The sequence below is a fragment of the Silene latifolia genome, chromosome 11 (genome assembly GCF_048544455.1).
Source record: "Silene latifolia isolate original U9 population chromosome 11, ASM4854445v1, whole genome shotgun sequence".
NCBI lineage: Eukaryota > Viridiplantae > Streptophyta > Magnoliopsida > Caryophyllales > Caryophyllaceae > Silene > Silene latifolia.
The window spans coordinates 119,265,775-119,409,953 of record NC_133536.1 but is presented as its reverse complement, the minus strand read 5'-3'; the positions used below and the strand labels follow the sequence as shown (position 1 = coordinate 119,409,953).

The window sequence follows — 144,179 nt, the reverse complement described above, 5'->3', positions numbered from 1 at the left end:
TTCCTTGAAGCTGTAGCTATGTTGTATTCGGGTAATATGAAGATTATACTATGCACGGATGTCTCAACTCAATTTTTATGATAAGTATTTTATTTATGAAATATGTATTTTATTTATGTGTAAGTATTTAATTTTATGAAATATTGAGAATCATATGTATGTTAGGTGTGTTCACATTCGGAATTACTGAATTACAATTATGTTTTCGTTAAGCCGCATCTAGGTTGTATTCAATTAATATGAATACAATATGGCGTAAGGGTGTCAAGTAATATGAAGATTCGATTCAATTGATGATAATTGGTATACGTGTTCGGAATGTGGTGATTGTGTACTTATGTACTTTACAATGGTGTATCGTTTTGCATTTGTATATTTAATATAAGCGTACGGAACGTGGTAGTTTACATTTGTGTATGGTTTTCTTACATTGTGTAAAGTGTTGCAATTGCATGCTTGTGTAAGTATAGGGTTGAATACTGTTTTGAGAATGGGTTGCATACGTGTTTTAGGGTCAATAGTAGTGGTGCCATATTTGGCAAAATAAGGCATAGGAATTTCGCTAATCTCCGTATGTATATGTGTAAGTTAGTGAGTAGCATTGCTTGGAAAGGTAGCTGTGATAAGTGATTGTTGTTGAGTAAGATGGCTGATGGTAATGTATGGATAGTGTGAATTTGTGTACCTTTGTGAAGGTGGTTAAGGTCATGGTACGCAGTCTTGCGGGGTGTGTCGTGCGGGCTGAACTTCGGGGACGGAGTTCTTTTAAGGGGGGAAGATTGTAACACCCAGGATTTTTAGGAACGTTGTTGACCGATCTTGTTGACCAAACAGACCTTAGGGATGAATGGGTGAGGGATCAGACTTGTAATAGGAGATGTATAGGTTAGTTACTCGACCTAGCTGAGGCCACTCGGCCGAGTATCACCAATACTCGACCGAGTGGAGTCTACTCGGCCGAGTATTCCTATACTCGACCGAGTATGGCTGCTGTCGACGCGTTTTTATAAATGCGAGTTCGCGAGATTCATTTCTATTTTCTCATTTCCTCGACAGTTTCTCTTTCTCTAACCCTAGACCATCTCCCTCCTCTATCACTCCATAGCTTCATACCTTAAAAAAATTAGCCTAAACCCCTACCATGGGAATGTCGGGATTCGCGGAGCAAGGATGACGTGGTTGGTGGTTGTCTATGTCGTCACCGATGTACAAGGTTAGGTAAGTTTCTGCCTTGTGTCCTTTTGAATGATTCTTTGAGTATAGTCGTGTAATAGGATATGGTTATCATTGTTAGGGTGCTTATTGGAGTCGTGCGTGGCTGTAAATGGAAGTCTTTCATGCTTTGCGACGAGGTAGGGTTTCCCTACTCAGCCTACTGTTAATTGATTTGAGATTATGATTGTATTGTAATTTGTGATTATCTGCTGATCATCGGAGTAAGGTTGTTTGGGTGATGATGTCGTTGTGGTGTGGCAGCTGTGATGCTGTGGGTGTGATTGTGGTGGAGTCACTTGCGGGAGTGGCTTCACACCCTAGTTCGCCCTCCGTGGAACCCGTCACGGGAGGGGATGTGCACATTAAGGGACAGGGAATGTTAGTCGCTCGATGATGAGCTGGACTAGGTGGGAATGGACTGCGGTCACCCACTGGCGGCGAGGGTTACCTGTTGCGATGGGTAATCTGGCAGGGCTACACCCTTCGCGGTGTAGTCGGTTATGGTACGATGTGGTAAGGTTGATATAGTGGATGATCAGCTATTTACTTTATTGTCTTGTCTTATATTTGATTAGTCAGTACTGACCCCGTGTTGTTTTGTGGTATCTGCGGTGATCCATTCGGAGATGGTGAGCAGTTGGTTTAGCAGGTATTGTTGATTACTGCTGCTGGGATTGGAGGGATCGAGTCATCACGCCACTGGTCTAAAGATGTAGGATCACAAGTGTTGTAATTGAACCTTATTTTATAGACTTGAATAGAAAGACATTGTGATAGATATTCTAATATTATAATATTGTTCTTGTATTGTCTAATTTGATCTACTCCCTCGGGAAACCGAGATGGTGACACCGTCATACACTGGAATGGTCCTTGGTAAGGCGTTCTGGTGTGCGGGGGTGTTACACCAATAGGCCTCGGTGGAAGCAAAACTATCCGGGTACAACTTCTTCCTCATGGTGAGGTGACGGAAGGAATAAGAAGAAGGATTAACCGGAGGCTCTACATACCTTAGCCTCTCCAACAGCCACACTTGGAGGATCCTTGGCGATCCAAAAGAGGGAGCTTCTCCACAAGAGCCTTCCTTGTCCAAAGCTTGGATACTCTCTCCAAGCACCAACCATGATGGATCTCTATCATGCTCCATTTGCTCAATCACATGGATAAGGGTCATGCTACCATGGCATCTTGGCCCCTCCTTCTTCAAGACATCAACGAAGAGGTACACATGGACAAGGCAAAATGCAAGAGCCCTTCTCCTAGCCACCTCCGAGACATTAACATCTAACCGATTCGAGAAGATGTTGATAAGAGCCAACATATCCACACCATGTGGAGCAAGAAGAAAGTTGACTTGGCTTGTTGATAAGCCCAACATGGAACGGAATTTCTCCTTGTAGCACAACCGAGTCGGAGGAAGCACCGGAGTACAACCCGGCCACCCACCAATGGCTCCAACTTCTTCGACAAGAGGACAAATCTCGCCCTTCGGGAAAACGAAAACATGATGTTTCGAATCCCAAAACCGAGAACATGCTTCAAGAAACGAAGGTTGCACCTTGACTTGACGAAGCACCAACAATTGACCAACTCCCATGCAATCGAGTTGATACTTCTCGGGAGGCGACAAATCCCGACACCATTGTCGCAAGTCGTTCTCAAAAGCATCCATGAAATATTTTTGTGGAAGAAGAGGAGGTTTTGTAGAGATGTTTTTGTGTTTCGGATGCTGAAACAATGAATCGCAAACGTCTCTATTTATACAAAATGATCAGCGCATTTTTCAGAAAAAGGGGAGAGCCGGCTTCCATTGCCAAGCAGCTCGCGCCTCTTTGAGGCTTCCCCAGGATTCCCGCTTTTGACTTGTCTTTTTCAACATGTGTTTTCTCCTGACACCTCCAACCTCCCGCCAGGAACCTCGCGCCTCTTCGGGATGATCCGGAAAATTTTGTGTTTCTTCACACTCACATTTCCTTGTTTTCGCGTTTTACGAAATCCGACACGGTTTCCATGACGCAGCTTTAAACATACGGATTTTTCTTTCTTTTTTTAAGGGGGAAGGGCTAGTCGCCCCGATCCGCGACGGATCGTTTCCATGTCAGTCGAAATCCCGAAAATTTTTCGCTTTTTTCGCAAAACAAAAATCAAAACCAAAGATTGATAACACGACATCAGTTTTCCTCAAAATTCAAGCACTCACAAATTCGAGTCTTGACCTCAAAAGCCAAATGTACTCGCAAAAATCCTTTTCTAAAAATTCTTTCCTGACGGTCTGAGTTTGATTTTTTCGAGTCATTTTCGAAATTTCGATGCAATCTAATTCACGACACGAGTTAATTGCTCAAATTTTCAAATCAATTCCTTTTGAATTCCGAACGTGGCGATTTTGCCACGGAATTTTCAAAAATTCATTTTCAAAATTTCAAATTTTAACTTCAAGTCATCTTGGTTAATTTTGATTTTTCAAACAAATGCTTTACGTGATCAAATGCTTCTACGTGTTTACATGCTATCTGTTGCCTGTTTTCTACACTAACGATGCAGGAACTGGTGCAAAGCAAAAGGAGAGTCGACAGCCAACAACGCTCCTCCGAAACACAACACAAAAAAGCCAAAAATCACAAAACAAACCACAGTCCAAAAACACATATATACAAACCGCCTTACGCAAAATACATCAACAAATGTCTATCATACAGACACTGGCCTAAAACAAACGTCTATCATACAGACACTGGCTTAAGACAACGAACTGGGGGCTATCCGCCACCTACCGAACTAAGCACTCCCTACCTTTCTGGTCAAAAAAGAAAGGGAGCAGCAGGAAACAGAGGAGCAACAGTGAAAGCAGAGGAGGTTACCATGGCGATAACCCCTCACTCCTGCTCCATGACAAAAAGGAAGACAATGTCTTGCAGATTTCGGACGACACGACAACCGAGGACCGTAGCTTAGTATGCTACCCCGATGTTAAACCCCACTCAGCCGAATTCAACTGCGATCAAGGTCAACAACAGGGGATAACACACTCGTACTGACCCCCAATCATCAGTCATCCTATTCATGGCCACGACGAAAAGGACAAACCAGCCATATTGGCCGCCTATCCGAATCTCTACAAACAACGACCAACGATCGATACCCGATCGTTGGCCGGACAAAGGCCGCCAGGGAGAAACATAACCAAGCCTGTAACAAAAAACAGTCGACTCGTCCCCTCCGGGATCGACTTCCTCCTCCAAAGCCTCAACAACGGACCCAATCGGTCCCAAACGATATCCTGCAATCAAAAAAAAAAAAAAAACAAAAAATGTCAGCCGAAATTTCGGCATTACGACGGCATGAAATGGATAAACCCAAAAACAAAAAAACATAACCTGCAAACAAAAAAACAAGGGGCAATCCCGCCCCGAACCATTCACACAAAAACAACACAAAAACGACTCGCCCCTCTTTTCAAGTAAAAGACGAGTCAAAACCACAAAAACGACATTTCAAGACCCATACAAGGTCTGCCAATAACCCAAAATACATTCCCGACACAATGGGGATTTTACATTCCCGACACAATGGGGACTTTTCTACGGTTCAAAAAGGCAATTCATACGCTAATTTGAGCCCGAGCCGGTCAAAAATCCAAAAACGACCTCGAAGAGGCAAACGTGATTTTATCACGCCTCAAGGTGACCTAAAATACCAATAAGGTCCACTTCAAGGCAGACTGACTCAATTCAAGCCCAAACAAATGCTTATTTCGTCAGACGTAAGACCGTCGCAAAAGGCAAAAATTCAATTTTGCCCACAAACATCCAATGAAGGTCCTTAAATGGCAAACACGGGTTTTCCCAACTACGATGCAACCTAGTGGGACCCACTACCCAAGCAAATAAACTTGGCATTGTGAAATGAGACGGTTTCTCGCCTCAATCACGTTTTTCGAGCCTAGGGAGCGGGAACGGGGACCAAAATGCAAACTAAAAGCACCCCTATACTCCTAAACAGGTTTCTAACCTAATGCAAACATCAATTTCACTCGAAATTGGCTCAAGCAAAAACGCCCAATTCGATTTTTAGGGCAAAATCCGCCCTAATTCAATCTAGCTAACAATCAACAAATTTGAAAGGATTCAAGAGGAAATACTTACCTTGAGATGACATTTGTTGACAATGGCACGGATGAAAGCAAGCTTGAAGGTCCGTCAATGGCGATTTTCGTCGAATTTTCGAGGTTGAAGATGAATGTTCATCCGCAACTCAACCTCGCGTCTTTTTAACAAAAAATAGGGAAGCCGGCTTGTATCGCCAGGTGACTCGCGCCTAAACCAGGCTTCCCCTTTCTTTTTCAGCGAAATTTGGGCTTTTGCCCAATTTCCCACAACAGACTTCAAAATTTTCGTTGACAATATTAAATATTGTCATTTCCTCGAAAATAAACAAAAATAAATAGTGAAAATTCAAAATCGCTATTTTCAAGCAAACGGCGATCGAAACCGCCAACTTCAAAAATAATGGCGAAAATTCAAAATCGTTATTTCAAGCAACGGCGGCACATAAACCGTCACTTCAATCAATAGTGAAGATTCCAAATTCACTATTTCTTTCAAATGTCAACGGCGGCACATAAACCGTCACTTCAATCAATAGTGAAGATTCCAAATTCACTATTTCTTTCAAATGTCAACGGCGGCACATAAACCGTCACTTCAATCAATAGTGAAGATTCCAAATTCACTATTTCTTTCAAATGTCAACGGCGGCACATAAACCGTCACTTCAAATATAATAGCAGATTTAAAATTTGCTATTTCCTTTCAAAATTATGACAAACGGCGATCAAAACCGCCACTACAAATTCAAACCGAATGGTGAAAATTCCAAATTCATTATTCCTTCAAATGCCAGCAGGGGGCTTCCTCGCGAAACCCGCTCATTCCAAAAATAGTGATAGTGAGAATCCATACTCGCTATTTCCCCAGCGACATCACGAGTTCACTACTTTCAAAACAAGCTCATTCGACGCGGCTATTCCCATGGTCCATTAACTGACCTTTACCTTGGCTAGCGAGCCTTTATCCGCAACCTTTCAAGGATACATCCCGAAGATGCCTCGGGTATGACCCCTTACCTTTTCAAGGACACATCCCGAAGATGCCTCGGGTACATTTGTCCGCAACCTTTTCAGGGATACATCCCGAAGATGCTTCGGGTACATTTCCTTGTCTCGGCTGGCGAGCCCTCCTCATATACGCACCACGGCTGGCAAGCCTTACAACGCACCGCGGCTGGCGAGCCCTCCTCATATACGCACCACGGCTGGCGAGCCTTACAACGCACTGCGGCTGGCGAGCCTTACAACGCACCGCGGCTGGCGAGCCTTACAACGCACCGCAGCTGGCGAGCATTTGTCCGCAACCTTTTCAGGGATACATCCCGAAGATGCCTCGGGTACATTTCCTTGTCTCGGCTGGCGAGCTTTACAACGCACCGCGGCTGGCGAGCCCTCCTCATATACGCACCATGGCTGGCGAGCCTTACAACGCACCGCGGCTGGCGAGCCTTACAACGCACCGCGGCTGGCGAGCCCTCCTCATATACGCATCACAGATGGTGAGCATTTATCCGCAACCATGCAAGGACATATCCAAAGATGCCTCAGGTATTACTCCTTCTTATGGCTGGCGAGCCTTTGTACGTAGTCTAACGGACTTTAAACGACCCGCACGGACAGTCGACAGACTCTAAACTATTCCCGACGACAGGTCCTGGACTCGTACCCTCGAGTCACCTCGGCGTCGCCCTTCCCGACGGCAGGTCCTTGGCCCGAATCCTTTCGAGCCGCCTCGACGTCGCTTGGGTCTTCAGGTTGTAATCTTCGATTGACCTGGGGACTCTACTTTGACTTTTGCCCTGTCCAAGCCTCAGTCAAAGTGGGGGCTCTTGAGATACCCAGTATTTGCTGAGACTCCAACAAACACCTGATGATTATCGGACTACAACATGTTTTGGGATCGCAGCGTTTGATCGACAGTTTGTGTACAACTTTACGTCGGAAAACTTAAAACGATTTCGAAAACAAAACATTTCAAAACATTTCAAAAATACCTGGAGTGTTTAATGCACAACGACGGGGTTGCGATGACACTAACAAGAGTCAAAACCGACACCGAGCCAAAAATCGACTCGAAAATTCAAAATCCCGACTCCAACAACGAGTCAAACCGAGTCAACCACAAAAATAAAATATCTCAAGCCTTCTATACTAAGTTTTCCCGGATTCATGAATGGTCAAGTACCAAACATGTGACTACAAAACCTAGGATAGAACAAATCATGATTGCGTTTGTTGTGATAGTGACAACACGGCTCGAAGTGCCGCGACGTGGCTCGCGCCTCTTTGAACAGCCCAAGTGGCCACGTCGCTCAAAACTCACACAACCACTCATTCTCCTATAAATACCTCTCAAATGTCACCCATTTGAGACTTACGCGAGTGTCCGCCCCCTCCTTTCCCCCTTAAAATTCTCGACTCGACTTCTAAAGTCACAATCCGACGCGTGTTTACGACCTACCGATCGTAAACATGAGCCTTACACATTGTTTGGTACCGTCATCGTGCATTAAACTACTTGTCCGACCACTTTGACCACTACACCATTACTAAACTTTTAAAACACTCTTTTACTTACCAAAACCGTTTTAAACCGAGTTTTTTCCGATCAAACAAGTTGTTACACTTACGTCGGTCACTCGCCACAACCAAACATGTAAGTATGAGGGTGTAAAAATACTCTTTTATTATGTTTTCTTTCGTTTCATGACTTTAACATGCTAAAACATGCATAACATGAACCAAAACATGGAATAAACGAGCCAAAACTGATTTTTGGTCTGAGGCAGAAGCCCCTTAGGTCGCCTACTAGCTCGCGCCTAAATGGGGTGCTCAGACCAGAGATCAACCGTGTTTGTTCACGTCATTTCCCTTAATCCATTTTTCATATTTGTAATCGGTTTCTACCATTTCAAATATTTTCGAAACCTTTTTGTTTCATTTCACATGTTTTAACCATAAAGCATTTTCACCCTTGGTTCTTCATACATGACGGTTAAATCTGTGCTTCGGAGATAATATTTGGTTAATGACATTTAAGAGGTATTTTAAAGCGTTTTATTTCATTTCTTTACATTTTCAAACAAACATATTAGTCACCAACACGAAATCATCCTTGGTTCTATATACCATGCCGGATTTTAACCCGGGTACGATGATGAGTACCGACTAATTACATTCAAAATGGACTTAAAACAATTAGTCCATAATCATTTTCAAAACTATTCATGTCAAGCTTGTCAAAACCGAACCCGACACCGAATATTATCAAATAATGATGATTATTCGAGTCTAGTTCTTCAAATCGACAAATGCGGTCTAAACGACCCTTTCAAAATCAAACCGAGTTCAAATACCCATTTTCGACACGTTTCATAACGTTTTCTAAACAGTCAGAACACGGCATACAGCCGTTGGCTAACCCGCGCCTCAAGCAGGCCTTTTCTTTCTCATTTTCAAAACCAGAGGGAGGCCCCTTACACCGCCGGCTGGCTCGCGCCTCTTATAGCCGTGCTGGTGTGGGCCTGTTCCCTTCCAGCATTAGTCTAAGACGATCCCGACTCCGGTTAACCCGGATATAGGACGGATCAGATGACTATTCAAACCATATTTGCCAAATGCCTTACTAAGACAAATGGATCATGTTATGCACCCTAAACCTAATACGGTAAATGGATGTTTAATTTCCGTCTTGCATGCAAATCAATCATTAATCCAACTCGACATCTTATACTTGATACTTGGATTAAATCAACCGACTTAGAAAGCTCTCACATGTTAGGTTTAAAACATTGGATGCGCATTCATGCATTTAAACCGTTTTATCAACTTTTGCATCCAACCAACCAATATCGATCAGTAGAGGCCGCTAAACGCGGGCGGGATTGGGTGTCTGATTAAAGGGCTTCCCAATACGTACCTTCACCTCTTACTCAGAAACTTTGGATAGTGGACGACCTTATCCAGGGCGTACGAGAGTCATTCTAGAGATAGGATGCTAAAGAGGGACGATTTCCTTATCGTTAGTACCTATGTCAAAATGCTGCTTTGCGCTTTGATTTGACCGAGGTATAAAGTGGAAGTCGAACGGGTTCCAGGCATCCCACAAATGCTTGGTGGCGACTCCGAACATCTCTAATCGTTTCGAGACCCTTACCGAGACGAAACCGACCGATCTAAAATGATCCGGTCGAAAGCATCTTTACGCCGCCGAGCGTGGCTTTCAAAAAGACCGCTGCCATTGTCCACAGATCGGCTGGGCATACGCAGGTGGGCCATGTCCACACAAACGAATATGGAGGGGTAAGTGCTACATTTAATGTCGGAGATCTATCAACGTATCATGAAGACGACAATTTGAGGTCAAATTCTCAAAAAAGAAGGGGAGAATGATGCGGGAGCATTGGAGTTTACAGACAATGAAGTCTTAATTTCTCGAAATGTAACTCACATTTCCAAAGGTTTCAAAATGGGCTCGAGTTTAGTAAATATGATAACATGGAGGAATGAGGATGACGTAATGATGGACACGTTTAAGTGAGCTGCTGGGCACACATCGCAATATGGCTAGGACGGTTCTATAGCTGATATTTTATTATATGTCCTTATTTTATTTTAGTTAATAAATTTAAGATAGTTGTTGTTTATTTCCTAATCCTAGAAAAGTTGTAATAAGGCAATTTGCCAATTCTCTTAAGACCGAGTTTTGGAAAGTTCTTTGAGTCAGTTTAAGGAAAGGCTTACAAGCCTGAATTAGGAAGTCCTTAGAGGTCTCAATGTCATCTATTTCACTATAAATAAGGGTCATTGTATTCAGTTTTATTCATTCAAGTTGAGAGATTAATACAAGAAGTTCTTGTTAATTCTAATTGCTTGCGAGTTATTAGATATATTATTTCGTTCTTGCGAGGGTGAGATAATACACATTCAGTCTTGCGAGGTTGAGTGCTAGTTGTGAGTTGAGTCGAATTTCTTGCGAGGAAGGAGAGCAATTTGCTTCATATCCCTTTTATTTTCGTTCCAATTTAAACTTAAAAACACATAAAAATTTATTCCGCTGCAAATTTACTCAAACACGTTAAAACTTGTGATAGTTTTACATCAAATTGGTTACCAGAGCCACGTTATTAGTTTGTTGCTTAACAAATTAATCTTGGGAGATGACGAGATCAGACGTTGCTGATTCTAGCAAGGGAGATAACGTTCCATCTTTTAAAACCACGCACGGTTTTCTAAGCCGTCGCACCCCCTGATTATTTCAAACCCGTCTTCCGAAAATGAACTCAACCTTTTTTCGAAAGACAACCTCAAAAAAATGAATCTATTTTGAAAATTTCTATTTTCAAAAACTCCAGTCCACCTTTCCAATTCAGCCTCGAGTCGATTAGAGTCAAGTCGACTTCATGTCAAGTCGTCTAGATAACGTCGAATCTCTGCCGAAGTTAGTACCTACCTTCTGGTCTTGGTCGTGTCGCCTAATTGTCGAGATCTCTCCAATGGCGTTTGCAGAGTTAAAACCTCTCGGGTTTTAATCTCGCATTTCCCCTACATTACGGGTCAAAGGTCAAGTTTGTGTACATGTCTTATCCAACGGCGTCACTCCAGCAACGCACATCCAAACTGAGTCAGAAGTCGTCTGTCTAGGCATCACTATGCCAAAGTCTACACTCGAGTCTAAATTCAACGTCTTTCACCCAGAGTTCAAACACAAGAGGTCATTCACGATCTTTAATGAACTCAAAACCTAGTCACACCATCACGTCTCCACAACAAAACTGCCTTTTGTACATATGTGTCGTACTTGCCTTTGTTTGTGCAATCCCTTGCCAAGAAAAGTTATAACGCTTATTGTTATGTCAAATAGGAATCCCTTGGGTGCCATCAATCGTCAACCAGAAATTCAAGAAGCCGATCAATCTACATCCGCTATGACTTCTGCCGAAATCAGCAATATGGTCCTTCGAGTCCTACCTACCGTGGAGAACTTGAGCACTCGTCTCTCCCAAGTTGAGGACAAAATGATAACCGGGAATTTTTCGTCTTCTGATATTGAGCAAAGGGTTAAGCTCCTTGAAAGATGGCTACTTGCCAGCGACAAAACCAACCCTACTTGGAAGGCTACCAAAACCGTTGAAGCCAAATCCTTAGGTGCTCCACCAACCAAAACCAGACGACCTCATAGGTCCTTCCTTTATTTGGGTATGCCTTATACCATAGCCTTGGAAAGGCTAATCCCCAAGGAAAGCTCCAATCGGTTGGTTTAACTTCAGACCCTCTACCAAATAAGCGAGGACGTAGATGGGACGGAAAACTATTTTGTCAATATCACCAAGGTCGCGGACATGACACTAAAATGTGTCTGCTCCTAAAAGATGTCACCAATGATATGATTGAAAAGGGCGAATTACCACATCCTCCCTCATCAAACGACAAGAACAACCATCTTGAAAACCCTATTGGATACAGTCAGGAATCTTTCCTAGACTGCTCTCATCTCATCTCTCCTGACGATGGGAAAATTCATGCAATTGACGAAGATGGCCTACAAAGCGCTATAATGATGCTCTCCGTCTCCATCAACAAAATATTCTCAAAGCTGCAAGTTGCTATCGATGACTTGAACACTCGATCAGCTAATTTGGAGAAGAGGTTGGGTAATACCGAAAATGAACCTGACCATCAAGGAATCCATCCCTTGGTTTACCAACCAACAACTGTTGAAATTGACGAATCATCTAATGGTTTGGACACCCATAAACCCACCAACAAAGAACATGAAATTGCCTCACCAAATACCCTTTCAAAATACCAAGCAACATACCAAAAAATTCACATTGACAACAACAAAATCCTGTTTCCGCTCAGGGTTGACAAAAACAAAACTCACAAAAACATCCCAAAAAACGCCAATGTTGGAACCATGGGAAAACATCAAAGGGTATTCACAGATCTGGGGATAACACGCGACACTGCTCTGGAGATACTTGCTTCAGAAGGAATGCTTCAACCCAGTGGACCAACTCCGGACTAACCTGAACACAAAAGAACTCGTTTCTGGAACATCAATGCCTATTGCCAGTATCATCAAGGCAAGGGCCATGACACCAAAACCTGTTTCAAACTCAAGCATGCCATTGAAGATATGATTGAAGCTGGCAAAATCATAGTCGCCCCTCTCAGTCAAGACAATCCTCCTGGATGTCTCAAGTCAAACAACAAGGTTGAATGTTCTCAAAGGACATTCACCAATCTCAACACAACTTATATTGCATCTCTTCAAAAGCTGGTGACTGAAGGGAAGTTACAACCAATCGGGCCTACTCCGGACCCTCCTGAAGGCAGGAAAACCCGTTTCTGGGATGACAGTGCCTATTGCCAATATCATCAAGGAAAAGGTCATGACACTGAAACATGCTTCAAACTGAAACATGTTATTCAAGATATGATCGGCAACCATGAACTGATAGCTTCATCCCTAGGCCAACCAAATGATGAAAGCAACCCTAATGAGCATCTCATTTTACAAGGAGATGAAAGCCTCATGGACTATTGTCCTCATATCGTCCTAAACAACGAGAGTGAAGTGCTCAAGTGGGTCAATGCTCAAGACCAGACATTCAAGCCGCTGGATGATGCGAAAGAGACCTTCGAGGAGGAAAGTGTTGATTAGGAGTCCGTATCTACGATTGAGTCCGAGTCCGAGCCCGGCTCTTAGGCTTTCTCATATCTATCCTAGTGTCTGTCCTTTTATTCCTAAGTGACAAACTGGGGGCTGTCCCCATGAGTCACATGTATTCATCGACTCTATGCTAACCTCTTATTTATCTAAATAAAAGCACGATTTCCAACTATCATATATTCTCCCCTTTACCATTTCCCGTTGACAACATGAATTGATTTGAGAATTTATTTAAGACAAACAACATGTTCCAATTCAATGTGAGTACACTCAAGTGACGTTTCGTACTGAGTAAGCAGAGGACTCGAAACTCCGTGTCCATTCTTTTTCCCTATTCCATGTCTCGCAATAGAAAACTTTCATTAGCACCCAATCTAGAACGAGCTCTTATCAAAGGGATTCTACGACGAACTCAGATAACAAACCAGAACATCTCCTTGTTCATGATCAATGACGGAAGGCAAGCCCATTCCCCACAAAACATCTCATCACCAAGTATCAACTTCTCACCAACTGGTACATCCCCGTCTGCACCTTTACCTTCCTCGAACGACGGACGGCAAAGAACCAATAGATCCAAGCCCAAACAAAGGCGAAAACCAAAGCCAAAGCGAAAGCCAAGGCAAAAGCCAAAACAAAAACAAAATAGTGAAATTCAAATTCGCTATTTTCACAAATTTCAAATGACGGTATTAAAAACCGTCACTTTTCAAGAAAATGAAATAGCGAAATTCAAATTCGTTATTTTCACAAATTTCAAATGACGGAATTACAAACCCTCACTTTTCAAGAAAACAAAATAACGGAATTCAAATTCGTTATTTTCTCACAATTCCAAACGACGGAATTAAAAACCGTCCTTTTCAAACAAAAAACGAACTAGCGAAATTCAAATTCGTTATTTTCCCACAATTTCAAATGACGGAATTAAAAACTGTCACTTTTCAAGAAAATGAAATAACGGAATTCAAAATTCGTTATTTTCTCACAATTCCAAACGAGGAAATTAAAAACCGTCCTTTTCAAACAAAAACGAAATAGCGAAATTCAAATTCGTTATTTTCCCACAGTTTCAAATGACGGAATTAAAAACTCTCACTTTACAAGAAAATGAAATAGCAGAATTCAAATTCGTTATTTTCTCACAATTCCAAACGACGGAATTAAAACCGTCCTTTTCAAACAAAAAATAAAATAGCGAGATTCAAATTCACTATTTTCCCTCAACTTCAAACGAGGGAATTAAAAACCGTCACTTTTCAAGAAAATGAAATAGCGAAATTCAAATTCGTAATTTTTCCACAATTTCAAACGACGGAATTTAAAACATTCATTTTTCAAAAAAATGAAATAGCGAAATTCAAATTCGTTATCTTCACATAAAGACTCAAACGAAGGAATTAAAAACCGTCATTTTTCAAACACAAAAACCTCGGACCAATGAGTACAATACACAAAACTTCGGACCAATGAGTCCAACACACAAAATCCCGGACCAATGAGTCCAAAACACCAAGTCCAGGACCAACAAGTCCAAAGCCCAGGATCAATAAGTCCAAAACACCAAGTCCAGGACCAATAAGTCCAAAGCCTAGGAGCAATGAGTCCAACACAAAATCCCGGACCAATGAGTCCAAAATACAAAGTCTAGGACCAATAAGTCCAAAGCCCAAGACCAACGAGTCCAACACACAAAATCTCGGACCAGTAAGTCCAAAACACCAAGTCCAGGACCAACAAGTCCAAAGCCCAAGACCAATGAGTCCAACACACCAAATCCCGGACCGATGAGTCCAAAACACCAAACACCAAAACCTCAACCAACACTGCTTCACCCCTAAGTCCTTGTAGAGACTGCTATAGGGAGACCTATCTAGGCTTCTGAGGATTCCTCTCAAGATCGTAATATCACACCTTAACCTTTAAGGTCGAGACATGGGATTTTTATCCCAAATTATTTACCAACCATTTCGTGTTCAGGCCACATCAAGCTTGAGACCCATTCCGTACCACATTACAAGTCGTAACCCATCGGCTTAAACACCACAAATACAAGCTCCAGATTTTTATCTGTCAAACAAACCTACTATTACCAGGCTCCACATTCCATAATGTCGAAGCCATTTTTATCCTGACCCAGACATGGAGTCTTCAAAAAACATTGCTCCCTGGAACGGGACATGCCTAGTTCATTCTTAGAGTCCACTTTTTAGTGTGCTCACATAACAAGAAACATTCCCACAAACTCTGCCTCTTCGATTCATGATCAAGAGTGAATTCTCTCCAATCAAATTTCGAGTCACCAAACGAAATTTATCGTCATGACCCTCAGCTCTAGATTTTTATCTGTCAAACAAACCTAATATTGCCAGGCTCCACATTCCATAATGTCGAAGCCATTTTCACCCTGACCCAGATAAGGAGTCCTCAAATGCTTTGCTACCGAGAACGGGACATACCCAATTTCATCCTTAGAGTCCACTTTTTAGTGTGCTCACATGACAAGGAACATTTTACACGTCTTCGATTCATGATCAAGGAGGAATTCTCTCAAATCAATTTTCAAGTCACCAAGCGGCATCTAGCGTCGTGACCCTCACACTTTAAGGTCCTAACAGCTAGCTTAGGCACACAGCTCAGAAATACGATCTGGTTTGATTTTACACCATGTGAATACGTAGGCAGTCTTTCAAGGACACAACCATACACCTCAAAATCAATTATCAAAACACATCCTGAACTACGATCTGGTTTGATTTCACTTCACGTGAATACGTAGGCAGTCCTTCAAGGGCGCAACCATACACCTCAAAATCAATTATCAACACACACTCAGAACTACGATCTGGTTTGATTTCGCAAACACGCGAATACATAGGCAGTCCTATTACTAGGACACAACCACACCCCCACACACATTTAGTTTTCACAGCGTTCCAATTTTCAATTCTAAAAAACCAGCTCAGAACTACGGTCTGGTTTGATTTCGCAAACACGTGCATACGTAGGCAGTCCTCCAACAAGGACACAACCGCATACCCCTTCAATTTCAACCATCAAAATCAATCCTCAAAAGCAGCCCACCCAGCTGTAAAAATTAATACCTCTTTACTGGGAGCTTCTTCCTTAAGACGTCCATTCCTTGTTTTGCCAAATTATCACCTTCTCAGTGTGGGGGCTTCTCTTTCGAGACGCCACCCGTCTTTTATCCTCAAACATCTTTTGAGTCTCAACTATAGTCTAAAATAAAGCACCTTTATCCTAGTGCTCGGTTTGGACAATGACAAGGTCTTGGTTCCACTCTCCGAAGCATCATGTCTTAAGGAAGGATCTCAAGCGAGCAAATGGTGGCAAAAATGTCTAGAGAAGATAATCAATTCGTGTTCCCCAGCCGAGAGGACCATCTACTACAAGGATTTGATACGGGTTGTCACCCTTTCTTGGCTAGGAGTTGCACTTACATGTGCAAAGTCTATCAGAGTCACCCCATGTCGTGTCGATATCGAGTTTGCATCACCTTCACGACCGTTTGTTTGTCAGTCTGTCAGTATGCGTCCGTGTGAGTCAATGTCGCAACGGTCACGTGTTTCCAATATATCAAATCACGAATCTACAAGCAACAAGATTCAATATTAAGCTTTACAACTTTCAAAACTCCTATCTCCCCTCACGCGAGATATTACGTGCTAATTGCTTACATGCTTATGTGCTTATATGCGCGCATGCTACATTCTTGTCTATGCGACTGCGGATTTGTGTGGTCACTAACCATGCAGATAATCATGAGAAGAAAAACGCACTCCAACTAAGTATTGGGTTCTTCCCAATAAATGCCGACCCGTCAAGTCCAAGGGCTTTAACCGCGTCGATTGTATGACATACGCTACCTCCAAACGAGCAGCAACTCATATCCCCGGCGAGTCCTGAGAAGTTTCTAACTCCCCAACGAGTATAAATTTTTAAATGGAAGTCACACAGGTCTTTCAAAGACCCTCGCAACATCATTGAAGATACTAATGTAGCGCTCTCCCTAAATGGTTTTCCAGAGAGCCTTGCTTAGATGATTTATCCTCACAGAGTTCATTTAGGACCACCAGCAAGTTGAAATTCATTTCTCCCTAGCCGAACCTATCAACGTCAACCTGATTGGAAGTCATTACTGGACAATAGCTTGAAATAAGCCCGATGTTTCAGGCTATTTCCCACAGTCGATCATCTGACCTTCAACATGGCTGGCGAGCCACAATACACTCTATATTTGGTCGAGGTATTGACAAAACAATAGTCAAGGCAGACCACTCGATCGAGTGTAGGAGGACACTCGGCCGAGTAGGCGACCACTCGGTCGAGTACATGGTGCACTCGGCCGAGTGTCACCTGGGCATGAGGTTTTCCTTCTCAAACTCTGTTCCAAACTTTCCTATTTTATCACACCAACGCTAATAGATGAACTCTTGGCCTAAGGCCATCATTCTAGCTCCTCACATGAACACTACAACAAGATCACAATGTACACCGTGGGCGCTTCACTCGACGATTGGGAGGCAACTTTACAAGCAACATCTATATTATCACCGTTAGACCAAAATCTCACCAACTACTCTCTCTCGTCGTGCATGCATACTTATATTAAACTGTTACCCTATATAACCTCAATGATAAACTAGCTTAACAACACAATTTACCGATCCCCAAAAACCGACTTTCAAAGGACAACCATCAATTACCCTATCGAACGTGTACACTAGCTTTCAAATAGTCTCGTCATTCACTTCTTACCATGACTTTTATCAGATATCTTTCACCGTCTAACCTAATTGATCGCCTCAAGTTCCATATAGTTACCTTCTTTTCAATTCTCATCAATCCTTGAACTCAATTCACATTTTCCCACGACTATGAACAACCCAAGATATTGCCGCATTATACACTTAGGTACCTCAATTTATTTCTCATTATTCCACAATTCAAATCTCAACTATTTGTCAAGTACAATTCTCACATCATGTTCAATTATAACATCCTTCAACATGAAATCCATAAGTCCAAACCATCAACAAATACTTGTAGATACCCAGTATCTGCACCTTCCAAAAACCACCCGATGATGATCGGACTATAACTTGTTTTTGATATGCGTGCGTGAATTGGCTATACATGAGACAGTTTAATGCATTACTCGGATATGAAAAATGATTTAAAAAATGGTTTTCTAATTTCATTTGCATTAAAATAACACTATTTAGAGTTAAAACCGTCTTCGGACCCAAAATCGACTCAGAAACCTGCAACTCGAGTCAACCTGAGTCAACCCGAGTCAACCCAAGTCTCTAATGTCCAAAATAATGCCATGAATGTCTTTATCATGCCATTTACATGAAAATGACACTAATTAGAGTCAAAACCGACACCGGGCCAAAAACCGACTCCAAATTCAAATCCCGACTCACATGGGTCAAACCCGAGTCAAGCACACAAAACACCTACCTGAAGTAACACCCAAAATAATCTTATTATGTGCCCATATTTTTACAAAACATCCTATTTGATTACCAAAAATCAAACCAACCAAATAATAGATAGGGGAAAGGCCACGTCGAAATTGAAAAGGACAGGACACCCCATTGCATAGCAGGCATGCTCGCGCCTCAATGGGCTATCTCCTTAGCCTCCAAGCAAACTCAACCGACCTACCATCCCACATTCTCTATAAATACCCACCTTAACACCCCGTAATCCTCATGCGAGAGTCCGCCCCCGCACATCTCCTTTAAACTTCTATACTCGACTTCCTAAGTCAAAAAATTGACACGTGTTTTCGACCTACCGATCGAAAACACAAGCCTTACATATTTTTTTTGGTACCGTCGCCGATCATTCGACCGACCCATTGGACCAACTCAAAATTAATCAATATGTTTTTCAACAACATATTTTCAACACATTTTCAAAACAAAATCCTTTTTTAAGGCACTCTTTTTAACTTCTTTGATCGCGAGTAGTCGCATACGAGAAAACCGTCTCTAAAGTCGTCTACGTTGCAAAAATTATAATACATAAGTTTGAGGGTGTAAACAACTCATTTATTTTATGTCTTTACTATTTTTATGAGTTTATAAGCATGAACAATGCATAACACGATTCAAATATAGGTTAGACGAGCCAAAATCGAGTTTTGGCCTTAGACAGAAGCTCTTTGCTATGCAAAGAGGCTCGCGCCTCTTGTGGCTTCTCGGGTCAGACTCAAACGTGTTTGAGTTCATCTTCCTTCAACACTTTCTTTTATTTTTACTTATTTTCTATAACGGCTTTTACCATTTTAATTCATTTTTATGACAAATTTTTTAACCATAAATCATAATCACCCTTGGTTTCATATATCATGACGGGTTTATCCGTGACTCGGTGATATTATTTGGTTAATTACATTTTAAAGGGTATTATAATACTCTTTTCTTTTATTTACCATTTTTCTCATTTATTTATACTTGCAAACAAATTATTCATAATTCATAATCATCCTTGGTTCCTTATACCATGTCGGTTTAGTTCGAGTACGATGACAAACTTGACTAATTACAAAGAAATGAACTTAACATATTAGTTCATATCAAACATTTTACATTTTTATTTGTAAACTATACTTTTCAAACTTGCAAATACGACAACTAATATTACTAAGATAATAGTAATTATTTTGAGTCTTGTAAATCATTCATCACAAATACGGTTTTAAACAACCTTTTTAACAACCAGGTGATGCCCCTTGGGTCATCGTATGACTCGCGCCCCAAGAGGCCGTATGTTTTCATATTTCAAAACCTGGACAGGCTCTTGTTCCCTCGCCAATAGGCTCGCGCCCTAACGGGGCTACCTGACACTGTTCTGTCTCATTTTGGTACTTGTGTAGGACGATCCCGATTATGGTTAAACCGATTACATGACGGATCAGATGACAAGTTTACATTTTTTACACTTTGTCATTTGACACCCTTTTTCAAATAAATGGATCGTGTTAATCATCATAATCCGAATTTGGTAAATGGATGTTTAATTTCCGTTTTCACATGCAAATCAATCTAAATCCAACTCGACATCAATTACTTGATATTTAGATTAACAAACCGACTTAGGAAATTCTCACATGTTAGGTTAAGCTTTTGGATGCGCATTCATGCATTTAAACCGTTTTATCAACTCTTGCACTTAAACAACCACGATCTTTCAGTAGAGGCCGCTAACGCGGGCGGGATTGAGTGTTCGATTAAAGTGCTTTCTAATACGTCCCTTTCTCAGAACCTTTGGATAGTGGATGGCCTTATCCAGGGCGTACGAGAGTCATTCTAGCGATAGGATACTAAAGGGGGACGAGTCGTTATCTTTAGTACCACGGCAAGAACCTCTTTTTTCCTTTGTTGACCTAGGTATAAAGTGGATTTGAACGGGTTCCAAGCATCCCACAAATGCTTGGTGGAGACTTCGAACATCTCTGCATCGTTTCGAGACTTTTGCCGAGACGAAACCGACCGATCTAAAGCGATCCGGTCGAAATCATTTTACGCGACCGAGCGTGGCTTTCAAAAGACCGCTGCACTTCCACAGTTTGGCTTGGCGTGCAGGTGGCCCATGACTACAGACCGGTAGGCGGCTCGCGCCCGCAGACCGGCATGTGGCCCATGTCCACAATATTCAACCTTGATTACACATCACTTATTATCCATAAATTACCTTGTGTAGTTATCTTACCCAACCCAAGACCCCTCACGTAAGCTAAACTCACTTTCTTGTTCTCCCAATTTCCGACATAAACTATCCACAAGATCACATCAATAGTCTTGAATCACCAAAATAATACTTCCTTAATAGCAAAACATTACTACTTAGCAGAAAAGATTCCTTCCTCAAAAGTTGATTCCCTTATTCCCAATACCTACCTCACCACCTTATCGAATTCAATATAGTCACTAACAACCATTTCCACAATTTATCCCAATAGCATCTCATTCATCCAACAACTCTCTCTTTCACAACATCATGCACTTACCTACCTACATGGCTAGAATCGAAACAAAATGAACAAACTCACATCGATTCTAATAAAACTCTTGTTTCACATTCATAGCTCTCAAGGTACAATACTCATTCATCGCACGTTATTAGCACCCCTTTATCCTTGAAAACTCATCAACTCACTCTCTTTTCACATCCTCTCAGTCACAACCACGCGTGTCTACGCGTCTTCACTCATCAGAACTATACAACCCTCAAGGTAAGCAAACATTGAGACCCATATCTAAGTAAAGCACTATATTATTAACAAAGAAACAACACTATGAAGCAAAGGAACTATGTTTTAAATACAAAATTTAAAATCTAATCATATACACTATGGTGAATATATATATATATATATATATATATATATATATATATATATATATATATATATATATATATATGAAATTTTGGGCAAAAGTCTAAGGTAGATTCTCAATTTAGGGCAATACATAGTATTATTAACAAAATTGAAGTCCTATTATTTCTCAATTAAATCAAGAAAAGCTTTAAGACAAAATTTTCAAATTTTAAAATCATGCCTAGCATCATTTAGATAAGATTTGCAGTTTTATGACACAGTTAGATAAGAATGGAATATAAAATCAATGTTTTTGGTATAAATAACACACTTGTCAAAATTTAAGGCAATTTGCAAAGTAAGGCTCCTAGGTTAATGTAACACAATGCAACATCAATAAGGACTAAGTACCGAGAAACAAGCAGATCATGTTTTGAGTGCCAAATTTCAAAAATCATTCATACGGACTTTGGGATTTCAAAAATTTTGGGCAACGTTATGTGGACATGGCCCACCTGCAAGCCCACTTCGATCTGTGGATGTACAACAGTCTTTTTGAAAGCCACGCTCGGCGGCGTAAAAATGCTTTCGACCGGATCGTTTTTTAGATCGGTTGGTTTCGTCTCGGTTAGGGTCTCGAAACGATTAGAGATGTTCGGAGTCGCCACCAAGCATTTGTGGGATGCCTGGAACCCGTTCGAAATCCACTTTATACCTCGGTCAAATCGAAGCACAAAGCAGCGTTTGACATAGGTACTAAATATAAGGAAATCGTCCCTCTTTAGCATCCTATCTCTAGAATGACTCTCGTACACCCTGGATAAGGTCGTCCACTATCCAAAGTTTCTGAGTAAGAGGTGAAGGTACGTATTGGGAAGCCCTTTAATCAGACACCCAATCCCGCCCGCGTTTAGCGGCCTCTACTGATCGATCTTGGTTGGTTGAATGAAAAAGTTGATAAAACGGTTTAAATGCATGAATGCCCATCCAATGATTTAAACCTAACATGTGAGAGCTTTCTAAGTCGGCTGATTTAATCCAAGTATCAAGTATAAGATGTCAAGTTGGATTAATGATTGATTTGCATGCAAGACGGAAATTAAACATCCATTTACCATATTAGGTTTAGGGTGCATAACATGATCCATTTGTCTTAGTAAAGCATTTTGCAAACACGATTTTGAATAGTCATCTGATCCGTCCTATATCCGAGTTAACCGGAGTCGGGATCATCCTAGACTAATGCTGGAAAGGAACATGCCCTGTACCAGACGGCTATATGAGGCGCGAGCCAGCCGGCGATACAAGGGGCCTCCCTCTGGTTTTGAAAATGAGAAATGGGGAGCCTATTTAGGCGCGGGTTAGCCCACGGTTTATGTGCCGTGTTCTGACCTTTTAGAAAACGTTATAAAACGTGTTGAAAATGGGTATTTGAACCCGGTTTGATTTGAAGGGGTCGTTTAGACCGCATTTGTTGATTTGAAGAACTCGACTCGAATAATCATCATTATTTTGATAATATTCGGTGTCGGGTTCGATTTGACAAACTTGACATGAATAGTTTTGAAAATGATTTCTGACTAATTGTTTTAAGTCCATTTGAATGTTATTAGTCGATACTCGTCATCGTACCCGAGTTAAAATCTGGCATGGTATGTAGAACCAAGGATGACTTTGTGTTGGTGACTAATATGTTTGTTTAAAAATGTAAAGAAATGAAATAAAAGGCTTTAAAATACCTTTTAAATGTCATTAACCAAATATTATCACTGAAACACGGATTTAACCGTCATGGTATGAGGAACCAAGGGTGAAAAATGCTTTATGGTTAAAACATGTGAAATAAAATGACAATGGTTCAAAAATACTTGAAATGGTGAAAACCGATTACAAATATGGAGAATGGATTAAGGGAAATGACGAGAATAAACACGGTTGATCTCTAGTCTGAATACCCCATTTAGGCGCGGGCTAGTTGGCGACCTAAGGGGCTTCTGCCTCAGACCAAAAATCAGTTTTGGCTCGTTTATTCCATGTTTTGGTTAATGTTATGCATGTTTTAGCATGTTAGAGTCATGACACAAATGAAAACATAATAAAAGAGGATTTTTACACCCTCATACTTACATGTTTGGTTATGGCGAGTGACCAACGTAAGTGTAACAACTTGTTTGATCGGAAAAAAACTTGGTTTAAAACCGTTTTGGTAAGTAAAAAGAGTGTTTTAAAAGTTTAGTGATGGTGTAGTGGTCGAAATGGTCGGTCAAGTGATTTAATGCACTATGACGGTACCAAGCAATGTGTAAGGCTCGTGTTTACGATCGGTAGGTCGTAAATACGCGTCGGATTGTGACTTTAGAAGTCCAGTCGAGAATTTTAAGGGAGAAAAGAGGGGGCGGACACTCGCGTAAGTCTCAAATGGGTGGCATTTGAGGGGTATTTATAGGAGAATGAGTGGTTGTGTGAGTTTTGAGCGACGTGGCCACCTGGGCTGCTCAAAGAGGCGCGAGCCACGTCGCGGTTCTTCGAGTTGTGTTGTCACTTTCACAACAAACGCAATCATGATTTGTTCTATCCTAGGTTTTGTAGTCACATGTTTGGTAATTGACCAACATGAATCCGGGAAAACTTAAGGTAGAAGATTTGAAATGTTTTGTTTTTGGTCGTTGACTCGGTTTGACTCGTTGTTGGAGTCAGGATTTAAATTTTTGAGTCGGTTTTTGGTCCGGTGTCGGTTTTGACTCTAGTTAGTTTCATTGCGACCCCATCGTCATGCATTAAACACTCCAGGTATTTTTGAAATGTTTTATTTTCGAAATCGTTTTAAGTTTTCCGACGTAAAGTTGTACACAAACTGTCGATCAAACGCCGCGATTCCAAAGCATGTCGTAGTCCGATAATCATCGGGTGTTTGTTGGAGTCTCAGCAAATACTGGGTATCTAAAGAGCCCCCACTTTGACTGAGGCTTGGACAGGGCAAAAGTCAAAGTAGAGCCCCCAAGTCAATCGAAGATTAGAACCTGGAGACTTAAGCGACGTCGAGGCGGCTCGAAAGGATTCGGGCCAAGGACCTGCCGTCGGGAAGGGCGACGCCAAGGCAACTCGAGGGTACGAGCTAAGGACCTGTCGTCGGGAACAGTTTAGAGTCTGTCGACTGTCCGTGCGAGTCGTTTAAAGTCCGTTAGACTACGTACAAAGGCTCGCCAGCCATAAGAAGGAGTTATACCGGAGGCATCTTCAGATATGTGTTCGCATGTTTGCGGACAAAGGCTCGCCAGCTGTGATAAGGAAATGAACCCGAGGCATCTTCGGGATGTGTCCTTGAGTGGTTGCGGACAAAGGCTCGCCAGCCACGATAAAGAAATGTACCCGAGGCATTTTCGGGATCTGTCCTCGAAAGGTTGCGGACAAAGGCTTGCTAGCCAATGGTAAGGAAATGTACCCGAGGCATCTTCGGGATCTGTCCTTGAAAGGTTGCGGACAAAGGCTCGCCAGCCAATGGTAAAGAAATGTACCCGAGGCATCTTCGGGATCTGTCCTTGAAAGTTAGCGGACAAAGGCTCGCCAGCCAATGGTAAGGAAATGTACCCGAGGCATCTTCGGGATGTGTCCTTGAAAGGTTGCGGACAAAGGCTCGCCAGCCAACGGTAAGGAAATGTACCCGAGGCATCTTCGGGATTTGTCCTTGGACGGTTGCGGACAAAGGCTCGCCAGCCAATGGTAAGGAAATGTACCCGAGGCATCTTCGGGATGTGTCCTTGGACGGTTGCGGACAAAGGCTCGCCAGCCAATGGTAAGGAAATGTACCCGAGGCAACTTCAGGATCTGTCCTTGGACGGTTGCGGACAAAGGCTCACCAGCCAATGGTAAGGAAATGTACCCGAGGCATCTTCGGGATCTGTCCTTGAAGGTTTGCGGACAAAGGCTCGCCAGCCAATGGTAAGGAATTGTACCCGAGGCGTCTTCAGGATGTGTCCTTGAAAGTTTGCAGACAAAGGTTCGCCAGCCAATGGTAAGGAAATGTACCCGAGGCGTCTTCGGGATGTGTCCTTGAAAGTTTGCGGACAAAGGCTCGCCAGCCAATGGTAAGGAAATGTACCCGAGGCATCTTTGGGATGTGTCCTTGGACGGTTCCGGACAAAGGCTCGCCAGCCAATGGTAAGGAAATGTACCCGAGGCATCTTCGGGATGTGTCCATGGACGGTTGCGGACAAAGACTCGCCAGCCAATGGTAAGGAAATGTAACCGAGGCATCTTCGGGATCTGTCCTTGGACGGTTGCGGACAAAGGCTCGCCAGCCAATAGTAAGGAAATGTACCCGAGGCATCTTCGGGATCTGTCCTTGAAAGGTTGCGGACAAAGGCTCGCCAGCCAATGGTAAGGAAATGTACCCGAGGCATCTTCGGGATCTGTCCTTGTCGGTTGCAGACAAAGGCTCGCCAGCCACGATAAGGAAACGTACCCGAGGCATCTTCGGGATGTGTCCTTGAAGGATTGCGGACAAATGCTTTCCAGCCAATGGTAAGGAAATGTACCCGAGGCATCTTCGGGATCTGTCCTTGAGAGTTTGCGGACAAAGGCTCGCCAGCCATTGGTAAGGAAATGTACCCGAGGCATCTTCGGGACCTGTCCTTGAAAGGTTGCGGACAAAGGCTCGCCAGCCAATGGTAAGGAAATGTACCCGAGGCATCTTCGGGATCTGTCCTTGTCGGTTGCGGACAAACGCTCGCCAGCCACGATAAGGAAACGTACCCGAGGCATTTTCGGGATGTGTCCTTGTAGGATTGCGGACAAAGGCTTTCAAGCCAATGGTAAGGAAATGTACCCGAGGCATCTTCGGGATCTGTCCTTGAGAGTTTGCGGACAAAGGCTCGCCAGCCATTGGTAAGGAAATGTACCCGATGCATTTTCGGGATCTGTCCTTGGAGGATTGCGGACAAAGGCTCGCCAGCCAATGGTAAGGAAATGTACCCGAGGCATCTTCGGGATCTGTCCTTGAGAGTTTGCGGACAAAGGCTCGCCAGCCAATGGTACGGTCGGTTAATGGACCATGGTAATAGCCGCGTCAAATGGGTTTGTTTTGAAAGTAGCGAACTCGTGATGCCGCTGGGGAAATAGTGAGTAGGGATTTTCACTATCACTGTTTTTGGAATGAGCAGGTTCCGCGAGGAAGCCTCCTGCTGGTATTTGGAGGAATGGTGGATTTGGAATCTTCACCATTCGTCGTTCTTCTTTGAACTTGAAGTGGCGGTTTTGATCGCCGTTTGTTTTAATTTTGAAGGAAAATAGCTATTTTGAGTTTGCTATTGCGTTTGAAGTGACAGTTTATATGCCGCCGTTGACATTTATAAGAAATAGCGAATTTGGAATCTTCGCTATTAATTGAAGTGACGGTTTATGTGCCGCCGTTGACATTTGATGAGAATAGTGAATTTGGAATCTTCACTATTGATTGAAGTGACGGTTTATGGGCCGCCGTTGACATTTGATGAGAATAGTGAATTTAGAATCTTCACTATTAATTGAAGTGAAGGTTTATATGCCGCCGTTGACGTTTGATGAGAATAGTGAATTTGGAATCTTCACTATTGATTGAAGTGACGGTTTATATGCCGCCGTTGACGTATGTGGTGAAAATAGTGGAATTTAATTTCCAACTATTATCTTGAAAATGAAGGTTTTAATTGCCGTCGCTTAAAATTTGGAGAAATAGCGGTTTTTGAATTTTCGCTTTTATGTTTGAAATTTTGAAGGAAAATGGTGAATTTTGATTTCACCATTATTTTTGAAATTGGCGGTTTTGATCGCCGTTTGCTTGAAATTTTTTGAAAACAACGAATTTAAATTTTCACTATTTGTTTTTGTTTTTGAGAAAATGACGACCTTTAATATCGTCGAATGAAAACTTGAAGTTTATCACGGGAAATTGGGCTAAAGCCCAAAATCCGCTGAAAGAGCAAAGGGGAGGCCTTGTTTAGGTGCGAGCCACCTGGCGAACCAAAGGGGCCTCCCTATTTTTCTGTAAAAGATGCGAGGTTGGTCCGCATATCAACCTCACTTCATCTTCTTCCTTTCGACACAAAAACCCGCAAAAATCGCCATTTGAAGGACCTTTGCTAGCTTCCACTCGTGCCATCATCAACAATGTCATCTCAAGGTATGTATTTCCTCTTGATTCCATTTAAAATTGTTGATCCTTAGCTTGATTGAATTAGGGCGAATTTTACCCTAGAAAATCGAACTGGGCGTTTTTAATTGAGTCCATTTCGAGTGAAATTGATGTTTGCATTAGGTTAGAAACTTGTTTAGGAGTATAGGGGTGCTTTTAGTTTGCATTTTAGTCCCCGTTCCCGCTCCCTATGCTCGAAAAACGTGAGTGAGGCGAGAAACCGTCTCATTTCACGATGCCAAGTTTATTTGCTTGGGTAGTGGGTCCCACTAGGTTGCATTGTAGTTGGGAAAACCCGTATTTGCCATTTATGGACCTTCGTTGGATATTTGTGGGCAAAATTGGATTTTTGCCTTTTGTGACTGTTTTACGTCTGACAAAAGAAGTACCTGTTTGGGCTTGAATTGAGTCAGTTTGCCTTGAAGTGGACCTTATTGGTAATTTATGTCACCTTGAAGCGTGATAAAATCACGTTTGTCTTTTTGCGGTCGTTTTGAAATTTTGACCGGTTTGGGCTCAAATTAGCGTATGAATTGCCTTTTTGAGCCTTAGAAAAATACCCCATTGCGGGACTGTTTTTTTGTTTGTAGGCGGACCCTGTAGGGGTCTTGAAGTGCCGTTTTTTGGTTTTGACTCGTCTTTTGCTTGAAAAGAGGGGCGAGTCATTTTTTTGTGTTTGTATTTTGTGAATTTTGTTTGGTTGGATTTTGGGCGGGATTGCCCTTGTTTTGTATTGCAGGTTTTTTGTTTGGGTTTATCCATTTCATGCCGTCGTAATGCCGAAATTTCGGCTGACGTTTTTATTTGTAAGAGAGTGTTCGGGACAGACCGGGTCCGTTGTTGCGACTCTAGAGGAGTTGTTTGGGGTGGGGCCGGTTATCACTCCGGTTAGCACGCCTGCCGTGGTTGTGGAGGACGTCACCGAGGAGGAGAGACCTCCTGAGCAGACTGCTGGGGCCTCAAGGGCCGTCGAGGAGCGTGAGGCGCCCGTTGTTGGGGCCACTGTCACTGGGAGAGCTCAGAGTGGGTCTGAGGCTGGTACCTCTAGGAGGAGGGTTTCTTCGAGGGAGCGTCGTCCTCGGGCGACTAGGCGGTCGTTGCGGGACGTGGCCAGGGTCGTTGAGCTGGGCCCTACCCACCACGTTGAGTCTCGTGGCCATAAGAGGCGGAGAGCGGAGACAGCCGAGGACGATTCTGACGTCGCGAGTTGGAGAGCCAGGCGAGTTACGGCCCCGCGGGGGTTGCTTTTACGGGTGGCGCCTGACTGGACCGAGGGTTTTGACGGCATCCAGTTGTTGCTTCGACTGGACCGACACCTTTCCTACCGTGCTCACGAGGGCTTGGTGAGTCGTGTTCCCCGATTGAATTTTGTCACTTTTGAAGTGTCGGGCCTAAATAGGCATTCTGATGTTGTCTGTTTTTGATTTCAGGAGATTGGCACCATGAGGACTTTCTCGGGCTTTTCCACCTGCTTGGGTTTCTACGACGTTCTTCGAGCCGGGACGAGGTCGTTGATAGAGAGGTCGGCTTTTGGGCTGTTGGTGGCCGCTTGGCGGGACATTCACAGGTCTTCGATCAGGGCGAACCTGTGTTTGATCCGCGCTATGTTGGATCGGTACTGGGATACGATGTCGTCGTTCCATATGGAGTTTGGGGAGGTTGGCGTGACCTTAGAGGACTTTGCCATGGTATCCGGCCTTCCCTGTGGTGAGTTGCCCATTGAGTTTACCGAGACGCCGGAGAGAGTGTCCTCTCCTGCGGTCACTGCTTTGATCGGTACTGCTTTGCCGGAGCCTTCCGATGTCACTCCGTACTTGATCGCGAGCTCGTACGTGAAGGACCACTTCACTGGGAGGGTGACAGGTGTTGCTCCGGCGCCGTTGGCGAGCCCGGAGGCTGAGGTTGAGGCCGACACGAAGGAGGCGCGGCTGTGGTTGTGGTACTTCTTGGGTGCCACGTACTTTGGCGACAAGGGTGAGCGCTTGTCGACCAAGGTGCTTCCTCTCCTCACCGACCTTGACACTTTGGGTCGGTTTGACTGGGTTACGCCGGCTTTGGCGAGTTTCACCCGGTACTTGCACGCGACGGTGCGTCCGGAGAGAGTGGGAGCGGGTAGTGCTCCTGCTTTGGTTGGTCCCGGCCTCATCTTTGAGGTACGAGTTTTTTTTTTTATTTTGATTTTGATTTTGATTTTGGCAATTTTTGGGAAATTGGCTGATTTGTGTTTGCTGTGTTTGATTACAGGCTTGGTTGTATGCTTACTTCACCCCTCTGCGTCCGGGGACTACAGACGGTGTTCCCTCGGCTTATCCTACTGTGAGGGGTTGGACGGTGGCTCGGAAGAAGTCGATTAAGTCGACTTACAAGGACTGCAGGCGTCGCGTGAACAAGGTTCGGGTTGCTGATGTAAGTTCTTGTTCTCTTCCCCCTTCTCCTTTGTAGAGATAGATAGAGATAGGGTGACTAGGTAGCTTATGAAGCCCCCAGTTAGCTGAATAGATTTGTTTTGAATGTAGTTTGTTGGGCGGCCTTGGGAGCAGTACACAGGTGTACCGGCTGCCATCTGGGAGCGTTTGCGGTCTCGCAGCTCCCTGCGTCTGTACTTGGAGACGGCGATTGAGCCGGTTTGGTACCTGGGCGAGTGTTTAGTTCGCCAGTGCTTCACCGAGACTTTCGTCGTGCCGGTTGACCCGCCTAGGGTGTTGTTCAAGGAGTCGACCCCTGATGAGGTGGAGGAGCACCTTCACGGTCAGGGAGGTGAGGAGCTGTTGCTGCGGGACGTCGACTACGACACCTTCCGGTTGTCGAGGCTTGCTTGGTACCCGATCGAGGTATGTCTTCCTCTTTTCTTTTGTTTTCATTGCCTCTCTTGATAGGAGGGTTTGGCATCTTTGATGTGTATCCAAATGGTAGGGATTTGACCCGCTGATGAGCACTCAGCCCCCAGCTTTCCCGACGGAGACCACTTTTCAGGGTCCGGGTGGCGAGGAGCTACAGTTGCGCTTACCGGAGCCCGCGACGGCCGAGGTGACCGATGCTGGCATGGAGTGGAGGTTGATTGTTCTGAGGGTGAGTTCCTGACTTGAACACTTTCTCCAATTATACTTTGCCTTACATTGTATTGAAGGACATTTTTGTTTTGCAGGTGACGACTGTTAGTCACCAGGACTTGTGGCGGATGGCTAACCGCTGGAGGGCGCTTGCTGGTGACCTGGCTACGAGGGAGGCTCGGCTTTCTCAGCTACGTTTTGTGTGCTGTTTTTGTGTATTCGGTGTTATATTTCACGTTTTTAGATCTAGAGGATCTGTTATTTTGTTTTGTAGGGCGCTGCGGATCCGGCGGAGCTTGCTCGGGTCCGTGCTGAGTTGGAGGCTGCTAGGTCGATGATCGAGGCCCAGGGGTTGGGGATCACTCATCGGGACCAGGAGTTGAGGCGTCGTGAGGACGAGCTGCGGAGCCGAGACGCGGAGATTGCTTCTCTCAGGGCCCAATTGGCTGCGGCGGAAGAGCTTCGCGTCGTGATGGAGCAGGAGACGCTGGAGAGTTCTCCGGAGAGGGAGTCTGAGCAGGTGGTGGTGTCTGCGTTGGCGGCGACTCCTAGTGAGACCAGGACTGGTCCGACGGGAGACGTCGAGTAGTTGTTGTAGTTTGTCCGTGTCTTGGACTCTTGTCTGTACATATTTATATTTTGCGTGAGGCGGTTTGTATATATGTGTTTTTGGATTGTGGTTCATTTTGTGATTTTTGGCTTTTTGTGTTGTGTTTCGGAGGAGCGATGTCTGCTGTCGATTCTCCTTTTGATGTTTGCACCAGTTCTTGCATCGTTAGTGTAGAAAACAGGCGACAGATAGCATATACGCATAAATGTAAACACGTAGAAGCATTTGATTGAAAACCAAAATTAACCAAGATGACTTGAATTTAAAAATTGAAATTTGAATGAATTTTGAAAATTCCGTGACAAATCGTCACGTTCGGAATTCAAAAGGAATTGATTTGAAAATTTGAGCAATTAACTCGTGTCGTGAATTAAATTGCATCGAAATTATTGAATTTGACTCGAAAAATTCAAACTCAAACCGTCAGGAAAGAATTTTTAGAAAAGGATTTTTGCGAGTATTATTTGATTTTTGATTTTTGAGGTCAAGACTCGAATTTGTGAGTGCTTGAATTTTGGAGGAAAATTGATGTCGTGTTACCAATTTTCGATTTTGATTTTTGCCGGCAAATTGTGAAAAAGCGAAAAATTTTCGGAATTTCGACTGACATGGAAACGATCCATCGTCCTATCGGGCCGACTAGCCCTTCCCCCCTTAAAAAAATGAAAGAAAAATCCGTATGTTTAAAGTTGCGTCATGGAAACCGTGTCGGATTTCGTAAAACGCAAAAAAAAGGAAACGTGAGTGTGAGGAAACACAAAATGTCCAGAATCATCCCGAAGAGGCGCGACCTTCCTGGCGGGAGGTTTGAGGTGTCAGGAGAAAGCACAAGTTGAAAGAGACAAGTCAACAGCGGGAATCCTGGGGAAGGCCTAAAGAGGCGCGAGCAGCCTGGCGATGGAAGCCGACTCTCCCCTTTTTCGGAAAAAATGCGCTGATCATTTTTGTATAAATAAGGACGTTTGCGCTTCATTGTTTTATCATCCGAAACACAAAAACATCTCGACAAAAACTCTTCTTCTTCCACAAAAATATTTCATGGATGCTTTTAAGAACGCATTGCGACAATGGTGCCGGGATTTGTCGCCTCCCGAAAAGTATCAACTCGCTTGCATGGGAGTTGGTCAATTGTTGGTGCTTCGTCAAGTCAAGGTGCAACCTTCATTTCTTGAAGCATGTTCCCGGTTTTGGGATTCGAAACATCATGTTTTCGTGTTCCCGAAAGGCGAAATTTGTCCTCTTGCCGAAGAAGTTGGAGCCATTGGTAGGTGGCCGGGTTGTGTTCCGGTGCTTCCTCTGACTCGGTTGTGCTACAAGGAGAAATTCCGTTCCATGTTGGGTTATCAACAAGCCAAATCAACTTCTTCGAGGATCCTACGACCGACTAGATGTTAATGTCTCGGAGGTGGCTAGGAGAAGGGCTCTTGCATTTTGGCTTGTCTATGTGTACCTCTTTGTTGATGTCTTGAAGAAGGAGGGGCCGAGATGCCATGGTAGCATGACCCTCATCCACGTGATTGAGCAAATGGAGCATGGTAGAGATCCATCATGGTTGGTGCTTGGAGAGATTATCCAAGCCTTGGACAAGGAAGGTTCTTGCGGAGAAGCTCCCTCTTTCGGGTCCCCGAGGATCCTTCAAGTGTGGCTATTGGAGAGACTAAGGTATGTAGAGCCTCCGGTTAATCCTTCTTCTTACTCCTTCCGTCACCTTACCATGAGGAAGAAGTTGTACCCGGATAGTTTTGCGTCCACCGAGGCCTATTGGGCCGCAAGATTGGCAGAGGAGGGTGGTCCTCATGTCCGTTGGGTGGTGCCGTGGTGGCACTTGAGGTCCTTCACGGGGTTGCCCGCTTTGGGTGCTAGTCCTCGTTCTTTGATGGTGGTGGGTTTGAAGGTTGTTTCCTTCATTTATCCCGAAAGGCTCATGAGGCAAATGGGGCGTCAACAAAAGGTGCCCGCTCAAGATACTCTTGTCCAAGAGAATTTTTTCCGGAACTCCGACCTTGTGGAGCTCTTCGAAAGATGGTGGGCCACTCGGCCGCTTTGGGAGGTGCCAAACCCCGCTGCCACGACATGGGTGACTCCCGCTTATGTCAAGTGGTCACGAGCTCCGTCGTTGGAGGAGAGATCCAAATTTCGTAAGGACGAGATTGTCAATTTGAAATATCGAGAGGTTGGCAAGGCCAACCGTGCCTTCTTTGAGGAGTATGCTGATGGAGCTACCCCCGATGTGATGAGACCACCGAAGAGGAGGAGTTCCGGCCCCCAGAATATGGTGGGCCGTGCCTTGGCTCGTCTTGGGTCGAATATGGGGTCTTGTGCTAGACCGGAGGCCGTCGCCGTCTTAGATCCGTTGAGGATCAGTTCCGGGGAGGAAATCCATGCTAGGCGGGCCAACAAGAAGAACAAGGGGAAGATGTACCCCGAGGGAAAAGGCAAGGGTAGAATGAAAGAGCGAAGACCTCCATTACCCGTTTATTATTATGTTGTATTATTGTTGTGAGTTTTTATTATGTTGTATTAGCTATGTTTTGTGTGTTTTGTGCTAGTTTTATTATGTGAGGTGTGTTAGTTGACACCTTAGCTTTGACAAGTTGTAGACTCGTCGAGCTTTATTTGTTGAAATTGTAATCCCTCCCATTAATAAGAGGATTGCTCGTGTCGAAAATTGTGAACGCTTGTTTCTTCCATCCATTTGGTGAAGGCAATTCAATTCGAACCGCCTTAAACAATTGCACTTGGGAAAGTGGTATTTTGTGGAAAGGGAGAAAGGCTCATTTTTGTATTTTTGTGGGAAAGGGAATGGTTATCCTTTCCTCCCTTTTTTTTGGATAGGGATTTTTGTATGTGGGGATTTTTGTATGGGGATGGTTGTTTTTGATTGTGGGAATGGTTGTATCCTCCTTGTGTAAGAAAGGACTGCCTACGTATCCACCTGGAGAGGTGAAATCAAACCATGATCGTAGTTCGAAATGTTTTGTACATTTGAATTGGGTTTTGTGGTTGTATCCCTCATGCATAAGAAGGACTGCCTACGTATCCACCTGGAGGGGTGAAATCAAACCATGCTCGTAGTTCAGGGGTTGTTTTGTTTTAGTGCAAATGTACGTTGCCTTTGACGGATCAAAGGACATTCGAAACGGGCAAAGTGCCGCAGCTTAGAGTCCATAAAACATGCAATTTCAAATCAGAACACGTTGAGGAACTTGACTTGAAAAGGGTTGAGGTCGTTGCTAGTTGTAAAACTAGGCTTAGGTCGTTGGTTGCTAGGGTTCAAGGGTAATATTTTTTGAGTTGGTCTAGGTTGGCCGGGTTTGTAAAGTCCTCCCCATCTAGGTCACTTAGTCTCACAGCGCCCCCCGAAAGTATCTTCTTAACCAGGTATGGCCCGGCCCAGCTGGGTTTGAATTTTCCCCTCGGATCGACGGGTAGCGGTGCTCGAACTGATTTGAGGACCAAGTCGCCCTCCTGGATGTTTCTGGGTTTAACCTTCTTGTTGAATGCCCGTTGTATACGTCGTTGGTATAGCTGGACGTTGTGCAAGGCGTTGAGTCGCCGTTCGTCTAGAAGAGTGAGTTGCTCGTACCTTCGACGGGTCCATTCCGCCTCAGGGATTTGTCTCTCCAGTAGGATGCGTAGAGAGGGGACCTCTAACTCTACCGGTTGAACCGCCTCCATACCGTATGCTAGGTAGAAGGGTGTGGCGCCTGTCGGTGTTCGAATGGAGGTTCGGTATCCCAGAGTGCGAATGGGAGTTTGCTCGGCCAATCGCGGTAGTTGTCTTGCATTTTCTTGATAATGGTGACAAGAGTTTTGTTCGCTGCCTCCACCGCTCCGTTAGTTTGGGGATGGTAAGGGGACGATCGATGTCGCTTGATCTTGTATTTGTCCAGCAAAGCTTGAGTTTCCGCCCGGAAATGAGAGCCTTGATCGTTGATGATTTCATGGGGTACCCCATATCGGCAGATGATGTTGTTTTGAATGAACTTGGCCACTTGTTTCGCGGTCAAGACTGCATATGAATGTGCTTCTACCAATTTAGTAAAGTAGTCGATGGCGACGAGGACGAAGCAATGCCCCTTGGTGCCTATCGGGTTGACTTTCCCGATAGTGTCGATGCCCCAGGTTGAGAATGGCCAGGGTGATGTCATGGTGTAGAAAAGGGATGGTGGTATGTGTTGTATGTTGGCGAAGATTTGGCAATTGTTGCAATGTTTGACGTAGTTACGGCAATCGGCTTCCATGGTGGTCCAGTAGTAACCTAGCCGCGTGATTTTCCGTGTAAGCATCATTGCACTCATGTGAGGGCCACATTCTCCGTCGTGAACCTCTCCCATGACTTTTTTGGCTTTGTGATGGTCAATGCATAGGAGAAGAATTTCTTGGGGTGTTCTTTTGTAAAGTTGATTTTGGTTTATCACGAATTGTGATGCAAGCAAACGGATGGCTCTTTGTCCTCTTTGATCAGAGTTGGGAGGGAATTCGTTTTTGGTTTTGTAATTGAGGATGGCTTGGTACCAAGGTTTATCATGGCTATCCTCGTCGTCGATAATGGCACAAATGTGAGCTGGCTCGCTCCTTCTCTCGACACATAGGGGCATTGATGTCATGTCGTCAGGTATGTTGACGAGCGCGACAAGTTTTGCCAGGGCATCAGCGAATTGATTTTCCTCTCGTGGCAAGTGGAAGTAGTCGACTTGGTCGAAGAACTCGGCCTCTTGATTGATCTTTGCTCGGTAGGGAGCTAAGCTGTCAGATCGGATTTTCCATGATCCGGATACCTGATTGATGATGAGCGAGGAATCGCCGTGGACCCTCAATATCTTGATGCCAAGTGTGATGGCTGCTTGTAGGCCGATGAGACCGTCTTCATATTCAGCGGCATTGTTGGTGACAGTGAAGTCTAGCTTGACCGAGATTGGAAGATGTTCTCCCTCTAGTGAAATTAGAAGGATTCCTACCCCGAAGCCTCTCAGATTAGACGCACCATCAAAGTTTAGGTCCCATGCGTCGGAGTCGGCACAAAGGATGTCTTTGTCAGGAAGTGACCATGTGTCGGTCGTAGGATCCTCGTTGACGGGATTTTCTGCTAGGAAATCGGCGACTGCTCTTCCCTTGATAACCTTGAGGGGTACAAACTTGAGGTCAAACTCGGACAGCATGAGTGTCTATCTAGACAGCCTTCCGTTTAGTACGGGTTTTTCGAAGATGTATTTAACCGGGTCCATCTTGGAGTAGATGTGGACCGTATAGCTGAGCATGTAATGCCGCAGCTTCTTTGTTGACCATACTAGGGCAACGCATGTCTTTTCCAGTTGGGTATACCTCATCTCGTACTCAATGAACTTTTTGCTGATGTAGTAGATGGCTCGCTCTTCGTTGCCAAATGTTTGTGCTACCATTGCTCCCATGGCTGTGTTGGTAACAGTCAGGTATAGGGATAGAGGAATCTCTGGTTGAGGTGACATGAGGACAGGAGGTTTGGATAGGATTTCCTTTATCCTGTCGAAGGCCTTCTGACAGTCGTCGTCTCAATCGGTGTGATCGGAGGCGCGAAGCTTCTTGAATATTGATTCACAAATCATAGTGAGCTTGGCAATGAACCGGCTGATGTATTGGACCAGACCGAGAAATCCCCGAATCTCCTTCTCGTTCCTAGGCCGAGGCATTTGTTGAAGGGCTTTGATTTTGGTTGGATCAATCTCAATGTCTCTTTTACTGACGACATGTCCCAAAAGTTTTCCGGAGGTGACCCCGAATGCACACTTCTGAGGATTTAGTCTTATGTTGTATTTCCGCAGACGAGCGAAGAATTTCCGGAGAGCACTGATGTGGTCGTCCCGTTCTTTTGATTTGACAATCATGTCATCGACATATACCTCTACCTCCTTGTGCATCATGTCATGTAGGAGAGTAGTAGCGGTTCTTTGATAGGTTGCCCCGGTGTTGATGAGACCGAAAGGCATAACCGTGTAGCAATATGTACCCCACTGTGTAGTGAATGCTGTCTTGTGCATGTCTTCCTCAGCCATTTTAATCTGGTTGTACCCAGCATACCCGTCCATGAATGATAGGAGAGCATGTTCGGCAGTGTTGTCTACCAGAATGTCAACATGTGGCAAAGGGAAGTCGTCTTTTGGACTCGCCTTATTCTGATCTCTGAAGTCGACGCAAACCCGAATTCTTCCGTCTTTCTTTGGTACCGGCACAATGTTGGCCACCCAGTCAGAGTATTCAGACACTTTGATGAACCCAGCCTTGAACTGTTTGTCTACTTCTTCTTTGATTTTTAGGGCCCATTAAGGACGCATCCAACGTAGCTTCTGTTTCACAGGTTTAGCCCCGGGTTTAATGGGTATCCGGTGCTCTGCAATTTCTCTTTCAATCCCAGGCATGTCTCTGTAAGACCAGGCGAACACGTCTTTGTATTCGTGGAGGAGGTCAATGAACTGCTGTCTTTCCGAGGGGTCTAGGGTTGTCCCTATCCTAAGTTCTTGAGGTGTATTGTCGGTTCCTACGTTAATAGGTTCGGTTTCCTCAATGATAGGGGTTCTGGTTTCCCGTTTGCCAAGTTCTTTGGCTAGGTGAGGTGGGTAGTCACTCAAGTCAAATTCCTCATAGTCATTCAGAATTGCATTGCAGTTAAAATGAGGCGAGTCATAAGCAAACTTAGCGTTCATTAAGTTGACACGAGCGAAAAGCTCTGAAAGGACGGACATCTCGTGGTCGGTCGGGCGACACAACGAGAGGAAGTGGCCCCTGGAACAGGCTCCAGGTTGTCACCATTCATGGGAATGGGGTGACCCTAGTAGACTCAGCCTCTGAATCAGCCACGACTTTGTGATAAAACAGTGGGAAGGGGACCTTGACTGGGACATCCGGAGCGTTAGGAGCTACGACAGACTCTGACTCTGACTCAGACTCAGACTCAGACTCAGACTCAGACTCAGATCCTTCTTCACTTCCCTCCTTGAACATAGGGCCTTCTCCAGTTGTTATCTTGAGAATGCGGCCTTGGCGATGGGTCCACTTGACAGTCTTCCTCCAGCCTTGGGTAGCTTTCTCCGGGTCAGTATCGGAGATCAAGGATGTTGGATCAAATTGATTGTCTTTCAGGGCGATGTTGATGATGTCCTCATATTCGAGGTGTATGACGTTATCTTCCTCAAAGAGGAGTGTGACAGCTTGTCCGTTAAGGCATGGTGACGGCTTGGACTCAGTTGATGAAGCTTCGATGTTGTCGGGGATAAAGTAGCAGTCCTGGAAGACTTCCACTCCCGGGTACCTAGCCTTCACCACAGAGTCATAGATTGGTTCCGGAAAGCCATGGTAGAGCTCGGACTCTTCCTCGGGGACAAATTATCCATTGAGAGTCAGATGGTAGGGACGGAGGATGACTCCTTGGTTCTTGCGTTTTCGGACTAGGAGGTTCATCTCCTGGATATCTTTGTCAGTGGGTTCGTATCCCAGCCCAAAGGGAATGTTGGGGACCTTAGCCTGTTTCAAGGGAGGCAATGGGTCCTTTAGTGGATTGAGCGGCAAACCCGGGAAGTAGCCCTGAGGCATCATAATACGGTTGACCGTGAGGTTGGTGAACGGGTCACAATCAGAGGGCGTCAATTCATCAGTTATGGCGTTCAAGGCTTGGAAACCCCACATTTCATTGTCGTCCTCCTCAATGGCTTGGGAGGCCATCCCCTTTCTCATAACTGCTTTGATTGGGGACGCGGGAATCGTGATCGTCTTCCCGTTGAAGGGGACCCTGATCTTCTGGTGGAGAGTTGATGTGACCGCCTTGATGGCGTGAATCCAGGGACGTCCCAGGAGCATGTTGAAGGACGCGTCGATGTCGACCACTTGAAAACTGGTCTGTCTTTCCAGCGGCCCGGTTGTGACGGTCAAAGTGACAAGCCCGACGACCTTGCGACGAGTGCCGTCGTAGGCGCGTACTCCTTGATTCGTTGGGATCAAATCAGATTCCTTGATACCCAGCCTGTGGGCAGTTTTGAGAGGAATGACATTCACGGCGGAACCGTCATCCACGAGGACCATGGGTATATTTTTCTGGAGGCATTGTACGGTGATATACAAGGCCAGGTTATGATTGGCTCCGAATGGAGGGATGTCCTCGTCGGAGAAGACGACCGGGTTATTCAGATCAGGGGTGTCCCTCGTCATGTGCGCCACTATTTCTTCTGGGGAGGAGGTGGAGGGCACGGTTAATTTCCCCAAGGCCCTGCAGCAAGGTCTGTCGATGCTCAAAAGACGTTGCGATCAGTTGCCAAATTGAGATTTAGGCTTTTGCTTTCTGGAGCTGTTTCAGGATTGAGTTTTCGGGGGCCTTTGGTTGAGTTTCCACCTCTGGGACGATTTGGTCATTCGTTGTTGGAACGACCGTTGGATTATTCGGATTCTGATAGGGACGTCCGGACCGGGTGAGATGTCCGATTTCTTTCGCCCGTTTCTCTTTCCCTGGGATGACATAGATATCCTCAACATCATCTCTCCATATGCCGTTAATTTCGGAGTCTCGAGGATAACTTGGAGAGGTATTCCTCGGTGGGTAGTTCTTGTGGGGAATATTCTTGTGAGGGCGATTTTTATGGGGGTAGTTATTTTGAGGGTAGTTATTTTGAGGGTGATTTTCGTGGGGTCTATGCCAGAATGGTCGCGGGAGCAATCCATCCCGTGGTGGGTAGTTTTGAAGGCTTGGGAATTCTCCCTTGGGCGCGGTGTTGGTGGATTGAAGATGAGTCGACGGTAGGCGTCGTCGAGTCGGGTGATTCTCTCAGAGAGGCTGGTTATGGCCTCCTCAACTTTTTGAAACATAGTGAGCATAGTGGCAGCACTAAACACAAACACTCCGTCTGAAGGATCCTTTTCCAAAGCATTCACCTCGTCGTCAACTGGCAGGATGAGGTGAGAGCAGTCTAGGGTCGGCTCATCGTCAGAGATGGCGTGAATTCCCAGAGGATTCGTCTTGTTATTCGGCTTAGTTGGTGAGGGTAAAGGCAAATCTCCCTTCTCAATCATGTCTTGAATAAGGTGCTTGAGCTTAAAGCAATTTTCGGTATCATTCCCTTTCCCTCGATGATACTGACAGTAGGTGTTGGGGTTCCAAAACCGGGACTTCTTGGCATCGGTCGGATCCGGGGTGGGTCCGATCGGTTGTAACTTCCCCTGGTCCATGAGACTTTTTAGGGCACTTGCATAAGTCAACCTTATGTTGGTGAACACTCTCTGGGGGCGCTTAGTTTTCTTAGTAGATGGTTCGACGAGGTTGACCTCATCAATCTTGTTCATATGACCGTAAGGGCGAGATCCGGATGAGGTGGATCCCTGGTAACCTCTGCCAGTAGTCTTGGCTAAGACACCCTTTCGGAGGTCGTCCTCAATACGCGTCCCCAGAATCTGCAGATCTTGAAAAGTCTTGATATTCTGATACCTCAGTAGGTTGGCATAAACTGGGCGGAGATTGTTGACAAACTTTTCCACCAGAGTTGATTCACTCGACTTACTGACCAATTTAGTACTCACCCTCCTCCAACGGGTTAGGAACTCAGTGAACCCCTCCTTGTCGTTTTGGGTTAGCACTTCGAGAGTACGGGTGTTAGCCTGGATTTCGACATTGTCGGCATACTGTTTGGCAAACTCAACTGCGATCTCATCCCAAGTAGTAAGGTTTTTCGGATCAAGGGAGTAGTACCATTGGCGAGGAATCGGCTCCAAAGAGGATGGGAATATCCGGGAAAAAAGTTCCTGTTTGACCCCCTTAATGGCCATGTAGTCCTTGAAAGCACGAATATGGTTGAGTGGGTCCTCCACTCCCTTGAACTTAGGCACATCGGTCAGGGTGAAGTTGTTAGGTAACTGGTCCCCAACAGGCTCGAACCTTCGGTTGTTCTCAAGATGGATATTGTTACCCCGGGCTAGGAGCTGTTCTTCCAAGAGCTTTAGCCTCTTCTCAGTTTCAGTCAGAGGTGAGGTATAATGTTCCCCAGTTTCCTTGTTCTCCAGAGCGTCGATACAGGTCTCGATGCGATCCAGGGTGACCTTAAGAGCGGTAAGCAGGCTGGCTAGCTGATCAGCTGTGACATCTCTGTTGTTATCATTGTTGTTGTTGGACGAAGCCGAAGACGGGGCCATGGCTCTGAGGCAGAAAAACGGCTCACATTACAACTCAATCCGACACGGTTCCAAGACGGAACGCAGACAACGTAAAGGACGAGACAAAGATTAGACTCAACAAGACGGGGTGACCGTGTGCGGTCCCTCGGTGCTGACTCGATTTATGACGTGACGGTGTTTGACCGAACTTTTGACACGAGTCCAACATGACGGCGTGACGCCGTTGGACGGGTCCAGTGGTGAGACGACTCATAAGTAAAGACCCATAAGTACGTTTGCTTTGACTCGATAGACACGAGGCGGGATTGGAATGGTGGACTGAAGCTTTCGAAAATAGAAATTTTCAAAAAGATTCATTTGTCGCTTTAAATCGGCGGCTTCCGAAGATATAAATCTCCGCAAGTCGATCAGTTGAAAAGGGTTGTCTTAAATTTATTTGCAAAAGACGGTTTGAGTTTGAGTCGGCTCGGAAAACAGTGCATTGTTCCCCAAGACGGTTTTTGAAATTCAAAATTGTATGTTTTGAAAATCGAGTTTAAAATGTTTGATGAGGTCTCGGGGACGGTGTATGGTCCTCGGAATCTCGAAAGTGTCTCGAAAAAAGGGTGTGTGCTTTTCTCGGGTTTTGAAAGAGCCATTATCGACGCGAAACGGGTTAAAATCCGTGTCTAGACACGGCGATTATAATGGCGTGAAAAGGTGATTTGAAATGGTTATACAAAACCGGGTTTAAAAATCGTCATTACGACGGCCTAGAAAGGCGTGTTGAAATGGTTATACAAAATCGGGTTTGAAAATTGTCATTACGACGGCCTAGAAAGGCGTGTTGAAATGGTTATACAAAACCGGGTTTGAAAATTGTCATTACGACGGCCTAGAAAGGCGTGTTGAAATGGTTATACAAAACCGGGTTTGAAAATCGTCATTACGACGGCCTAGAAAGGCGTGCAACGGTCGGCGAAAGACCGAGTTTTGCAACGGCCATTATAACGGCGCGAAAAGGTTATTTTGGAAGTTTGAAAATGACACGGAAGGACTTATGATCAAGTAGCACATAAGCACTCACAGTTCATTATATTATGCATTATACTGACACGGGTTTTGGCTTAAAAGGGTGGGTTACACACCAAGCAATCAAACCCAGATTTGCGAGAGGGATACCAATCCAAACAAAATGTGTAAGGAGGGTGCCCTAGCTTTGTGCTCGAAAGTGATGAAAGCTCTTTGACGAAACAGAAATGTGTAACGTCAACGGTATGCTTGACTCAATCGGGATTCGAAACGCGGGGATGAGAAAACTCACACCGACGAGGCGAGCCAATTGGTCGAAAAGGGTTAGGTTGTGGGCCCGGACAAGGAGCCCGACCGTGACCGTAATGTCAATTAATGCATTCCAACCAAGACCTCGTTCGAGTCTCACCATCTAGGGATCACAAAGACATAAGTGTCCTAGTTATCCCCAGCGGAGTCGCCAATCTGTGGACATGGCCCACCTGCAAGCCCACTTCGATATGTGGACGTACAACGGTCTTTTTGAAAGCCACGCTCTGCGGCGTAAAAATGCTTTCGACCGGATCGTTTTTTAGATCGGTCGTTTTCGTCTCGGTTAGGGTCTCGAAACGATTAGAGATGTTCGGAGTCGCCACCAAGCATTTGTGGGATGCCTGGAACCCGTTCGAAATCCACCTTATACCTTGGTCAAATCGAAGCACAAAGCAGCGTTTGACATAGGTACTAAAGATAAGGAAATCGTCCCTCTTTACCATCCTATCTCTAGAATGACTCTCGTACGCCCTGGATAATGTCGTCCACTATCCAAAGTTTCTAAGTAAGAGGTGAAGGTACGTATTGGGAAGCTCTTTAATCGGACACCCAATCCCGCCCACGTTTAGCGGCCTCTACTGCGATCTTGGTTGGTTGAATGCAAAAGTTGATAAAACGGTTTAAATGCATGAGTGCGCATCCAATAATTTAAACCTAACATGTAAGAGCTTTCTAAGTCGGTTGATTTAATCCAAGTATCAAGTATAAGATGTCGAGTTGGATTAATGATTGATTTGCATGCAAGACGGAAATTAAACATCCATTTACCGTATTAGGTTTAGAGTGCATAACATGATCCATTTGTCTTAGTAAACCATTTTGCAAACACGATTTTGAATAGTCATCTGATCCGTCCTATATCCGAGTTAACCGGAGTCGGGATCGTCCTAGACTAATGCTGGTAGGGAACAAGTCCTGTACCAGACGGCTATATGAGGCGCGAGCCAGCCGGCGATACAAGGGGCCTCCCTCTGGTTTTGAAAATGAGAAATGGAGAGCCTGTTTAGGCGCGGGTTAGCCGACGGTTTATGTGCCGTATTCTGACCTTTTAGAAAACGTTATAAAACGTGTTGAAAATGGGTATTTAAACCCGGTTTGATTTGAAGGGGTCGTTTAGACCGCATTTGTTGATTTGAAGAACTAGACTCGAATAATCATCATTATTTTGATAATATTCGGTGTCGGGTTCGATTTGACAAACTTGACATGAATAGTTTTGAAAATGATTATGGATTAATTGTTTTAAGTCCATTTGAATGTTATTAGTCGATACTCGTCATCGTACCCAGGTTAAAATCCGGCATGGTATGTAGAACCAAGGATGACTTTGTGTTGTTGACAAATATGTTTGTTTGAAAATGTAAAGAAATGAAATAAAAGGCTTTATAATACCTTTTAAATGTCATTAACCAAATATTATCACCGAAACACGGATTTAACCGTCATGGTATGAGGAACCAAGGGTGAAAAATGCTTTATGGTTAAAACATGTGAAATAAAATGACAATGATTCAAAAATACTTGAAATGGTGAAAACCGATTACAAATATGGAAAATGGATTAAGGGAAATGACGAGAACAAACACGGTTGATCTCTGGTCTGAATACCCCATTTAGGCGCGGGCTAGTTGGCGACCTAAGGGGCTTCTGCCTCAGACCAAAAATCAGTTTTGGCTCGTTTATTCCATGTTTTGGTTCATGTTATGCATGTTTTAGCATGTTAGAGTCATGAAACAAATGAAAACATAATAAAAGAGGATTTTTACACCCTCATACTTACATGTTTGGTTATGGCGAGTGACCGATGTAAGTGTAACAACTCGTTTGATCGGAAAAAAACTCGGTTTAAAACCGTTTTGGTAAGTAAAAAGAGTGTTTTAAAAGTTTAGTGATGGTGTAGTGGTCGAAATGGTCGGTCAAGTGATTTAATGCACGATGACGGTACCAAACAATGTGTAAGGCTCGTGTTTACGATCGGTAGGTCGTAAATACGCATCGGATTGTGACTTTAGAAGTCGAGTCGAGAATTTTAAGGGAAAAAAGAGGGGGCGGACACTCGCGTAAGTCTCAAATGGGTGGCATTTGAGGGGTATTTATAGGAGAATGAGTGGTTGTGTGAGTTTTGAGCGACGTGGCCACCTGGGCTGCTCAAAGAGGCGCGAGCCACGTCGCGGTTCTTCGAGTTGTGTTATCACTTTCACAACAAACGCAATCTTGATTTGTTCTATCCTAGGTTTTGTAGTCACATGTTTGGTACTTGACCAACATGAATCCGGGAAAACTTAAGGTAGAATATTTGAAATGTTTTGTTTTTGGTGGTTGACTCGGTTTGACTCGTTGTTGGAGTCGGGATTTGAATTTTTGAGTCGGTTTTTGGTCCGGTGTCGGTTTTGACTCTAGTTAGTGTCATTGCGACCCCGTCGTCGTGCATTAAACACTCCAGGTATTTTTGAAATGTTTTGAAATATTTTATTTTCGATATCGTTTTAAGTTTTCCGACGTAAAGTTGTACACAAACTGTCGATCAAACGCCGCGATTCCAAAGCATGTTGTAGTCCGATAATCATCGGGTGTTTGTTGGAGTCTTAGCAGATACTGGGTATCTACACGTTCTAAGATGAAATTTTGATTCAAGGCAATACAAGCCATTACTAGAAAATGAAACAGAAAATTTACTCTTAAGTATGAACATCAAAGCTTTAAAATTTAGTAGTCAAGTTTTCAAGACAAAATTTCAAATGTGCGGCAAAATTAGCAATAACAAATAAACATTGGTCGTTGTTAGACAATTAACCAAGCAACAAAATACAAAATCAAATTATTGACTCTGAAACATATATTTTCAAGATAAAAAAAAATTGGGTAAAATTCAACATTAAATAGCATACTTTACATCATAACTGACGTAAAAATAAGATCAAAATTATGAATCAAACAAAACATGCCATTAATTGACAAAATTTGAAGTAATTAGCGTAGATTTAAGTACAATCAATTTGGAAAGATAATGGGAAAGAAAACGTCACTTGCATGGTGAAACTCGTCAAATTAAGGGACTAAAATTAGAGTAAAAGCTTGAGTTCGATCAACAAACAATCAACAATGATGTTTACAAGCAATATGGTCTTAAATGAATGAATAAAGAGATAAAATAAGGCAATAATGCAATTTTCTTGCGAAATTCACAACCCAGACAGTGGTACTCGGTTGAGTGCTGAGTCCACTCGGTCGAGTGCCTTCTCAACTCGGTCGAGTGACTCACTTCCAGAAATTTTTAAGTTTCTAGAAATTGGTCCACTCGGTCGAGTGGTAGGGTTCACTCGGTCTAGTGAGTGGTACTCGGTCGAGTATTAGCTTGTACTCGGCTGGGTGCCTCTCTTATGGTTTGCAATTCCCGACTTATAAACCTTACTTTTATACTAACGACTAATCCACTAATCAATCATTACTAATCACATTCTAACATATAACAATCATTCATTAAGGCACTTTATACATATTAATACTCAGATCCAATTTTCACACGATAGATGCACCACATCATAAATAACGATATCATGCAAGACTTATCGACTTATTATAGTAAACACGTAATCACGCCACATATCATCATGCATCGAATTGACCCATATACAAGGCAAGGAACTAAACTATGGTCACAACTACATATAATCAAGCACATTTCATTTCGGTAAATAAAAAATGCACGATGCTAAACAAAATTCATATCACGCATACAATCATGCAACATGTCACTTTGCGTTTCCCGCCTCATAACCACCCACGTAGTGACCAACCGAAATAATAGGATCTAGTTTTGAAATGAGGGATCCTTCTCACCCAAAACCGACCTCCTATTGTACTCATGTTGGGATCATTTTATTAGACACTCCTATATTCATTTTGGTTCATTGGTTTAGGTTCCAAAATCGTCGCTCTGATACCACTTTGTAACATCTCAAACTATCCGGCCAAGATAATTGGAGCGTTACCATCTCGGTTTCCCAAGTTAGTGTTTCAAAACTTCAATAAAAGAACATTTTATAAATAAACATGATGTTTAGTGAATTACATAAACGAAAACAAATGAATAAAGATACAACTCATGACAACTATACTTTTCTAATCGACTAGACTCGTCTAATGACTCATCAAGCTCGTCCCATCTCCCGCATGCTAACCAAACAACCTGTACATAATCTGCTCCCCATATGACCAAAGGATATCATATGGATCGACACAGGCCACCCCAAAAGAGATAGGTGACAATTACACAGACAAACAAACGTCAGTAACGAAAAATGAAAGTGTGACATGACTCAAGTGTGTGAGTCAACAATATGACCATGATACGAATGACACACAAATATCCAACCGTCACGCCGGTACCGGGACACGCCCAGACGTACCCACAACCACAGGTGCCAGGAACACGTCCACGACACCATACTCGCACAAGGTACTCCAAACACGTCGGTGGTACCGGGCCCAAGAGTGACTCGGGTCCCCTACCAGACGTCGTGCCTCACCACACGCGTCCCTCCAAACTCAAGTCATTAATGTGCACATTCTTATTGGGGTGGGAAACCCCAATAGGCGACTCAAGCAGAAGACGGTCTCCCAACCGCCTTCCGTCTCCATAGAACAAGTAACCAACCAACACCGCAATATCCTCCAATATACATGACAAACACAATGAATGCAAGATACCGTATAACATGTCAGTTACCGACTCATTAAATACAATTAATGACAAATAACTCATTTAACAAATAGACACATTATCGAAACTGAGTAGGATAAACCTACCTTTTAGCAAGCTCCATAAGCAAACCCGATCCAATAATAATTCCACTTCATAAAACCGTCACCTAATTAAAGTAATTAAATATATTTAATTACTAACTGATGGGTGATGTCGTCGGGTCTCCCAATCAAACACATTTATAATACTCAACAAACAACTAGTTAGCGGTAAGTCGAGGTCGATCCATGGGACGATGGTTACTCAAATTATTAAATCTAATTATGGTTGTGCCAATTATAATGTGTTGATGATTTTAAACTAATAAAAGCAATAAACAAGCAACAAGAGATGGTTGGAAAGTTGGTTTTTATTGTGTAGAAATGGATTAGAATGATTTTTAGAGTAATTTGATGGTGATTTGGTTGGATTTGATGGTTATTTGGGTGAGTTTTGTGAGTTGAGGTTGAGCTTGAAGGTAGAAGATGAAGATGGTAGGTGAGCTTTGAGTGTAGAGTAAGGTTGTGGCTGAAAAACAAAGGCATACACGGGCTATAAAGCTGGACACGGGTGGGTTGGAGCTATCCTGCCCGTGATTCTGGGTAAATTCTGCAATCAGAGGCTGAACCCGCTCCAGACAGAAATGACCCGCTTGGGTTCACTGAGAACCCGCTCCAGATGATCTCAAACCGCTCGGGTTGACAGCAAAGACGAGCGTCTTTCTTAAAATTTGCTCGGATTCTTTGTCAGGAACTTTTCTTTCTTTTCTTGTCCTTCAACCCGCTCGGATTTGTCTCGGGATGCGCATATTTTTTGAAATCTCGACCCAACACCTTTCTCTTGATAACAAACTTACTCACAAGCCCAAATTCTCCATTTTCTTCATTTCTTTACATTTTTCATCTTCTCATTTTCATTAATTTCCTTCAAAAACTCAATTAAAAATATGAGATCCTTCCCTTTCATCTCTCATGCAATTTATTAAATGAATGCAAAACTACATAAAATGCATATATACAAATTAATGGTTATTAAGGAACTCCATCAAACCAAAGATTATCAATAAACAATTTCATGGAAGATTATCACTAGCACTCAAAGCACGTAGAAGTCGGTCAAATTCTTGGGAGTGGGACATGAATAAGCATGGATAACGACACAAAATTATGCAATTGAAAAATGCCCAAGTAAAAGACCGAACAAGCATGTCAAGAATATTATGACAAAAGTCATAAGAGAAATGATGGATGGAAGGAACATGAAATGGGTAGTTGGTTGGCAATTCACTCAACTTATTCTCCAAATAGTCAAAATCACCACATTCAATGCAAGTACTCTCATTATCATCTAAGGTGATTTTAAGGGTGTCTATTTGGGGTTCCCAAATGTCCTCATCATATTCCTCATCCCAACAAGGTCTATTATCAAAGGGGTTGTCGTAACAAGGCTCACCAAGTTCAACACAATTGTCTCCCTCAAATATGTCATCCTCAAAGGGTGAGTTTTGACTCAAGCTCACATCCATATCATTCTCACTTTGCCCATAATCATCAAATTTCATGGAGGTTGATTTCATTGAAACACAAAAAGAGTAGGATGACGGCATCCAAGCATTAGTTTCACAATCAAGAATGTACTCCTCCTCATCATCACTCTCCTCATCTAGCACTCCATCTTCCCAAGGTGGGGTAATTTTGTGGGCATAGTAGGTTGACTCAAGGTTATAGGAAGGTTTCTCATCCTCACAAATTTCATTTTCATCATGGTTTTCATCAATGAATTTTTGAAATGTGGTTTTTATCGCTTCCATGCCTTCCTTGGCACTCTCAAATATGTCATGTATAGTTTGCTTAAGACAATGGATGGTCATGAACTCAACAAATTCCCAAAATTCCTCACAACTCATCTCACATATCCTACCACCACTCAAGTAAAATGCCAAGTTGCGGGTTTCAAGGTTCATGCAATCATAAACAACACAACATGCTTCATAATTTGAAAGAGTAAAACAATGATGCCAAGCATGAGTCATATAATCTTCAATCTTGCAACATATTTATCAAATGACTCATTTTCATATTGCCAAAAAGTGAATGTAGAGATGATAAACATACGAAATAGAACAAGTACAAGAAATAAAATTCCTAAGGAACCAAGATTCCTCAAGAAGAAGCACAACTAAAACTAGACAAAAGAACAATTCAAATACACAACACCGTCCCCGGCAACGGCGCCATTTTGATGGGTGATGTCGTCGGGTCTCCCAATCAAACACATTTATAATACTCAACAAACAACTAGTTAGCGGTAAGTCGAGGTCGATCCATGGGATGATGGTTACTCAAATTATTCAATCTAATTATGGTTGTCCTTGGGGTTGTCACAATTATAATGGGTTGATGATTTAAACTAATAAAAGCAATAAACAAGCAACAAGAGGAAAGATTTAAACAAATGACTAAAAATGCTAGGATATCATGGGTTCATAAGGAAATCATGGGATTTGATCATACAAACATGTTCTCAATTATAAGCAAGCAATTATTGTTATAAAGGAACCAAGTTGGTTTATGTCTTACGGTTCTTAGGAAGAGTTAGGTCCCGGAGCCGAATCGATTAGATTGTACAACACCTACAAGTCGACTTACTTTCCCCCTAATCACTTCTATGCATGGTCTAACAAGACTCGAGTTGGTTTATATCTTACAAGTCAAGTTGAATAGATAAGAGATGGTTGTAAATGCAAGGATTCATAGGCTTAGCATTTCATCAAACATAACATGTGCATAGATTGACATTACAACAAGCAAGCAAATTTATTATGTGAACATATTAGATTAAGCATGAATCAATCCCCATGTTGGTTTCTCTAATTACCCATTAATCCTAGCTAAGAGATTACTCACTCATTATCAAGTTTAACATGCTAAAAAGGTTGTCAATCATATTAACAAGGCAAAACATGATGAACAAGTAAAAAAGATTTACAATAATTAAAACAAGGATTAAGAGAGTTATACCTATGGAGATTCCAAATAATAATGCAAAGAATAATAGAAGTACTTGATGATTGAGGGAAGGTTGTCAATCTCCCAATAAACCCAAATGATCTTCTAATTACCCAATAATAAACTTGAATTACTCAATAATAAACTTGAACAATAATTAAAAGAAAGATTAATGTGTGATTTGTGGAAAGATTAAAGAGTAATCTATTCTAATCTACTCCTAATGAAAGCTTAACCTAATCTAAAGAAGGATTGATTTAATCTAATGAAAACTTGGTGGTTTGATTATTACAAATAGGGTATATATAATAGAGCATCATTAGGTTAAGCAAGGGTAAAATAGTAAATATATAACAATGCTAATGTTGGGTAGGGAATCGCTCCTCTCAAAGGAGATGACGGTCTCTTCTTAGCTAGTCTTTGAAAGATATGCGCGGATCATGGTTCACGTAGCAAGGAAGAGCTTCCTGTCCAACAATACGCTCGTCCCGAGCGAAATATGAGCGTCCTGGGCCTCAACCCGAGCGGGTTGAATTTGTCCCGAGCGGGTTGAGCTGTATCATGCCTTCCTTGAACTCGGATTGTAAAACGGACGTCATTTCCTCATCCGGACTCCTATTGGAGTGATTCAAAAGCCTAAACCGCTTGATTTTTCGACGCCGTTTTATCTAGCATACTTTCAGAGCGAAAGGAACAACTCTCGGTTTGGTTCCGAGCAATTTCTTCTTGCATTGACTTCCTTCTCGTCATCCTTGCTTTTTAGCCTATGATCCTTCTATATACTCTTTATTCCTACATCCTTGGTCATCATTCTTGCCTTCCTCTTTATACTAGTCCATCCAATATCATCAAAAAGCTTCCAAATATGCACGAGAGACGGGAATTTCCGCCTAATTATCTTCCTTCCTACAAAACATACGAAATGCACTAGGAAAGCAAAATAGAAAGCATTTGACGGATAAAATGGCTATGGAATGTTATAATAGTATGAAAAATAGGCTCAATTAGGGGACTAAATGTGCGCAAATAATATTCACATTACTAACCAATCTAATTAAATTAAATACGAATTAATTAAATAAATATAAACCCGTCTTAATTAAGCTATTCAAATCCCGACTTAATTACACGCCAACCACATGGGTCAAAACCCGACTCACGACCCATTATACAATAATTAAAACCAATTTACAAAGCCCACTATACACGGTTTAAATCGTGTAGCCCGAGCACCAACCACGAAATCCACCCTTTTTCCTCCACCACCTTGGCCACCGCCACCAACCGTGGTGGGCATGGCTAGCACCTCCTGCCCCCGACACCACCCATGCTACCACTATTGCAGCAGCAACCGGCACACAACCCGTACACATGACAACAACAACAACAACAACACCCACAAACACACCCCGACACACTCCCTCTAACACTACATGCCGCCACCTACAACCACCACCTCTCCTCCCACCTTTCGACACCAGCCACCTTCCCACGACACCCACACGACAACCACCAACAACAACCAACAATGGCCGACACAACAACAAAAAGAACAAACACGACACCCATATCAAACAGCCCGTATACCCATGTTTAGCCTCAGTTTCCGACCACCACAGCCACCCATTCCACCACCCACGACCACCACTAAGGTACCCTCACTACCCACAACAACCTCCACCCACTACCACCCCAAGTCAGTCAGGAATAGAGGGTTAAAATTCCGTCTTAAGATCGTCGCCAAAAATAGCTATAAACATGTATTTATATACTCGGTCAAACTTCTAATTGGGTAGTCAACAGGGTCCGAGGGTGGTCAACGGTGGTCTATGGCGGGTCAAGGTCGAGTCGGGTTAAATAAAATAATATAAAACTAGTGAGACAGTCTTACCTTAAGAAGTCGAGGCGGAGGGCAAAATCTCCACTTTCTCTTCCTTTTTCTCTGTTCCTCTCATCTCTCATGTTTGAGGATTTTGTGAGATTACAATAGGATAGGGTTGTGGTGGTTAAGGTAGGGTATATATATATGAGGTGAGTGCGGTATATAATACACAATAGTATATCGTATTATTATTATTATTATTATTATTATTATTATTATTATTATTATTATTATTATTATTATTATTATTATTATTATTATTATTATTATTATTATTATTATTTCGTCTCATACACAATTCGTATCAAATATAACATAATATTATTATTATTATATAATTCTAAAATACGGAGTATTACATATTGAATGCCCAAAACAATGATTACATCAGAGTATTTATAGACAAGATAAGCTAACTAACTCATCTGAACAACCTATTGTAACAACTTTACAGCTGGCCTGTAACAACCTTAACAACCTATTGTAACAACTTTACAGCTAACAGCCTTGCTGAGTCAGTAGAACTAACTAACTACTCGAATTAGCTATAATAAGTCTTCCTCCTTTAAAAATTCTTTGTCCTCAAAAATTAGAATCAGGAAACTGAGCTGCAAAGTCATTGTAAAACATCCAAGTGGCATCTTCAAGGGGATGAAAACCCAACCATTTGATCAAAACCTTTGTAGGAGCCACTTGTCCCATTTTGACCATCCGCCTTTCAAGGATAGCCTCAGGCACTTTTGGCACTGTAGAGTCATAAAAGAGGGAAGGTAAGACACCAGCTGTTGGATCATAGCATTTCTTCAACTGAGAAACATAAAATATTAGGTGAATCTGAGCATAGGATGGAAGGTTTAGCTTATAAGCAATCTTGCCAAACTTATCTATGATCTGGTAGGGACCATAATACTTGGGACTCAGCTTCTCATTACTAAGTTGTCGTACTGACATTTGTCTATAAGACTGTAGCTTCAAGTACACCCAAGCCCCAATATTAGACTTGCTCCAATTACGATCTCCTACTAAACGAACGCTACCACATATACTAAACGAAGCTGACTTATATTAAATGACGATAAACTAAATAAAAAGATAGAGTAAATTTGTAGAGGAAACAGGAGAAACATGAGATTAAAAAAACACTGATATAGAGGAGAACAACAACTTAAATGCCCAACGGAGTAACGAACATTTTAAAAAAAGTTTCTCATATACTCCGTAATTTATTGTGTGGTCATACTCCATATAAATATATACTCCATACTCCCTAAGTCCGTATATACCAAGTTGAATTGGCTCGGTATTTGATTGGTCCTATTACTCTCTTGATGATATCTGTGTGAAATCAAGCATGTCGATTAGTAACAATTCATGAAAACACAAGCACATAGGTACGTAATAATTAAGTACGCAAACAATCATAATAAGTGGGAATTAACATTGAAAAAGTTTACCTTTATGTTTGATCATGTATGAAGATCCATAATTTCATGTATGAATGAAGAACACCATAAAATATTAGACCACTCCAAAGTCTAAAGTGTTAGTCCTCCCTACAAATAAGAAAAGCAAAGCAATATCATTTAGTTCTTATAAAATCATACAATAACTAGTTGAAAAGCCCGTGTGATGCACGGGGCTTCTATTAGGATTATCTGTAAAAAATATATTCTTAAGTTGATAAAAAAAGTCCTATTTTGTTGTCATTGATGAAAAAAAAAATTGTGATTGGTATAGATGATAACCAATGAACTATTAGTGCTTTGAGCATAAACGTTTTGCCATCGATTAGTAAAACATCAAGTGACATAGTTATAGTATGTCTCTAGCGTTTTAATTGTTACAGGCACAACCGGTTTTAATTAAATACAAAACGCTTTCTCTATAAACATGGTGGAGGTCACTAATATGAACCTGATGAGTCATAATAAATATATGCATATTTATGCCTCCCCTTAATTACTTTTGATACGGTTTCGTGCTAAATTATATTATTTACATGCCTTTTATGTTAGAATATCGATACTTACGCTATTTGATGTTTAATGCAGGAATGATGCATTTAAGGAGCAAAGGAATGAAATGGGCATCGCGGAGTGGGCGTGAAGGAATACTCGAAGCATGACACGGGAACCTAGAAGAATGAAGGAAGAGAAATAAAGAAGACAACACGAAGAAAGTGGACGAGAGGAAGTGCCTCGATCGAGTACAATGAGGCTCGATCAAGGAACCTTCATACTCGATCGAGTGAAGAGAGGATCGATCGAGGAACCAGCTCAACTGATTAAAATATACAATGTCGAGAGTTGGGGTTTTTAAAAATTGGTGCCTCGATCGAGTGCACAAAGGCTCGATCGAGGAACCACTAGTTTCCAGAATTTTCCGCAAATTTCCTTAAGTCGGTTATGTTTTACTATAAATACCCAAATCGTACCTTAGTTTATTCTATGTCTTATTTTTACCTACTTTCGTAGAACTTCTCTAAAAACTCTCTAGAACACTTAGTTTAGTTTAGTTTATTGTTCTAATCTTCTAAGCTTGTTCTTCATTATTATTACGGTATTGTTTCTATTCTTTACTCAATTATTAATAATTCAATTGCTTGTTCATCTTCTATGCTTTTAATTATGTTTTCATTTATCATTATTATTGTTGTTCTTCCCTTTAGTATGAGTAGCTAAGCCTTTAATCTAGGGTGAATGGGGATCTAGGTTGTTAGAAGGGGAATTAATTAATGAATTGATAATTAAAATTGCTTATTCGTTGTTGTTCAATTTATTGCCCTTTATCTAGTTAGTTAATTACTGGCTAGGGTTAATTGATTAGCATACGGAATTGAGACTTTCACCGACTGGGTAAGAATCAATATAGGTTGCGATAACTGAATAGAGAATATAATGATAGCGACAGCTTGTTAAATTAGACGTAAAGGAATATTGAATCGACCGATCATATAATCTGAAACAACATAATTAGCTCTATCAATGAATTAAGTCATACCCCTAATAACTACCTAATGAACCTAATCCCTAGACCTTTTGATATTATTGAATTCGTCTTATTCATTTACATTGTTATTAGTTGTTAGAAATCAAACAATCAAAACCCCCCAAAATTGTTACATTTAAGACGAACTTAGACATTACCAAACTGATTATTACCGCCTCCCTGTGGATACGATACCTTACTTACCTCTAGCTATTTGTTAGTAGTATTATAGGATTTAGGTGATTTAGGTGATACGACTTTAACCTTATCAGAACCCTTAATAATGGAGACATATATTTATGAGTTTTTGTAAATTATTTTACAACTACGTAAAACTGAATGATGTTACAAAAAACATTTATCATAATTATATATATTTAGTGCTTTGAGAGAAAATGTTAGATCTCTTACAACATGATTATACCTTGACTATTTACAATTACACAAATTCTCATTATTGACGGACACTATCCGTCGATAGCTATAGACGGATAGTGTCCTTCTCACAAATGAAAGTGGGTAGTGCAAGTGGGTGGGAAATGAATACCCCCACTTGCACTACCCACTTAAGTTTGTGAGAGGGACACTATCCGTCTATAGCTATAGACGGATAGTGTTCGTCTATAATGAGACAGACTGTTACAATTAAGAGTATTTGCTCCTTATAGACATCTTGGAATATCTCTGAGTCTATTACATAGATTGCACGGGTAACTAATAGTATTACCTATGACAACATCAGTTAGTAGTTTATGTCATTTTTAAAATAGTTGGGTACTCCATGCAAAATATATAATACGGCATCTTAATTTGGTAAATTATGAAAAATTCTTTGTAAACAATGTCCTTATTGTGGCCTTGATACTTGTGGTCTCTATCATCGATGTAGAACCTTAATCTCTCGGATGACGTTGTTCTTAAAACTAGATAAAGCTGGCCATTAATAAAAATTGGTTTCGGCAGGTAAATTTCAACATGATTTAGTGACTGTCCCTAACTCTTGTTTATTGTTATGGCACAGCATTAGAGCAGACAAACAATGACACGACACGAAAAAACGACAAGAATTCGACACGAAAATAACGGGTTTGGTTAACATTTAACGACCCATTTATGTAAGTGGGTCGACATGAACACGACACGAAATTTAATTGGGCTAGGTTTGGGTTGAGCACTCTACACACGAACCCGACACGAATAAAATATTTACTAAATTAATCCCAAGTTTTCTTGATCCTCACATAAATATACTTACACTTTCCAAATATGACATGACATGAAAACACGACATAAAATTAATGGGTTAGAGTTGAGGTTTGATGACCTATTAATGTAACTGGATCGACACGAACACGACACGAGATTTAATTGGGTCGGGTTTGGGTTGAAGTGTTCGTGACCCGTTTAAATGTGACGCTTGAACTCGACACGACTTGATCTGTTTGTCACGTCTACGTAGCATGTCCTCAACGTATATTGTCTCTGCTTAAGAACAAAAAGAATCTTTGTATCTGAGGAAGTCATTGTTATCCTCGGGTTCAATACCTTTTGCCGACTTTGGAACCCGTAAGTATCTTCCCTTCTACTATGAATTTTCCAGAGCGATTGATAATGTAACACTCCAACTATCCGGCCAAGATAACTGGAGCGTTACAGTCTCGGTTTCCCAAGGTAGTGTTTCAAAACTTCAATCAAAGAACATTTATTATAAATATAGTGTTAATGAACTACACAAATGTACCCAAATGAATAAATAAAATACAACTCATAACATCTATACTCTTCTAACCAACTAGACTCGTCTCGTGATATCATCAAGCTAGTCTCGTCTCCCGCGTACTATCCAACAACCTGAACATAATCTGCTCCCCATATGACCAAAGGATATCATATGGATCGACACAGGCCACCCCAAAAGAGATAGGTGACAAACACAGACACACAAACGTCAGTAACGATAAAAGAAAGTGTGACGCGACTCAAGTGCGTGAGTAGACAATATGACCATGATATGAATGACACACAGTTATCCAACCGTCACGCCGTTCCGGGTACACGCCTAGACGTACCCACAACCACTGGTGCCAGGAATACGTCCACGACACCACAATCACACAAGGTACTCCGAACACGTCAGTGGCGCCCAAGAGCGACTCGGGTCCTCTGCTAGACGCCGTGCCTCACCACACGCGTCCCTCCAAACTCAAGTCATTAATGTGCACATTCCTATTGGGGTGAGAAACCCCAATAGGCGACTCAAGCGGAAGACGGTCTCCCAACCGCCTTCCGTCTCCATAGAACAAGTAACCCACCAACACCGCAATATCCTCCAATATACATGACAAACACAATAAATGCAAGATATCGTATAACGTGACAATTACCGACTCATCAAATGCAATTAATGACAAACAACTCATTTAACAAATACACACATTATCGAAACTGAGTAGGATGAACCTACCTTTTTGCAAGCTCCATAAGCAAACCCGATCCAATAATAACTCCAGTTCATAAAACCGTCACCTAGTTAAAGTAATTAAATATACTTAATTACTAACTAATCTAATTAAATTAAATAAATAAAACTCGTTTTAAGCTATTAAATCCCGTCTTAAGACTCGGTCAACAACCAACTACCACCACCTACTGCCGCCACCGTGGCCACCACCACCAACCACGGTGGACCACGACAGTCACCACGCCCAACAACAACACGACAACATCAACAACACTACCCTACTCCCTCTAAACACCACTAAAACAACCATCAACCGCACCACCACGATCCCCACCAGGTCACGGCCACCCTGTGGCATCACCACACCCATACACGACCACCACACGGCCACCACAAGGCACGACAACAGCCGCGTAAATACGACAACATATGACACACAACAACCATAAAACCGTCCGTACGACCCTCCTTCACCACCCATTTCCGACACCTACAACCACCCAGTCCACCACCCAAGACCACCACTAGCTTCTCCTCACTACCCTTGACAAAACCAACCGAATACCACCCATAGTCAGTCACGGTTTGTGGGTCAAAAATCCTTCTTAAGATCGTCGCACAAAACAGCTATAAACACACACACACACACACACACACACACACACACACACACACACACACACACACACACACACACACACACACACACACACACACACACACACACAAAAACACACACACACACACACACACACACACACACACACACACACACACACACACACACATATATATATACATATATATATATACATATATATATATATACATGCATACATGTGGGATTTATCTGTATGCATCCCTTTAACTTCAAGGATTATAACGAATTTATCGAGATGATAACTAGTCATAAAATAAATTGCATAAACAAAATTAGAGAATTAAGAAATAACCTTCGGTCCTAGCTAATTTGGACTATGAACAATATCGCAATGATATTCTCCTATCAGTTGCACCCAAGATGATATGAGATATGCCCTTGTTCTTTGCTAGAATCGATCCCCAAATTTTTCTGTAAAAATTAATTAGGGTTTTTCGTTTTGTGTTTTTAGATGAGGAGCAAGAATGAGTTAAAAAATTAGGTTAGAAAAATTCCCCCTTCACTCCCTTTAAACCGTGTCTAAGGAGTGATGATGGTCGATTTTTTTTTTATTTTTCCCGCCCATAAATCCGAAATTAAGAGTGATTAATTTCCCTTTTGTTTCGGTTTTTCTACATACCCAAAATAAGGAGCTTAAATCTTCTTCTTTTGGTAGTATGCAAAATGTATAAAATGTATTAAATATAAATTGTCATTTATATTATACCGCATTAATTAAGACGGGTCAATAATAATTTATTACGACAATATCGTATAATTTATCGTTTGCTGATTAAATATAACCGATTACATTTAATTACGAATTAACATATTAATTCGTCCAAGCTAACATTATATACATTAATTAAATATAACTTATTATATTCAATTTACGAATTGACAGTTAGTTCGTCTCAGCTTATATTATTTAATCAGCATTAAATAATCGTCTCATCAACACGTTGACTAACTGTTTAGTCATATAAGGCATCAATGTGATTATATTTTCATACAATCACATTTGTCAAACACATCCTTTAGGTGTGACTTCTAGGGACCAGTTGATCACCGCCATCAGTATGATAATAACGTCAAACTTTCTAGCAAGCCAACCGTTATTAGGTAATCGTTAATCAACTGATAAAATACGAAGTATACCCTTGTGAACCTATAAGAGATTTATAAATGTTATCACACTAATTTGTGGAGGACACAAGCTCCAACAAACTCCCACTTGTCCTCACAAGTGTATGTGCGATAACCGGTTCTCATATCCTAAAATTTCTCCCACTCAATGTAAAACAATTTGCAAAATCTGTATTCACAAAGATCGTATTTTACAAGTGATCTGTATAAAGAGTGGTTTCCCCGACTAGAGAGTAACTTAACTGATAAACGAATCATCATTCGAGCATGGCCATGCATTTCAGTTATAACTCCTCGAGTGGCCCTGAGAAATAACTATACCTAATAAAGGTTGGATATTTTCCTCAACTCGAATCCTGCAGATATAAGCACAGTATGAAATGACCCAGAAAAAATCTACTTAGCCTCCAGTTACGGCAGACCGTGAGAAAGAAATCAAAGTCACCCAAAAACTGCCTTAATCTCAAGAGACAGTCAATAGTCAAAAGAATCGACTCTAGGAACACAATGGATGTCCTATCCACGACCTGGCACCGAATGTTTTAAACATTTAGGACTCCATTACGTTCACAAAAATTTGTCCTACGAGGTATCGTTATAATCTCGCATTTGTGATCGATCAGTCAACCGTTTGACTTATGGCTCGTTGAACCCACCATAAATCGACTGCACAATATAATAGCCAGAGTTTTCAGCTCATTAAGGCGATTACGGATGAAACAAAATATAATGTAATTCAGTTCACTTTGTGGCGTTCAATGTTGTCAGTACAATCCACATGAAAAACAAAATATTATAAAAACGATGAAGTTACAAATAGTATATGAAAAAGATAATGTATCAAATCCATAATCAACTACTACAACTCAGGAACACGTTTAATTCCCATGGAAATAACGTGCCCTTCATGCTTATCAAAATTCAACGGTTTAGTGAGAGGGTCCGCGATGTTATCATCCGAAGCTATCTTGTCAATCACTATCTCTTCTTGCTCCACGTAATCACGGATCAGGTGAGCTTTCTGATGTACATGTCTAGATTTGTTGCTAGACTTTGGCTCCTTAGCCTGGAAGATGGTACTTCTATTGTCACAATAGATGGTGATCGGGTCATTCGAACTAGGAACTATCGTAAGTCCTTGTAAGAATTGACGCATCCATATCGCTTCCTTAGCTGCTTCCGAAGCGGCATAGTACTCGGATTCAGTGGTAGAATCTGCTACAACACTCTGTTTGGAACTCTTCCAGCTGACCGCAGCACCATTAAGAGTGAAGACGAACCCGGACTGAGATTTTGAATCATCTCGATCCGTTTGGAAGCTAGCATCTGCGTAACCGATTGCGCATAGCTTAGTATCGCCTCCATAAGTCAATACCCTATCCTTAGTCCTCCGTAGGTACTTGAGGATATTTTTAACAGCTATCCAGTGTGTTTCACCTGGATTCTTTTGGTACCGACTCGTCATACTCAATGCATATGCCACGTCTGGACGTGTGCATATCATGGCATACATGATTGATCCTATTGCAGATGCATAAGAAACACAACTCATGCGCTCAATCCCTTCAGGCGTCGTGGGTGACTGAGACTTGCTCAACTGCATCCCAGACGTCATTGGAAGGTTCCCCTTCTTGGAGTTGGTCATGCTGAACTTCTCAATAATCTTATCCAAATAAGACTCCTGACTAAGTGATAATGTCCGTCGTGATCTATCTCGGTAGATACGGATTCCCAAAATGCGTTGTGCCTCACCCAGATCTTTCATCTGGAAATGGTTCTTCAACCATTCTTTAACCTAAGATAAGAGAGGAATGTCATTCCCAATCAAGAGTATGTCATCGACATACAATATCAAGAATACAATCTTGCTCCCACTCGACTTGATATATAAGCATGGTTCCTCAACCGATCGAGTGAAACCATACTCTTTTATCACCTGGTCGAAACGATGATTCCAACTCCGAGAAGCTTGCTTAAGTCCATAAATGGAACGCTTAAGCTTGCATACTTTCTTAGGATGTTCAGGATCTATGAAACCTTCGGGTTGCACCATGTACAACTCTTCCTCCAAATAACCATTTAAGAAGGCGGTTTTCACATCCATTTGCCAAATTTCATAGTCATGAAATGCGGCAATCGCTAAGATTATCCGAATGGAACGTAGCATGACTACAGGTGCAAAAATCTCATCATAATGCAATCCGTGCACTTGAGTGAAACCTTTTGCCACTAGTCGTGCCTTATAGGTATCTGGTTGCGCATCTACAGAACGCTTTATTTTGTAAAGCCATTTGCACTGTAGAGGTTTTACCTTATTAGGTAAGTCAACAAGATCCCATACGTCATTCTCATACATGGAGTCCATCTCGGATTGCATGGCTTCGAGCCATAGCTTTGAGTCGGAACAGGCCATAACACCTTTATAGGTAGCGGGTTCATTACTCTCTAGGAGTAAAACGTCATTCTTCTTGACCATACCAATGTATCTGTCCGGAGAATGAGAGACTCTACCCGACCTCCTAGGTTCCTTAGGAATATTAACCGTATCATTAGTTGGAGGAACCACTTCCTCCATCGTTCCTCGGTTGTTGGTTCTGGAATCTCCGACAGCTCGAAGGTTCTATTACTTGTCTTGTTCTCGAGAAATTCTTTCTCTAAGAACGTCGCACTAGCCTCAACAAAAACTCGATGTTCGGTAGGCGAATAGAAGTAATGACCAAATGTTCCTTTTGGATAACCTATAAAGTATGTCTTGACCGATCGCGGTCTGAGCTTATCCTCGTGTCTCCACTTGACATAAGCCTCGCAGCCCCAAACCCGAATAAAGGACAAGTTAGGGACCGTTCCCTTCCACATTTCATATGGAGTCTTGTCGACAGCTTTAGTCGGACTTCGGTTTAGTATAAGAGCAGCTGGCAAAAGAGCAAAACCCCATAATGAATCAGGCACTACCGTGTGACTCATCATGGATCGAACCATATCAAGTAAGGTTCGATTTCTCCGTTCGGACACAACATTTAATTGAGGTGTTCGAGGTGGAGTTAACTGTAGAACGATTCCACAGTCTTTAAGGTGTTGATCAAACTCATTTGAAAGATATTCGCCACCCCGATCTGAACGGAGTGCTTTAACCTTTCAACCCAGTTGGTTCTCAACCCTGTTCTGGTATTCCTTGAATTTCTCAAAGGACTCACTTTTATGCTTCATTAAGTAGACATATCCGTATCTACTCAAATCGTCCGTGAAAGTGATAAAATATCTATAGCCATCTCTAGCGGTAATTGACATAGGTCCACAAACATCAGTATGTATGAGTCCTAATAGGTCACTAGCGCGCATTCCAACACCTTTGAAGGAAATTCGAGTCATTTTGCCAATGAGACATGATTCACACGTGCCATATGTAGAAAATTTGAATGCGGGAATAGTCCCATTATCGACGAGTTTCTTTAAACGTTTCTCATTTATGTGTCCCATTCGACAATGCCATAGATATGTTTGATCTTTGTCACCAACCTTTAATTTCTTATTATTCACGTGTAATACTTCCTAGGTAGCACGGACACTCCTCCTAACTAGCCGTCCCGTGTCCGACACCGTGTCGGACACTCGGACACCCGACACTCGTCGGACACATGCCTAAACATGTTATAGTTTAGACGAGGAATAAATTGTCAAAAGAGATTGCTTAGAAGATTGGTTTAGGTGGGAAATGAGAATTAGTTATAGTAAAGGTCGAATTTTACCTTCAATTACCTAAATTTAGTATCAAATACATTAAATTTAGTATCAAATACATTAAAAAAATAAAATCATACGTTTTTTTATTAAATTTAAATAGCGTGTCCCGTGTCCTAAATTTCATGGGATGCCGTATCACGTGTCCGTGTCGTGTCCGTATCCGTGTCCGTGTCCGTTTTGGTGCTACCTAGAATACTTCCGTGGTTTGATCTAAGATGTAAATTCCATTCATGGAAACTGCTTTGCCATAAATCATTTCATTTAAAGAGAAAATACAGCTATTATCCTTTATTAAAAATGAAAAACCGTCCTTATCAAGTACGAAAACTGAAATAATGTTCTTAGACAAACTGGGTACATAGTAACAGTTATTTAAAAATAACTCAAAACCACTAAGGAGTTGGATTACATATGTTCCCTTCGAAACAACAGCAACTCTAGCTCCATTCCCGACTCGCAGGTCCAAATCACCCTTTCCGAGAGGTGTGATGTTTTTTAGGCCCTGCAAATGATTACACAGATGAGAACCACAACCAGTATCAAGTACCCAAGTTCCGAAACTTGCATGGTTAATCTCAATCATATGAATATAAGATGACATACCAACAGGAACGACGCGGCCTGCTTTAATGTCCTCACGGTACACGGGACAGTTCCTCCTCCAATGTCCAGTCTTGTGACAATGGTGGCACTCAATGTCACCGCTCTCTCTTTGCCTTGCCCTGTGAGCCACTAGTCTCACCAGGCCCACTCTTACCGTTTCCTGGCTTCTTGAATTTTAGCTTACCTACAGTTAGGTCGCCTGAAGCTTTGCCTTTACCTTTACCCTTGTTGGAAATCGTGAGAACATCCTGCTTCATGCTCCCACTCAATTTCATATCCTTCTCGGTCTGTACGAGAAGAGAGTGTAGCTCATGAGGACTCTTTTTCAAGTCATTCATGTAGTAGTTCGCCCTGAAAAGGGCAAAACCATCGTGAAGAGAATGAAGCATTCGGTCAATGGCAATGCTCTCACTGATTTTGCAATCAAGTGCCTCCAATTTCTCGACATTCTCAATCATGTTAAGAATGTGTGGGCTAACCGGTTGGCCCTTCTGGAGTTTCGTATCAAAGAAGCGACAGGTATGCTCATAAGTAACGATCCTCGGTGCTTTTGAGAACTCGTTAGTGAGCGTGGTGAAAATCTTGTTCGCACCTTGGGCAATGAAGCGTCTCTGCAAATTGGCTTCCATTGCAAAGATGGGTACGTTCTTTATCGCACCCGCTTCCATAACGAAATCACTATAACCAAGTGACTCGTTAACTCCCGCATTGGGGCCTGGGTTTACCGGTATTGGCACAATTAAGTACTTGAGCTTACCATCAGCAATGGCAGCATTCCGTAGTGCTGCCTCCCAATCCGCAAAGTTGGACCCATCATTCTTCAGTCGCGTGTACTGATTCATGTTGTTCATAAAAACTTTCAGCCCGGACTCGCGTCCAAGTGTGGCACTTGGCATTGGGATTTCGTTATTTCCAACCATTTGTTGTAACAGTAAAATAAACGTGTTCTACACTGCGAAAAGAAGAATAAATAATAAGCATGTGCATCGATTTTAATTTAAGTCTAATGTAATACTGTTATAACGCGAAGACTTATGCATTTATACAATTGACCTTCCTCAAGAATTATATAAATGAGAGGCGATTTTGAGGCGATCTTGGAGACGACTTGCAGCCTCAACTAGGGCTTGATTTCTCTTCAATATGGCTCGAAATTCTGCAAAGAAATCAAGTAACAAGAAATCTATGATTACTAAACGTACCAAATTTAATAAAACAAAGAGTAGCAACCGTATTGAAGGGAAGAAACAGGGACCTTCGGAGAATGATGTAGTACGTACAAAACCTATGCATGAGGTTAATGGAGTTCCGGGATTGTCCTTTGATGATGAAGAGACACCTGTTGAAAATACTCAGGTGGGTACAAAGCGAGATAAGCAAACTGGTTCAATCGTGCAAACTGTCACACAGCCTGAAACAGAGGTTCCCTCTGTTTTGGATCAACCAAGCGAAGATGCACCTCAAATCCTTCAGTTTTCCAAGGAAGATGTACAGGAGGAGGTAGAATATTGGAGTCAAGCGGTGATATGTTTTGTTTTAGGTGCCAATCCTCCATGGGAGGTATTAGAAGGATTTATTCATCGTATATGGAATAAATATGGCATTGATAAGATATCCTTCTTACCAAATGGTGTATTTTTGGTCCGGTTTAAAGAAATGAAGAATAGGGATGCAGTCTTACAGGCTGGATACCACATGTTTGACAATAAACCGTTGGTGATTAAGCCATGGCAAAGTGATATTGATCTGTTGAAAGAAGAGGTTAAAGTGGTACCTGCTTGGATGCGACTATATGGTTTGCCTTTGAAATTTTGGGGTAAATGTTTACCCAAAATAGCTGGTCTAGTTGGTCCATTTGTTAAAACTGATCAAGCCACAGAGGAGAAAACTAGGTTGGGATATGCTCGAGTAATGATAGAACTGAATGTAGGGCATAAGTTTCCAACTAGTGTGCAATTCAAGGATGAGAATGGTAGTTTATTGAAGATCAAAGTGGAATATGAATGGAAACCGAGCATTTGTTTGAAGTGTAAGGGCATGGGACATGAAACTAATGAATGTAGGAGATCTCAAACCAAACAGGCACCCAAACCAACTGGGAAGATGGTTTGGAGACAGATCCCTAAAGTCACTAATGTTTTATCGACAAGGATTACCTGTGCTACAACCTAAAACTCCAACAAAGAATCGACGAGGAGATTGAGGAGAGTGACCAGGATGAGATTATTGACGATGTAATTGACCTGGATGCTATTGAGAGAGAACAGAATCAGGTGACACAAACTGGTGACCCCCCCAAACAACCTGTTTCTAATGAATAGCATAGGCTTTTGGAACGTGAGAGGACTTAATAATGTAAATAAACAGAAGTTGGTTAGATGTTTTATGAATAATCATTCAAGAGGGCCTGTTTGGTTTACTTGAGACTAAAATAAATGGTACTAATGTGAGTAATATTTCTCTCAACATGTTTGATGGTTGGTGTGTCACTACCAATTGTCATACACACAAAGGAGGAAGGGTGTGGCTGTTATGGAAACCTCAGTTGTTTGATGTGTGGGTTTTGCATTATGACCCTCAATTTATCCATGCTAAAGTTCGTATCAAAGCAACTGCGAAATGCTTCTTTCTAACTATGACATATGCATTTAATGAAGGAACTGACAGACTTGGGTTATGGAACTGGTTGAATAGTTATGCTGCTGGATGTAATGAACCTTGGGCTATTGTAGGTGACTTTAACATAGTGATGAATCCTGATGAAAGGCTAGGTGGTCAGACTAAGCCTGAAGACATGGAAGCTTTTGTGGATTGCATGAATACTTGTGATATGGTAGATATTCAGGCAACTGGTGCTTTCTACACTTGGACGAATAAACAAGATCATCTGCATAGGAAATATAGTAGGTTGGACAGGTTTCTCATCAATTCTTACTGGACTACCATGTTTCCTGAAATGGTTGGGCATTTTTACCCTGAAGGAGTGATGGATCATACCCCTTGTGTTGTTTATAATAACAGACTTACTTCTCTGAGGAATAGGAGCTTCAAATACTTTGCCATGTGGAGTGGGGCTGTTGAATTTTTGCCTAAAGTTCAGGAGATTTGGGGCAGGAATATCTTAGGCACCAAGATGTTTTGTATAGTTAAAAAACTTAAGGAGTTGAAGCCTGTCCTTAAAGAATTGAACAAAAATTGTTATGCTGACATTGAGGTTCAAACTGTGGAGACTGAGAAAGCATTGAATGATATTCAGATGCAGCTAAGTGGGAATCCTACTAGTACTGATCTGATTACCAAGGAGATTGATGTTATGGCAAAACTCGGAAGATTCGTAAGGACAGAGACAGACTTTTTACAACAAAAACCAAGGCTCAATGGTTAGAGGAGGGGGATACAAACTCAACATATTTCCATGGTATTATCAGGAAAAAGTGCCTGAGAAACACTGTCATTCAGATTGAAGATCAACATGGTATAGTTTGTTCTGAGAGTAGTAGCATACTGAGAATGCATTCTTGGAATATTATCAAGGGCTCCTGGGCGTAAGAAGAAGAATACGAGGATGTGAGAGATGATGTTTTGGCTTATGGGAAGGTCTGTACTGTGGAGCATATTGGGATTTTATCAAAGCCAGTGTCCTATGAGGAAGTGAAACAGGTAGTTTTCTCCATTCCCATTGATAAAGCACCTGGACCTGATGGGTTTTCAAGTGGTTTTTTTCGAGATGCGTGGAGTGTGATTGGACAAGATGTGTGTGAGGCAGTCAAGGATTTCTTTGCAACTGGTAAATTACTTGGCCAGGTTAATGCCACTAATGTATGCCTGATCCCCAAATGTGAGAGACCGACTTCAGTGAAACAATTCAGGCCCATTGCCTGTTGTAATATGTTATACAAGATCATCTCTAAACTCCTATGCAACAGGTTAGCTCTAGTTCTGCCAGATATTATTCATGAATGTCAGGGGGCTTTTGTTCAAGGGAGGTCCATCATTGAAAATGTTCTGATATGCCAAGATATTGTCCATCAGTACTCCAGGACAAATGTATCACCCAGATGCCTGTTTAAGATAGATTTACAAAAAGCATATGATACAGTTGAATGGGATTTTGTGGAGCAAATGTTGGTTGGTTTGAAATTTCCAACACATTTTATCAGTCTGATCATGGCCTGTATTCAATCCACTTCTTTTACCTTGGTTTTGAATGGGAATAATTTTGGTTATTTCAAAGGTATGAGGGGTTTGCGTCAAGGTGATCCAGTGTCTCCTCTCATCTTTACAATTTGTATGGAATACTTGACAAGACTCATTAAGTTTGCTACAGCAAGATGGGCATTTCATTATCATCCTTTATGTAAGGGACTCAAGCTCACCCATCTAATGTTTGCAGATGACCTGTTGATGTTCAGTAAAGGGGATGCTCCTTCAATCCTCTTACTCTTGAAAGCTTTCAGCTCATTCTCTAAAGCATCAGGTCTGAGTATGAACAATAGTAAGTCAGAAATATTTTTTAATGGGATGCAGGGGGAGTTAAAGCAGGATATCCTTGCTGTGTCTGGTTTCCAGGAAGGCACAATGCCTTTTAAATATCTGGGAGTGCCTATACAGCCAGGGAAAATGAGTAAGAAGGATTGTCAATGCCTGATAGAAAAAATGGTGACAAAAATAAGGAGCCTGGGAGCAAAGAAGCTATCTTATGCAGGAAGAGTGGTTTTAATAAACTCAGTCCTTAACACCCTGTACAATTATTGGGCTGCCATGTTCATTATCCCAAAGAGTGTGATCAAAAGAGTAGAGTCTATATGCAGAATTTTCTATGGAGCAGTTCATCCCGAATACCACAGGGTTCCTTTGATTGGATGGGATAGAGTAACTCTGCCAAAGGGAGAAGGAGGTTTGGGTATTAAACGAGCAGAGATGTGGAATGTTGCATCAGTGGGCAAATTAGTGAACTGGTTGTATATAAAGCCTGATAGGCTTTGGATCAGATGGGTGGCTAGTGTGTATTTAAAAGGAGTTGAATGGCATGATTATACTCCTGGCAATGACACTCCATGGACCTGGAAGAGCATCTGCAAGGTGAAGGAAAAGTTTAAGAATGGCTATCATGATAATATTTGGATCTCTTCGAGCAAGGGATACTCTATCAGTAATGGCTATGAATGGTTGTTGGGTCAGTGCCCCAAAACTACCTGGTCTACTCTTGTTTGGAACAATTGGAACATCCCAAAACATTCTATGGTTGCTTGGATGATTATGCAAGATGGACTAAACCTGAAAACCAAGCTACATGCTATTGGTTTGTGCCCTGATGAGGACTGTATCTTATGTGGGGAACAGCCTGAGACTAGTAATCATTTATTCTCAGAATGCAGGTTCACGAGTAAGGTGAAGGATAGAATTGCAGAATGGATAGGTAAGCCAATGCCTGATCATAATGCACTAATTCTATCTGCAAACAAGAACAGTATGAAATGGAAGGCCTTTGCGTGTGTCCAAGTAGCTTTTTGGTATGTCATTTGGTTTCAAAGAAACAAAGTGCAAGACATCGATTGTGTGTTCGAGACCTGATATTGTAGCACAGCAGTTGAAGCAGCTTATTCAGAAGAGAGTACGTAGCAAAATGGGTAACATAGGGAGCAATAGTGCCATTGATTGGCAGGCAAGCGTTGGTTTTGTATGCTAGAATTGTCTTAGTTGAGATTCGAACTTTGGTCGTGTATGTATGATTGGTTTTTTGATATATTAATATACTCACATTTCACCTAAAAAAAAAAAGAATTATATAAATGATCCCAAGACTCAATTATCTGTAAATTGATAAGCCAACCTTTTGGCTAATTCTACTGTTAGAATTCTTGGTTGATAAATTTCTGTAAATTCTATCTTTAGTCCATCATAATCACGAGAAACTCTTCGGACTATAATGTTGAGATAAACTAAGTCAACACAAACTACTTACCCAACGTAGAAGGGGTCATATTATGCCTACCGACGAAGAAGGGATTCATAGTTGTTTGCCCTTATAAAGACTAGTCTCAATTTCCGGTTTTAGAGGAAGATCCCATCAACTTTGTTTTAATTCATTTTAAGTGAACTAATATCTAGCATGCGTGAATGAATAAACTAAGGTGATGGCTTAATAAACATGTGACATCTGTATGTCGATGAAAACTAACATACAACCTATATGTGTCAATTTTCATGCATTTTAGTAGGTGGTTTGGTTTTAGGCGGAATATGATGCATTAACTAGCATGTGAATGAAAAGCAATAAGAACGGTAAAACGTAAAACAAAATTAAAGTCCTAGTGTGGCCTATCCTATCAAAATGAACATAAATACAACTTTGGAATCCATCCTAGGACCCGAGAAGCTTGTCTTGATGTTCCATCTTGATCCATGTAGCGGGAGCGAGCTCCAATATCCATCTTTAGTATTCTCAAAAATTACAATTTAAAATTACATAATAAACCTATTTACATTCTAATTTCAAAACCGTAATAAATAAAGAAAACCAAAACGGAGATACGAGATCTCAAATTACATTAAAAATTATGTTCCCATCATTACGAAAACATAATTTGACTAAGGCCACACTAGGTATTACAAATTACAACGGATTGCAAAAATACGTAAATAAAATCATTCAACGATTCATTCAACTAAAATAAAATGCATCAACTAAAAATAATTAGACATACAAGACATAATTCTTTAATTATGTAGATTAATTTTACCCAAACCACCAATTTAATTGATCAAATTAAGTGACAATTCCTCAATTAATCACATTAATTTCAATCTTAATTCACATTAAACTTGTAATATGAATTTAATCCATCAATATTTTAAACTTCTTTAAAATAATTAGGTATCTTAAAATTGTGAACCGTTTCACAACAATTAATCATACATTGTAAATGTAATGTATAATTAATATTGGCCAAAAACAACAAAGAAAAAAAAACAGAAAAATTTTTTTCTTCAAAATTGCTCTCGGCATAACAGAAAAAAACAAAAAAACAAGTTTTTTTTCTTTTTCGGCAAAAACAGCAAAAAAACAAAAAAAAAACAGCCCGTTTTTTTTCTCTTTAAACACGGTTTTTCTGTAAAAACCGAAACAAAAAAAAATCTGCCCTGCGTGAACAGTAACAGAAACAGGGAGAAATTTTTTTTTCACGGTTAACAAAAACAAGAACCCTAATGCCCTTTTTTTTTCTTTTGCGGCAAAAATGCCCTAAAACAACAATTCGATGAAGAAAATCGTTTATAGTTGCTATTAGAACATGATTAGCATATGAATTAATTAAACATGATTAACCGTATATGCCAAAAACTATATAGCAAAAACAATTTTTATATCATCAACATGACGATTCCATTTACAATTTAATTTAATCCGAATTAAATCAAAGCATCTACAAATTCATTTTATTATCATCTTAACTGATTAAAACAACAATATGTATGAATCAAATGGAAATCAAAATATCAAAAAACGAAAAAAAAATTCGGTCGATCAGACGAGGCAGTCGGTCGACTAGGGGTACTGGTCGATCGACCAAACCGTGAAACGAAATCAGCTACGGCTCAAAAAAATTTTACAGCCGAAACCCTAATTTTCGAGACCAATTTTTTTTGTTTACATCCAATTTTATGAAAATCATCAAAATAAAATTCGTGGCCTTGGCTCTGATACCACTTGTGGGATTTATCTGTATGCATCCCTTTAACTTTAAGGATTATAACGAATTTATCGAAATGATAACTAGTCATAAAATAAATTACATAAACAAAATTAGAGAATTAAGAAATAACCTTCGGTCCTAGCTAATTCGGCCTATGAACAATATCGCAATGATATTCTCCTATCAGTTGCACCCAAGATGATATGAGATATGCCCTTGTTCTTTGCTAGAATCGATCCCCAAATTTTTCTGTAAAAATTAATTAGGGTTTTTCGTTTTGTGTTTTTAGATGAGAGGCAAGAATGAGTTAGAAAATTAGGTTAGAAAAATTCTCCCCTTCACTCCCTTTAAACCGTGTATAAGGAGTGATGAGGGTCGATTTTTATTTTTATTTTTCCGGCCCATAAATCCGAAATTAAGAGTGATTAATTTCCCTTTTGTTTCGGTTTTTCTACATACCCAAAATAAGGAGATTAAATCTTCTTCTTTTGGTAGTATGCAAAATGTATAAAATGTATTAAATATATATTGTCATTTATATTATACCGCATTAATTAATACGGGTCAATAATAATTTATTATGACAATATCGTATAATTTATCATTTGCTTATTAAATATAATCGATTACATTTAATTACGAATTAACATATTAATTCGTCCAAGCTAACATTATATACATTAATTAAATATAACTTATTATATTCAATTTACGAATTGACAGTTAATTCGTCTCAGCTTATATTATTTAATCAGCATTAAATAATCGTCTCATCAACACGTTGACTAACTGTTTAGTCATATAAGGCATCAATGTGATTATATTTTCATACAATCACATTTCTCAAACACATCTTTTAGGTGTGACTTTTAGGGACCAGTTGATCACCGCCATCAGTATGATAATAACGTCAAACTTTCTAGCAAGCCAACCGTTATTAGGTAATCGTTAATCAACTGATAAAATACGAAGTATACCCTTGTGAACCTATAAGAGATTTATAAATATTATCACACTAATTTGTGGAGGACACAAGCTCCAACAATACATACATACATACATACATACATACATACATACATACATACATACATACATACATACATACATACATACATACATACATACATACATACATACATACATACATACATACATACATACATACATACATACATACTAAAGGTCGATCTCCACAGGGAGGCAAGGTATCTATCTGTAGTCCGTCTATCTATGTCACAATTGGGGGATTTTGTATTTGATTTTCTAAACTACTAAAGGTTTAAGGGGAAGAGAAATAGGGAAAGAGCGATAAAGCAAGAAAATGTAATAAAAGTGATCAGATAAAGAAGGTATGTCAGGATTTCGGTTCACTACGGTAGTTCAGTGACTCAACTGTAAATAGCTTAGACAAATTACTGTGAGACGGATACTGGAAAGGTCCTTCCGGTCCACTTTCTACCCTAGATTCCCACTAACTTAACTTTCGTCCTCGTCAGGGTAGTCTACTGTTCATAGCAGGTCTATTTAGTCCAATCTTCTGATCCAGGATTAAATTTAACCAGATTAAAAGGGTGACTCTGAAGCGTGCACTCAACTAAGTCGGTAAATACAGTTATATTGCTATGGTGACAGGGTCTCACAATTAATTCATCTAACCTATTTACTACATCGTCACAATTCTACCGTAGATCCCCTAATCCTAACATGAAATAAATTAGCTACTCATATTATCAATATTGTCAAGACTAATAATGATGAAATAACTAATAAATAACATAATGAAATTATAATTAAATCGCATAAAAGAGATTAGGGCAGAAATTAAGAGAGCAAAACAAGAGAATTAAAGTAAACAGATGAAAGATTAATATTAAAGGAAGAGAAAGAGATTACAATCGCGAGAATCCGGCGTAAAGAACACTAAATCTGAGCGAGAAATAATCCTAAAGCAAAAGTTATAGTAGAGAAAAAGCAACGTAGTGTTTACAGTGAAAGATGAATGATAAGATAATAGATTAGATTCCTAATAACCTAATTAATCGAGCTTAAATAGAAAAATACTAAGTCTATAAGCTAATTATAAGTTCACGGACTAATTAAAGCCCATGAAAGACAAAACCATTCGATCGAGTAACTTTATATCACTCGATCGAGTAAAATTAAGCTCAAACCACTCGATCGAGTAGAAAATCTACTCGATCGAGTAACCCCTAAAATACAACTACTCGATCGAGTAGAAAAAGGAGTCGATCAAACACAATTGTACTCGATCGAGTACTTTCCAGCGCACAATTCCTGCTTCGCGCGCTGAACTTCAAACGGCTGCCATTTCTTCGTTACTTGGGCAAACAGGGCGTTTCCGGTGGCGTTGGAAAGCTAAGAGGAAAAGTTTCATCTCCGATTGGAATCACTTGAATATCAGTTGTATAACTCTAGATATGTCTCTTCAAAGTAGGCACTAGCAATTTGAAGTTCTTCCTTTCCTCGCCTAGCTATCTTACTTCCTTGCGCACCTCAAGACAGCTACATTCCCGCTCCAAATTCACTCTTCCTCCAAATACATGCTAAACGGACGGTAAAAGGCTCGATTTCACTACTTCCTGCTCCATTTCTTCAAATAGAACAAAACAAACCAAAGTAGCATATTCGGGGCATTTCGTAGCATAAAACTACGATAATAGCATAGAAATACGTGCATAAAAAGGCCAAAAAGGACTATATAAAATGCACGTATCAGGTGTGAAGCCACTCCCGCAAGTGACTCCACTCAGCCAGGGACACGCCCCGAAGAACACAGACAGACAAACAGTAACCATAACACAAAAATCAACAATCGTCTGAATCAATCAACAATCACTAACTACAGCATAATTCACCACACATATCATTTAATTAATACTGAGTAGGGAAAACCCTACCTGAAATGCAATCACATACAGCAGACGATCTAGCAGCTGTCTCAAAATCGTTCTTCTACGAATTCTCCTCCTATTCACATAATCATATAATCACTACCAATACAACAAATCATAAAAACCCCCAATCCCAAAATTAGGGTTTAACCAAAGTCAACCAAACGCTATAAAATTGGTATGTAGGACTTAACCTTGACGCAAGGATCACAAGGACACAAAGAACAACGAAATCCGACCTCTCAAGCTCCGGGATTTGCCAATAATGCGGATGAAGAAAACAACGTAGTTTGAAATCTCCTTTGAGTGAATTAGGCTTATAAAAAGTGTTTAATAAAGATGACGACATAATATATATACTAATCCGCATTATTAACAAAATCCGTCAAAACATAACCCATCAACCGAGCTACTCGATCAAGTAGCTAACGTACTCGATCTAGTGCCACTTACTCGATCGAGTGCCAAGGCTACTCGATCGAGTACCCTACAGACAGAATACTGTTTCGTAAACAAAAACAACCTTACTCGACAGAGTAAAGCCCACTCGATAGAGTACCCAGAGACTCATAAAACCGTAGTATTACAGTCTTCCCTCCTTAAAAAGAACTTCGTCCCCGAAGTTCAAACCACAACAAAATAAAAAACATGCTAACATAGTCCCGACGCAACAACAAAAACAAAACTCAATATAAAAACTCCAACACATACTACCAACCCACTCTCAACCCGACTCAAACCTCTACTAACTATACTAAAGACAACATAAAAAGATGCAAAAAACTCTTCGCGATCATCTCCTACCCCCCTAAAACAAACAAGGTTACGTCCCCGTAACCATACATACCTGATCAAAAAGGAACGGATAGCGCTCTCTCATAGCCTCCTCTGCCTCCCATGTAGCTTCCTCAACCTCATAATTTGACCAAAGAATCTTAAGCAAGACCGTCTCACCATGTCTAGTCTTCCTAACCTTCCGGTCAAGAATCTGCTTAGGCACCTCAAGATAAGACAAAGACTCATCTAGCTCTATGTTTTCCACCTCTAACACATGTAACGGATCACTCACATACTTCCGCAGCTGAGAAACATGAAACACATTATGTACCCTATCCAAAGCAGACGGTAAAGCCAAACGATAAGCAACCTCTCCAACCCGGTCTAAGATCTCATATGGTCCTGTGAACTTCTGATTCAGCTTGCCTTTCTTACCAAATCTCATGACGCCACGCATAGGAGACACTTTCAGAAGAACCTTATCCCCAACCTGAAACTCTATGTCCCGACGATGTAGATCTGCATAACTCTTTTGTCTATCCTGAGCCGCTCTCATCCTCTCCCTGATCAGCTTAATCTGCTCAACCATCTCATGTACCATCTCTGGTCCTAAAACCACTTTGCCTCAAAGACCTTTGTCGTCCCAACAAATCGGACTCCTACATATCCTCCCATATAAAGCCTCAAATGGCGCCATGCCAATACTGGTGTGATAGCTGTTGTTGTTAGAAAACTCAATAAAATCTAACCTCTGTTCCCAGCTACCACCAAAATCCATCACACAAGCTCGTAACATATCCTCAAGAGTCTTGATTGTCCTCTCAGTCTGACCATCTGTCGCAGGATGAAATGATGTACTCATCTTCAATGTTGTTCCCAAAGACTCCTGCAACTCTTTCCAAAACCTTGAGATAAACCTCGAATCTCTGTCAGATACTATGTCTTTAGGCACTCCATGCAATCTCAACACATTATTTCGATAAGCCATAGCCAATTGTGCCTTAGTCCATATATATTTCATTGGCACAAAATGAGCTGTCTTGGTCAGTCGATCCACTATAACCCATATCATGTTGTTACCCTGCTGACTCTTCGGCAAACCCACAATAAAATCCATAGAGATGGACTCCCACTTCCACTCAGGTACCTCTAAAGACTGAATCTTACCTTGTGGTCGTCGCTGCTCCCCTTTAACTCTCTCACATGTCAAACAACGGGCCACAAACTCAGCTGTTTCTTTCTTCATCCCAGGCTACCAGAAAGTCTTCTTTAAATCCTTATATAGCTTGTCACCACCTGGATGTACCGAATATGGTGTACAATGTGCCGCTGTCATGATTGTCTTTTTTAGCTCCTTATCATTAGGGACACACCACCTCCCACCTCCCACCTCCCATCAAACCTCAAACTACCATCTGTATGAATAGAGAATCTAGACACTGTCCCTTTCTCTACCCCAGCTCTCCACTCCACCATCTTGGGATCCAACTCCTATTTACCGCGAATATCGTCATAAAGATCAGGCTGCACCGTCAAATCTCCCATGGCATCCCCTTTCTGGATCATATGTATCCCAAACCTCCCAACCTCATATCTCAACCTCATCAACGATATAGCTGTGCACAAAGAATGTACACTCTTCCTGCTCAAAGCATCTGCAACTACATTGGCCTTCCCTTCATGGTAGATAATATCCATGTCATAATCGCCAATCAGCTCCATCCACCTCCTCTGTCTCATGTTCAACTCCTTTTGAGTGAAGATGTACTTGAGACTCTTGTGATCTGAAAATACCTTAAAGGTCGCCCCATATAGGTAATGTCTCCAAATCTTGAGACCAAACACAACTGCACCCAACTCCAGATCGTGTGTAGGATAATTCTCCTCATCAGGCTTCAATTGCCTAGAAGCATAAGCAATTACTTTACCGTTCTGCATCAACACACATCCCAAACCATTCTTTGAAGCATCTGTATACACTTCAAAGTTCTCACTCCCTTCAGGAAATGCTAAGATTGGAGCTGTGGTCAAACGCTCCTTTAATGTTTGGAACGCCGTCTCACAACTCTCATCCCAATGAAACCTGTTCTCTTTCCTCATCAAAGCTGTCATAGGTCTAGCTATCTTGGAGAAATCTTTCACGAACCGTCTGTAATATCCAGCTAAACCCATGAAACTCCTGATCTCAGCTACATTCTTTGGTGCTTCCCACTTGGTAACTGCCTCAATCTTTGCAGGATCCACAACTACTCCTTTCTTTGAAAGCACATGCCCCAGAAAGGCAACTTTCTCTAACCAGAACTCACACTTGGACAACTTGGCATACAACTCATGCTCCCTCTAGGTCTGCAACACAATCCTGAGATGCTCCTCCTTAGTCTTGGAAAAGACTAAGATGTCATCTATGAAAACCACCACAAACTTGTCCAAAAACTGACTGAAGACTCTGTTCATCAAGTCCATAAACACAGCTGGTGCATTAGATAACCCAAACGGCATCACTACATACTCATAATGGCCATACCTCGACGTGAAAGCTGTCTTTGGTATGTCCTCATCTCTAATCTTCACCTGATGGTACCCCGACCTCAAATCAATCTTAGAAAAGACTGCTGCACCACTCAACTGATCAAACAGGTCATCTATCCTTGGCAAAGGATACTTGTTCTTCACCGTCACTCTATTCAGTTCCCTGTAATCTATGCACAATCTCAAACTCCCATCTTTCTTTTTCACAAACAGAACTGGCGCTTCCCACGGTGATATACTAGGTCTAATGTATCCCCTCTCAATCAGATCATCTAACTGCTTCCTAAGCTCCTCCAACTCCTTAGGACCCATCCGGTACGGTGCCTTAGAGATTGGCCCCGTCCCCGATTTCAGCTCAACACTGAAATCTATCTCCCTCTTCGCTGGCAACCCCGGAATCTCCTCTGGAAAGACATCTGGAAACTCCCCCACAACTGGTATCTGCTCGACTGTCGAACTCTCCATCCTGTCATCTCTCACATGGCACAAGATCAATGGGCACTATTCCTCAGATAGGACTTCAAGGTCACAGCTGCAATCAACTTAACTTTGGGTTTGACCACAAACGCACGATAAGACACACTAATCCATCCCGACTATCATCTCAAAACCGTTTAAAGGAAACTCTAGCAAGTCTACAGGTAGATCAACTTGCCCAACTAACATGGATACATCTCTATACAACCTCCCACACGATACAGACTCACCCGAAGGTATAAAAACTTCCTCTCTTACAGACTCATACTCTCTCAGACCCAACTGTTTAACATGACTCGAAGATACAAACGACTGTGATGCCCCCGAATCAAACAAAACGAAGGTATAAACACCATTAACAATAAAAGTACCAGTGATAACATGAGCGTCGTCCTCAGCTGCTTTCTTCTCCATCATGAACAGCTTGCCATTGGCCTTCTGCCCACCTCCCTGGACAGTACTACCTGAAGTAGCCGGTTTAGCACCCGACCCCTGGTTGTTGTTGGTGTTCATAGTTGGTTTCTGATAAGCGTTCTCGCCATTACGGTTGCCCCCACCGTTGTTGCTCTGACCTCCCCTGTTGTTCCATGACCCTGCCGGTCTGTTACTCGTATAACTCTGTGCAGGACCCTGAGAAAAGCTCCACTCACCGCACTGGTGCACTGATGTCTCTTGTGGCCCATACCGCCACAGTTGTAGCAGGTCATACCCTAGCTACCACCACTACTACCACGGCCTCTCCCGAAAGAAGCCCCAGCACTAAATCCCGAACCCCGATGAATAAGCTCTCGCCTGAGTGTGGTTACCCTTATTATAGTTGGATTGGCCACCTCCCTCACTCTCAACCTTTCTTTTCTCAGCACCTCTCTCTCGGGTCATCTCCACTAGATGCTCAGCCCTCCCAGCTCTCTCATAAGCTTCCTTAACATCCGTAAGGACTCTCACAGGTAGTTTCTCCATGATCTTGGGGGTCAACCCCTTCTCGAATCTCATAGCTAAGTTCTCATCACTCAACCCCATGTCCTCAGCATACCTAGCCTTCTTATTAAACTGTCGGTAGTACTCAGCCACCGTCATATCAGATGCCATCTTAAACCCATCAAACTCCTCTCTCAGCTTACTCCTCATATGCTCCGGCACGAACTCTCGCCTCATAGCCTTTCTAAACTCTTCCCAAGGAATAAAAGGTAACCCCTGCCTCGCATACATATCTCTAGCATTCACCTTTACCTTATCCCACCACTCTCATGCCGCCTCCCTCAAGTAGAACGCAGCTTGTTCCACTTTCATCTCATCCGGGCAGTGCACCAAATCCAGGATGTTCTCCATCTCTCTGTGCCAATTATCTAGAAGAATTGGCTCCCCGCCCCCCTTGTACTCTTTCGGGTTAAACCTCACTATGTAGAGACTAATCTTTGAATGATCAACATCTTTATCCTTCCCCACTCTCTTCAACGCATCTGTGAGAGCATCTTGGTGCTCCAACATCTTTACTGTGTCATCGACTGACATACTCTCAGCTCTAGCATAAAGGGCGTTTTTCTTTAGCGACATCTTGTAACTATATAAGAAAAGGTAGATATAAACACGCATACTATAACCCAAAACACGTATATAACCTGCACAGACCCCACTCGATCGAGTACCAGAATCCACTCGATCGAGTTGAGGCCACTCGATCGAGTGCCCAACCTACTCGATCGAGTGCCTCGACTCTAGAACCTAATCAGACTCCTGCCCAAAAACATACTCGACCGAGCAGACAAGACACTCGATCGAGCCCCCCCTACTCGATCGAGTGCCCCTATGTACTCGATCAAGTACCCAAAAACACGGTTCTGTCCAGAAAACATCAAACTACCTACTCGACCGAGTCACACCCACTCGATCGAGTGCCTCACCTACTCGATCGAGTGCCCCCCACTCGATCGAGTCATGCAGACTCGTATATACTACCCGCATGTTCATCTCACTTTCCCAACATAATATACAAGTTTTATAATTTCAACAAAATAACCATAACTACGCATGCATCTCTACACAACTCTTTATGTAATCAACAAACGATCTATTCATATTATCAATATGCCACATTATACACATCCAACACTTTTCATTCAATTCAACATATATAACACTTATCTTTCAACTTTTATCTATACCTCCAATTCTCCACATCCAACATCCAACAATTCACAACACATGCCACTATGTACACATAAAAACCAAAAGACAACACATACGAGCCTGACACGTACCCCATGTGACCGGTTCAAAATTGCAGGGCGCGTTCGCGACTTTAGGATGTCTCCCAAGCCTTTGCATTAGCTCCTACAACTTCTACCCGGGTTCATTTTAATTGACACCCTATGTTCATTAGATTCATTGGTTACAGGTTTCAGGATCGTTGTTCTGATACCACTTTGTGACACCCCCATACTCCAAGTGCCTTACCAGGACCACTCAGGTATAAGAACGTCACCACCTCGGTTTCCCGAGGCAATGATAATCAAATGACAATAAAGAAACATAATTTAAATAGCCAAACTGTTTAAAGTGATTACAAATCCAAATCCAAACCTGACAAAAGGTACAATACATGTTCTCAAAAACCAAATGTCTAAACAACTAAAATATGACAGCGGAAGACCCTAATCAGCTCGTGGTGACACATCCCAGCTAGCCCAAAAGCCTCTAGTCAAACCTGCTCAACAACTGCTCACCATCCCCGAATGGATCACCACAATTTTTAAAACTATTAAACGGGGTCAGTACTAATTACACAAAAATAAGATACAATACAACAATTACCAAACAGCTCAATCGTCACATCAAACCCCGGTCTCCATAATCAATCTCCACGTAACTGACTACACACTAAAGTGTGTAGCCCTGCCAGAGTACCCATCGCAACAGATACTCCACACTGCCAGTGGGGGACCGCAACCGTAACCACCAAATCCCCGCTCATCTCCATCGAGCGATAAACCCAAGTCCATTAATGTGCACATCCCTCATGTGGCGGGTTCCACAGGAGGCGAATCATGGGCATGGAGCCACTCCCGCAAGTGACTCCACTCAGCCAGGGACACGCCCCAAAGAACACAGACAGACAAACAGTAGCCATAACACCAAAATCAACAATCGTCTGAATCAATCAACAATCACTAACTACAGCACAATTCGCCACACATATCCTATAACTAATACCGAGTAGGGAAAACCCTACCTGAAATGCAATCACAAACAGCAGACGATCTAGCAGCTGTCTCAAAATCGTTCTTCTACGAATCCTCCTCCTATTCACATAATCATATAATCACTACTAATACAACAAATCATAAAAACCCCCAATCCCAAAATTAGGGTTTAAACAAAGTCAACCAAACGCTATAAAATTGGTATGTAGGACTTACCCTTGACGCAAGGATCACAAAGACACAAAGAACAACGAAGTCCGACTTCTCAAGCTCCGGGATTTGCCAATAATGCGGATGAAGAGAACAACGTAGTTTGAAATCTCCTTTGAGTGAATTAGGTTTATAAAAAGTGTTTAATAAAGATGACGACATAATATATATACTAATCCGCATATTAACAAAACCCGTTAAAACATAACCCGTCAACCGAGCTACTCGATCGAATAGCTAACGTACTCGATCGAGTGCCTCTTACTCGATTGAGTGCCAAGGCTACTCGATTCAGTACCCTACAGACAGAATATTGTTTCGTAAACCAAAACACCCTTACTCGACAGAGTAAGGCCCACTCGATAGAGTACCCAGAGACTCATAAAACCGTAGTATTACAGTAAGTACCTATCTTAATTGTTAAGGATAGAATTAGGCTCGGAAGAGAAGGTGTTAGACACTAAAATAGATACAAACCCCAATAACTAAAGATCAAGGAAGTTGGTCGTGTGACTCCAACATATTTCTCCTTGAAAATCTATGACATTGACATTGCATTCTTGCCAAATACCACATCATGAGAGTTTGATACAAATTTGTGGATTTCATCATAATATTTGGCATTATTGATGTGACCATAATTGGCGTATATTTAGCCCCCGAATTAGCCTTGTTTCCATGCTATTTAGTGCTTATTTGGGTCATTTCTTATCTTTATTTCTTTGTTTTGCATATTCTTTGAGATTTTGATCCCTTGGTAGGAAAGGAGTAAGAATCTTGCATTTTCATGGCAAAACGAAACTAAATTGATCGAATCCAATGACCAAGCATCAAGGAGAGACAAGATTAGAAGGCCTTTGTACATATCATAGTAGAAGAGCAATGTTGAGGAAAGATCCTTGAGTCCCCAAGGAAATCCCCAAGGAATTTATGAAGAAAAGGGAAGAAAAGAAGAAGTTACTATGCTGAGCGGATTGTCAGCAATCCGCCCGTCCAGCCTCTGCACAATCCGAGCGTCCCGTGCCTGAATCCGCTCGGATTCCCCCTCAACAATCCGTCCGGATTCCCCAGAATCCGCTCGGATTCCACCGCCCAAATCCGGCCGTCCCGACCTTATTCCGCCCGGATTTCTTCACAGCACGGATTGCCTTCTTCAAGCTACGAAAAGAGAAGCCCTTCTCTCAGAAAATACCGGTCCTCCTTGCTCAACTTAAAGAGTGTAATTACTAGTTTAGCCCTTAGTTAACCCTAATGCATCCTCCCTAATTTTCACTATAAATACCCCATTAGGCTAATTAGAGGAGCATGTTCTTCTTATCAATAATTAGTGTAGTTAATATCAATCAAATCTCTCTTCAATATTGTAATCAAGTATTAATCAAGTTTTAATCCAAGTTTTAGTTCTTTAATCTCTCTTTTGTTCATCCTTTATTTTGGGTAATTGAAGATTATTTGGGTTATTATTGGGGGATTGACAACCTCTCAATCTAGCATTCAAGTACTTCTATTATTCTTGCTTTATTATTGGAATCATTAGTAGGTATAATCTCTTAATCCCTTTTTAATTATTGTTAATTACTTTCATTTATTCATCATGTTTCATATTGTTGGTATGATTGACAACCTTGCTAGCATGATCAACATGATAATGAGTGAGTAGTCTCTTAGCTAGGGTTAATGGGTGATTAGGGGAAACCAACATGGGGAATGATTCATGCTTAAATTAATATGCTTTCATGCTTTATTTGCTTGCTTGTTTTGATCTCATCTCATGCACATGTTATACTTGATGAAATGCTAAGCCTATGAATCCTTGCATTTACTATCATCTCCTATCTTTTCAACGAGACTTGTAAGACATAACCCAACTCGAGTCTCATTAGACCATGCATGTTGTTGAGTAGGGAAGATTAAGTCGACTTGTAGGTGTTGTACAATCTAATCGATTCGGCTCGGGGACCCAAACTTTCCTAGGATTGTAAGATATAACCCAACTCAATCCATCACAACAATAATTGCTTGCTTATAATTTGAGAACATGTTTGTATGATCATATCCCATGATTCCCCTATGATCCCATGACACCCATGGCGCCGTTGCCGGGGAGGGTGTTTGTTTGATTTAGATTTCTTTTTATTGTTATTAGTTGTGTCTTTCTTCGTCTTGAGGAAGTAAACTCCTCAAGGTTTGTTCTAATTGTTTTTGAGTTGTTTGATATTTTGCATGTCTAGAAGGTTACAAAGTGATTTGTTGCCTTTTGACCGTGAAATCGAAAGAACCTTGACGAACAATAGGAGACTTGTTAGGAGGAATTTGAGAGGTGTTAGTGAAGTTGTTCAACCCACTAGTGAGTTTGTCAATCCTTTCGCAATAGAAGGAGAAGAAAACCCATTACACAATACCCCACAAAATCCACCTACAATGCCAAAATTCTCGTCACACTCCGTACCCACCGAGGATAATCTACCAAATGGTACTCCTACACCGCAACATCTCACCAGAAATTTTATTGCCAAGTCCGCCTTCATCCAACTAGTTGAGAGGAGCCAATTTGGGGGGATGCCTAGTGAGGATCCTCATTCTCATATGGAAACCTTTTGCGATTATTGTGATGCTATCTCTCAAACGGGCGTGACTCAAGACCAAATTAGATGGGTCTTATTTCCTTTTTCCTTAATCGGCACCGCAAAGCAATGGTTGAAGGGCCTTGATAAGGCCACCCTTGGAATAGATTCTTGGAAGAAGTTGGCTCTAGCTTTCTACAAAAAATTCTACCCACCGGAAAAGACCAACATGCTAAGAGCTCAAATTACGGGTTTTAAGCAAAGGGATGAAGAGTCTTTGTATGAAGCTTGGGAGCGGTTTAAGGGTATTTGTCGCTCATGTCCTCACCATGGACTTAGCGAATGGTTTTTGGTGCAACAATTTTGGAATGGTTTATATGAAGATTCTAGGAACATTCTCAATATGGGATCAAATGGAATGTTCACCGAAGTTGATGACAATCAAACATGGAACAAGATTGAGGAAATGGCGGTCCATAACTCACAATATAGTAGACCTCGCAAGGCTACTAGAGGAGGAAAGCATGAAGTGGACTCCGTTACTCAATTGGGTGCTCAACTTACTGCTCACATTGACACAATCAACTTGAAGTTTGAACAAGCTATGGCTAGACTTGAGGAAAACTCAAAATCATCGAAGCATCATGTCAATGCCATGACGGCATCCTCATCAATCCCAAGTGGGATATGTGAGAATTGTGGAACTTTGGGTCATGACCCAAGTGAGTGTAGGGGAACAACCGAACAAGTTAATGCTTTCCAAGCTTACAAGAGTGGTACCCCTTATTCCAATTTTTACAATGAGAACACCAAGTTCCATCCAAATCTCTCATACAAAAGCCAAAATGTTCAAAACCCTCAAACAACATACACTCCACCACCCATGAGAAACCAAAATCAAAGACCCTTTTACAATCAAAACCAAGGTTACCAAAATCAAAATCCATACAATCACCAAAATGACCAAGGTTTTGATGTCCAAAAAGCGGTCCTCCAAATGCAAAAGAATCAACAAGAATTTTTCACCCAAATGCAAAAAGATAGCCAAGCAAAGGAAACCACCATCAACAACATTCTAGCTCACACCAAGATGTTGGAAACACAATTGACTCAACTAGCATCTTCAAGCTCACAAAGACAAAAGGGGCAATTACCACCTCAAAGTAATCCCCCTAGACATGAAACGGTTAGTGCCATTCACTTGAGAAGTGGTACAAGGTATGAAGCACCGAAGAAGCAAGTTGAGGATGAAGTTGTGGAAGCTAGTGAAAAGGAAGAAATTGTGCAAAACTCCAAAGATGGAGAATCAACAAAAGAAGAAAGTTCAAAGAAAAGTGAAGACAAGTCCAAGGAGAAGGAGCCCATTGTGATTAGACTTCCTTTTCCAAGTCGTCAAGCCAAGCCCAAATTTGATGATCAACTTGGAAAGTTCATGGAAATTGTGAAGAATTTAGAAGTCTCAATTCCTTTCACGGAATTAATCAATCACGTTCCGGCCTATGCGAAGTATATGAAAGACATCCTCACAAAGAAGAAGTCGATCCGGAAACTTGAGACTATCGCCTTCACTAAGGTGAGTAGTGCAATACTTCAAGCGAGTTCACCTCCAAAGTTAAAGGATCCGGGAAGCTTCTCAATACCGTGTACCATTGGCGACACAACGATCAACAAAGCCTTATGTGATCTAGGGGCTAGTGTGAGTGTCATGCCGTACTCGGTAAGTAAAAGGTTGGGGATGGGAGAGCTTAAATGCACCAACATCACGCTCCAAATGGCCGATAGATCGACGAAGACACCGTTAGGGATATGGGAAGATGTCCCCGTGCGAATTGGGAAGTTTTTCATCCCGGTGGACTTTGTCATTGTTGATATGGAGTCAGATTCCAACATTCCAATCATCCTAGGAAGACCTTTCCTACAGACCGCCGGTGCGGTGATTGATGTGAAACATGGAGAGCTCACTCTAGAAGTGGGAGATGAAAGCATAACTTTTAATCTTGACAAGACTATGAGAGCTCCTCGTTTGCATGAGCCATGTTTCATGATTGATCATTATAGCCGAAAAGATGAAAGGAAAAATCGGAACTCCAATGGAGGAAGAAAGTTGAAGATGCTCCATTCAAAGAGCAAGTGAATTATGACAAGGAGAGCTTGCAAAGCTCATCAAAATCAACCAAGGAAGAAGAGGATGGCCTCATTGGCCAAGAGAAGAAATTGGGAGAGTTGTCTCCATCTAAGCAAGAGATTTTCAATGATCAAGTCAATGAAGTTTGTGGTCTTTGGGACGACGAGTTTGAAGGGATTTTTAATCCCTACATTGGACATGCCATCGATCATGATCAACAACAAGGGCCACGGTCTATTGAGGACCTCTACCATAATAATGAACAAGCTTTTGATTACTTCTTCAAGGTGTTGAGCAACATCAACAACACCTTGAACATGCCCCCTTGACATCTCATCAAGAATGAGAGTTTGGTGGAGTCCTCCCTAAACCACCACTTGTAAATATTTCTAACTCCCTAACTTCCATTTCAATTCTTGTATTGCATTTTTGTCATTTTTGGATTTTTATTTACTTTGATCAAAATAATTGTCATGTAAGAGAGAAGTGAGGGAGGGACTAACAATTTCAATTGATGTGTAGTGCTTTACCTTAGTGTGGGGATGGCAATTGCCTAGGCTATCCATGCCTTAGTAGTGCCCCCACAAAGAAGAACACAAGACTTGAAAGAAAGAATGGAAGAATGATAAAGGGAATGCGCTGTGCACGGGTGGAACTGAATCCGTGTACACAGAGGACGAATCCGAGCGGATTCCCAAGAATCCGCCCGTCTTAAGCAATCCGAGCGTCCTGCAGAAAAGACGCCCGTCTTGAACTGAGCTGAATTTTGAAATTTTCTTGACTGATAAAGAATCCGAGCGGATTTCTGAAAATCCGCCCGTCCTGAAGAATCCGTCCGTCCTGGGAAAAAGACGCCCGTCTTTGCAACTGAGGAAAACAAGCAAATTTCTCTGGACGAAAATCCGTCCGTCCTTCAGCAAATCCGCCCGTCCCGTGTTCAGCAAATCCGAGCGGATTGTACCAAATTCACCCGTCTTTAGGCGAGCTTTTGCAAAGGTTGAAGAAGCAGAATCCGCACGGATTGAGCCTAATCCGCACGGATTGCCCCTGCAGTTTTGAAATTTTCGGCCTCTTTAAAACCCCTCCCACCTTCATTCATTCATTCATTCATTCATAAACACTACCCACAACATCAAAACCCTCATCCCCTCCATCATAAAACCAAAAACCCTCAACAACATTCAACAAAAACAAATCAAACCACCCTTCCAACAACAAATTAATCACTCCTTCTTCAACAAAAATCAAAACCAAGAACAAAATCTTCAACCTTTGAGTCGATTTTTTTTTCATAAAGGCAAAGCCTTTCACCTTCAAATCGATTTGGGCATCCTACAAATTGAAGATTTTTCACTCTTTTCTTGGTTAAGCTCATCAATGGCAAGGACTAAGGGTGCAACAAAGGCAACAAAGGCACCAAAGGCTAAGACACTCTCACAAAGGCAAAAGGCTCTTCAAACAAAGAAAGCTTTGGCTATGGTGGTGGCAACACCAAATTTGGAAGTGCAACAACAACAACAACCTTCTATGGGACCATCAACACCTTCTACTCCGGTAATTAATCAACTTTTGCATTATCCGGAGGTAACTTTTATTTCCGATACCCATAGAAATAACTTTGTCAAGTTTGCTATGAAATCTATTCAATCCACCAAATTCATATGTAAAGATGCCTTGGAAAAATTGGGTGTTCTTGAACAAACAAAAGCCTTTTTTCAAAGCCATGGGGTTGGAGAAATTGTTTGAAACAAAGGAATTGACATACCCCTCCTTTGTCTTGGAATTCTTAAGTTCTTTAAAAGTCACCAAAGTTGAGAATAGAGAAAATATCGAGTTTCGTCTAGCTAATGTTAGTAGACGCGTTACCTTTACGGAATTGGGTGAAATTTTGGGTCTTAGTGATGAATCAAGTTATCTTAAGCATTATGGAAAGTATGACCCCGAGCCTCTTTGGGAGGCAATCTCCGGGATGAAATTTGAGGATTTTCATGCATGTCGTGCTCTTTTGGTCCATCATCCGGGCATAAGAGTATGGCACAAGGTTGTGGGAAATACCATAATTGCTAGGAAAGACACCAATCATTTCACAAGACTTGATTTTATTCTCCTTGAATCGGCTTTGAATATCGGAAGAATTCATACCAAGCCTTACAATTCTTTGAGGCTCTTGGTAGAAAGATGGCTTAATGTTGATAATGGGAAGAAGGGCACAACCGTTATTGTCAATGGCGGCCTAGTCACACTCCTAGCCAAGCACTTTGATCCTAATTTCAATAAGGATAGCAAGTACAAAGCAAAGGAAGGTGGCCATCTTATTGATATGCATATTATGATTCGCAAGTTCAAGTGGGTTGCCCATAACCCCCTTGACACTAAGTATGGATGGCTAACTAGTGAAGCTAGATCGTTCACCTTGCCCTCGAAGATTTGTCGCCTAAGCGTCCACCGGACCAATTATCTACTTCCCCTTTCCGAAGAAGCCGAGTATATCATTCAACAACAAAAGGGTGATTTTGAAGCTCCCTCCTCTTCCATTGTCATACCACCTTACCCCTTTGAGTATGAAGAGTTCAAACCGGAAGGAATTGAAATTGGGAAAGACTATGTGACTCTCCTCATGCAAGCAATGCACAAGCAAGCCCATGAAGATCGGAAAAATGCGTATTTGGCTCAATATCCACCCCTCCTACATCTAGCTAGGCAAGGACTCCTTGATCCATCTTGTCCTTTGCCTAGTTGGGCGGATAGAGAAGTCTTATTTCCGGGTGCATCTAGGGACGTGGTGGGAGACAATGAGGTTGTTGGAAATGATGAAGAAGTTGATGATAATATTGAGGAAGATGCAAGTGAAGATGGAGAAAGAAATGGTGAAGATGAGGAAGAAAGTGAAGAAGCAAATGACAAGGAAAGTGGCAATGTGACCACTTCTCATGAGGGAAGTGATGATGATGATAGCATGATGGAAGACTAGCAAGCCTTGGAGACTCCTACACTCCCATGGTTTGTCTATATCTCTTTGTATTTTATTTTATTTTGATCATTGTTGGAGTAGTCCTAGCAACATCAAAGGACTCACACCTCGGTACCATTGAGGTGTTCTTATTCTATTGTTCCCATTTGTAAAATCCAAAATGACAAACTAGTTTCATGCATAGCATAGTGTGTGCATGAACTATACCCATCCTTGGACATTAGCAATAGTGCCTCACTCGGTTTGGGGAAGTTAATGCATACGCAACGGGAGGTAATCTAAATTATCCTCTCCGTCATAACAAAAACCATGCATCATGTAGTGTAGCTTAGTGTAGATTACATTTAGTATAGAAATCATGCATCATCTTTGCATAATTTCCATCATTTTGGCCATTGAGGACAATGCCCATATTAGTGTGGGGATGGGAATTCTAACATTTAACTCTTATTCAAAAAACCCATAAAAATTGAAAAATTTCAAAAATCATAAAAATTGAAAAAAATTGAAAACCCAAAAACAAGTTCATTTCCTTTGTATATATTGTGTTTGTTTTATCCTTGTTCACATTGATTGACTACGCCACATCCGAGACATGAGGATATTGAAGACCGCATGGTATGATCTTTCCAATCTCCTTTTTCCTCTTTATGTTAATGACTATGTGGCTTCATTTTGATTGATGCGGTACAACAATGTGAACTTAGGACTTGCATTTAGATTGTTTGTCATATTAGTTGGTAGAATCATATGCATTAGGATGTTTATATGGTAGTTGCATCATGGCATGTAGTTTGCATGTTAGAAAAATTTTGCGAAACCGTCTACTTGGGAAGCTTGACAAGTGTATATAGGCCCTAGTAGATGCCTTTTGTTCTTAAGACTTTGCTTGTTAGAATATTTGTAAAACACCCTAGGATGTGTCATGCTAGTATCCTTTGACCCATGGTTTAAGGCCGAGTCAAGAGTACCTTGTGGTGTGATAACTCCTTGGCTACCGTTTATTCCAAGGTGACCCTTGAAACCATGCACCCATACATCCATCATCCATGTTCTACCATATTTTTGTCAACAAAAGGGAATGGGCACAAAAAGAAATCAATTTGAGTTCAATGAAATGAAAAGTGAAAGAAAGTTTGCAAAAATGCATCAAAAGAAAAGGAGCAAAAATAGAACTCCTAAGCTTCAAATACAAGGCACCCTCGTTACTAATTGGGGTGACTTTGAAAATATTCAAAAAGAAATGCAAAAAAGTTGTCAAGTATTGAAATGCCAAAAATCACAAAGAAATGGCAAAGAAAGTGTTCTCAAATGTCAAATGCCACAAGAAATTGGGGGGAAAAACAAAAACAAAAGCAAACTCCCAAAATGAAACTCAAATATCTATCGATCCCTTTATCCATCATATCCATTTTTGTGCATGGTAGAGAGGGGACGACCCTTCTTCTTGTCTAGGCAAGAGGGGGAATTCCGCGATCCTCCAGTGTTTCTAACACCATAGGAAGACTACTCTTGATAAAAGCATTTAACGATTGAGGACAAAGGTACCCTAGCTTGACACAACTTGGAGGTGATTTATTGGTATCCTTCTAGGCTTAGTAGTTTGAACAAATTGCATCTATGAAGGATTGTGTACCCTTGAATTGCTTCCCTTGTAGATAATTTCCGCCACTTGATGAGGGAGTGGCTATTCTTTTTGTAGATGCATCCATTATGTATTTTTGTGTGCTTAATGTTTGGATGTGTCGCCATTTTGGCAAGACCCACCTTGCCTTGCAAGAAGGCATCCTACCTCATGGTTGTCTTGTTGTGAGTTGAAGGGGCGGAGTGAGACCCGCTAATTGTCTCATATCGGCTATATTATTAGGATAGGTTAGTATTGGTCCTAGTCTTTGTCACCTCTTTACTCGGGACGAGCAAAGGTTCGGTTTGGGGATATTTGATGTGACCATAATTGGCGCATATTTAGCCCCCGAATTAGCCTTGTTTCCATGCTTTTTAGTGCTTATTTGGGTCATTTCTTATCTTTAGTTCTTTGTTTTGCTTATTCTTTGAGATTTTGATCCCTTGGTAGGAAAGGAGTAAGAATCTTGCATTTTCATGGCAAAACGAGACTAAATTGATCGAATCCAATGACCAAGCATCAAGGAGAGACAAGATTAGAAGGCCTTTGTACATATCATAGTAGAAGAGCAATGTTGAGGAAAGATCCTTGAGTCCCCAAGGAAATCCCCAAGGAATTTATGAAGAAAAGGGAAGAAAAGAAGAAGTTACTATGCTTTGATCGACAATCCGAGCGGATTGTCGCAATCCGCCCGTCCAGCCTCTGCACAATCCGAGCGTCCCGTGCCTGAATCCGCTCGGATTCCCCCTCAACAATCCGTCCGGATTCCCCAGAATCCGCTCGGATTCCACCGCCCAAATCCGGCCGTCCCGACCTTATTCCGCCCGGATTTCTTCACAGCACGGATTGCCTTCTTCAAGCTACGAAAAGAGAAGCCCTTCTCTCAGAAAATACCGGGTCCTCCTTGCTCAACTTAAAGAGTGTAATTACTAGTTTAGCCCTTAGTTAACCCTAATGCATCCTCCCTAATTTTCACTATAAATACCCCATTAGGCTAATTAGAGGAGCATGTTCTTCTTATCAATAATTAGTGTAGTTAATATCAATCAAATCTCTCTTCAATATTGTAATCAAGTATTAATCAATTTTTAATCCAAGTTTTAGTTCTTTAATCTCTCTTTTGTTCATCCTTTATTTTGGGTAATTGAAGATTATTTGGGTTATTATTGGGGGATTGACAACCTCTCAATCTAGCATTCAAGTACTTCTATTATTCTTGCTTTATTATTGGAATCATTAGTAGGTATAATCTCTTAATCCCTTTTTAATTATTGTTAATTACTTTCATTTATTCATCATGTTTCATATTGTTGGTATGATTGACAACCTTGCTAGCATGATCAACATGATAATGAGTGAGTAGTCTCTTAGCTAGGGTTAATGGGTGATTAGGGGAAACCAACATGGGGAATGATTCATGCTTAAATTAATATGCTTTCATGCTTTATTTGCTTGCTTGTTTTGATCTCATCTCATGCACATGTTATACTTGATGAAATGCTAAGCCTATGAATCCTTGCATTTACTATCATCTCTTATCTTTTCAAGGAGACTTGTAAGACATAACCCAACTCGAGTCTCATTAGACCATGCATGTTGTTGAGTAGGGAAGATTAAGTCGACTTGTAGGTGTTGTACAATCTAATCGATTCGGCTCGGGGACCCAAACTTTCCTAGGATTGTAAGATATAACCCAACTCAATCCATCACAACAATAATTGCTTGCTTATAATTTGAGAACATGTTTGTATGATCATATCCCATGATTCCCCTATGATCCCATGACACCCATGGCGCCGTTGCCGGTGAGGGTGTTTGTTTGATTTAGATTTCTTTTTATTGTTATTAGTTGTGTCTTTTTTCGTCTTGAGGAAGTAAACTCCTCAAGGTTTGTTCTAATTGTTTTTGAGTTGTTTGATATTTTGCATGTCTAGAAGGTTACAAAGTGATTTGTTGCCTTTTGACCGTGAAATCGAAAGAACCTTGACGAACAATAGGAGACTTGTTAGGAGGAATTTGAGAGGTGTTAGTGAAGTTGTTCAACCCACTAGTGAGTTTGTCAATCCTTTCGCAATAGAAGGAGAAGAAAACCCATTACACAATACCCCACAAAATCCACCTACAATGCCAAAATTCTCGTCACACTCCGTACCCACCGAGGATAATCTACCAAATGGTACTCCTACACCGCAACATCTCACCGGAAATTTTATTGCCAAGTCCGCCTTCATCCAACTAGTTGAGAGGAGCCAATTTGGGGGGATGCCTAGTGAGGATCCTCATTCTCATATGGAAACCTTTTGCGATTATTGTGATGCTATCTCTCAAACGGGCGTGACTCAAGACCAAATTAGATGGGTCTTATTTCCTTTTTCCTTAATCGGCACCGCAAAGCAATGGTTGAAGGGCCTTGATAAGGCCACCCTTGGAATAGATTCTTGGAAGAAGTTGGCTCTAGCTTTCTACAAAAAATTCTACCCACCGGAAAAGACCAACATGCTAAGAGCTCAAATTACGGGTTTTAAGCAAAGGGATGAAGAGTCTTTGTATGAAGCTTGGGAGCGGTTTAAGGGTATTTGTCGCTCATGTCCTCACCATGGACTTAGCGAATGGTTTTTGGTGCAACAATTTTGGAATGGTTTATATGAAGATTCTAGGAACATTCTCAATATGGGATCAAATGGAATGTTCACCGAAGTTGATGACAATCAAACATGGAACAAGATTGAGGAAATGGCGGTCCATAACTCACAATATAGTAGACCTCGCAAGGCTACTAGAGGAGGAAAGCATGAAGTGGACTCCGTTACTCAATTGGGTGCTCAACTTACTGCTCACATTGACACAATCAACTTGAAGTTTGAACAAGCTATGGCTAGACTTGAGGAAAACTCAAAATCATCGAAGCATCATGTCAATGCCATGACGGCATCCTCATCAATCCCAAGTGGGATATGTGAGAATTGTGGAACTTTGGGTCATGACCCAAGTGAGTGTAGGGGAACAACCGAACAAGTTAATGCTTTCCAAGCTTACAAGAGTGGTACCCCTTATTCCAATTTTTACAATGAGAACACCAAGTTCCATCCAAATCTCTCATACAAAAGCCAAAATGTTCAAAACCCTCAAACAACATACACTCCACCACCCATGAGAAACCAAAATCAAAGACCCTTTTACAATCAAAACCAAGGTTACCAAAATCAAAATCCATACAATCACCAAAATGACCAAGGTTTTGATGTCCAAAAAGCGGTCCTCCAAATGCAAAAGAATCAACAAGAATTTTTCACCCAAATGCAAAAAGATAGCCAAGCAAAGGAAACCACCATCAACAACATTCTAGCTCACACCAAGATGTTGGAAACACAATTGACTCAACTAGCATCTTCAAGCTCACAAAGACAAAAGGGGCAATTACCACCTCAAAGTAATCCCCCTAGACATGAAACGGTTAGTTAGCCATTCACTTGAGAAGTGGTACAAGGTATGAAGCAATCAAGAAGCAAGTTGAGGATGAAGTTGTGGAAGCTAGTGAAAAGGAAGAAATTGTGCAAAACTCCAAAGATGGAGAATCAACAAAAGAAGAAAGTTCAAAGAAAAGTGAAGACAAGTCCAAGGAGAAGGAGCCCATTGTGATTAGACTTCCTTTTCCAAGTCGTCAAGCCAAGCCCAAATTTGATGATCAACTTGGAAAGTTCATGGAAATTGTGAAGAATTTAGAAGTCTCAATTCCTTTCACGGAATTAATCAATCACGTTCCGGCCTATGCGAAGTATATGAAAGACATCCTCACAAAGAAGAAGTCGATCCGGAAACTTGAAGATGTTTCTTCTTCGTCAAAATCAGTAATTATTTCTTCAAAACCTAAAGTGGACAAGAGTCATATTATTTTTGGAAGATGTTCCTTCTTGGTCAAAATCAGTAATTATTTCTTCGAAACCTAAAGTGGAGAGGAGTCGTGTTATTTTTGGAAGTAACAAACCTGTAACTTATTAAGATGCTTTATCTAGTTTCAACTCCGCAAAAGTCCGAACTGAACATAAACATTAAGATGTTTCCATAACTTGGTTGATTGGTGGTAAGAGGTATACACCAATTGCAACGCTTCGTTAAATTCGGATTTAATAATATTATTTGACTGTTGGATTTTAAAATCATCTTACATGAGTTTTGTAAATCGTAACTATCCTAAGGTAGGATATGAACTTAAGAAGAAATCTTAAGTAAAGGAGTTGAATGGTATGTTTCAGTCATGTAATAAACTTTTCTCGATTTGTCGAGTAGTTTTGTTTAGACATGAAGTTTAGTGGGAGTAGGGTGGTATTATTAGTCTTATATGTGAATGACATATTGATCATTGTGAATGATGGAAGACTTAGGAGCAGAATAATACATCTCTAAAATATCCAGACCTATAAAGATAGATCTAATAGGATATTAGCGTTAAATGATTATTATTATATTGATGAGAGTCTCGACAAGTTCAAAGGTGTTGAACATGTAGAAATTAAATCCACGTGCTTCCGCTGCAGGATTAATTCATTACGCTAAGATGTATCACCATTCTTAAACTTCGTATACTTGGAGTATGACGAGAATTTATAAATCGAATCTTTGAGATAAGTCTCTATATAGCCACATAGTTCATTAGTTAGTACTCAGGAAGTACTAAAGATATGAAGATAAGCATTTAGAAATGAGATGGATTTATGTGCAAGGAGTTACACAAAAACCATATTCTAAACACATAAGGATGGTTAGAGAACCATCTTGGCTATATTATGTAAGGAGTATATCTGCTAGAAATGTCCTAGGCAGTTGAACAAAGAGATATACACAACGGAAATTGAGTACACTTGCAATAATGAGATATGCAAGAAGGAAGGGATGATATTAGGATTCCGTTTGTGAATTGGAGGAACTATGGCAGTTCGTTCCAATGAAGGTTCTATTCTTACTCACTGTGAGGACAATGGGAGCTATTCTAAGGCAAGAGAGCCTATGTCTAGATTGGATCTAGACACGTACTCAAAAGTTTTATGATAAAGATTATACATAACAAAGGGAAAAATTATATAGTAAGGTTAGGAAAGTGCAAGGTTTTCCTAAGACTTACTAACCAAAGCCTTCTCATAGACTTAGCATGATAAGTCATGTCATTTCAACTGAATTGAGATGATCAACTATATACAAAACTAAGAATGAATTATAAATTATGTAGTAATTGATATTGTATCAATTTTACATATGTGATAATGCATTCATCGTTTGAGTTTTATATTAAACTCTTTTATTACTTTGTTACATCCAAATAGGTTGTAAGGACAACGTTGAACCCTATTAAGTGAATTGGATTAACATAGTATTGGCCCCTAGTTGCTTATATGAGGTGACGTCTCGAAGTGACTAGAGTGTGATGCGATTGATGGCAAGTTCAAGTGCCATAGAGTCATAAGGGATGACTAGTCGATCACATAGGCAGACTGTATGGGACACTCTGTCGGGTAGTGGCCGCGTATAGAGTTCTTGTAATTCATAATGCCTGGTCGTGGCAAGAGCTACTAAAGTATTCTTTTGAGTCAATTATTTGACTAGAGAATGTTCGCCCAAGGTGGCACAGTTTTTGATTGGCTTTGATTTATGCTCTACGACTATTGTAACTGAGGTCCAATGAGCATCTTTTAGGTCATGATGAGCTGTGGCTATTCAAAGAGAATAGTGGGATAGGAATTGTCCACCCCTTGTCAGGGTTATCTATGAATCTCAGGGCCACTCGAGGAGCAGTGAACTAAAAATGAGCGGCCACGCTCGGAAGGTATCTACGGTAGATAATTCCGGTTAGACAGTTACTCTCCAAATCGAGCAAACCACTCTAGATATGATCAAATGCAAGTACGACCTGCAAGACACCTTGCATTGAGTGGGAGATTGTAATAGGACAAGAGAATTGGTGACGCACACTTGTTAGGACAAGTGGGAGATTGTTGGAGTAAGTGTCCTCAACAATAGTGCGATCACATTATTAAATCTCATATAAGAATACGTAAGGGATGATTCAATATATACAGTCAACTGATCAACATTAATCGGTAATGATTGGCTAACTAGAGTTTGACATTACTGTCATTTAACGGTGGTGATCAGTTGATCTCTTCAGGTCATACCAAAAGGACAATTCCCTTAATGGATTAATTAATTAATTGTATATCGGTACAGATTAATTGATTCCTTATAATTGACCGATTTACATTTTGAGTAAGAGTTTTAAATCTCATTGTAATTTGATTATGTGAGATTCATTTTAGTAATTAAAATGCTTTGTTACTAAAATTTGATTATTGTTTATGAAACAATTATAATAAGAATGAGTAGTTAATTATAATTACAAGATGTGAATTATATTAATATGATCCATTTTATACACATGTAATTATGAATTACTAGATATTTTGTTAAATGTAACCTAATTAATTTATATAATGATATATAATTATTAGGTATGTATTAATTTGATTAATTACATACTACATACTATATGTGACATGTTGTATGACTATTGACATTTGACAAAATAAAATGGATTCCCGTTTTATTAAATGGACCGAAATTAAGGGGTATAAGGGTTAGTGGGTGTTTATTTTAATTGTAGATTAAACACCATCATAACCTATTTTCTTAAGCTTACATACCTAGCATCTTGATTAGAGCAATTGGTGTACATGCATTGGCCTAAACAATCTCCCTCTACCCGGCCCCCTATGGACAAGAATAAGAAGTTCTTTTCTTATTTTTGTAATTCATTCATGCAAAATTAGGATATCTCTCTTACTCTTCTTCTCTAAATTGTTAGAAAACCATAGAAATTTTTCAAGTACAAAATCTAATAAATCTTCATAGATTACTATTGTAGTAATAAATAGTTATTAGATTTATTATAAGGAAATTAGTATTATTATCTAGTTAATAGTAATATTAATATTAAGGGTTTGTCTTGGGTGCAATCCAAGAGGAGGATCTCTATTCTTGAGATTTGGTTAGGTGGATCATCCTTATAATTTATAGTTCAAGATCAAGTGTAGGAAGGAGTTCTACATTTGTGCCCATATTTCGACCAAAATCTATATAAGGAAGTCTGTTTTTCCTTCTTTTTGTTCTTTTAATCTTGCATGCAACTAGATCCACATGACATAAGTTATTAGTAATTTATAAAATTGAATTAGATGAGTCTAATAGGGGTATATGAACCTAACAATTCGTAGTTTAAAACTACACTTTTTTTTTTGTTAAAGTTAAACTTTTTTTGTTAGAATTACACTCGTAAAATTTGTATAAACTTTGAAGCATAAGAAGACAAAAGATAATGTTAAGTTTGTATGAGAATGAATTAGTGAATGTATAATTAAAGTTAGAGAGAGAAAATGAGATTTATTAGAGCATAGGAAACTCATTAGTGTTAAGTGTATTTATTGTCTTCAATCTCAACCATCTATATTGGAAGATCGAGTGGTTGAAGACAGGACTTAGGGACTCAAAAAATATGGAGGACTCATAAGAACCTCACACACATACACACACACTCTCTCTCTCTCTCTCTCTCTCTCTCTATATATATATATATATATATATATATATATATATATATATATATATATTCCCTCTAAATCCTCTCTATATAATTATCTCTTGTCTTTTTCTTATAAGAAATATGAGATTTTTCATGATCTCACGACTTTCTTCATATCTAATTAATTACTTCCTGATATTTTTTTTTGCCAATGTTTACTTATTTTTAACCTATTGTTAGTAGTTGATCTCAAGTTCCATTTTTAATTTTATAATCTCCATTATATCTATTGGTTCATAATAAATATTAGCAATTAAGCATTGTAACACAAGGTACATATATACTACAAAATCATGAGAAACAGAATAAATAAGTAATTAGTTCAAATTAAATGTTAGCTTTCTACATAAGAATAAAAATAATTGTTAGCTCTACAATAAGAAAAATGCAAATTAATTTGATCAAAAAAGAAACTCTATCACAAGTGTCCAACTATATCGCATTTGTCTTGGATGTAGAGAATATAAACAAAGTTTTAGACTCAAACTGAATTTTAAATCGTGCCAACCATTGGTGTTATATATGGGTAAAATAATATCAGAATTATTTGAGAAAGTTATAGAATAGACGAGTATATGACATTTAAATAGACGAAACTATTTTAAGATCTCCCAAAGTTGAAGCGGTTATGGTTTTGAAAATTTTACTTGTGACAAGTAGGGGCATGTAATTTTTCTATTAAATACGGCTATGAGAAGACCTACATTTGTCATGTCTTATCCCCCATTTGGTATCCTTACTTTTAGGCGTCGCTTTTATTTTCATTATGCGAGATTTGGTCGCGTATTTTAGTTGGTGTAGACTTTGGGAGTAAGAGTCACTATCTTGTAGGAATTTCACACTAAATGTATTTCATCCTCTTCGCAATGATCTTCCTTATTGCTTCTACACAATTGCTAATGATGAAGTTTGATCATGATTTTCGACATATTAATGGTCAAAGTTATAAAAGTCTGACCTTTAAGAAGCAAGGTGGAAGAGTTTAAGAAGGGGAGAGAGTATAAATGATGAATTTTATTAATATAACTCATAATAGTATGCTCTACCAAGTGTGGTATGCCATTTACGTTGTAGAGGAACATTAACTCCGTAAGACGATTATCTAACGGGATCTGTTTTATTATCTGTAATACTCCGTATTTATATTTTATAAAATAATATTATATTGTATTTATACGGGTTATATTTGAGACGGAATAAAATAATAATAATTATAATTATTATATGATGGTAATGATAAAAATAATAGTAGTAATAATAAGTTGTAATAATAATAATAATAATAATAATAATAATAATAATAATAATAATAATAATAATAATAATAATAATAATAATAATAATAATAATAATAATAATAATAATAATAATAATAATAATAATAATAATAATAATAATAATAATAATAATAATAATAATAATAATAATAATAATACGATATACGATACATGTATATGTATACCGCACTCATATAATAATAATAATAATAATAATAATAATAATAATAATAATAATAATAATAATAATAATAATAATAATAATAATAATACGATATACGATACATGTATACGTATACCGCACTCACCATATATACTCCACCCTATCCTATCCATACTACCCTTTGAAGGAAAAGTAGATCTATATACTTAACATACTCATATATGTTTTAATTTAATTTGTCATAAAATTAACTAATGATCTTATGCATGCAAACTAACAAACAAAATAAGGAAGAAACATCCATTCTTACATTGGATTTTCGGTTTTAGGGCACAAGAGAGATCTCCTTTTCTCTTGTTCTTGAGCTTTCCTTTTGGATGAACAAAGACCCAAGTGTAGGATCTCTCCCAAGGAATTATACCCAAAGCACACTCTTAATTAAAATCAATATTATAAATACTAGTACAATATTAATTTTGTAAGAAAAATTGACCCAAAATAATTTTGGTTTTTGTCTCCTAAAACCGGGTAGGAGAAAGAGGAAGAAAGGAAAATATTTTTATCTCTCTAAAAATATTTTTGATGAGATGAATGAATGAATAAATTATCACACACACACATGCATATGGTGAATAATAATTTTAAGCAAAAGAACCTTTGTTCTTTTCTAGGGGAAACCGGGTAGGAGGGTGGAGGAATGCCAATGCATGGGCTTGGTGCTCTTCCACAAGAGACACTAGGTATGCATGCCTAGTTGTAGAAAAATGATTACATCTTCCACTAATTTTAATTAATATTATAAGAATATGTTAATCAAACCCAATATTTCGGTCCATATGGATAACATGGAATCCATTTTATTTTTGTCAATTGTCAATATGTCACATGTCATATGTTACATAAATTTGTTATGTATTTTTAACATATTAAAAATCAACGTATTAATAAAAATACGTCATATACAAAAATCGACTTAGTAATTCATAATTACTTGTACCAAAATATTTTACCAATTATAAATCACAACAAATTGTATTTATAATAATTCATTCTAATTCAATTGTTTCTTTAAACAATAATTTCATCTGAGTAATGATACAATTCGATTACTCAGACCGTATCTCATTTAATCATATTATAATGAAATACGTAAATATTACTTCCAAAATCGTCCGTCAATTTTCAAGTAATTTAATTAACTCGTAACGTTATACGATTAATTAAATGATCAATTAAGAGTGTTGCCCTATAGGTATGACCTAGGGGATCAACTGATCACCACCGTCGCACGACAGTAATGTCAAACTCTAGTCAGCCAATCATTACCGATATGTGTGTTGGAATATGTGTCCTCCGACAATAATGCGATCACGACTGTTGATCATGATGATCACATGTTTAAATCTCATTATATAGAATACAATTGGGAAGTAATTTTGTTACTGTCAACTGGTCAACATATATCGGTAATGATTGGCTGACTAGAGTTTGACATTACTGTCGTATGACGGTGGTGATCGATTGACCCCTAGGTCATACCTAAAGGGCAATACTCTTAATTGATTATTTAATTAATCGTATAATGTTGCGAGTTAATTAAATTACTTGAAAATTGACGGACGATTTTGGAAGTAAAATTTACGTATCAAATTGAAATGTGATTAAATGAGATACTGATCCGAGTAATTGAATTGTATCATTACTCGGATGAAACAATTGTTTAATGTAACAATTAAATTGAATGAATTGTTATAAATACAATCATTTGTAATTTATAAATGGTAAAATATTTTGGCACAAGTAATTATAAAATTACTAAGTCGATTTTTGTATGTGACGTATTTTTGATAATACGTTGATTTTTAATATGTTAAAAATACATAACAAATTTATGTCACATATGACATGTGACATATTGACAATTGACAAAAATAATATGGAATCCATATTATAGAGTGGGCCGAAAATTAGAGGGATTTAAGCTAATTATATGTTGTTTGTAATTAGTGGAAGGCATGATGATTGCACTAGTCACTAGCCATGCAAGCCTATTGTTCATTGTGAAGAACAACTTTTCCATGCATTGGCTCCCCTAATGCCCTCCTCTTACACGGTTTTGAGAAGGCAAATGCTATCATTGTTTTTCCATAATTTTACCTAATAATATACTAAGTGTAGTGTATTATTCATTCATTCTATCCATCATCCAAAATACAAGTTCTAGTGAGAAGAAAAATCCTCCTCTCCTTCTCTCATAAAAACCGAAATATTGAAGTGTTAAATAATATTTTGGTTCAATTTTCTACCTTATTAATATTATACTAGTACTTATAATATTAATTTGTATTAAGAGATAGCCTTGGGTATAAAGCTTAGGGAGAGATCCTATACTTGGATCTTTGTTCTTCCATAAGGAAAAGCTCAAGAACAAGAGAGAAAGGTGATCTCTCTTGTGCCCATTAAACCGAAATTATCAAAGTAAGGACATGATTTCTCCTCTATTTTATTATTGTTTGCATGCATAAAATCCGTTTTAATTTTATGACAAATTATTTAGACATATATGAGTATGTTAAGTATGTATATGAATCTACATTTCCTTCAATCGGTATCATGAGCCCAGGTTGTTTGCATGCAAATTGGTTAAAAGTTTTTCCGAGTTATAAGAATAACAAATAAAACTTGTAAAATTTGTGTTATTATGATATATCACGAAATTAATCCATGCATGTTAATATTTCTGGTCCTAAAATGTTTTAGGATATTTTGGTTAATTTTTCGGATTTTTATTGTTCATAATTTACAATAATGGCATTTAAATGTGATTTTATGAGTAAAAATATCATTTTTGGTCTAAAATTAGCTATACTTCGAATTTTCAGTTGGTTTTTGGATATGTTGTTACATATATTATTTTGAGATAACCTGTAAAATTTCATAATTTTTGGACTTGTTATGCTCGAAAAATGAATTTTTCATTATTAAATTCGGATTTAGGTGAAAAATAGGTTAATATGAGTTAAATTTCGAATCTGGTCATAGAAAATTAATATGTTGTCACATGTAATTTTACAAGATGTGTGTAAAATAATTGGCTATAAAGAAGTCTTTTTGCATGATTTATGGATTTTTGAAGAAAAATAGCATAAATAGTGACATTATTAGTGAAAATTAATAACACATAATCTATGACTTAGGAAAAACGTCTAATGTTGCATTTTATTATCTTTTTTAGATCTAAAATTGAAAATTTAGTGAGAATAATTTTTCCATGTTTTTATGATTATTTTATTAAAAATCGATAAACCGCAACATTGTTTTTCCGGTAATTTTTCGAAATTTTTAACCTAAGTTTTTGAACATTATGAGTGTCATGGAATTTTTTCCAGAATGTTCATGAGTTTAAATTTCAAATTTTGAATTTATTTGAAATTTTGTGATTTATTTGAAGTTTAATGGCTTATTTTTGTAATTTTGGTCCATTTATGAACAAATTTGTAAATAAAGGTTAATTATGGTCAAATTATTAGGGAAGACTATATTTTGAGTCCTAAAAGGTTAGGGTGATTAACTTATGCATAAATATGAGTTTATGTATTTTTGTGATTATAAAATGTTGAAATCACGCAAATCCGTAAAAACCGAGTAATATATGATATTGGCTAATTAAAGGCGATTTAGCATAAAATTGAGTATGTTCATACATATTATAATGCTGCATTTTCTTTATGATTGTCATAATTTTAATTTATGTAATTTTGAATTATGTAATTTTACTTAGTATGGCCTTAGATTTTAATTGGTATTTCCCGAAATGTATGGGAATATCGATTCGGTTGTAATTTTTATTGTGATCTCGTATCACCATTTTGTAATTTAATAGATTTATTTTATTTTAGTTACAAATGTATAATAGGAAATTATGTAATTTATTATGTAATTTTAATTCATTCCGGAGTTCCCAAAGACGGATTTCTTCAAGGATGGCGATACATAAAGACGGTGTTACCTCGAGATGCGTGCCACAACCGAAGTTCAAGGGACCAATGGAGTTGGTTTCCGAATATGTAATAGTTAAATAGTTTTTCTATTTTAGGAAAGGCCATACTAGGATTTATTTATCTTTATGCTTGCATTTTATTTTATGTCGCATGCATCGCTAAATCGCCATAACTAAAACATGCATCCTTATTTTATCGAGTTTATCGACCGTGTCAATTCAAATTATCGTAGTTCACCGCTTTGGTTCACTTAAAACGTGATAGATAATAAATTGACATGACCTCTCGCTAAAACAATCAATTGAGACATAGCCTTACCAAATAGTAGAAACCATGAAAACCTATTTCGCGAGGGAGTGCACTCGGCTACCCCGGGGTACAAACCTTGTTACGTAGGGGAAGTGGGTGATAAATGTCTAATCCACCGAATTCATGTTGATGAGGGTTTCATCGGCTACCCCGTGCCTAAGTTAATGTGGGTTTGGATAATGGACACATTTATTCGAAATTTGGATTGAACTCAACAAAAGTAATTGATAAGGGTTTCATCGGCTACCCCGTGCCCTTGTTGATGTGTTTTGGGCTATAGATAAATATTAGAGTAATTATATCGACCAAGAGTTCTAAAAGTAGAATCGATTAAAAAGTTAATCCACCTAGTTATATTGATAAAGGTTTCATCGGCTACCCCGTGCCTAAGTCGATATGAATTTGGGTCTTGGAATCATTTATCTAGTTGGGTAGAGGTCTTTAGAAAAATGCATAAAACTTGTTTAAATCATACATTTTTACGAGTATTATTAAAACGACATTTGTTTTACTCCTTATATTTTGTTTTGTAGACCACTTCTTTTTCATAACAAATGGCAACACCAACACCAACTCCTAATGCTACACCACTCGCTACTTCATCTTGGCTCCGATCCTTTATGGATCGATGTAAACTTGAAAAGAATGGGTCAAATTTCTCCGAATGGGATGCCCAACTCAAATTAGCCGCCGAAGGTGACGACAAGCTTCGTTACCTTACCGAGGCCTCTCCACCCGAACTCTCCACTAGGTCCACCGCGGCCACTAGGGAAGCATATGAGGCTTACCAAAAGGAGTCCGCCGCAATGAAAAATGTCTTAATATTTGCAATGGAGGCGGACCTCCAAAGGAGAGCCTTCAAAATGGGCAATGCTAATGAGATTTACTCCAAACTTGTGACCATGTTTTCACAAACTCCGCGGATCGTCCAATATGAGGCGGCCGCGGCATTCTTTGATCTCGACTTCAAAGAGGGCCAAAAGGTTAGCCCTCATGTGCTCAAATTCATGGAGCTTGTCGAGACCTTGAAAATTCAAAAGGTTGAAATCCCCAAAGAACTCATCGTAGATAGGATTCTACACTCCTTGTCCAAAGTCAAGGCATATGTGCAATTCCGGGTGAATTTCGACATGCAAGACAAGGATGTGTCTCTTGAGGAGTTGCACTTTACTTGTGCAAGCCGAGAGGGACATGGGGTTAAATGTGAACCCTCCCAAGGATGTGCTTAACATAAGCACAAAGAGTAAGGGGAAGTTCAAGAAGAGTGGAAGAAAGGGTAAAAAGCAAGCTCCCACATTCACCAAAGCTATGTCTTGTGAAGCTAGCACCTCCAAAGTCAAGAAGGGTCCTCTTGATAAATGCCATTATTGTAATGGCATGGGACATTGGAAAAGAAATTGTTCCAAATACCTTGGTGATATCAAAGCTGGAAAGATCACTCCAGTAGGTAAATGACTAACCTTCTTTTATGTTTCTAATTCAACTATGGTATTATGATGCAAAGTTGTGATAATGTATCTCCCCTTTTATTGTAAATAGGGCCTCCACCAAGCAAAGACAAGGGAAAAGAAAAACAAGCATGAGAAACCATGGAGAAGCTAAGGATAGCTTTTGTGGAGCTTTGTTTTTCATTGTCTTATTTTAAGTTATGTTTTGAATTTTTAGAACTTTAAGTTTCCATGTTCGACATGGAAAAGTATTTTGGATAATGGGTTGTATTTTGGATGATGGTGACTTGGTTTGCAACCCAAGTCACCCGTTTTTATCATTTATCCTTTATGTTCTAAAATTTCATATTTAAATGCTTGCGTTTTGAAACATAAGATTATTCACTTAAAGGTGATCTAATAGACAATTATAATGACGGGTTTCATTATATGTCCACATGCTTAAGGCTTGTGTATGATCATTTATAAAGTGATTCTGAGTCTATGAACTCTCTTAAAGGTATGTCAATCACCAAGTACACATATGAATTCAATAACAATTAGTCTACCTATGAGGTAGTTCTCCTTATAATTCAACATCATTAATTTGTGTCTCATATGCTATCTTTGAATGTTTAGTGTATTTATTCTAAAGATAGAGTGGGAGAAAAATGAGGACACAACACACAAGACAAAGATCAAATTGTGTTTTTGTGTATATAAAGATCTACGCAAGAGAGAATGATTTGAATAAAGGTATATCTATTTACATAGTATACCGAATAGATGAGATCTATGGTCTCAAGTTAGTTCTATATGACTAAAGAGACCAAGTGTAATAATCATAAGAGTATATTCTCAAGATAACTACACGAGGAGACCAAAAGAAGTTTTGGAATAAAATGACTAATGTAAAGTCTTAACAAGTTTTTGACTAAGTTTATGAAACATTTGACCAATAGTTTCAACCTTGAGATTTACTTAAGAGCCTAAATGAATCATAGTAACATACTAGTTATGATCGAGTTGCAAAAATTGATATACCGATATCTTCAATGACCAAAATTTCAACCACGCAAATGTCATTGCTTAACCTCACTATGAAATGGTTAAACCTCCTTCCAAAAGGGTATTTGCGAAGGACGTATTCTAGATATTGTTTATATTTGAATAATGACATTACTACACATCATTATGATATGAGTGTGTTGGGGATTTAAAATCCCTTTCCGTAAGGTTGAGATGAGACCACTTCAAAATAGGTATTTTGAAAGGATATGATGGGAACATATGTGGTTTTATCCTAGTAACTTGGCAAAGCAATTTATATTTAAATTCTTGAATAAAAATTTCGATTGAGAAGTCAATTTCGAAATGTGTTGAATTGAGTGGGAGTTAAGAAAATCTCATGTGAAGACATGGAATTTAGTGGGAGCTATCATCCTTGAATGTTTAAAACTCATCACTCATTAAAGAATGACGAGCAAATACCTTCTTTCATAAAGAAGCTTTTGAGTTTTCAATTCTGGATGAAAATGGACAATTATGAATCCAATTACATCAAGAGATGTTGGATTAGTATTAAGAGATACACATCATATCAACATTCACATAGGTTATTCATGTAGATGAAAATGGAATTACCATTAGCAGTCATGGTCGTTCATTGAACCTATGAACGGTTGATCTCATGAGTATTAGTAACTAATGTTTCCGCCATTAGAATAATCATATACATGTCCAATTATGAATCATATGCATAAGAGCATGATGATTGATTGGTAAGCCATAATAGAAACATCATGAATTCTCAAGTAGAATCCGATGAGAGATTTCAGTGTTTGTCGGAACGTTCTATTATGTGATAAGAGGTTGCACATTATAGGAAGTCCGAGCACATGTAAGGATTTATGAGAATCCCCAAATCTTTCAAGCCCAGAAAGAGAAATGAGAAGTTTTGGAAAGATGCTTGGTTGAATAAGAGGTTATTCAAAAACAATCTTTCCTAGTAAAGCTAGGACTTGTGAGAAGTGCTAAGCTAAATAATCTTGTCAATTGTTACAAGATTCTACAAAACATATACCTAGTGCATTGTGTGTGAATGGGGTACTTGATCAGTACAAGTTATATCATTCATCACAAATTTAGTCGTTATGTGATAGTCGATAAGAAAGTTCAACCAAGGTCGGGAACCTTGAAGTGTACTTGGTAAGATTCATGCTGTGAGAGAGAACATGAATGTGAAGGAGATTGCAAGTATAAGAAGTTTGAACACATGGACACATGGGATGTTAAACTTCTATTGCAGTCAATAAGTGTTTACACTTATGATAAACATCACAAGGTTGTAATATGATATTGACTACCCGAGTGTGATGTCAACATTTGTCGTTTGAGTTATTATTAACTCACCTTGTACATTGTTATATCCAAACGGGTTGTAGAGACAATTGAACCCCGTTAAAGTGAACATGGATTAACATTGTTTTTGCCCATAGTTACTTATATGAGGTGACGTCTCGAAGTGACTAGAGTGTGAGGCGATTGATGGCAAGTTCAAGTGCCATAGAGTCATGTGAGATGACTAGTCGATCACATAGGCAGACTGTTAAGAACATTTTATCGGGCCTTATGACCGCTTATAGAGTTCTGGCAAATTTATATAGCCTGGTCGTGGCGAGAGCTACTATAGTATTCGAATGAGTCGATTCTTTTGACTAAAGACTATTCTCCTAAGATGGCACAGTTTCAGATTAACTTTGATTTGTGTTACTACGACCTTCGTAAATGGGGTCAAATGGGCATATTTTGGGTTATGATGGCTGTGGCTAGTCGAAGGGAATGAGTGCGATAGGAATTGTCCACCCCTAGTCAGGGTTATAACAATATCTCAGGGCCACTCGAGGAGTAATGAACTGGAAATGCGTGGCCACGCTCGGAAGGTATCCAGAGTGGATAAATCCGGTCAATCAGTTATTCTCCAGATCGAGGAAACCACTCTCGATATGATCACTTGCAAGTACGACCTGAAAGACACCTTGCATTGAGTGGGAGATAGTAATAGGACAAGAGAATTGGTGACGCACACTTGTCGAGGACAAGTGGGAGATTGTTGGAATATGTGTCCTCCGACAATAATGCGATCACGACTGTTGATCATGATGATCACATGTTTAAATCTCATTATATAGAATACAATTGGGAAGTAATTTTGTTACTCACAACTGGTCAACATATATCGGTAATGATTGGTGACTAGAGTTTGACATTACTTGTCGTATGACGGTGGTGATCGATTGACCCCTAGGTCATACCTAAAGGGCAATACTCTTAACTGATTATTTAATTAATCGTATAATGTTGCGAGTTAATTAAATTACTTGAAAATTGACGGACGATTTTGGAAGTAAAATTTACGTATCAAATTGAAATGTGATTAAATGAGATACGGTCTGAGTAATTGAATTGTATCATTACTCGGATGAAACAATTGTTTAATGTAACAATTAAATTGAATGAATTGTTATAAATACAATCAGTTGTAATTTATAAATGGTAAAATATTTTGGCACAAGTAATTATAAAATTACTAAGTCGATTTTTGTATGTGACGTATTTTTGATAATACGTTGATTTTTAATATGTTAAAGATACATAACAAATTTATGTCACATATGACATGTGACATATTGACAATTGACAAAAATAATATGGAATCCATATTATAGAGTGGGCCGAAAATTAGAGGGATTTAAGCTAATTATATGTTGTTTGTAATTAGTGGAAGGCATGATGATTGCACTAGTCACTAGCCATGCAAGCCTATTGTTCATTGTGAAGAACAACTTTTCCATGCATTGGCTCCCCTAATGCCCTCCTCTTACACGGTTTTGAGAAGGCAAATGCTATCATTGTTTTTCCATAATTTTACCTAATAATATACTAAGTGTAGTGTATTATTCATTCATTCTATCCATCATCCAAAATACAAGTTCTAGTGAGAAGAAAAATCCTCCTCTCCTTCTCTCATAAAAACCGAAATATTGAAGTGTTAAATAATATTTTGGTTCAATTTTCTACCTTATTAATATTATACTAGTACTTATAATATTAATTTGTATTAAGAGATAGCCTTGGGTATAAAGCTTAGGGAGAGATCCTATACTTAGATCTTTGTTCTTCCATAAGGAAAAGCTCAAGAACAAGAGAGAAAGGTGATCTCTCTTGTGCCCATTAAACCGAAATTATCAAAGTAAGGACATGATTTCTCCTCTATTTTATTATTGTTTGCATGCATAAAATCCGTTTTAATTTTATGACAAATTATTTAGACATATATGAGTATGTTAAGTATGTATATGAATCTACATTTCCTTCAATGTGTGGACCAGTTGACAGTAAAGAAATTACTTCCCAATTGTATTCTTTATAATGAGACTTAAACATGTGATCATCATGATCAACAGTCGTGATCGCATTATTGTCGGAGGACACATATTCCAACAATCTCCCACTTGTCCTCGACAAGTGTGCGTCACCAATTCTCTTGTCCTATTACTATCTCCCACTCAATGCAAGGTGTCTTTCAGGTCGTACTTGCAAGTGATCATATCGAGAGTGGTTTCCTCGATCTGGAGAATAACTGATTGACCGTATTTATCTATCATAGATACCTTCCGAGCGTGGCCACGCATTTCCAGTTCATTACTCCTCGAGTGGCCCTGAGATATTGTTATAACCCTGACTAGGGGTGGACAATTCCTATCGCACTCATTCCCTTCAACTAGCCACAGCCATCATAACCCAAAATATGCCCATTTGACCCCATTTACGAAGGTCGTAGTAACACAAATCAAAGTTAATCTGAAACTGTGCCATCTTAGGCGAATAGTCTTTAGTCAAAAGAATCGACTCATTTGAATACTATAGCAGGTCTCGCCATGACCAGGCTATATAAATTTGCCAGAACTCTATAAGCGATCATTAGGCCCGACAAAAAGTTCCTAACAGTCTGCCTATGTGATCGACTAGTCATTCTCATATGACTCTATGGCACTTGAACTTGCCATCAATCGCATCACACTCTAGTCACTTCGAGACGTCACCCCATGCAAGTAACTACGGGCAAATACAATGTTAATCCACGTTCACTTTAACGGGGTTCAATTGTCTCCACAACCCGTTTGTATATAACAATGTACAAGGTGAGTTAATAATAACTCAAACGACAAATGTCGACATCACACTTGGGTAGTCAATACCATATTACAACCTTGTGATGCATATCGTACGTGTAAACACTTATTGATTGCAATAGAAGTTTAACATGCCATGTGTCCATGTGTTCAAACTTCTTAATCGTATTATCCTTTAAATTCATGTTATCACTCATAGCATGAACCTTACCAAGTACACATCAAGGTTCCCGACCTTGGTTTCGGTTCTTTATCTTGAAATAACTTCCTTATCGATTATCACATAACGAACGAATTTGTGGTGAATGATATAACTTGCACTGATCAAGTATTCCATCCACACACAATGCACTAGGTACATGTTTTGTAGAGTCTTGCAACAATTTGTCAAGATGATTAGCCTAACACTTTTTACAAGTCCTAGCATAGTTAGGAAAGATTAGTTTTGAGTGACTTCTTATTCAACTAAGTATCTTTCCAAAACTTCTTATTTCTCCTTTAAGCTTGAAAGGCTTGGGATTCTCATAAATCCTTACAAGTGCTCGGATTTTCTACAATATGTGCAACCTCTTGACACATAACAGAGCATTTTATTAAACACCGAAATCACTCATTGGATTCTACTCGAGAATTCATGACGTTTCTTTTATGGCTTACCAATGAATCATCATGCTCTTATGCATATGATTCACCATTGGACATGTGCATGATTATTCTAATGGCGGAAACATTAGTTACTAATAATCATGAGATCAACCGTTCATAGGTTCAATGAACGACCATGACTGCTAATGACAATTCCATTTTCATCTACATGAATAACCTATGTGAATGTTGATACGATGTGTATATCTTAATACTAATCCTATATTTCTTGATGTAATTGGATTCATCATAGTCCAAATTCATCCAGAATTGAAAACTCAAATACTTCTTTGTGAAAGAAGATATTAGCTCGTCATTCCTAATGAGTAATGAGTTGTAAACATTCAAAGGATGATAGCTCCCACTAAATTCCATGTCATCACATGATAATTTCTAATGCTCCCACTTAATTCCACATGTTTCGAAATTGATTACTCAATTGAACACATTTCAAAATTTGGAATGTATGTTGCTTTGCAAAGTTATTAAGATGAAACCATATATGTTCCCATCATATCCTTTCAAAATTCCTATTTCGAAGAGGTCTCATCTTAACCTTATGGAAAGAGATTTTAAATCTCTAACACATTCATGTCATGATGATGTATGGCAATGTCATTTATTAAATATAAGTAATATCTAATTCACATCCTTCAAAATATCCCTTTTAGAAGGAGGTTTAACCAATTCATTTTCATAATGAGGTTTAAGTAATGACATCTGCGTGGTTTAAAACTTTGGCTATTGAAGATATCGGTATATCAATCCTTGCAACCTCTAGTCATAAATATCGCTTATTACTAGGATGTTACATTGATTCATTTAGTCTCTTAAGTAAATCTCAAGGTTGAAACTATTGGTCAAAATTTATCATAAACTAGTCAAAACTCTTGTTAAGACTTTACATTAGTCATTTTGTTCCAAAACTTTCTTTTGGTCTCCTCGTGTAGTTATCTTGAGAACATACTCTTATGATTACTTCACTTGGTCTCTTTAGTCATATAGAACTTACTTGAGACCATAGATCTCATCTATTGGGTATACTATGTGAATAGATATACCCTTCATTCAAATCATTCTACCTTGCGTAGATCTCATTTACACAAGTACACAATATATCTTGCCTCGTGTGTTGTGTCCTCATTTTTCTCCCACTCTATCTTTAGAATAAATACACTAGAGATTAAAAGATAGCATATGAGACACAAATAATGAATTTGAAGTATAAGGAGAACTATCTCATAGGTTGACTAATAGTTTTAGATTTCGTAAGTGTACTTGGTGATTGACATTCCTTTAAGAGAGTTCATAGACTCAAAAATTACTTTGTAAATGATCATACACAAGCCTTAAGCATGTGGACATATAATGAATCCCGTCATTATATTTGTCTATTAGATCAATTTAAGTTATACGTTTCTAAGAATAAGCATTTAAACATGAATTTTAGAACAAAAGGATAAAATGATAAAACGGGTGACTTGGGTTGCAAACCAAGTCACCATTATCCAAAATACAACCCATTATCCAAAATACCTTTCCATGTCGAGCACGGAAACTTAAGGTTCTAAAATTCAAAACATGAATAAAATAAGACAATAAAAAGCGAAGCTCCATGAAAGCTATTCTTAGCTCCTTGATGGTTTCTTAAGCTTGCTTTTCTTTTCCTTTGTCTATGCTTGGTGGAGGCCCTATTTACAATAAAAAGGGAGTTATATTATCACAACTTTGTATCATAATACCATAGTTGAATTAGAAACATAAAAGAAAGGATAGTCATTTACCTACTGGAGTAATCTTTCCAGCCTTAATATCACCAAGGTATTTGGAACAATTTCTTTTCCAATGTCCCATACCATTACAATAATGGCATTTATCAAGAGGACCCTTATTGATTTTTGAAGTGCTAGCTTCACAAGTCCTAGCTTTGGTGAAAGTGGGAGCTTGCTTCTTACCCTTCCTCCCATTCTTCTTGAACTTCCCCTTACTCTTAGTGCTTATCTTAAGCACATCCTTGGGTGGGTTCACATTTAACCCCATGTCCCTTTCGGCTTGCACAAGTAACTTGTGCAATTCTTCAAGAGACACATCCTTGTCTTGCATGTTAAAATTCACCCGGAATTGAACATACGCTTTGACTTTGGACAAGGAGTGTAGAATCCTATCTACAACAAGTTCTTTGGGGATTTCAACCTTTTGAATTTTCAAGGTCTCGACAAGCTCCATAAGTTTGAGCACATGAGGGCTAACCTTTTGGCCCTCTTTGAAGTCGAGATCAAAGAATGCCGCGGCCGCCTCATATTGGACGATCCGCGGAGTTTGTGAAAACATTGTCACAAGCTTGGAGTAAATCTCATTAGCATTGCCAATTTTAAAGGCTCTCCTTTGGAGATCCGCCTCCATCGCAAATATCAAGACATTTTTCATTGCGGCGGACTCCTTTTGGTAAGCCTCATATGCTTCCCTAGTGGCGGCGGTCGACCTAGTAGTAGGTTCGGGTGGAGAGGCCTCGGTAAGGTAATGAAGCTTGTCGTCACCTTGGGCGGCTAATTTGATTTGTGCATCCCAATCGGAGAAATTTGACCCATTCTTTTCAAGTTTACATCGATCCATGAAGGATCGGAGCCATGATGTATTAGCGAGAGGCATGGCGTTAGGGGTTGGTGTTGCCATTTGTTATGAGAAAAAGAAGTGGTCTACAAAACAAAATAGAAGGAGTAAAACAAATGTCGTTTTAATAATAATACTCGTAAAAATGTATAATTTAAACAAGTTTTATGCATTTTTCTAGTGACCTCTACCCAACTAGATAAATGATTCCAAGACCCAAATTCATATCGACTTAGGCACGGTATGGCCGATGAAACCTTTATCAATATAACTCGGTGGATTAACGTTTTAATCGATTCTACTATTAGAACTCTTGGTCGATAAAATTACTCTAATAATTATCTATAGCCCAAAACACATCCGACAAGGGCACGGTATGGCCGATGAAACCCTTATCGAAAAACTTTTGTTGAGTTCAATCCAAATTTCGAATAAATGTGTCCATGATCCAAATCCACATCAATTTGGGCACGGTATGGCCGATGAAACCCTCATTAACATGAACTCGGTGGATTAACATTCATCACCCACTTCCCCTACATAACAAGGTTTGTACCCCGGTAGGGCCGAGTGCACTCCCTCGCGAAATAGGTTTTCATGGTTTCTACTATTTGGTAAGGCTATGTCTCAATTAATTGTTTTAGCGAGAGGTCATGTCAATTTATTATCTATCATTTTTTAAGTGAACTAAAGTGGTGAACTACGATAATTCTAATTGACACGGTCGATAAACTCGATGAAAGAAGATGCATGTTTTAGTTATGGCGATTTAGCGATGCATGTGACATATAATTAAAATGCAAACATAAAATAAATCCTAGTATGGCCTTCCTAAAATAGAAAAACTATTTCACTATTACATATTCGGAAACCAACTCCATTGGTCCCTTGAACTTCGGTTGTGGCACGCATCTCGAGGCAACATCGTCTTTATGTATCGCCATCTTGAAGAAATCCGTCTTTGGGAACTCCGAAATGAATAAAATTACATAATAAATTACATAATTTCCTATTATACATTTGTAACTAAAATAAAATAAATCTATTAAATTACAAAACGGTGATACGAGATCACAATAAAATTACAACCGAATCGATATTCCCATACATTTCGGGAAATACCAATTAAAAACTAAGGCCATACTAAGTAAAATTACATAATTCAAAAATTACATAAATTAAAATTATGACAATCATAAAGAAAATGCAGCATTATAATATGTATGAACATGCCCAATTTTATGCTAAATCGCCTTTAATTAGCCAATATCGTATATTACTCGGTTTTTTTCTGATTTGCGTGATTTCAACATTTTATAATCACAAAAATTACATAAATTCATATTTATGCATAAGTTAATTACCCTAACCTCTTAGGACTCAAAATTTAGTCTTCACTAATTATTTGACCATAATTAACTCATATTTCTAAAATTGTTCATTAATGGACCAAAAATACAAAAATAAGCTATAAACTTCAAATAAATCACAAAATTTCAAATAAATTTGAAATTTGAAATTTAAACTCATGAACATTCTGGAAAAATACCATGACACTCATAATATTCAAAAACTTAGGTTAAAAATTTCGAAATTTTTCCGGAAAAACAATGTTGCGGTTTATCGGTTTTTTAACAAAAATAATTATAAAAACATGAGAAAAATTATATTCATTAAATTTTCAATTTTAGATCTGAAAAAGACAATAAAATACAACATGTAATGTATTTCCTTAGTCATAGAGTATGTTTTATCAATATTTCAGTAATAAAGTCACTATTCATGCTATTTTTCTTCAAAAATCCATAAATCATGCAAAAAGACTTCACTCTAGCCTATTATTTTACACACATCTTGTAAAATTGCATGTGACAACATACTAAATTTCTATGACCAGATTCGAAATTTATCTCATATTAACCTATTTTTCACCTAAATCAGAATTTAATAATGAAAAATCCATTTTTCGAGCATAAGAAGTCCAAAAATTATGAAAATTTACAGGTTATCTCAAAATAATATATGTGACAACATATCCAAAAATCACTGGAAAATACGAAGTATAGCTAATTTTAGTCCGTAAATGACATTTTTACTCATAAAATCATATTTTAATGCCATTATTGTATAATATGAACAATGAAAATCCGTAAATTAACAAAAATACCCTAAAAACATTTTAGGACCAGAAATTTTAATATGCATAAATTAATTTCGTGATATATCATAATAACACAAATTATACAAGTTTTATATGTTAATCTTTATAACTCGGAAAAACTTTTAACCGATTTGCATGCAAACAACCATGGCTCTTGATACCGATTGAAGGAAAAGTAGATCTATATACTTAACATACTCATATATGTTTTAATTTAATTTGTCATAAAATTAACTAATGATCTTATGCATGCAAACTAACAAACAAAATAAGGAAGAAACATCCATTCTTACATTAGATTTTCGGTTTTAGGGCACAAGAGAGATCTCCTTCTCTCTTGTTCTTGAGCTTTCCTTTTGGATGAACAAAGACCCAAGTGTAGGATCTCTCCCAAGGAATTATACCCAAAGCACACTCTTAATTAAAATCAATATTATAAATACTAGTACAATATTAATTTTGTAAGAAAAATTGACCCAAAATAATTTTGGTTTTTGTCTCCTAAAACCGGGTAGGAGAAAGAGGAAGAAAGGAAAATATTTTTATCTCTCTAAAAATATTTTTGATGAGATGAATGAATGAATAAATTATCACACACACATGCATAATAATAATTTTAAGCAAAAAAACCTTTGTTCTTTTCTAGGGGAAACCGGGCAGGAAGGTGGAGGAAGGCCAATTCATGGGCTTGGTGCTCTTCCACAAGAGACACTAGGTATGCATGCCTAGTTGTAGAAAAATGATTACATCTTCCACTAATTTTAATTAACATTATAAGAATATGTTAATCAAACCCAATATTTCGGTCCATATGGATAACATGGAATCCATTTTATTTTTGTCAATTGTCAATATGTCACATGTCATATGTTACATAAATTTGCTATGTATTTTTAACATATTAAAAATCAACGTATTAATAAAAATACGTCATATACAAAAATCGACTTAGTAATTCATAATTACTTGTACCAAAATATTTTACCAATTATAAATCACAACAAATTGTATTTATAATAATTCATTCAAATTCAATTGTTTCTTTAAACAATAATTTCATCTGAGTAATGATACAATTCGATTACTCAGACCGTATCTCATTTAATCATATTATAATGAAATACGTAAATATTACTTCCAAAATCGTCCGTCAATTTTCAAGTAATTTAATTAACTCGTAACGTTATACGATTAATTAAATGATCAATTAAGAGTGTTGCCCTATAGGTATGACCTAGGGGATCAACTGATCACCACCGTCGCACGACAGTAATGTCAAACTCTAGTCAGCCAATCATTACCGATATGTGTGGACCAGTTGACAGTAAATAAATTTCTTCCCAATTGTATTCTTTATAATGAGACTTAAACATGTGATCATCATGATCAACAGTCGTGATCGCATTATTGTCGGAGGACACATATTCCAACACCCTTATCCTATTGTAATCCCACAAAATCCACCATCCACCATACATTTTAGAGAGAAAAGAGAGATGAGAAGAAAAATGGAGATTTTGTTCCTCCGCGTCGAGATCGTAAGGTAAACCGTATCACACTAGTTTTTTATATTATTTTACTTAACCCGACTCGACCTTAACCCGTCAGAGACCACCGTTGACCACCCATGGACCCCGTTGACCACCTAATTAGAGGTTTGACCGAGTATATATATATATACATATATATATATACATACATAAATATATACATATATATATATACATACATAAATATATACATATATATATATACATACATATATATATATATATATATATATATATATATATATATATATATATATATATATATATATATATATATATATGTTTATAACTGTTTTGTGCGACGATCTTAAGACGGATTTTTGACCTATAAACCGTGACTGACTTGGGGTGGTATTGGGTGGGTTTTCTCGAGGGTAGTGAGGAGAAGCTAGTTGTGGTCTTGGGTTTTGGATTGGGTAGCTGTAGGTGTCGAAAACGGGTGGTAAAGGAGGGTCGTACGGATGGTTTTATGGTTGTTGTTGTGTGTCACATGTTGTCGTGTTTGTGCTGCTATTGTCATGCCTTGTGGTAGCCGTGTGGTAGTCGTGTATGGGCGTGGGTATGCCAGGCGGTGGTCGTGACTTTGTGGGGGTCGTGGTGGTGCAGTTGATGGTTGTTTTAGTGGTGTTTAAAGGGAGTAGGGTAGTGTTGCTGATGTTGCCGTGTTGTTGTGGCTGTTGTTGGACGTGGTGGCTGCCGTGGTCCACCATGGTTGGTTGTGGTGGCCACGGTGGTGGCAGTAGGTGGTGGTAGTTGGTTGTTGACCGAGTCTTAAGACGGGATTTAATAGCTTAAGACGAGTTTTTTTATTTAGATAATTCGTATTTAATTTAATTAGATTAGTTAGTAATTAAGTATATTTAATTACTTTAATTAGGTGACGGTTTTATGAAGTGTAGTTATTATTGGATCGGGTTTGCTTATGGAGGTTGCGAAAAAGGTAGGTTCATCCTACTCAGTTTCGAGAATGTGTCTATTTGTTAAATGAGTTGCTTGTCATTAATTGCATTTGATGAGTCGGTAATTGGCATGTTATACGATATCTTGCATTTATTGTGTTTGTCATGTATATTGGAGGCTATTGCGGTGGTTGGTTGGTTAATTGTTCTATGGAGACGGAAGGCGGTTGGGAGACCGTGTAACACCCCCATACTCTAAGTGCCTTACCAGGAACACTTAAGGCATGGAAGTGCTACCATCTCGGTTTCCCGAGGGCATGATAATCATAAGACAATAACGTAACATACTTAAAAGTAAATAATGTTTAAAGTGATTACAAACCAACTACAATACTGATAAAAGAAATACAAGATTCTCAGACGGTCTACTGCTAAAACTATCAAAGCTATAAAACATCGTCTGACACAGCGGAAGACTTCTAACTGCCACGTGATGACTCATCCCAGCTATCCCATACGCGTCATATCATACCTGCTCAATAACTGCTCACCATCCCCGAATGGATCACCACAGTTTTTAAAACAATTAAACGGGGTCAGTACTAATCACACAATCTAAGTAAACCAACAGCACAGTAAACAATACAGCTCAAACAGTCACACACAATCACCCACTCCGATCAATCTCCATCACCGACAGTCCACTGGACCAGCCCTGCCAGTGGGGGACCGCAGCCGTACCCACCAAATCCCCGCTCATCATACCGAGCGATAACCCTGTCCCATTAATGTGCACATCCCCTTCCGTGGCGGGTTCCATGAAGGGAGAAACTAGGGCGTGAAGCCACTCCCGCAAGTGACTCCACTCAGCCGAGAACGCATCTCGAGAACTAGAGACAAACAATCACAGCCATCATACAACAATCAACAACCGTCTGAATCTATCAACAATATATAATCACAACCGTCTGAATCAATCAACAATCACTAACTACAGCACAATCACCACACATTATGCAATTAATACTGAGTAGGGAAACCCTACCTGGAAAGCACAACACAATCAGACGGTCTCACAGCTGATATCAAAAAGCTTCCTCTACGAATCCTCCTCCTAACATACAAACATATAATCACTACCAATCACAAAATACAACAAAACCCCCAAATCCCCATATTAGGGTTTAACCAACTTTAACGAAATGCTATAAAAACGGTACGTAGATCTTACCCTCGACACCAGGATCACAACGGTATAAAGAAAGGTAAAATCCGACCTTCCAAGCTCCGGGATTTGTCAACAATGCGATTGATGCGAAGAACGTAGTTTGATTTCTCTCTTTGAACGTAATTAGGTTTTAAAAGTGTTTAAAGAAAAGTGACGGAAGTTATTATATACTTAATCGCATTATTAACAAAACCCGACAAATCAACCCCCGTAAACCGGCTACTCGATCGAGTAGCTGAGGTACTCGATCGAGTGCCCCCTTACTCGATCGAGTATCTACGTTACTCGATCGAGTACCCAACAGTCGAAACTATTTTAAATCGCAACTCACCCTTACTCGACAGAGTAAGGCCTACTCGATAGAGTACCCAGAGACTCATAAATACGTAGTATTACAGTCTTCCCTCCTTAAAAAGAACTTCGTCCCCGAAGTTCAACCCATACATAAAAACAAACATACTAACTCGGTCAAGACGCAACAAAGCTACTAAGAACTCAAAACCAAAACCCCAACTTATAAAACATGAAACCATGAACCCTTAACACCAACTCAACCAACTATTACTACCTCCCCACATCGCTCACGATGTCGTATCAACTACATCATAAACTCTCCCGACACTAACTCCATAACTACCATCCTCTAACGCTGCTAGCTCCATAATATATCATCCACTACCAAATCCAATATCAAGACACTCATAGACATCAAACGGAATGTTACATTCTACCACCCTTAAAAGTAACTTCGTCCTCGAAGTTTACTCACACTCATAACCTCATCATCCAACTGTCAACATTAGTGAAATATTCTCACACTCCTAAACATCACACTACTACAAGCACGGCCATGGCCTTTTAACAACATCAACCACAAAATATACAACTTCATTCTTTATGCTACACCAACACTCTACTGTGAATATACTACCATATGCACAACCATCAAAATCTCTTTTATCGCATCCTACTCCTCTTAAGATAAATGTTACGTCCTCGTAACTCACTAATACTATATCCTTAGTTATATCTTCTCATTATTCCCATCACCATCACATGTCATAGATAACCACCAATACTCTAAACACTCGCCATGCATATATCCAAGGCACTCTTACTTAAACAATTCTCATACTTCAATTCACTCGTCACTCCACCTAACCTATATCTCAAAATCTTTAGCTTAACCCAAAACTTCAACTTTTCCACATTACCGCAACCTGACATACCTCTCTATATAAACTATATAAAACTCCCTTCGTCAAAAGCATAACTCACGATCCACACTTGTTACGTACACTCACACTAGCTTCTCAAGTTCTTTTCTTTCATTACCACAAAACTCATACATAACTTAACATGACACCAAATCCCAATACCCTGCACTCACTATCTCAACAAAAGATTATGAACCACCTGCCGCTTTCAGATCATTACAACACATGTTCCACGAATCACTTGCCATGACTATGACTACCGATGCCTCATCTTAAAACAAGATCAAAATTACTGTAACAACTTTTCACAACTATGTCCCATTAACAGAATGTCACTATATCATGACAACAACGAAAACATATACAACTCTCTTTCATATCATACTCTACCCTCATTCCCAAAACTTAACTGGTAAGAAACATCAATAAACAAAACAACTGTCTATCTGTACAAACTGAAACTCACAGGAAGCAACATCAAACAAAACAACAATTTAGTAAAGTTTTATAAACTGTGGTGATATGAATTACCGTGACGGCATCGCAACACCGCCTCCAACAGCCACACCGCAGTGCGAAAATACCCGCATCACAACACTAATTACCGTGCCCGGATCACCACCCGAGGTACCACAACCACATCGATAGTCATCACAACTTACACAATCCCATAAGCACTGACTCAACATAACTTCTCGGACAAGAAAAACTTACTCAAATCCACTTTACTAAATCACAAAGCAACATATTTTGTGTGTCATTCATATCATGGTCATATTGTTTGTTGTGTTGTTGGATTATATAAATTGTGTGTCATTCATATCATGGTCATATTGTTGACTTACACACTTGAGTCGCGTCACACTTTCTTTTATCGTTACTAACGTTTGTGTGTCTGTGTTTGTCAACTATCTTTTTGGGGTGGCCTGTGTCGATCCATATGATATCCTTTGGTCATATGGGGAGCAGATTATGTTCAGGTTGTTTGGATAGTACGCGGGAGACGGGACGAGCTTGATGATATCACCAGATGAGTCTAGTTGGCTAGAAGAGTATAGATGTCACGAGTTGTATTTTATTTATTCATTTGTTTACATTTGTGTAATTCATTAACAATATATTTAGAATAAATGTACTTTGATTGAAGTTTTGAAACACTACCTCGGGAAACCGAGATGGTAACACTCCAATTATCTTGGCCGGATAGTTGGAGTGTTATAAAGTGGTATTAGAGCGACGATTTTGGAACCTAAACTAATAAAATAAAATGAATCTAAGAGTGTCTAATAAAATGAACCCGACTTGAATGCAATAAGAGGTCGGTTTTTGGTGAGAATGATCCCTCATTTCAAAACTAGATCCTATTGTTTCGGTTGGTCACTATGTGGGTGGTTATGAGTTGGGAAACGCGAAGTGACATGTTGTATGATTACATATGTGATACGAATTTTGTTTAACGTCTTGCATAATTTATTTACCGAAATAAAATGTGCTTGATTACATGTAGTTGTGATCATAGTGTAGTTTCTTGCCTTGTATATGGGTTCATTCGATGCATGATGATATGTGGTGTTTACTATAACAAGTCGATAGGCTTTGCATGATATCGTTATTTATGATGTGGTGCATCTATCGTGTGAAAATTGGATGTAAGTATTCATATGCATAATGTGTTTTGATGAGTGGGTATTACATGTTAAGATGTGATTAAAAATGATTGTTAGTAGATTAATCGTTAGTCTAAATATAATGGTTGTGAGTCAGAAATTGCAAACCAAAGAGAGACACCTAGCCTAGTGCGAGCTAGTACTCGACCGAGTACCAGTCACTCGACCGAGTGAACCCTACCACTCGATCGAGTTGACTAATTTCCAGAAACTTGAAAATTTCTAGAAGTGAGTCACTCGACCGAGTGGAGAAGGCACCCGACCGAGTGGATTGTCACTCGACCGAGTGGACTCAGCACTCGACTGAGTGTCAGCTTTTGGGTTGTGAGTTTCGCTAAAATTGTGTTATTGCCTTAGTTTATCTATTTTATTCATACATTTAAAATCATTTCCTTGGAAGACGTTATTGTTGGTTGTTTATTGCTCGAATTCAAATTCTTACGCTAAATTTTTTAGCCCCTTAAATTGGCTAATTTCATCTTACAAGTGACGCTTTCTTTCCTCTTAATTCTTCAAATTTGGTTTTGTGTAAATTTACATTAACTCCTTCACATATTTGTCAATTCAGTTGTGTTTTGGTTAGATTCATGATGTTAATCACCTCTTTCCCACCATTCGTGATGTCATGTATAAAAATTTCATGTTGATTTTACCTAAAATTTTCTTATGAACTCGAAAATATATGTTATTGAGTCGATAATTCGATTTTATATTTGTTTCTTGGTTGATGGTTTAACAAGGATCAAAATTTGGTTGTTATTACTAACCGTTGTTGTATGTTTGAAAATTGCCTTGAAATTTTCGTTCCAAGATTTCCTGAAACCTTAATGTTCATTCCAAAATTTTGATTTTTAGTGTTTGAAGCTTAGTTTAATTAACTAGTGAGGCACCATCTTGGTTAGTGATGACATGTATCATTTTGAATCGAAATTTCATTTTCTAAGGTGTTATCCAAAATCCTTTGAAATTTCATCGAAAAGTGAATAATTTTGATTTTGCTCTCGAATGTGACTTAATTGTTTGTTGGTACTTACTCCTTGTTGATGTAGTAATGTGTTGATCCAAATGTTGTTTAACAATGTTGGGTAAGTTCTTAGAATTTGAAAATTTTGCACTAAAGTTTTCTTGATTTAATTGAGTGTTATGACTTCAATTTCATTAATAGTGTTATGCATTGATTTAATTTGAGAATCCTATCTCAAAATTTTGCCAATTTTTTTTTATATCATAGTGTATACGATTAAATTTTACATGTTCATGTTTAAAACATGGTTTCCTTGTCTCATAATGTTGCCATTTTACTAATAATGTGTTGTTTTGCTTATATGTGAGTCAATGCCTAGTCTGCCCTGGGGGAGGATGTGAAACGGGCGTGACTCGATGAGCCATGAGGATAAAGAGTGCTAATAATGTAGGATGAGTGAGTGTTGCACCTTGAGGATTTTAAATGAGAAACACGTGTTTTATTGGAATTCGGGTAAATTTGATAATTGACGTGGTTATTGACTTTGAGGAAGAGAGGCACATGTACGGCGTCGTGAATGGTAGGTCATGTGATGAAAGAGAATAGTATTGGTTGAATCCTTGAATAATGTGTTAGAAATAATTTGGGTCCGGTTATCTGGTTGTGTAACTATTGTGGGTAAGAGAACATTGAACGAAAACTAGTCATACATGAGTGTGTGTTTCGTTGCCTAGAGGTATTGATGCATTTAAGGGATTCAGGTGAAGAGTTCAAGTGTTGAATTATGTATAAACAACAAGTTGAGAATTTGGGAACACTAGAAAGATAGGTAGCCCTAGTGAAGTTTGAGTGGGGTGAGTTGATCATGAGAGACAACCTATCAATAACGAGTAGAGTGCGACCAAGATTGGTATTTAGCGGTTGTTCGAACTCATATTTAGTGAACGACATTTAAAGGACATGTGAGAGTGACTTTATTTAGTATGATTCGAGTATCTTGGAATAACATACGTTTGGGGTAAGACTTATGGAATGATGAGGGAATAATTAAGGTACCAAAAGTAAAAGAGAGTGATGACACGAGTTGATAAAAGTTTTTATAGAATATGAGATTTGACTTGAGGAATGGTATGAATTAAATAAATGGTGACAAGAAGTTATGAAATAGGAATATAAGAGAGAAGTAGATTGAATTCTGGTGATGAAGGAGAATCGAGGGTGGAATATGTCTAGTAAAGGTCGTTTTGAGATAAAGTTGTGGATTTAGTATTACCAAGCTTGGTTTTCGCGGTGATGAGAGTAAGAGTGTGGCATATAATGTTTTGAGGATCCAATCATATTGTTGGGGTACTTGATCATTGGTGTTATATAGCGTAACCGTTTGATTTAAGTATGCATGCATGACTTGTGAAAGTAGTTGCTGAAATTCTGTCCTATGAGCGGTAGTATAGATGTTGTTTATGTAGTTGCCTCCCAATCGTCAAGTGAAACACCCACGGTGTACATCGTGATCTAGTTGTAGTGCCTAATTGAGTGATGAAATAGGAAAGCTTGGGAACGAGTTAGAGAATGAAAACATTCTTCGCAGGTGGCACTCAACCGAGTGCACCATGCACTCGACCGAGTGGCCTCCTATACTCGACCGAGTGATCTGCTTTTCCCCTTGTTATGTCAATACTCGACCTAGTATGGGGTGTATACCCTTATTTTCGTGATTTATTTTGGTGGTTTGTTTCGGATGAATATTTTGACCCCATATGGATGAGACCTTGTCAATTGTTTGAGTTTGATCATCTTGGGTGGCATGTTGCAATTGAATGGAAATCGTGATTTAACATGAGTAATTGGATGACAAATGATGTGATAGTCTTGTTGGATATGTGTTAATCAACATGATTTTGTTTTGTTGTGTAAAAGTAAGATGAAACATGCAAGTTATGTGTCGCATAGTGGTCTTTGCATGATGGTGATTGTGGCCTTCCATATAAGCGGAAAGTTTGATGATGAATGGGAATGGATATGGAAACACATGTGTGATCATGTGGTGGATTTGACGTGGTATATGCGTGGCATGAGGTCCAGAATTGGAAATGTTAATCATGATTGAGTCAAATGACAAAAAAATTTGCATTAATCGATTGTTTCCTAGAATTCGCGTAATTGGTGTTTTGATGTGCATACATGTGAAAGCATGAGATTTGACGTGATATAGATACATAATTATAACCGGGTTATACCCCATGATAGATATGTATTCCTATAGCCAATATGAGTTAGGAATTATTTATGGAATTATAGATTGGGAACCGTGGGTTGGACCGGGCGCTTGACCTTTGGGAGGCTCGTAGGGGTACCCGTAGAGAGACTTCTAGAGAGGTCTTCTAGATTGGGATTATAGTAATGGCATAAGATGATACGAGATTTGATAATGGATTTGCAATAGGTAAGAGAGTAGGTTGAACCTAAAACATAGTCATTTGTGGAATTTAATAACGAGCGTATGAGACCGTAGTTTGAGGTTTGATAGTCGAACTTCGGGACGAAGTTCTCTTTTAGGGGGAGTAGATGTAACAATTCGGAAATTGAGGAAAGAGAAGTAATGAATGTGAGAAAGTAGTGAGGATTGAGTGAAGAACTTTGGGATGAGTGTGATGTTTAGAAAAAAACGTATACGGTTGATAAACATGTGAGGTGCGAGAGAATGCATGAGATTTGAGGAAATGAGAGAGTGAGGTGAACTTCGGGGACGATGTTCTTTTAAGGGGGGAAGATGGTAATACTCCATATTTATATTTAATAAAATAATATTATATTGTATTTATACAGGTTATATTTGAGACGGAATAAAGTAATAATAATAATAATTATTATTATTATATGATGGTAATGATAAGAATAATAGTAGTAATAATAAGTTGTAATAATATTAATAATAATACGATATATGATACATGTATACGTATACCGCACTCACCATATATACTCCACCCTATCCTATCCATACTACCCTTATTCTATTGTAATCCCACAAAATCCACCATCCACCATACATTTTAGAGAGAAAAGAGAGATAAGAAAAATGGAGATTTTGTCCCTCCGCCTCGAGATCATAAGGTAAACCGTCTCACACCAGTTTTTTATATTATTTTATTTAACCCGACTCGACCTTGACCCGCCACAAATTTTTGATAGGTACACAACTACCTTTAGTAGTCACTGAACTACCGTAGTGAACCGAAATCCTGACATACCTTCTTTATCTGATCACTTTTAATTATTTTTGATAGGTACACGACAGCCCTGTCAAATTTTTGATATCTGTTTATTTTCGTCTGTCTCTAGCCTCAAGGGATTTATTCCTTGAGGCGGTTTTTATCTTTTTCTTTAGTGCTGTTTTGATAGGTCTACAGGTCTATTAGACAGATTTCAGAGAAAGATTATCGAAGGGAAGGCTTGAGTACCTTCGATTCTTTAGCCAAGATGACGTCCGTCTCCCAACTTATAGCCCGTTTTGAAGCTCCAGCCGTCAAAACTGCCAATTGGGAGAGGAAAACGTCTTGGGGTTGTGGAAGTCACCAAAGTTTTGCTCCTCCTATACCGGTGCCACCACAACCACTGCGACAACAAGGTCTTCAATAGCCTTGCTATGCTAACCCACCGCAGCACACTCCTCCTGCTGAAAAGAACGATGGGTTCGAGAAATTGCTCCGAATTGCAAATATCTTGGTTTCAAGTGTGGAAAAATCCACGGCTCAAGACATCCGTCTTGAGAAGTTGCAGGCTCAAGTCAATGGGTTAATCGAAAAATTTGAGCTTGCTGAACTGAAGTCAATGATAGGGGAATTTGCACTAACGGCGCAGAAGTCCCATACGGAAAATGACATCCGTATAAAGAAGCTACAGTTTCAGATCGATCAATTAGTTGCTGGGGAAGAGCAGTATGAGACGGTGTATGCAGTCCATACCGAGAGTATTCCATTGTCCGTTGATGCTGGTACTATTCACGCAGTTTGTACTGATGCTTGTGCCGACATGAGCATTAAATTCGATCATGACAGCCCTAGTACTCAATCGAACATTACGGAGGGAATACCATTCGATCGACCTCCTGCTGATGGTTGATCGAGAAAATGTGTTGAGAAAGCGTTCGATCGAAAGGAAATAAGTGATTGATCAGTCCCTACAGCCTCGGAAACTATTCAATCGTCACCCATGCCTATCCCGAATGACGATATGGAGGAGAGTACGGTCAAAGCCTATCTTATCCAAGTTCCTTTTCCACGAAGGTTGTTGCCACACCGCGGATTCCTGGATCTTATACGGGTTCTTAATGTTGGTGAGCATTATAATGAGCTTATGGCCCAGGTACCCACTTATGCTAAATTTATTAAGTAAACTTTATCTTACGAGAGGGATGCTAGTGTTATTGAGACCGTAGCTATGACTGAAGAGTGCAGCACACTTCTTCAGACTGGGACCCCTTCTAAGTTGTCTGACCCAGGTAGTTTTTCCATACCATGTCATATAGGGACCCAATTAATAAACAATGCTTTATGTGACCTCGGCGCTAGTGTCAGTGTGTTACCTTTATCTCTTGCTAAGAGATTAGGTTTGACTAAGTTTAAGCATACTAGCATTACTGTACAGATGGCCGACCGTTCTTTATCACGGCCTAAAGGAGTTTTGGATGATGTACCTGTCAGGATAGGGAAATTCTTTATTCCTGTTGATTTTGTTGTTTTAGATATACCCGAAGACCGTCACACTCCCATTACTTCGGGAAGACCATTTTTGTGCACTTCTGGTGCGATTATAGATGTCGGGGCTAAGACACTTACTTTTCAGGTAGGAGGAGAGGATTTGGTTTTTACCAAGTCTAGTGCGCGTAGGGAACCCATGCGAGCCATGCCTTGTGATGCTACCCCTCCTATAGAGTCCGTGGAGATACCGTCTGATATCCCTTATGAGTCACATATTGCAGCTGTTATAACACCTCCGCCCCAATTTGGGAGCAAATTGGAGGAACATTACTTTGTTTCTCTTTTTACTGGTCTCGATAGGTTCGAGGACCCGGGAGGTGAGATGGGTGCTCTCAAGTTGGAGTCTGGAACTACCTAGATAGATGACCCTGGAGGAGGTTTTGAGGAAGCTATGCCGTCTAGGAGGTTGCTGCATGCCAATGTTAAAGAGTGGGATCCCGATGATTGGAGAAGCTGTTATTCTTCCGTTGCCATGCTGTGGAGGCCGGAAGCAGATTTGATGATTCTTTGAAGTTCTTGCTTCCGATCGGAGGCCTAGTATTGGGCGATTGCTTTGTGTTCTTTGGTTGATAAAAGGAGGTGGAGCTGGACCTATTCTGAAACTAGCGCTACCGGGAGGCGACCAAATTTTAGAACTCTTTATTTATTTTTGAACATTTTATTTAGCTTTACTGTGTGCCTTAATAATTAGCCTAATCGGCTATAGACTGTGAACGGTTTAGCTCTCTTTGCTTTGGCAGTATTTTTGTGCGATCCTATTTGCAAATTTGCAGGTGATTTGGGTCGATCGAGTGGTTTTTCTACTCGATCGAACCTTTTTGGCTGAACAATTACTCGATCGAGCTTCTGCTCTCCCGATCGAATCAAGCTGCAAAATTCACTTCTCTCGATTGACTAAAGTATCCTCTCGATCGAATCCTTTTGACACCAGATTTCCTCGATCGAACTATTCTACTCTGTTCGATCGAACAGAATCGTGTTCTAGCTGTTGTTTTTCGTCCGTAGAGCTGTTGCGTGACTACCTATGACCTCCCATGTTCATGGCCGGTTTGGGGAGGTCCCTCCTTACGCCATCTTGTAAGTCTTTCCGCGATTCACTTTCTTCTTTTTTAGTTTGCATTTCCTTTCCTTATTTTTGGGTACAATGAGGACATTGTACAGTTTGGTTTGGGGAGGGTTATGCATCCATATCTGTGTCTGCATCTTGTTTTTATTTGCATTTCTGTTATCACGTTTAATTTTTCGTATGCATTGCTTGTTTATTTCCATAAAAATCAAAATCCCATAAACATTAGAAAATTTTGAAAAATTTAAAAATTCACGTTTATTTTAGCATATAGGTTGAGTCGGAACGGTAGATTCCCATGATGATATTGCACTATAACTTGTCATATTACTTGAGCCTTGCACTTTTGTTGACAGTTATTAGCTTTGTCATATGCATAGTCTACGAGTTTTTGTTCAAATATAGCTGACTGATTAGACTTGACCTGATAAATCGGCAAGCTACTTACAATTTCTGAGATATTAGAGCCCATAACTGGTGACATTCATGACCAGTTCATTAGGAATTGAGAGTAGTACTCCTTGCATAGCATGTTTATCATTTTTGCACTTTTATGACATTCGATTTCTTGTTAAAATGCACACATTCGGGTTTGTGGTTGGTGTCACATGCAGGGAGGTGCTTGCAAATTTTCCCCTTTTCTTATATTTTTCACCCATTTAGCTCCACTTAAGCCAAAGCTTGCCTTTTTGACCCATTAGCTACATCCCCAAACTGAGCCTGCCTAGTCAAGCTTGTTTAGTATGTCTTTTGTGGTATGTGTTTTCCGTCTGCAGTTTGGCCCGTATCATTTTGATTGGAGTTGGTGTAAATAAAGGAAGGGAGAATGAGAATGAAAAAAAAAAGAATTGAAAAGAAAAAAAAAAGAGGAAAAACGTGAATAAAAAAAATGAAAAAATGAAAAAATCACGTTGTACAGGAAAACCAGAGGAAGAGTGAAAAGTTGAAAAGTATTTGAGCTGGTTTGATTTTTGAGTTCGTCTGCATTCATTTCTATCTTGTGACGGTCTCACTCCTCCATTTTATTCCATATTTTTTGAGGAGATAGTGTATGTGATTAGTGAGTTGTGTGCCAAATGAAGGGCACTTGTACTTTATTTTTAGTCGGTTGAGTTACGGACGGTGTTATATGGTCCTGTTAGGAACTAGCTTGACGCTTTTACCTCCACATTACCATAATTTGTTTTGCCTTTTCTCACCTGACCCTCACTATTCCCATATCATTTCTAAGCCCTCGGCGGTGACGGACTTTATTGGTTGGATCGTGTGCATTTGTACTTGAATCGTCTTTCATTTTTGTTGCATGCATGCTATGTAGGTCGCAGTTAGGTGAGCGACTGTTTCTCTTTCTCTCTTTTACATATATTATTCACCCTTTGCTTCATGAGAGAAGAGTAACCACGTGAGAGTCCGATTTTGTTGGTCTTGCAAGGTCGATAGGTCGGATATATTTCTAAACAACTCATAACTCGTTTGCGTATTGACTGCTTAGCTATAACTGTTAATTTTTGTTGCATTAAATTGGTTCGAGTAGACAAGTTATAGTTAGCTCTGAGCTTTCTTTTTCCGTTCCATTAGCTTGCATTTAGTTTACTCGAGGACGAGTAAAGGTTTGGTTTGGTGAGATTTGATACGTGCATTTTATATTGTCCTTTTTGGCCTTTTTATGCACGTATTTCTGTGCTATTATCGTAGTTTTATGCTACGAAATGCCCCGAATATGCTACTTTGGTTTGTTTTGTTCTATTTGTAGAAATGGAGCAGAAAGTAGTGAAATCGAGCCTTTTACCGTCCGTTTAGCATGTATTTGGAGGAAGAGTGAATTTGGAGCGGGAATGTAGCTGTCTTGAGGTGCGCAAAGAAGTAAGATAGCTAGGCGAGCAAAGGAAGAACTTCAAATTACTAGTGCCTACTTTGAAGAGCTATATTTGGAGTTCTACAACTGATATTCAGGTGATTCCAAATGGAGATGAAATCTTGTCCTCTTAGCTTTCCAACGTCACCGGAAACGCCCTGTTTGCCCAAGTAACGAAGAAATGGCAGCCGTTTGAAGTTCAGTGCTTGAAGCAGGAATTGTGCGCTGGAAAGTACTCGATCGAGTACAATTGTGTTCGATCGACTCCTTTTTCTACTCGGTCGAGTAGTTGTATTTTAGGGGTTACTCGATCGAGTAGATTTTCTACTCGATCGAGTGGTTTGAGCTTAATTTTACTCGATCGAGTGATATAAAGTTACTCGATCGAGTGGTTTTGTCTTTCATGGGCTTTAATTAGTCCATGAACTTATAATTAGCTTATAGACTTAGTATTTTTCTATTTGAGCTCGATTAATTAGGTTATTAGGAATCTAATATATTATCTTACCATTCATTTTTCACTGTAAACACTACGTTGCTTTTTCTCTACTGTAACTTTTGTTTTAGGATTATTTCTCGCTCGGATTTAGTGTTCTTTACGCCGGATTCTCGCGATTGTAATCTCTTTCTCTTCCTTTAATATTAATCTTTCATTTGTTTACTTTAATTCTCTTGTTTTGCTCTCTTAATTTCTGCTCTAATCTCTTTTATGCGATTTAATTATAATTTAATTATGTTATTTATTAATTATTTCATCATTATTAGTCTTGACAATATTGATAATATGAGTAGCTAATTTATTTCATGTTAGGATTAGGGGATCTACGGTAGAATTGTGACGATGTAGTAAATAGGTTAGATGAATTAATTGTGAGACCTTGTCACCATAGCAATATAACTGTATTTACCGACTTAGTTGAGTGCACGCTTCTGAGTCACCCTTTTAATCTGGTTAAATTTAATCCTGGATCGGAAGATTGGACTAAAGAGACCTGCTATGAACAGTAGACTACCCTGATGAGGACGGAAGTTAAGTTAGTGGGAATCTAGGGTAGAAAGTTGACCGGAAGGACCATTCCAGTATCCGTCTCACAGTAATTTGTCTAAGCTATTTACAGTTGAGTCACTGAACTACCGTAGTGAACCGAAATCCTGACATACCTTCTTTATCTGATCACTTTTATCACATTTTCTTGCTTTATCGCTCTTTCCCTATTTCTCTTCCCCTTAAACCTTTAGTAGTTTAGAAAATCAAATACAAAACCCCCCAATTGTGACATAGATAGACGGACTACAGATAGATAACTTGCCTCCATGTGGAGATCGACCTGACTTCCCTAGCTATATAGTTAGTTTAGTTCGTTATTTTTGATAGGTACACGACGGCCCTGTCAACGCCCATGATTCGCCTCCTGTGGAACCCGCCATAGGGATGTGCACATTAATGGACTTGGGTTTATCGCTCGATGGAGATGAGCGGGGATTTGGTGGGTACGGCTGTGGTCCCCCACTGGCGGTGTGGAGTATCTGTTGCGATGGGTACTCTGGCAGGGCTATACACTTTAGTGTGTAGTCAGTTCCGTGGAGATTGATTACGGAGACCGGGGTTTGATGTGACGATTGAGCTGTTTGGTAATTGTTGTATTGTATCTTGTTTTTGTGTAATTAGTACTGACCCCGTTTAATTGTTTTAAAAATTGTGGTGATCCATTCGGGGATGGTGAGCAGTTGTTGAGCAGGTTTGACTAGAGGCTTTTGGGCTAGCTGGGATGTGTCACCACGAGCTGATTAGAGTCTTCCGCTGTCATATTTTAGTTGTTTAGACATTTGGTTTTTGAGAACATATATTGTTCCTTTTGTCAGTTTGGATTGGATTTGTAATCACTTTAAACAGTTTGGCTATTTAAATTATGTTTCTTTATTGTCATTTGATTATCATTGCCTCGGGAAACCGAGATGGTGACGTTCTTATACCTGAGTGGTCCTGGTAAGGCACTTGGAGTATGGGGGTGTCACACTTACTTCTTATTGCTCCCACTGTCTTCAAGAATTTCTACTTGATGAAGACTTATCTTCATATAAATTCCTAGTTAATCCTTCACAAGGGTTAACTCTATTGTGGTATTTGGTTAATCAAAATTTCTAACAAATCAATTTATCAATTTAACATTGTCATGTACTTAATAACTTAAGTGCTTGATGACAAGTGTTTTAGTTTGAGCAATAAGACTTTTGAACCGTGGATGCATAGAAGATATTATCAAAACATATTTTGACTAATCATTACTTCTATTCACCCATCTTCACAAGAAATCATACATAGGTATGTTAGGAATTTAAGATGCTAATCTTATATCACATAGGACAACTCCTATGGAGTTCTATGGAATAGAACGATTCCTATGGAACTAGTCCATGCCCTATTTAAACGGTTCATTTGAGGATATAGAAAGAGATTATATTTATCGTTAGTAATAGTGGTTTAGCGGAGACTCGTGTTACAATCGAATTGATATCGTATATTAATAGGAGAAATGATAAAGAACAACATCAAAACAACGAAATAGTGGGAAGAACAAACATTCATCGTTATAGTAGAAAACATTTTAGCATGTTTAAGCGTTTATATAATGACCTCCACCTAGTTATATAAATGATTCCGAGATCCAAATCCATACTAACTCGATTGTGGGCCAACGGGCCTTCTACAACCTAACTAATATGACTTCGTGGGTTAACTCTTTAACCGATTCTACACTTAGAACTCTCGGTCGATGAAATACTATTATTGTCATCTTAAGCCCGGAACTTTGATTCGACGGGCATTAGCCACGAGCCCGAATCTTTCCGTTTAGATCAACCAAATTTCGAAGTGTAATCTTATTACCCAACGTCAAAAGAAAGCACCCCGAAAAATCGTATTGTACCCCTTATGAAATTGAGATTCATGGGTTCCTACTATTTGATAAGGCTAAGTCTCAATTTTCAATAACGTGAGAGGTCGAGTCAATTTATTATCTATCAAATTTAAGTGAACTAAATTTTCGAACAAACGATAATTATAATTGACACGGTCGAATACTCGATATAAAACGCTTGTTTAGTTTATAGCGATTTGGCAATGCATGCAAACATATAAAGGAAAAATGCAAAGCAATAAATAAATTTCCTTGTATGACCTTCCTAAAATAGAAAATATAATATTCTATTTACAAATTCGGAAACCAAATCCATTGGTCCCTTGAACTTCAAGTGGCACGCTTCCCAAGGACTCCGTGTTAATCGGAACGCCTTTCCGATTGGCACCGTCTTGAAGGAACTCCGGAATTACAAATAATAATAAAATTACATAGCATTTCTATTATACATTTGTAAAAATGAATCTAGTAAAAATAAAAGTGATACGAGATCACATTAAAATTACAACCGAATCGGTATTCCCTTACATTATGGGTAATACCGATTAAAACTAAGGTCATACAAAGAAAAAATTACATAATTCAAAATTACATAAATAAAATATGACATTCATAAATAAAATATGCAGCATAAATATATGTGTCTAACATGCCAAATTAATGTGCCAAATCGCCCTACCTAAACCTTATATCTTATATAATCCGGTTTTATGGAAATGCGTGATAATAACTTATTAAAATCACAAATCAATACTTAAATCAAATTTAAGCCCACGTTAATTATTCTAACCTTCTTAGGACTCAAAAATTAATCTTCACTAAATATTTGATAATAATTCAACTTAGTTTTGTATTATTGCCTATTTAAACTTCTTTTAATCATAATAATTATGAAATAATTCCCAATAAATCATAAAAATTTGAAAAAATTCGAAAGCACATATTTGCATATACTGGAATATTACCAAGATTCCAAAAAATCAATAAAATTTGCCCACAAAATATTTATAATTTACTTCATTAATAAATCGTATAAATCAAAACTTTTACCATTTAATCCAAATTAAACATAAAAATTATTAAAAGAATCAAAATCAAAATTTTTAACATTCTTAAATAATTTCCAGAACTTGGAAATGGCAAAATTTCAACCAAAAAGTTCGAATTAATTTTTAAGACTAATAAAGTTGCCCTTTTATCGATTTTATCATAATAAAATCAATAAACATACCAAATCAATGAAAATTAATCATGCAACTTTAGATCTGATGTCCATATCATATATAAAAATTTCATGCCATAAAATTCATTTTAGCTATTTTTTGCTAAAAATAGTCACTATTTATATCATTTTAACCATTAAAATTATAAATCATGCATAATAAATCATATTTATCTCAAATTTTACATACAATCTGTAAAATATGCATGTGACATCATATTTAAAATTTCGTGGCCTGTTTTGAAGTTTAACTATTTTTAGTCATTTAACCTCCATTTATCCCATTTTTATTAAATAAAAATTGATCATAAATCATGCAATATTAATCATATTAATACGAAATTTTACATACAATACATAAAATATGCATGTGAGTTCATACTAAAATTTCATGGTCAGTTTCAAAGTTTAACTATTTTTAGTATTAAAAGATCATTTTACTTATTAAAATGTAATTATTTCACTAATAATCATTAAAATAAGCAATAATCATCCATAAATCATCAAAATGACCTAAAAATATTTTAGAACCAGAATGTATAATATGCATGTAAATTTCGTGGCTTATCATATATGTCACAAATTTTTAGTTTTTATTTTGTTATCAAATAACTTATAAAAAACCATAAAATGATATGCATGCAACACCAAAGATCTTGATGCCAATTGTAAGGTTCATATACCCCTATTAGACTCATCTCATTCAATTTTATAAATTACTCATAATTTTTGTCATGTAGATCTTGTTGCATGCAAGATTAAAAGAACAAAAAGAAGGAAAAACCGACTTCCTTACATAGATTTTGGTCGAAATATGGGCACAAATGTAGAACTCCTTCCTACACTTGATCTTGAGCTATAAATTATAAGGATGATCCTCCTAACCAAATCTCAAGAATAGATATCCTCCTCTTGGATTGTACCCAAGACAAACCCTTAATATTAATATTATTATTAACTAGATAATAATACTAATCTCCTTATAATAAATCTAATAACTATTTATTACTACAATAGTAATCTATGAAGATTTATTAGATTTTGTACTTGAAAAATTTCTATGGTTTTCTAACAATTTAGAGAAGAAGAGTAAGAGAGAGATCCTAATTTTGCATGAATGAGTTACAAAAAAAAGAAAACAACTTCTTATTCTTGTCCATAGGGGGCCGGGTAGAGGGAGATTTTTTAGTCCTATGCATGTACACCAATTTCTCTTATCAAGATGCTAGGTATGTAAGCCTAAGAAAATAGGTTATGATGGTGTTTAATATACAATTAAAATAAACACCCACTAACCCTTATACCCATTAATTTCGGTCCATTCAATAAAATAGGAATCCATTTTATTTTGTCAAATGTCAATTGTCATACAACATGTCACATATAGTATGTAGTATGTAATTAATCAAATTAATACATACCTAATAATTATATATATCATTATATAAATTAATTAGGTTACATTTAACAAAATATCTAGTAATTCATAATTACATGTGTATAAAATAGATCATATTAATATAATTCACGTCATCTTGTAATTATAATTAACTACTCATTCTTATTATAATTGTTTCATAAACAATAATCAAATTTTAGTAACAAAGCATTTTAATTACTAAAATGAATCTCACATAATCAAATTACAATGAGATTTAAAACTCTTACTCAAAATGTAAATCGTTCAATTATAAGGAATTAATTAATCTGTATCAATATATAATTAATTAATTTATCCATTAAGGGAATTGTCCTTTAGGTATGACCTTAAGGGATCAACTGATCACCACCGTCAAACGACAGTAATGTCAAACTCTAGTTAGCCACTTATTACCGATTAATGTTGATCAGTTGACTGTATATACTGAATCATCCCTTACATATTCTTATATGAGATTTAATAATGTGATCGCACTATTGTTGAGGACACTTACTCCAACAGGAAGCTGTTTTGATGGATATTATTTTGAAATTTGTAATTTTAAAGTACGACAATTTTGCGTTTTTACGAGTTTAACTTTAGTCTTTTTCGAGTGATTTTGACGAATAATATTTTGAATTTTTGTAATTTTATCATAACTTATTGTAACTTTAGTCTTTTACGAGTGTAATTTTAGCAACAAAAAGTGTAACTTTAGCCCATTGAAAGTGTAACTTTCGTCCAGTAAGAGTATAACCTAGTCCATTGAGAGTGTATCTTTAGTCCATATAAAAAGTGTAACTTTAGTCCACTGAGAGTGTTACTTTAATCCTTTAAGAGTGTAATTTTAGTCCATTGAGAGTGTAACTTTAGTCCATATTAAAAATGTAACTTTAGTCCATTGGAGTATAACTTTAGTCATTGAGAGGGTAACCTTAATAGAGAAAAACGTAACTTTAATTAAGACAAGTGTAACTTTAATAGAGAAAAATGTAACATTAATAGCAAGAACCGTAACTTTAATAGAGAAAACTGTAACTTTAATAAAGATAAGTGTAACTTTAATAATAGAGAAAAATGTAACTTTAACAAAGAAAAGTGTAACTTTAATAGAAAAAAGTGTAACTTTAGTAGATAAAAACTTTAATAATAGAGAAAAATGTCATACTAATAAAAATATATCTAATAACAAAAAACTGTAATTTTAAGAAGTGTAACTTCAATAGAGAAAAGTGTAACTTTAATAGAGAAAATTGTAACTTTAATAGAGAAAACTGTAATTTTAATACGTGTAACTTTAATAAAGAAAAATGTAACTTTAATAGAGAAAACTATTATTTTAATAGAGAAAACTGTAACTTTAATAAAGATAATGATAAGTGTAACTTTAATAGAGATAAATGTAACTTTAATAGAGATAAGTGTAATTTTAACTTTACTATAAAAATCAACAAATAAAAAGAAAATCTGAAAAAATAGATCTAGGTTTAATTTTTAAAACTAGATCTAACTTTTTCATAATTTCAATGACAACGACATCCAACAATAACACCAACATCACCGTCACCGTCACCGTAAAAAAAACAAAAAACAAAACGAGTCAAAACAAAAAAAAAATACAAAAAAAAGGTGAAACGAAATATAAAAAAACCGAGTCACCCACATAAACACCAACGACATACAACAACACCCCCAATAACACCAATGCCACCATCACCGACAAAAAAAAAGATATAAAAAAAAAGATGAGATTAAAAAATAAAATAAAATCAAAACCTCATAAAAAGATCATCTATCACCCTATTAAAAAATAGATCTTAAAAGGAACTTGAAAAAAAAAATATTAAAGTAGATCTAAAAAAGGGAATTCACCAAACAAAAAAAAAGAAAAAAAAAAACGAGATTTAAATGAAGAAAACGAGAAAGAAGAAAAAGAATAGGGTGGTGGCCAGATCTGGTAGGGTGGCGTCGTTGGTGGAGGTAGGGAAGGAGAGGAGGTGGTGGTCGTGTGTGCGGTGGGCTGGTGAGGGAGGGGAGGTGGCGGTCGTGGTTGTGGGTGTGTGGGTGTGCGGTGGTGTGGGAGCAGCATAGAGTTTGGCGGTAGTGTTGGTGCGACAGATCTGGGTGTGCGGTGGTGGTGTGGGTGTACGGTGGTGTTGGTGAGGCAGAGTTGGGCGGTGGATCGTGGTGGTTGTTGTGGTTAGTTGAGGGTGGTGGGTTGTGGGTTGTGGTGGTGTGTAGGCACTGGTGGAGGCTGTCGGTGATGGGAGGTGGAGAAGGTGGTGGGCCGGTTGTGGTGAAGTGAGGATGAGAGAATGAGAATTTAATTTGTTTTTGAGATTTGATTTATTTGGTTTTTTGATATTTTGATTTATTTGGTTTTTGTGAGATATTTGAGTTGTAGATAGAGGGGAGTATTGAAATTATGTGAGATGAGAGAAGTTGGTGAGTGAAAAGGTATATATGTTAGATTAGTGGTTAATTAGGAGATAGTTATTAATTAGTATGGGTAGAGAGAGATTGGGTTAATTTAGCTTCTTAATCCCCCATTTTTAGCTTTCAATCTCAACCCTATATCTTCCCCATCCCCAACAAACCTTTTCTAAGTCTCTCTCAACTTCAAACACCTAATGTGGACTGGGATCGAATTCAGTCTTTATGTGGTGGTCAGTTCATCCCTCTTATTTTCTCTGTTCCTATTCCTTGTATGGATGCTATATATTGATAAGGTCTACTGACTTCTCAATTCAAATGGAATTTATTCCACGAAAAGTGGATACAAGGCTGCTTTTTCTATTTTATGGAATGGGAAAGCTACAGCTATGGACTTATCCAGGATGGAACCTTTGACTATCGCTTTTTGTAAGAACGATCTTTGGTCTCTCCCTATTACCGGTAAGTGGAGGGTTTTTTTATGGAAAATTATCTCCAATTCTCTTACAACTGGCGAGGAAGCTATGCGAAGGGGCCTTAATTGGAATTATCGATGTCAGCTCTGTTTTTCACAAAATTCACAAGTGGAGTCCATGAGCCATATTTTCATGAGATTGCACCTGTGTTTCTCGCATATGGTTTTCTTCCCCCCGGGATCCGCATTAATATGGGAAACAATCTTTCAATCCAGATTTGGATTATCAATTTGGCTTTCCTTTTTCAAGAAAAATAAGAATTTCACTACTGATGTTTCGGTTTTTGTTAGCACTCTTTGGCGAATATGGTGCTTTCGTAACAATGCTCTTTTTCGTGAGTCCTCCACTGATTTCTACACTCTGTTCAAGCAACTTGATATCGATGCTTGTAACAATATTAGGGCTGAAGATCAAAGGAACAAAAGCTTAGCTCTATCCTTCCATGGTGATTTGTCTGATGTTGATGATGATTTCAAAATCACAAATCATTTTCCACATGTGCTCGTGGGAACTGATCTTTGTTCTGATTACATACGAATTAAATGTGATGCTTCCTGGTGGACAAATCTCAAGGCCTTTGGTGGATGGATTTTTCTTGACAAAACTGGAACAGTCTTCCACCAAGGACAATCGACGTTCAGGGCACAGTCACCCTACCAAGCTAAAGCAACAACTTTAAGACATGTAATTTCTGATGCGTTTTCTCAAGGATATAAGCACATTGATGCTACCATAAATTGCTTAAACCTAGCCCTTCAAGTCAATGGCATTGGCGACATCACTCATGACTCCGCCAATATTATCCATTCTATTTCCTCCTTAGCTATTGATTGTCACTGTTTCTCTCTTAGCCATTTTCTTAGAAGTCTTAATAGGATCGCTCATGCTATAGCGAGAGCTGTAGTTTAAACAAGCAATTTTTTTCTTAATGACAAAAAAAAAATATCTTTCCCATCCAATGGCCCTAAAGAGAACTCATGGACTCTTGATCCTAACTAACTAACTAACTAACTAACTAACTAACTAACTAACTAACTAACTAACTAACTAACTAACTAACTAACTAACTATATATATATATATATATATATATATATATATATATATATATATATATATATATATATATATATACATATATATATATATATATATATATACATATATATATATATATATATATATATATATATATATATATATACATATATACATATATATATATATATATATATATGTATATATGTATATATATACATATATGTATATATCTATACATATATGTATACATATATGCATATATGTATACATATATGCATATATGTATATATATAGAGTGAGCATCCGGTGAGTCCAACATTTTAGTTGAGTGGAATAAAACTACTAGGACTAGATTTCTGGACAAATAAGACTCGAAAACAGAATTTGAATTGGTTGGAATTAGACTAAACAAATGGACTGATTTGGACTCAAAACAAAGACTAAATAAATGGTTTAAGGATTAAGAAGGTAAAAGACTCAAGTGTGCACGATTTAAGACTCAACTAATCTGATTTGGGACATGACAAACAACACAATTGAAACGATTAGCTTGAATGACAACAATGGAAAATAGGTTTGTAACTTAAATGCTTATGAAGTAAACATTCAAATAACAATCTCCTCAAGGACTCAAAGCAAATAAAACAGAAAGTTTGGGACTGTTTTGACACGAAAACAAGAACAAGTAACCGGGATATGACTTAAACTAGATCACGAAGCAGGTTTAAGCCTTGGAATTAAGCTCAAGATCACGAAGCAAGAGTTAATTCCGCCTCAAACACTAAGTAATGAGGGGTTTTCTGCACTAATCAAGAAGAAAATTGATTGAAAACTTCAGTTTCAAACTCATATTTTAATTCACTCAAATCTGAAGTTCTCATGTGCCTAGCTTGGTTTATATAGACCAAGGCTTACAATCTTGACCCTTGATTACAAGTTACATCTAAGGGCTACAAAATGAACAGCTAAAGGACATAACAAACGGCAGCCAAGGTACTTACACAATGCTGAAACAGAAAATGACATAAAGCAAAGAAAAGCTAAACTAAACTAATAGTCCAATCTTCCTTGTTTGTTAGGTCAACATCTTATTTATGATTATATGGACTGATCGAAGGCCTTAGAGAACCGTGTAAGGCTCTTTTGCAGCTCTAAAAAGTCTCTTGAGCTTTGTTGGATCAAAAGAGGAAAGATTGATAGCGACATTTTGCTCATTGTTCAAAATCGGGTCCTCTTGTACCTTTGCTTTAGTTCTTCAAATAATTTCTGAATGGTAACCCTTGGAGATAAAAGATCCTACACAAAAACATCCTAAACTCACCAAAGATGTGAAATAGGGCGGTTGTAGGCATGACTTCTTAGTCGGAATTGAAGTTGGACCTCGATTGTTGGTGGCGGTTCAAAACCGGGTTTGGAGAGCATCTTAGAAAATTAGACGCATTTTGGAAGAGGCATATCTCTTAGCTCAAGACGAATATCAGGACCCATGATAGCTCATTTGAAAGCTAAGGGAGCTAACTTTCACCTCCAAAAAGAATCAACCTTAGACGTTGAGTAAATCTCTAGTTATTGAACTTTTAGTTCACGTAGGTCATAGGCTATCCAGAAATGCGCAGTCTGTTTGCATCAGCCATATCTCAAGCTATATACCTGATATGGAGGTGATTCAAAATCTATCGTTTTTCTAAGATCCCAATATTTCTAATGACATAAGAATCATTGTATTTGCATGAGTAAAACTTGAGATATAGAGCTTGGAAATTAGGCTTGATGTAATGACACTTCAAAAAGCGATGAAATGCATTCAATTGTGAACCGTTCCTTGGACTGTTTCTTTTGGCTTAAAAATGAATCACAATGCAACACAATTTGTTGCAAACTCCCTTTCTTAAAAAGAATTTGCCCTTAAATTCTCGACATTGTCATCTTCAACCTCTTCACAATAAGACCACACACACCTCAAGAGATGGATTATCATGACTTCCTCCCGGATCATAGACCAGAATTGTGTATGGCAAGAGAGGTGTTGTTACTCTCTTGTCACCAAAGTTCTTGGACAAATCAGGCTCTAAGGACGTTTGAGGTTGCTCCTTACTCGGTTAGCATGCTCCCAAGATTTAGCTTTTGAAGCAAGAACCATGGCTGATGTAGGAGGTCGGATTTGGTACACTCGAGTATGGAACAACCCAAGACTCTCCTCTTGCTTTACCCTTGCTTGAATCCGAACAAGTTTTACCATTGAACATGACCATGGACTGTCCAAGCTCCATGGTTTGAAGGCTAAGTAGTCCTTGGTTGACAATCACTTCTCTAGGCCCCAAATCAGTAGTTTGGTCATTGATGGCTCCATGGGTAAGGGTATGGCTACTCTCCTCCTCACTAGTAGGCTCATGTAATGAGTTGAAGGGGGTTTTTGTTTCAAGACATGGGTTCTCAAAGATAGCACTACATGAGCTATTCATTTTATCATAAGTGCTTATGACCTTTAGCTCAAGGGACTTAGACTTAGGACAAGCAATGTTTAAGCATGGCATGACAATTCCTTGGTCTAAACTCTCCTCTATCCCAACTGTTTTGGTTACCCCTAAACATTCCCTTTTAGCTAAAACCTCATGGTTTTCAGGCCTGGCTAAGCTCTTCTCCACACACAAAGCTAACTCAAGCAATTCACCATATGAATGCATCATTTCTAATTTAATCCTCCTAGCAATTTCAGATTTCAGGCCAATGTAAAATCTGATTCCCTTTAGAAAAGAACTTACTTCATTGTCACACACAAAGTGTAATTTCTCAAATAATCTAGCATACTCATGAACACTCAAGGAATTTTGTTTAAGGGTCTTAAGTTCAGCCAACAAATTGTCCATGGTAGAAGAAGGTAGAAACTTTAATCTCATGTTCCTTTCAAGTTTAAACCAAGAACATATTCTACCCTTCCCTTCCATCCTCCTTGAAAATGTAAGAGTATTATACCACAACAAAGCAACACCCTTTAAAGAAGACACAACCAGTTTACACTTCTCTTTATCAGAAAAACACTTGTTCTCGAAATAGCATTCAATATCAAACAACCAAGACACAAATGCTCTACTGTTTTCACCATTAAAGAAAG

General features: G+C 39.2%; 3 protein-coding genes and 2 non-coding genes across 5 annotated transcripts; 2 read left to right on the top strand and 3 right to left on the bottom strand.

The window, feature by feature from the left end:
• Window positions 1–52,853: 52,853 nt before the first annotated feature.
• Window positions 52,854–53,222, bottom strand: LOC141613873 (uncharacterized). The gene has a single exon (XM_074432615.1). It carries the CDS (start codon window positions 53,220–53,222, stop codon window positions 52,854–52,856), a length of 369 nt encoding a protein of 122 aa, XP_074288716.1.
• A 13,263-nt stretch (window positions 53,223–66,485) lies between these two features.
• On the top strand, window positions 66,486–127,998 carry LOC141613872 (uncharacterized). Its single transcript, XM_074432614.1, has 4 exons — window positions 66,486–67,230; window positions 67,401–69,320; window positions 69,433–69,515; window positions 127,540–127,998. Exons 1-4 carry the CDS (start codon window positions 66,486–66,488, stop codon window positions 127,996–127,998), a joined length of 3,207 nt encoding a protein of 1,068 aa, XP_074288715.1.
• On the bottom strand, window positions 84,446–84,552 carry LOC141616489 (small nucleolar RNA R71). The gene has a single exon (XR_012530835.1). It is a non-coding gene; the product is annotated as a small nucleolar RNA R71 (small nucleolar RNA).
• On the bottom strand, window positions 93,433–93,539 carry LOC141616488 (small nucleolar RNA R71). Its single transcript, XR_012530834.1, has one exon. It is a non-coding gene; the product is annotated as a small nucleolar RNA R71 (small nucleolar RNA).
• An 11,941-nt stretch (window positions 127,999–139,939) lies between the features above and the next one.
• Window positions 139,940–140,935, top strand: LOC141613871 (uncharacterized). The gene has a single exon (XM_074432612.1). The coding sequence runs from the start codon at window positions 139,940–139,942 to the stop codon at window positions 140,933–140,935; it is 996 nt and encodes a 331-aa protein (XP_074288713.1).
• The last annotated feature ends 3,244 nt before the right edge of the window (window positions 140,936–144,179 follow it).

Excerpts from the sequence above, each read along its gene's own strand:
- LOC141613873 (XM_074432615.1), bottom strand. The coding sequence starts at position 53,222 with ATGTCAGTACGACAACTTAGTAATGAGAAGCTGAGTCCCAAGTATTAT.
- LOC141613872 (XM_074432614.1), top strand. The coding sequence starts at position 66,486 with ATGACATATGCATTTAATGAAGGAACTGACAGACTTGGGTTATGGAAC. Across the intron at positions 67,231-67,400 it reads ACAAAAACCAAGGCTCAATG|AAGAAGAATACGAGGATGTG; the intron begins GTTAGAGGAGGG and ends CCTGGGCGTAAG. Across the intron at positions 69,321-69,432 it reads TCTATCTGCAAACAAGAACA|CACAGCAGTTGAAGCAGCTT; the intron begins GTATGAAATGGA and ends CTGATATTGTAG.
- LOC141613871 (XM_074432612.1), top strand. The coding sequence starts at position 139,940 with ATGGACTTATCCAGGATGGAACCTTTGACTATCGCTTTTTGTAAGAAC.